Source organism: Drosophila eugracilis, unplaced genomic scaffold, assembly GCF_018153835.1.
Source record: "Drosophila eugracilis isolate 14026-0451.02 unplaced genomic scaffold, ASM1815383v1 contig_2152, whole genome shotgun sequence".
Taxonomy (NCBI): Eukaryota; Metazoa; Arthropoda; class Insecta; order Diptera; family Drosophilidae; genus Drosophila; species Drosophila eugracilis.
In genome coordinates this window covers 2,257,078-2,391,082 of record NW_024573036.1, presented here as the reverse complement: position 1 = coordinate 2,391,082, position 134,005 = coordinate 2,257,078, and the positions used below count along the sequence as shown (strand labels likewise).

The following is a 134,005-nucleotide window of genomic DNA, read 5'->3' as shown; positions in this document are numbered from 1 at the left end:
ATCAGCATATGGTATTTCGATCTGTACTAGTGTATAGCATGCACTACTGTTTTAGGGCATAGCATCTTCGACGGGTAGGAAAAGTTTTCCGGCTTATTGTTTTCTTCATTTGGCCGCTTGTTGACAGCATCTCTTGGACAAGGACAACAAGAACCAAGTGCCGAGCTGCGGTAACTCGGCCCAAACAATTGTATTGATTTAGGCCAAGTCCGGCCATCCGACATATGCCACACATGCCGCAAGCGCGGTCATGTCTTGGTGGCCCGGGGAAATTGTATTTGGGGCCTTGTGGACGGATGGGCAGGCCCTGCTAAGAGGCTTCGGCTTTAATATACCAAAATGGAGGAGAGCAGCACAGTCTGTCTGCCCGAGTTTAATCGCATTTAGCTCATTTAGCGGCAAATTGAATTTGCCAACGCCACGACCCTCGACAGAATCCCTGAATAGGCCCGACGAAAATGAGAAATTCAATTAAAATCAAATTTTTACAACAGCACCCGCCCCCGATACGTCCTTAAACGGATTTTCAGTTACAATTTCATCGCTTTAACTCCGCAAACACACAAAATCGAAGCGGGGATAAATAGACAGAAATAATTGAGCTGCTGCTGGTGCCATCGAGGCATCATTCCATCATTTCCCAATCCCAGACGCCATCGTAATCCCAGCCCCTCCCCTTCTGAGAAAAAAAACACGGGATAATCGCCTCAGCCTCCACTGCGGCCCACAAAATTTTTATGCGTGGCAACATTTTTTGCGCTTGGCTTCAGTTTCGCACAGGCCACTGTTTGTGATTAGCTCTGGTCATGGATGGACTCGTCATGGTTATTGGAGGGAGAAATGGGGCCTGAACCAGGCAGTAGATGGAGCAGAAGCAAAGGCTTTTGGCTCACTGGCTCGGGCGATAATTAGGACTCAAAATCCTAGTCCCGAAGATGATTTATGATGCTAGCGCTGCTGGAGTTCATAGCTGGCTAATTTATTACGTTCCCGCCGTGAGGGATCAACGCTTTTCTACTCCGCTTCACCACCTCACCGCCTCCACACACTCCCAAAAGTCACTATGCTTGAAATGTAACTGAAATGTAATTGACTGCCTGCTGAACTTGACTCCAGTTTGTCTTCATAAATTGAACTTGGGAAACTTACACTTTTCGGAACTTGTTCCAAAGGACATAAATTTTTGTAACTTTAAGTTTTATAAACGGGAAACTGTTCATAGGTGGAAAACCGAAAACGTATTTCAACGCAAATGTTAAATAAATAAACATAGAGTAGTTAAACAAAAAACAGAATTAGAAAAAGAAAAAACACCTGAAGTTAAATGAATGAGTCAATGCAAAGCACTTGAACGCTTTCAAGACCAAGACCACGAGCTTTAAAACCTTCTTGTTGTATTTCTGTTTTCCCCAATTACTCCAGACGTTTGTTTGATGTCTGTGACGTAACCGGGCACCATCTGTTTTTGAGGGGACTTCTCTGGGAAAAATGAAAACATTTAAATTTTCTTTGGGGGGGGGGGGGGGGGGGGGGGGGGGGGGGAGGGGGGGGGGGGGGGGGGGGGGGGGGGGGGGGGGGGGGGGGGGGGGGGGGGGGGGGGGGGGGGGGGGGGGGGGGGGGGGGGGGGGGGGGGGGGGGGGGGGGGGGGGGGGGGGGGGGGGGGGGGGGGGGGGCCCAGGGCCACTCCCCCCAACCTAAAAACTCCTTCAACCCCCCCATCCCCCCCCCCCGGTCGTTTGGTTTTTTGGGTTTTTTTTTTTTTTTTTTTTTTTTCTTTTTTTTTTTTTTTTTTTTTTTTTTTTTTTTTTTTTTTTTTTTTATATTTTTTTTTTTTTTTTTTTTTTTTTTTGTTTTTTTTTTTTTTCTTTTATTTTCATAAATTTTGTTTTTTTTTTTTTTTGTTTTTTTTTTTTTTTTTTTTTTTTTTTTTTTTTTTTTTTTTTTTTTTTCAAGGGTTTTCGGGAATGGTGGTTTTTTGTTTACTTCCCCCCCCCATATTCCTTTATTTTTTTGTGTTTTTTGGAAGGGATTAAAGATAAAATTTCTTTTTTTTCACAAAACAACCCCCTTTTTTTTTTTTTTATTTTTATTTACATATTTACATTTTTATTTCGCCGGAATCGTTCAGGCATTTGAACATAACCGGGCGTTTATCAGGAAATTAGTTATGGTACTATGGGTGTACCTAGAGTATATGTACAAATATTTACAAAACTAAAATAAAACTATTTACAAAATATTACAAGTTTAAGAAATTAAGCGGGATGGCAAGTCGCTGGGGTGGAATCTACTAAGTCTTCTAGTAGATTGCGGGTCGGCAAGCCTGCTAGCCAGAGGATTTGGGTGACCTATTAGCCTGTCCGAGTATCGGCTGCTGTGTTGGTTTAAGAGATCGCCCACGGGAACAAGCCGTAAGTCGTTCTGGATGGCCTGGTTGGTTACGTACCACGGAAGCCCGGAAGCCCGTCTAGCAGCTCGTGCCTGAACTACCCTCAGCCTGTTTAGCTGGTGCTTAGACGCGGTGCCCCAAACTTGTATCGCATACGTCCAGGTTGGCGTGAGAATTGCATTTATTATCAGAACCTTTGTCGAAAGCTGGAGACTTTTCGCGCTCAGGAGCCAATCGAGCTTCTTAAGTTTGCGGTCGCACTTAGCTCTGATTGCCGTGATGTGGGTGTTCCATATGAGCCGCTGGTCTAGGTGTACACCCAAGTAGCACTGCGATGTGGCGTTCCGGATGGTGTCACCGTTAAAATTTAAGACGATGTCGATCGTAAGCCTTAGTGTAAATGTTACGCTTGCCGACTTGCTGCAGTTTATGGCTATATTCCATTGCTTGGTCCAGCGCTCCATCGCACGCAGCCAGTCCTGAACTGCAGCCAAAGCCGTCAGCTGAGATGTGTGGGACGCAAGCAACGCCGTGTCGTCAGCATATGTAGCCAAAAGCATACGGGCGTCTGTAGTGGGCGACGGAACTGGCATGTCACTTGTGTACATGGTGTAAAGAAATGGACCAAGCACACTTCCTTGGGGCACTCCTGCGTGGATGTGAGCCAAGCTGGATCTTGCGTCCCTTACTGCTACTACAAAGGTTCGATCGGCAAGAAAGGACCTCAGGATGACGAAGTAGGGAGCAGGGAGAAGTTCCTTGATTTTATACAGGAGGCCCTCATGCCACACCTTGTCAAAGGCTTGTTTGACATCCAGGAAGACGCCTACAGTGTGCAGTTTGTGCTCGAGTCCATGGGTGATGTGATTGACCAGGCGATGGACTTGTTCTGGACAGCCATGAGATTTTCTAAAGCCAAACTGATGTTGGGGTATATGGCCTTCTACTTGAGGTAGTTCTAAAAGACGACTGAGTAAACACCGCTCGAACACTTTCGATAGTGTAGACAATAAACTGATTGGACGGTAGGAATCAATTTGAGTCGGAGGCTTGTTTGGCTTAGGGATCATGATGATCCTGGCTTGCTTCCACTGCCTCGGAAAATGACCCAGGCTCAGCATGGCGTTGAAAATTTTTACCACTGCAAGCACTCCTTTGGGTGGAAGAGCCTTTGCCGCTCGATTGTCGATGCCATCGGGTCCAGGAGTCTTTTTTAGGTTGAGCGCCTTTAATTGCAGCGTGACTTCTTGCGGCGTAATGTGCCTAATAGGGCGCGCTGGCTGGATAGAGGCTCTCACAAAGTTTGCAACTTCGTCGCGGTGCGAGGCGTCTGAGAGATCAAAAGGGGTGAAGGTATCAGCCAAATGTTCAGCAAAAGCGTTTGCTTTGTCGGAATCGCTTTTAAGCCAGTGTCTACTATGACTTTGTATAGGGGATTGGACAATCGGCTGCCTTTTAACTCCTCTCGTAAGCTTCCATATGGAAAAGTCGCTGCAGTTGTCCGGTCCAGCTCCTTCCAGTAGGGTATCGATGTTCTTTTGGCGAGTTGTTGCTAGCATCCGGCGCAGTCTGTTAGTGACGCTAGATAGTTGCTGTTTAGTAGCAGGATCGCCCGTTATGATAAATTGCCTTCTGAGGCGCCTTTTTTGATCTAGCAGGGCCCTTGTCTCCGGCGTTAGTAAAGGCGCCCTTCTGGTAGGTGGGAGACCAGATTGGCGCTGAGGTGGCGTTGCTCGCTGAGCGGCTTCAGAAATTATGGATGTGAACCTATCTATGTATGCCTCTAGATCGCTGCAGGTGGCTATTGGCACGTTGAGAATGGTGTGCACATCAATGAATGATTTATATGTTGCAACGTTTGCATGTGCAGGCAGCATTTTGGGGACTCCTTTGAAGAATTGAGCTTCTTCGTCGATCAGGAATAGCAGGGGGAGGTGGTCAGACGAAAGCTCGGTGAGCAGACTAACCGAGACCTGTTGTTGTCTAAAGCCTTTTGATATGCCAAAGTCAATTGCACTGGGGGTACCGTTTGCACGGTAGGGGTAGCAGGTGGCTTCTCCAGTTGCTACAACATCGACGTTGTCGTTGGTCAGAATAGAGCTGAGAGTCCGACCTCTGGCACACATCCTGTAGTTTCCCCACCATCTGTGTTTGGCATTCCAATCACCTGCGGCAAGAAATTTGACTCCGAGTTGGGAGAGGAACGTCGCTATAATATCTTCTGTCCACCTTACAGCGGGAGGGCAGTACAATGAAGCAATGTTAAACCTCCCACTACTTGACTTTACCTCAATGGAGACGGCTTGTATATAGTCTTCCGAAAGAGTAAAGGACTGTTGATGGAAAATGCCCGACTTAACAAGGATAGCTGCGCCCCCATGACTCCGGCCGTCCGGATGATCGGCTTTGTACAAAGTGAAGCCTGGGATCCTAAATGTGGACCGCGAGTAGAGGCGGGTTTCTGACAACAAGAGGATGTCTATTTCGTGTTGCTCAATGAAAGCAATGATCTCGTTTGTTTTTGAGCTTAGCCCATTGGGATTCCAGCAGGCTATTTTAAGCACACCCATTGTGGAGAGCAGAGGAGGAAGGGCGCGTCTGCAGTATAGCTTGCATTAGTGTTTCTACAAGAGACATCATCCTGTCGAGCCTCGTGAAAAGCTGTTCCAGTTTGGATTCCAGAGTAGCATTAGCTGTGGAATGAGTCGGGGGGTTTTCCGTCTCTTTGCGAGGGTGGCTGTATTGTGGAGTGTGGAGGTTTTTTCTGGCTACACTAGCAAATGATTCTTTACCAACGTTGGGTAAAAAATGGGATGGAGGAATCGTGTTAGGTTCTGCGGCTGCTGAGACCTTCAGTTGATTATTTTGCTTAAATGCAACTTGTAGGTATTTGCGGCATCCTCTAAAGTTTGCCGCGTGAGAGTTACCGCAGTGATAACAATACCTAGGGTCATCTTCTCCAAGCTTGCACTCCACCGTTGGGTGATTATCTCCGCATTCTCTGCATATATAATGCCGTGTGCAGTAAGCTTTGGTATGTCCGTATTCCTGACATCTATGGCATTGTACAGGACCGGATTGTTTGCGTGGCTTCTCCCAGGTCACTATGTGTCTACAGACCGCCGAGATGTTTTTGATAAGCTTGTTGTTGTCAGCTTTCTTGAAGTCCACAAACCTCATGTTTAGTGGGCGCTGTGTCGTCTTATTACGAGGGGTATAGATACGTATAACGCAATGACCCTCTGCCTGCAGGCATTCAATGATATCCTCCGAAGGGACGTCGTGGTGAATGTTTCTCATTACCATGCGAAAAGGTCGATCTTCTGGCAGCTGGTGGTGATGGAAGACAGTTCCTTTTTCGCGGAAATGTCTGGCCAAGAGCCTGTAGGCGTCAGAGGAGTTGCACTGAACGGCGCAATCACCTGAGTTCAGCGCTTTGATGGAGTAAGTGTTTCCAATAAGAGCATCCAGCTCACTGCAAAAAGCAGAGTAGCTGACCACACCGGGAACCATAATCCTTGGAACCTTTGGAGATCGAGCGGCTTTCGGTGCAGTTGTTTGGACTTGTCCTGAGATGTTGGATATTTCCGGCTGCAGAGCTGCGTCACACATCGTTGCAGTGCGGTTTATCGCAGCTTGCGAATTGGAGGCTTCGACGTCCATTTCTTCTTCGTCACTTAGTGTAATGAAGCGATTTTCAGAATTATCAGTATAGCTGGTTTTCTTACTGACCTTAGGAGAGAGAATAGTACCAGCTCTCTTCTTAGCTACGCCTTTCTTTGGCTTCGCGGTGACTTGCTGCCACCCTGGCGTGGAGTTGCACGCTGACGTGCTAATAGGTGCAGGATTTGGCCTTGTGCTGGATGCAACAGAGCATAAACTGCCACCCAGACTTGTTGTGAACGTCACAGGAGTTGAGATTGAGGATGTCACGGTACAAGTTGTAACGCAGCTTGTGGGAGCCCATTTGGTTGTACTGCTAGTGTTAGAGCCGCCGTCCAGCAAGCTAGCTCGCAAGCTAGTTCGTAGTTCGGCAGGAGATACTCCTGCAGTCTTCCTCATCGATTCCACATCGATGTGTTGTTGTTGTTGTCTGTCCATTTTGAGCAATTAACAAAAACCTAGTGGAGGTTTCCAATTGCTTTTTGGCATTGGCATTCTATTCTGGCGGTACGTGGGAAACGTTGGTACCACTTCGACGAATGCGAGGACCGCCTGAGAGCGCGGTTGTGTTGGAACAATTAAAATAATTTGTTGTCTTTGTATTGTGCTTTTATTTTCAGCAGAGTGACCGTATACGATAAACTGGAACAGCTATTTGGTCCCACCACTGTCAATATCAGTGAAAATTATTCACATTTACTAATAAATTGATATGCAAATTTTTGCTCAGAATCACGTCGCACACACTTGCGTTCATACACCACGAGTACTGTAGGACTAGGCCTCACTGTCTGTACGTTTATTAGGACTCAGTTTTGTCTTTTAACTGTGAAAACACTCCGAAACTAAACACCACGTTGAGTTCCTCTGTAAGCACATCCGTACTCGATGAGAGCTGTCAATCGAATAAAAAAACCCCTCCCCCAACCCCCCCATTTAAATAAAAATCTCCTTTTCCCCAAAACCAAAAGGGGGAAAAGGGGGGAAAAGGGGGGGAAAAGGTAAAGAGTCAATAAAATTCTCCTCCCTGGGGGGGTTTTGGGTGGGGGGGGGGTGGGGGTGGGGGGGGGGGGGGGGGGGGGTGGGGGGGGGGGGGAGGGGGGTTTTTTTTTGGGGGGGGGGGAGGGTTTTTTTTGGCGGGGACCCCCCCCCTCCCCCGTTAATTTCTATGGGTTTTAAAATTTTTAAACTTGGTAGAAAAAGTGAAACATCATAAAAAACAAAAAATATAACACTAAAGTGGGAAATTAAAAAGTCAAAAAAGTTGATAAATCAATTTTTGAATCATAGACAAGTACAATATTTTCCTATTGTACTTTACCCAATCGACTTTTAATCAAATGCTGACCAGACTAGTACTGATTTTTGTTAGATTCAGTGATCTGTTGGGGCCACAGGTGGGTTAAGCCAGCTGCCACATGCGAGTGGTGCAAGTGGGGCAAACTGAGCAAAACTGAAGCAACTGAGGCGAGTGGAGCAGGCAAAACAGCTCGCTGGGGAACTGTAAATCACGTCGAGCGCAGAGCGCAAATTGGTTAGTGAAACACATGAACCATTCATCAGGGGCAGGGGGCGGATCGGGGGACTCACACTCACACACATGAGTTGGCAGCCGGCTAAATTCGCGCTTTTGAAAAATGAAAGCAACTGAAAAGCACAGGAACACACGCAGAAGTACGAACGTTGCAAATGTAATCTGCAGGTGGGGGCAAAGAGAAGTGAATGGAAGGTGGAAGGTGCATGGAAATCATATTATCCTTAGGTGGGATTAGTTGCTCCTCGCCAAAGCAGAGAGAGAAAATAATAGGTCAAATAAATACTAAATACTAAGGGCAACGAAATGTTTATTAATGTAATCTGGAATGTTGCTAAAATAAAGCTTTAAAAATCGTAATAAACTCAGAAGATACTAAAAACTCTTTTAAAACTGTAACTTCACATCTAAGTTTTATGTCCCTTTATCTGAGAATACTGCAGAATTTTCTGTGTGCATTAGCCGTACGCAGCAGGACGTTCTATCCAACTTAACTCAACTTGAGTCAAGTCATCGCTTGCCTTGCTGAGTCTGCTCTGCTTTACTTCACTATGCTCAAGCTCGCCATCATACACTTTAGTAGCACAAATTGAAAGGAAAACACATCCTAGCTTCCTGCAGAAGCGGCGGGAGCAACAAAAGCGGAAAAATCAGGATGAGCCTCAGCGGCGCTGAAATGCAGCAAATGAAATTTTCCAAGGCCGAAGCGATCGAAGTGAAATTGAAAAAATAATCATAAATATTGCATGCAGCTTGGTCGGGCTCTTTTTGCCATCTATTTTTTAGCCGCTTTCATTTTGATTTTCTTTTTTTTTGCCGATTAAGCGGCGCAAAGTGAATGCAGGCACCGCCGGTTAAGTACACGCCGCGTGGGCTCCACAAAGTTGAGCCCGAAATGCGCACAAGCCGCTTCATGTCATCCCTGGCTCAGTTCCGGATGAAAATGTGTTGGTTCGGGCATGGGTTTCGGGAGGGAAGCATCTCTGCCATATTTACACAGCACTCCACTTCCATGGTGATGCCGCCGCGGGCAAGGAATATTCTAAAATGCTTCGTGTGAAAATAATTTCACGGCGGAAAACAAGGTTAGAGTGTTAAGGGCGAGTCTAACGACAGCGAGGTTATCTCCTACTTTCTGCTGGCTTAAAACGTATTACACTTTTTGACAACTTCATTCCTTAACCTTATCAAAAGCAATATTTTTGTACAACTTTTGTAGATGCGTCACTATTAAATAAACTAGGTAACCTGCACCTTCCCAAAATATCTGAAAAATACCTATAAAAACGATAACAAATGATAATATTTGAGTAAAACAAATAAAACAGAAACAATTTCGTAAACAGAAAACAAATCAAATGTAACTGCTAGATGACGCACATAAGGTAAACTTATACAGTAAACAGTAATCATTTCGACCACGCTTTAAACTGCTTTTGTGTCTGGAACTCGGTTTTACCAAATTACCACAGACTTTTGTGACGTGCCTGAGCAACAGCTGTTTTAGAAGAAATCCGTTTGGCTCTAATGGAAAATTTTGAGAATATAAAAGGGCTTTGGCAGTGGGAAAAGGCATCACAACCAGAGTTTTCACCAAGCTAAGCAAAACTACCAAAGAAAAATGCGTTCCTTCACTTTGATTGTCCTCTTCGCTCTGATTGCCGTGGCTGCCGCTCAAGGTGGACCACAAGGTGGGCAACAAGGAGGCCAGGAAGGACCTCAGAATGGTCAGCAGGGTGGTCAACAGGGTGGTCAACAGGGAGGTCAACAGGATGGTCAACAGGGCGGTCAGCAAGGCAGTCAACAAGAAGGACCCCAAGAAGGACAACAGGGAGGTCCTCAGAATGGCCAGGAGGGTGGCCAGCAGCAAGGAGGACCTGGCGGCTCATGGGGTCTGCCTCCAAACGGAACAATCTCGTCCAACAGCACCACAACTTCAACCACTGAGGCTAGCACCACTGAGGCCAGCACCACTGAGGTGTCCTCAACATAGAATTTACCACTGAGGTGTCCTCAACATAGAATTACCGCATATAATATATAATAATAAACTAATATGAAAACACCACTTCTTGGCTGTCATCTTTACTTTACAATGCTGTCAGCCGATATCCAGATGGGAATTACCAAATAACCAGTTAGTCAGTATACCCAGTGAAGGTGAGGTACACCAACACATTTAGTGGACTAAAAGGTGTTACAAGCGCCAAACGCCGAACAAGGAGAACCGCTTAAAGCGCTCGGGGCTGCTTCAGCATTTAACGGAAAAAGTTTTGCCATTCAAAGCTCCCCTCCTCTTTTTACTAACAGAGCTCGACTCTTTAACATGGTGAAAATTAAAAGTTAAATGCGCAAAGTCAATAAAAGCTGGCAATGGCGATGGCGATGGCGATACTAACAAATGGAAGCAAGAACGCGGCAGTTGGGAAATCCTTTAATGCCGTCGCATTTGCATGGCAATATAGACTTTGGGGGGAGTGGAAGTGACAGGGGATGTGGTAGTAGAGGAGGGTGATTCATCGAGGACAATAGCTCGCCTCTTTGTGTCTTTTGTGCGGCTCTTGTGACTGTTTGCCCAGAGATAAAAACTCGGTTTGGGGCTCTAGCACCGCCGACTAATAAAATGCACTTGCAGGGCACAGGATTCTCGAGGTTTCTCTGGGATGGGATGCGCAATAGGGCGGTCCCTCGGAATGGTTTGCGTTTTGTCTTTGCCGGCTGAGTGGCTGCGTTTGCTTTGCTAATTGATGCACTAGGCGCTTGTGTACTTTCCAATTACCAGGCACCCAAAAAAACTACAGTAGAGAAGTCGTCGGAGCTTAGAGATATAAATCAGGGACAGACTGAGCAGATGGATTTTTACCCATAGACCGGATAGACAGCTGATAAAACCATCAATTGCCGAGCGTGACCAGAATAATGGGAACAGTTTTGTTTCACCCAACACCCCCTTAGCCCAGTTTTCCAGAACCCTCTTAGACTGCAGTTGGTTGGGCGGAAAACAAAAATCAATTGTGGGAAAATATGCAAAGCGTTTTTAATTAAAAATTTGAAGATCTTGGTCGGACGGGGCCCACACACAGCTAAGCTCGGCGAATTATAGAGAGCGAACGCATTGGGCCGTGGATTATGGCCAGAGGCGAAAAATGGGCAAATGTCGGGGGCGGAAAGCATTCCCCAGTTGTTCAGATTTTTTAATTGCAATTGCAGCGCTCATTAAAGCGATAAATTTTCAATGCAGATGAAATTTGCATTTTAATTTGCCCGACCAAGTGGGAGAAGGCGGAACAGGGGGAGCCCTCAATAAAACGAAATTAGTTTCCTACATTTTCCATTACGCACATTGAATTATCACTTTCCCTTCAATATCATAGGAGTAAAGTGGGGTGAACATATTGCTAGGAAGGCGCAGTGTGGCCAGAGCAAACATTGCCCACTTGCTTTTAGCTCTAATTAGTCAATTTATGTCCAATTTGCTAATTTGTGGATGCTCCGCTCTAACTGCTGCGAATGTAACCCGGCAACGGACGCCGGACCACGGACATCGACATATGTATCCTGCTGGTCCTAACCGGGCACACAGTGCGTATGATTAATGTTTAATTGCATTAGCCAGAGTGCAATACACACAGCAGCCTACACAGCTCAAAAGTGCATGCTATTCAAACTTAAAAGTCGTAATGCTCAATTCAGTTTATTCTTAAGTTTAAGTTCCTTTACGAAATCAATAGAAAAGGGCTTAGAAATATGTCTGTGGAGTGCTGCTCATTACATTTTTGAAATCAGTTTAATTTATTTATTATTCATATAAGAATATTATATTTTTTAGTGCACTTTCAAGTACGCATTTCAGACCTTGCTGTCCCAACCGACCAGGGCAAATTAAATTAACATTTATTTATTGGTCCTGCATTTGAAGGACCCAGGCAAACTCATAAATTGCATCCGCTGCTGGTCGAACTGATGAATTACCCACAAAACCCAATAGAATCGAATCAGAAGGCGACAACTCCATTAGCTAGAAAAACCACCCGTGCCACCCACTTCTGTGGTGATAAATAGTCGGACGGACAAGCACAAACGCAAACACAAACAAGACGACGGCGGCAATATTGAAAACGAATCAAGACCAGCTGCTCTGTGACGCGAGTGAAAAACAGATGAATGGATGGCCAGAGCTTTGGACCAGCTCAAGACTCTTTGTCTGTCTTCGGTTTTACCAATTTACAGACGACGTTTATTTGATCGCCAGGCAACGTCACTGAAAACCAGCTGTTTATTCAGTCGGTGGATAGGTGGGGGTATAAAAGGCTTGTCGAACCGGCGGTTAGGTATCACAGTTGAGTTCCACTGATAGATATAAACACCAGACGAGATGCGCTCCTTCATCATCATCGCTTTGTTCGCTCTTATTGCCGTGGCTGCCGCTCAAGGCGGACGTCGTGGCGGACGAGGAGGTCCTCAGGGTGGACCACAGGGAGGCCCGCAAGGAGGACCTGGTGGTCCAGGTGGTCCTGGTGGTCCAGGCGGTCCTGGTGGTCCAGGTGGTCCAGGCGGTCCACAAGGAGGACCTCAGGGAGGACCTCAGGGTGGCCCACAAGGAGGACCTGGTGGTCCCGGCGGTCCCGGTGGACCATGGGGTCTGCCTCCAAATGCCACGCTTCCCAGCAACAGCACCACCACCACAACGACAACTGAAGCCAGCACCTCCACCTCAACCACCGAAGCCAGCACCAGCACCAGCACCGAATCTTCCGCTTAAGCCGTAGAGCTCCATCCAATCTAAAATCCATTTTTGGCTTGTTCTCTACCGCGCTTCCCTTCATATTAATAAAAGTCCTTTCTGCAAGAAGTAAATCTTTCTCACATTTTCTTATACACATTTTGCGCAAGATACTTGCATTACGACTACAGGGAGAGAAATATTGGCCTAAAAATATTCTCTAATTTTTCTTTTATTTTTGAAAACCAGAAATAGTTCCCCATTCTTGTCCAAATCTGGATAATATTGCCTGCAAGAACCTTTGTTCTTACATACTTTATTTCTTTCAGCGCAGCCCAGTGATGGATGTCAGGCTAAGACGGTTGTGGAACGAAGAGGGTGGGCAAGCCGAGGGATTCGGAAATCGAAATGTAACTTGTTCGCCAAGGCCGCATGGTGGCTGACAGCCGGCGGCCATGAGATTCGCTAGGTTCCTGTGACACTTGGAGGAAGCACGTCCTGCAAAAAGGATGAGGGCAGCAGCAAAGCCCGCAATCCATGCAGTCCTTTAAGCCGCATCAGAGAACCGAGCTGCGCTGGCGCTTTTTAAATGTACCTCCTTCACTTGGCTGCAATTATGTCGCCCAGTGAACCCACTTCGTGGGCATAAAAAACAAGCTAAACACTTTATTTATGCAGTCTCGCTTGTCGTTTGTCTTGAAAGTTTTCGCATTAAACGAGCTGAGTTTGCCAAACTATGTGCAATGAAAATGAGTTTCGGTGCCAAAACAGGGAAAACTCTGGCCAAAAGCAAGGGGCGAACTCGCAACAGTTGGCTTCAGGTCCCCCAGACCCATGGAAACTCTTTAGCCGTGGCTTACAAATTCCAAACATTTTCTGGGGGAAATTTGTAGCTCCCACTCGGATTATCCCAGAGGAGCGAGGAGTTGCATGAGAGGATTGGGTGTTATTTCCCGTCATCCAGAACTGCTGTCATTGCCATGGATTTCCTCTCCACTCCCGAATGACTTTAAGCGCCTTAAGAGCCATCGATGCCGGTCTTTTGGTATCTGAGGCAGAAATAGATCAAAAGTCAGACCCACATATACGATGGCCCAGAAGTAAGGGGGAAGGGACAAGGAACAGAGGACAAGGACTGGGACAAAGACGATGATGGAGTTGGAGATGGAGAATCCGACCCGTTGGTGGCACATTTTTATTGGTCATTAGTGCGAGGCTCTATCGGCATTCGTAAGCATTTACACATCGTTAAACTTTCATTTCCGGCAAATTAAGCGCATTTTATGTACCTTCTCCGTTCGGTCGCCCTCAGCTGGCCTCCTCCTCCTCCTTCGCTGCTGACGGGGTCAACCGTTGGTCATAGTCAGCAGAATGACCACAACAAACGGACACCGGAAAAATTTCTTTTCAGTTTAAAATCTAGACATCAGGTCTTAAAACAACCTTAATTAACACTTTCATTACAAATATCGTAAGATGCCGTATAAAATATTTCCATCTTTGATGTGGAAATAAACAGCTAGAATAACTGTGCTAATTGCGATAAGTCACAGTGTTTTCTCTAACTGTATCCAAGCTACCCGACTAGGCTCGTGCTCATGTCCCGGACTTGAGCATATTTAATGGAGGGCAAGCAAATGGGCGCCGCCTCAGGGCGTGTCCCTTTCATTGTTTGTCTTTCAATCGAAAGTCAATAGCAAGGCCTGCCGGAGAAGTATAAAAGGTCCGGCATTGAGAGATGGAAGGACTTTCTCCGATCGCACGATGTCGTTTTGGGCAGTGAGTCGCGGCTTAACGCCGCCTTCAAAGGTGGTGCCCATGCTGAATCCCAACCAGCGCCAGTTTCTGGAGGACGAAGTGCGCTACCGTGAAAAACTGAAGCTGATGGCCCGAGGCGATGCCATGGAGGAGGTGTACGTCCGCAAACAGGATACCGTTGACGATCCCCTCGAGCTGGACAAGCACGACTCGTTTTACCAGACCACAAAGAGCCTCTTGGTGCTCTTTCAGATAATGGGGGTGATGCCCATACACCGCAATCCGCCGGAGAAGAACCTCCCCAGAACGGGCTACTCCTGGGGCTCCAAGCAGGTAATGTGGGCCATCTTCATATACAGCTGCCAGACGACCATTGTAGTGCTGGTGCTGCGGGAGCGGGTAAAGAAGTTCGTCACCAGCCCGGACAAACGCTTCGACGAGGCCATTTACAACGTGATCTTCATCAGCCTGCTATTCACTAACTTTCTGCTCCCGGTGGCCAGTTGGCGGCACGGACCACAAGTCGCCATTTTCAAGAACATGTGGACGAACTATCAGTACAAGTTCTTTAAGACCACCGGTTCGCCGATCGTCTTTCCGAATCTCTACCCACTCACCTGGTCTCTGTGCGTCTTCTCCTGGCTCCTCAGCATCGCCATCAATCTGTCGCAGTACTTCCTGCAGCCGGACTTCCGGCTGTGGTACACATTTGCCTATTACCCTATCATCGCCATGCTCAACTGCTTCTGCAGCCTGTGGTGAGTACCTTCCTTTCAGAATGGCAGTGCCTTTAATGTTCTGTAGAGAGTTTACGTTTATCAAATGTTTTTGTGTGATTTAAAGCTGTATTCTTAAACTGAGTAAGTCTGCGGTTCCAGAAAAATTACACATACAAAATCCTTTAAATCTTCCACAGGTACATCAACTGTAACGCCTTCGGCACGGCAAGTCGCGCCCTCTCCGACGCCTTACAGGTAAAATTCAAAACATTTTAATGTTATAAGTTAAATTTTAGTTGTTCAAATGCAGACGACGATTCGGGGCGAGAAGCCCGCCCAGAAACTTACCGAGTACCGCCATTTGTGGGTGGACCTCAGCCACATGATGCAGCAACTGGGACGGGCGTACTCTAACATGTACGGCATGTACTGCCTGGTAATCTTCTTTACTACGATCATCGCTACCTACGGAAGCATCAGCGAAATCATCGACCACGGAGCAACCTACAAGGAGGTGGACGCCAATTAAAAAATATACCTTTATATTTTAAAACTGAACCAATGATCATATTTATATTCTAGGTGGGTCTATTCGTCATCGTTTTCTACTGCATGGGACTCCTGTATATCATCTGTAACGAGGCACACTACGCCTCCCGGAAGGTAGGACTCGATTTCCAAACGAAGCTGCTAAACATAAACCTAACCGCCGTGGACGCCGCCACACAAAAAGAAGTTGAGATGCTCCTGGTGGCAATCAACAAGAACCCACCTATCATGAATCTGGATGGGTACGCCAACATCAACCGAGAACTAATCACTACCAACATCTCCTTCATGGCGACTTATCTGGTAGTGCTGCTGCAGTTCAAGATCACCGAGCAAAGGCGGATCGGCCAAACGCCGTCCTAGAAAAATTCCATATTCAAAACTAATATTCGTTGTTTATAAGTGATTTATAAGCGATATTATTTATCGAAAGAAAGTTGTAGAGGGTAAATTATTGCTTAAGAATAAAAGCACATTATAAAAAATGTATTTATTGGCATTTTTACTAGAAGGTATTACTCTTGGTACCCCGAGGTATCCCATTCGATATTCTAATCAGGGTGGACCAAATTTCGATCCAAATGTTCGATCCATTTTTTTAAATATATTTTCCGTCTTACCGTTGATTTAGTCGTCTTCGTTCCGATTTGGTCTCAAAAATTTCTTTCAAAATTTCAAAATTTCAAGTTTTTACCTTCCCCTCATAAACACCGATGGAATATGTGCCACCGATGCAAGCAGGACTACAGTGGCAACAGCTACTTGGGCCTACACTTGGGGAGCCAACTATTCCGAGCTTTGATTCTTGACTCGAACTTAAAGGTCGCTTATGTGTCGCAGATCCGCTATGATTTGGATCTGCCCGAATTTAAGACTGTCAATGGAGTGCTGCCAGACAGTGGTCCTGGTGAGTACCTCGCCAATCCAGTGATGTGGGTGAAGGCGTTGGACATGCTAATAGACGGCCTGGCGACACAGGGTGCGGACCTGCACTCGGTGGCCTCGATTGCTGGAGCGGCGCAGCAGCATGGTTGCATTTTCTGGTCGGATATAGGATTAAGGCGATTGTGTAACCTGAATGTGAATCTGAAGCTCCATGAACAGATCACGGAAAGCGCCTTCGAGTTGACCAGAACGCCCACATGGCAGGATAGCTCCACAGACGAACAAGTACGCCAAATGGAGCGCGCCGTCGGTGGTCCCCTTGAACTATCTAATATTACAGGATCCAGGGCGTATACAAGGTTTACGGGTCCTCAAATCCGGAAAGTATACACCAAATGCCCGGAGCACTATGAAAGAACTCCCAAGATATCACTAATCAGCAGCTTTTTGGCCTCGCTGCTCATTGGCGGCATCGCCTCCATAGACTACACTGATGGCTCAGGGATGAACCTGCTTGATATACGGCAAAAGAAGTGGTCTCCAAGAGTGCTTGAACGCCTGTGCTCCTGACTTAGCAAGACGCCTGATGAAACCCATTCCCTCTTCACGACTGCAAGGACGCGTTGCGGACTACTACGTGAAACGGTGGAACTTCAGGCCGGACTGCATGGTTGTGGCTTCTGCAGGAAGCAAAGCATCGGAGCTGGCTGGTCTTCTGGTGGAGACGGACTTCCTGATGGTGTCTCTGGACACCAGCGATGTGGTGGTGATGCCTTTGAAGAAGGCTCCGGTTTTGGAGGAGGGCCATGTGATGTGCCACCCTACCAGGACAGACGAGTACATGGGCCTCCTATGCTTTCAAAACGGAAACTTGGCACGGAAGGCCATTTGTGAGGAGATGGCCAATGGTAGTTGGGTGCAGTTCTATGAGATGCTGGAAACCACTCCCCCAGGCAACAATGGGAATGTGGCTGTGCACTTTAGGGACCGAGAAATAATTCCGATTGCCCAGGGTACATTGCGGTGGGACGCAGACATAGACACACTGACTCAGGAGAGCCTGCGCGGTCGACCCCGACTTGAAACGCCGGAGATCGAGGTGCGAGCCATTATAGAGGGACAGATCATGCACCACTACGCTATTGCTCGCGAGATGGGGTTTCACTGTAAGCCGAAGACCAAGATCATCGTTGTGGGCGAGGACTCCAGGAGCCAAAGTGTCCTACAAATTGTGGCGGACATCTTCAATGCTCCCGTTTACAAGAGAACAGGAGTCGAAGTGAGCTTGTTGGGATGTGCCTTTCGAGCCCGCTACGCCTTCTACGAGCATCGAGAATCCTCCTGCCACTGTAGATCTTGCAGGATGCGCACAGGCAGGGAGCCCAAACTCAGCTATGATGAGTTCTTCCGAAATGTCCCATCCGGCTTGACACTGGCTGCGGAACCAGCTCCGGATAGTGAAAAGATCTACAGCCCCTTGATCGCACGTTGCTCCCAAATCTGCCAAGTGCTGGCAGCCCAATCCAGCGTGCCCTTTATGTCTCAGGGTCAGTGAATTTTAGATAATGAGATGGTGTTCCTTTTCCTTTCTGTGTTTCTATGCAAATCAATAACGTAAAACTAAACTAAACTACAGAGCGATGAAGTACTAAGTCGAAGAGTTCGGCGAAATAGGCCTAGAAGTCTGCGTCCCAGCCAGAGAGCTCGTCCGGCGGCTCGTTTATATCGCACGGGAAGCGGTCGAAGTAGCGCACGTCCGTCGGATGGGCAATGGGTCGAACAAAGGGCGGGATCAGCAGCTGACTGGCCAACCCGTCCCAGTCGAATCCCAGGAACCACCTGACCAATAAAAATAAAAATATATGAATTTTGAAAATATCCTGGAAGGATGTTCTACTCACTTGTGCTTCTTGATATCCTGGATACCACCACTCTGGTAACCAAGGCGCTCGGATGGAACGTCACGGCAGAGGCGCTTTATGAGCTGTACGGCCCAGCGGGAAATGTGCTTGGGAAAGGCGATCATGTCTATGCCCTTCAGAATGAGGTTGTACGTCTGCATGGGGTCGGGAGCACTGAACGGTGGTCTGCAGAGTAGAGATTAACTTGATTAGAGATTCAGTAAGCTTGTGGTCATTTCTTTTACGTACGTTCCGTTGAGCAGCTCATGGATAAGGATACCCAATGCCCAGTAGTCCACGGCTCGATCGTGGCCCTTGTTCAGAATGATCTCAGGCGCCACATATTCTGGGGTTCCGCAGAAGGTCCATGTCTTGGCGCTTGTTCCGATCTGCTTGGCAAAGCCGAAGTCCACAATCTTAACGTAGCCGCGCTCATCCAGCATTAGGTTCTCCGGTTTCAGATCGCGATAGATGATCCCGCGGGCATGGAGATACTCAAAAGCCTGCAGTACACACCCAATGATGAACTGCGCCGCGTTGTCTTCGAAGGAACCTCGATCCCTAAGCATTGTCCAGATCTCGCCACCCATGCAGGCCTCGAGCAGCATATAGACGTACTTCTCGTCCCGGAAAGTGCGATACAATCGGCAGACAAAAGGCGATCTCGAACTGAGCATGATGTGGCGCTCGCTGAAGATGTGCTCCTCCTGCTTGGTGTCCACAATGTGCCGCTTCTTCAAGCACTTTAGAGCAAAGATGTCGACGCGGTTTTGATGGTGGGCCTTGACCAGCTCGACCCGACCGAATCCACCGATGCCCAGAGTGCTAACAACCTCGAGGTCCGTCAGCTTAAGGTCAGGAAACTCCTGCTGCAGCTGCTCCTTCGGCTCATCCTGGCTGCTTCCCCTGGCTTGCTTCATGGCCAGCATTCTGCTCTCATCTCCATAATCCTTTTCTTTCAGCTCGCACAGATCCCCAATCAGTCGCTTGAAGGAGTCCCTATCCAAGGTCAGACACTCCACTCCAGGTGATAAGGCGATGATGTTGGCCGTTCGCTTATCCTCGTTGATAAGCGCCTGCTCTCCAAAGTAGTCTCCTCGGGAAAGAGTTCGTAGCTCGGTTTCCTCCGAGGAGGTGGGTGTCAGCTTCTGGGTCACACGGACATTTCCCTGTGAGATCAAGAAGAAGCTGTCCCCGGCAGTCCCCTGGCGGATGATGTAAGTGCCAGCGGCATAGAACTCCAGCTCCAGAACATCCGCAATTTTGGCAAGCAATTCTTCACTCAGGTTCTTCAGGAGTGGCACCGATCTCAGGAAATTCACACTGTTCTCGATCCGCTGGAGCCCCGTGCACATCATAATCTGCTGGAAGACGCGTCTGTCGAGCACCCACACCCTCGCCGCTTCACTTAGAACCCGAATAGAGGCCGTCCTGGTGCAATTGTAAAGGATTGCCAGCTCCCCGAACGCCTTGCCGGGCCCGATCTTGTCCAAGACTTTTCCTTGCTGCATCACCGCGAACTCACCGGCGGCGGAGACGTACAAATGGGCACCTACTTCGCCCTCGCGGATCACAAACTCCCCGGCGGCAATGCTTTTTGAGTACATCGAGTCCACCAATTCTCGCACCTGAGATGCATCTATGTTTTTCAGAAAGTCGTTGTCCATAATGGCGTCTTTGATTTGTTGCTTGGCACTGGGGAAGATCAAGGTGGTTGGTTTGTTAAACTAGTTTCTTAAGAGGTGCGGGATAACTTATAAAGTAAAACTTTTGAAACTTACCTGAAATCTTTGTCGTATTTTGGAATCGGAATGCTATAGGACTGCTGCATGGACTGCACACAGCTCTCAGCTGAAACACCTTGTTTCTTAATAGCAGCAGGCATAGCCTTGGGTCGCTGTTCTTCAGTCGAGGGAGATGAAGATGTGGATGCCTTGGAAAATGCTTCCGAGTGGGGCAATGGTCCCAGAGAAAGCGCCTCCAGGGCGAACTCCGGACTGGTGGGCAGAACCATGCCGCAAGAGCTGCACAGATGAGGATCTCGATCCCTTTCCTCCTGCTCGCCACATTGCTCTGGCAAAGAGTAGAGCTTTGTTTTCGCCTTCTCATTCCGGCTGACGTTCAGGTTTTTGGTGGTCTGCTGGAGTACGCTCTGTAAAACGGGAGATGGGACACAGGAGAGGGTCAGAGATAGGAGCAACAATTGGCATGCGTCGGTTAATCAATTCCCGGCAATTGGGTGGCAATCAATCGATGGGGGCGCGTGAGTCCCTCGACTCCTCAACCCAACTCAATTAGGTGACCCACTGGGGATGGCATTCACGTGCTTTCACGATGACGAATTCCGGGATGGAATACACTGAGAGGAATTTTTGTAGCTAATTTTTGGAACAAAATTCCCTTTAAGATAGAGCAGTTTTCTAATTTTCTTATAAGAGGAACTGAAAATGAATGCTGACTTCCTCGTGTGGTGAATACTATTTTAGACAACCTTTCTTTCAGTGTATGCCAATTGGGTGCGTTTTTGGACGCCCTTATCACATTCCGTAAATAGAATGCTAAATTTTCCCCTTGGCGGCGTGACCCAAAAACAGCATAGATAAAGCCGTAGCCAAAAGGCAAATCCGAATCCGAGGCGCCACCTCAGAAAGTAGACCTAGTCATGGAGTTCCAGTTTCAATTCCATTTCCAGCTCAGAGGGTAAACATGATAAGCCGAATGTCAGGGCGAGGTGTTACCACCCTCCCCATCGCCAACCACCTTTTGCTTGTTTTCCAAATTATTTGCATAGAAATTAGCATTTCAAAAACACTCTTCGCTGGCCCAGCTCGCATTTCCTTTTTCTCGCTCGCCGCTCTGTTATTTCGGTTCTGTTTTTTCGAGATGCGCGTGCTGCCCCGGTCGGAACTATGTTATCTATGTATCTTTGTATCTCTGTTTACCCGCAAAGTAATCTGGGGATCCGAGGCATGAGGCCCAGAGGGGACAATGCTGGATCAACTGCTCGAGCTGGAGGTGATCCGGCAATTAGCGACGCACACTCGCGGGGCGGCTGAATTAAGTGTCGAAGAGATTTACATCTGCGGATTTCACAAAGCTTGGAAAATTTTCATTTTGACAAGACAATGTTATGATACCTCAGATAATTATGCCTCGAAGAATGGTTTTATGGAAAATCAAAAGGGCCTATCTGTAGATAGAGATATATCCGTTTCCCCGCACGGAGAACCATTTAAAGCCCCTCTAAAATATTTTAAAAAGCAAATTTCGCAGCCACTGCTCTCCGACTTTACAGCCCCAATTAGTGAGATAATGGAAATTAAATGATTTTCGGCTTCCAAATCATTCCAGAAGTGGCTACCGAGTATCTAGCAGTCGCAAGCTTCGAATTTTCACCGCTCTCTGAGTTCGGCTCTTGGGCTATAAAATTGCGCACGACGAGATCTCGCCAAGAAGTGCTAATCACTTGGCTCAATAAATCTGCCTTACAGTTTAAATATGTGTGGATAGCAGCGGGGGGTTCAAGTACGAGTATAGGTCGGGGAGGGGGTGGGCATTAGATAGATACGAATATCTAGTAGATACGCCGACAAGGGCATGGGTTAGCCCCTCTTCCCCTTTCTCCCCTGCGGTTCAGTGGGGTAGGCATGGCATATGTATGGGGTGTATCTGATATCTGGGCAGAGTCTGCTGCTGTTGCCCAGATAACGAAGTGATAGAGGAGGGGTCCGTCGGCGTGTCTATTTGCAGATACTTTGTATCTCTGCGATACACAAAGCGAATTCGAATTTAGTCCGAAAAATAGTGCGGTCTGGCGGCTCCTGCTTATCTGCCAGGGGCTGCAAACAAAAACAGAGCAAACAAAGCGATGCGATAGACAGCGATGGATGGCCTTTCCTAATATCCCCCGCCTGGATGATTTTACCTCCCCTACTCACCTTTAGTTTGTGGATTTCCCGGTGCAGCTTGACCAGCTCGCTCTCCCGACTCCGCACCATTTCCCGCAAGGCCTGCACATCCTTGGTCAAATTGCTGACGATCGCCTCCCTCTCCCTGTCAGTCAGCATAGCCGCGGCCATTTCGAACAGCTTCCCGATGGGTCAAAGTTCACTCAGTTGCCCAATCTCCTGCCTCGAGATCTACGATTTGGGTTTTCTCAACTACGGTTATTCCATTCAGACGGAGATGCTCCTCCGCTGCGATTCGCTGGCGGTTGGTTAGGTTGCGCGCGCGATTCGATGGCGACTGCCATCAGGCGGCGATCGACGCGGCGTATACGTGATTTATCAGAGAGAGAGAAAGGTAAGGAGAAAGAGAGGGCTGTGAAGTGAGAGAACGCCTAAGAGAACAATCTCGGCTTATCAGCTGAGTCAACCGGCACCGAAGAGCGCTAAGGCACTTGCAAAACTAACTAATTGGATATTTTCGTAAATTATTTTTCACAATATATTTAACCTGCTTTCATACATTAACTATATTATTATCATTTTTATTGGAAATATAAGAAAACTTTTTTTGTTGATGGTTATATAAGTATTCGGATCGACTTTAAAATTAAAGTCACAGTTCTAAATTAGTTAAAGACAAAAAGTATCGAAAAATATGTGCAAATACCAAAATCTGAAAGTATTTTTAACTTTTAAGGCAATTTAAATTGGCTTACTGCTGCCCCGAAAACAAAACACAGCCACGAAAGCCTGGCGTAATTTGATGATGACAGGCAACGCGACATCCACAGGAGGGCTGGTGATGGGTCAAAGGGTGTTAGGAGGGGCTAGAACGACCAGGATGTGACAAGGCAAGGGCAACTGCGAAAGCGAGACCTACAGCGTCCACAAAGCGTAAAAATGAAAACGAAAATGCGAAATGGCAGCCAGCAGATATGAAAACGAAAGGATGATGGAAGTAAAGGAAATAGGGGGAACGGATATAGTGGCCATAAGGTAGCCAGTAGCCAGTAGCCAGCATCCAGGGAGCTGACAAGCATTTGAGCATCCCCACTACAGTCTGAATTCCTTAATGCAACTATTCAAAGTATTGCGCTTCCCAGTGCAGAATATCAAGAAAGTTATAATTATAATATAATTTTTTAATACATCTTTGGGAAAGATAAATTAGAGGTTGTTTTAAGAGATTTCCGAAAGACAAAAAGAATAATACATTCAACATCAGTAAAGTCCTTCGATAATTTATTTGTGTAATTTCATTCTTGATTGCTTACTCTAAGTACCAAGCTAGAAATTTAAATTTATGTGCACTCGCTTCTGTCTTATTTGTCAATGCAAAAGTTCGAGTGGGGGAGCAGCAGCTTAAGTGAAATGCTGAGCAGTGAAGTCTAAGCCAGAGAAGTTCTGCTGTAGTTTTCCCTTGACGACTGGCGTCGGGCATAAACAATGTGAGATAAAATTGCTTTACAGCCATAATATAATTATAGTGGCCAACTATGAAGCGAGGACCACGGCGCGGCTTTAAAGCGAAAAAGCTGAGGGTGTTTTTTGGGTGTTTTTGGTGGCTGCTAAATGAAAGCGAAAAATAAAACCCAAACGAGCAAAGAATTTCGCTGGTGGCATCGCTGGCTTCACTGGCTTCAGTGGCTTCGGTGGCTTCCGTTGGCTGTGGCCCACATTTAATGGAGACTCGCATTCCGCCACAGACAGTGATATATCTGGATGTGCAAAAATGGAGGGATATCCAGCAGAGAGAACGATGTGCGGGCGACGTGACAACCGGCGGGCAAACTCCCCCCATTGCAAACTGCAAATACTAGACGGCGAGCAGAAGGATTAGCCAAGTTACAAAGAAACCGGAAGCGGGGCTCACACGGCGTATGCGCAATGATGCAGCAAATGATCTATTAAAGCATGGCCGCCAGTGGAGCCAAGATAAATTACCTGTGAGGTGAGCGGGAGGACTGCCGTAGGGCTGCTGAACTGAACTGAATAGCTCAAAACTTTGACATGCTGCGGTAATTATCTGCAGGGGCAGAGGCACCTAAGAGCAAAAAGCACCCAACGTTGACCCACGTGGGTACAACCACAGGTTCCAGGGATCCAAAGAGCAAAAGCCAGGGGACAGAGAAAACGGCGGGGAAAAACTTAACGTCAATCCAGCAGAGCCAGCTAATTAATGGACGCTAATTTCTGATGCCTGCAGAAAAGTGGGAGAGGGATAAACTGGTGATTGGGGGATTGGGGATTCCCCATGATGACGAGGCGGGCTTATCATAAAAGTTTGTCGCGCATTAAAAACAGAAACTGAGCACGAAAACAACAGATTTAAAACAAAGATTAAAAGCAGGGAGCAGCAATCATTTGCTAGAATAAATTAACTATTCCCGCGGATTTTCTCTTCGAAATAAAGCAAAACGTTTTAGCGTAGATAAGTGTATTAAAATTGGATTGTGGATTTGCGGCCTGCCAATATTTGCATAATAGATATCGCATGTCACACATTTCACAGCGGTGATTACAGCTGCCGAGGGCCAGAGAGCCTGGATTCGTTTTGCATTCCTCCGGCTGTCTGTCTGTCAAAGGAAAAGCCGGAACTGAAGGGAAAACAATGGGAAACGAACGCAAGACAAAGCCAAAACAAATGCGATTGACGCGTATAAAAAGCAGAGGACAAATCAAGTGGCAATCTGCGGTTATGAGCGGGTTCTCCCATAAACATTCCCCCGCAAAGCCCCTCATATGCATGCAGATCGTATGTAAATGGGGGCTTAAGCAGGCTTTTCCTGGGCATACTATCAACGTGTCAGCAAAGGAGCGGAAAAAAGGAGACCACTAGAACACACGGAATACTGAATACGAATGCGGCATGAGGTGACAATGGAATCCGGGAGATGTGAACAAAATCCCATTTTATACATTATTTTATACCATTTGTCCGACGAATCCGAAGACAACCACGCAAGTGTCCTTTCATTTTCAACCCGAAATCCGTGATTTGTTGCGAGGACACATCCCCGGAAAGCGACTCCCCTGGGATCGGTGCCGTATCTTATCGCCTTATCAACACAACATAACATTCGTTCGTGTAGTTATTCAATTAAAATCGGCTGCCAAAGGGAGAGGCCAAAGTGTACACCGGGGATTAATTCGAGGCACTCCGGACCAGGTGGATCCTTGTATTTGGCCCCAATCCCCTGGCTAACCCCACAATCTCCACCAGCAGCCATTATCATTGCCTTTGACCGGGGTCCTGACCCGCCGTCTCCACCTGCCATCCAGGCCATTCATTGTGGGCTTTTGTTGTTCTCCGCTCGTATTCGCATTCGTATCTCAGTTATTGCCTTTGCCATACCCTCTTATCCCAGGGAGGAAGAGTGTTTTCGACCACGAACACCTTATTTATTTTTATCGATGTTAGAGAAGTAAAAAGCCATTATTCGAATGACTTACTTTCGTTTTTAATATTTTGACCTGTATTTGTTTTTATAGGGTACCAGGCTGCCGATTCCCCTGACCTAAGTTCCTCTTTTTGCCGTTCTTTGTTCGTTTTTTGTCCGCTTCATCCCCGGCAAGATAAATGTAACATGTTTGTTTTGGCCCAAAAAAAACCTGGAATAATAAACCATCAGCAGGCAATGCATCATGTGTTGGCCAGAAGGTCAGCTGAATAATTCCAGGGCAGCCCGAAAATGTTGCGCCTAATTTAGTGATTTCTTCAGAGTGCACATATCGAACTAACCTGCTCGGGAGCTTGGGCATTACAAGCGCTTGTAAGCCTGTCACACGTCGAAAGGCAAAGAGTTGTTAAATTAATGAAAACTTCCATTACTTGAACGGAGAGGGACAGCTAAAAGTTTTTCACTTTGACTAGTTTTTCGGTCGCATAATAAAAAGTGCTTCAAGGAAATGTTTTCGAGATGCAATCTTGCTCAAGCACGCCTCTCTCGTTTCGCCACCCGCATTGCCATCCACTTTCCCATCTTTATGCATAGTTGGCGTGCTTTCTTGGCCTTTTTCTTCATGTCCGAAAGGAAAGAGCAACGAAATTTGTTGCAGATAAATTTAGATTTTCCGAATGGGTTTCGGTAGTCAGAAAGGAACACAGAAAAAAGATAAACGGCACTTTCGTACTGGTATTAGCAACTTCTTCTTTAAGATTGAAAAATTGTAGTAAATTCTTCCTGGATCTTTATCATCATCGCCATCTTTCTTAATTAATCCAACAGACTTCTGATCTCAATATACATATCTCCACAGTAATGTTAAATAAAAACCTATCTTAAGGAGACTTTAAATATTTTTCTAAAAAGCTTTCCAAAATAAGAAGAGCTAAGTTATTACCCGTTTTCTTTCAGTGCTCTGGGCAGTGCGAGAAAGTGGGCAAGTTGAGGATGCTGATGGCTGCCTGGTGCGTGTTTGTGAAGTTTTGCAAATTGCTCGCACACTCGCACACACACACACACACACACTCGCCAGTGGACAATGATAGATTAGCCACCCCATCTCTCTTACTCCCGGCCTTTTTCTCGTTTTTGGCCTTTTTCGAATGCGCTCGAGAAAACTTCAATTGGCAGTGCCAACATTTCTTACAACAAAATTAAACTGTAATTGAAAAAGTCAATTAAAAAGTTTCGCATTTCGTTCTCAATGAGCCCAGTCAGACATCCTGTCACGCCCCGTCGCATCCCGCAAAATGATGTTTGCTGCAGAACTTGCCGCCTGTGGGTATGCAACGAAAAAAAGGATGAATAAGGCCAAGGGGAATGCGAAAACTTTCTCCACCGACCTCCCTCTCCACCCAGTCGTCCCCTTTGATCCCTGAGGACTTGTGGATTGAGTCTTCAGTCGGATTGCAGAGTGTCAATTAGCGTGCAGTTTCTTTAATCCCTGTAATTGTCCACAATTAGGGTTGCACTGCGTTCACCAAACAATATGTTTAAATTTCTGAAGTCTCAGATATGAAGAAAGATGTGATAGATACAATTTGGATATTAAATCATCATTAAAAATAATACCTCTCAGCAAGACAACCGAAAAGATTCATTTTAACGAAGCGAACAGAAAATATCCTACGAAAGCTGTATTTTTAAGAGATTACTGCGCTCCTGCTGGCTTTAATGACATCTTTGTGATAAATTTATTTCTGGTGTTATTTATTGACAGAACTCAACTATCGCACGTCGCAGATAAACACTCAAAATTCAATAAATTTTAATGTACGGAATCAGAAGTAGAACGAAATAAGATTATAAGTGGGCATGTCCAATATAGTAGCAAACATTTCTAGGCGAAAGGAAAATGCTAATTGAGTGAAAGTGGAGGTAGGCATGACAATCAAATTGTGTTGCTCAAAAATGCAGGAAAATAAAATGTTCTGTGAATATTTTGACAGACGCAGAAGATGTGGTTCCAGATTAGTTTTGCTCAGTGCTCGAAATTCATAAATAAATTCGGCCAATTGAACGGGAAGTGCAGTGAAAAAACACCAAAAGCAAACTTTAAAAGAAAAATACAATGAAATATTTCGGCAGTAATTGGGAAAATTGAATTTCTGTTAAAGAACGACTGGCCAATACACTTATTTTTGTGCAAGCTATTAATTCTTTTTTGTCCCCAAAAGCACTACTCAATATTGTTTAATAAAAAGAAACTACTTTAGGATAGTAACATTAAAAACCGGAATATCCTTACAGACATTCAATTATTAAGCTTTCAAAAATAAAACACAATTTTTAAAACTATTTATTTCATACTTTTTCTAGACATTGCAATCTGTTCTCTAAAACTCAGCACGTTTGGAATCGTTTTAAAACGGACAAAGGTGGATCTAGTCAGACCGGAAGTGTACAAAATTCAGCTCAACCCTTTAACCTTTATTTAAAAATGCAACAAGCAACGTCGAACACTTTTTGTTTCTGTTTCGCAGCACAAATCGATAGAAGCAAACAAAAAGCGTTTGCAGGCGAAAAAAGGAAAAGGAGGTGGAATGTGGAAGAGGGGGAAAGAGGGAAAGGGGAGAAAAACTGGCAGCCAAAAATGCCAAACAAATTGATTGGAATCGAAAACGAAACGCAAACGAAAACGATTCGAATGATTGACTGGCTGACTGACTGACTGACTGATGGATCGTCGGACGGATGGACAAAATATGATGGCTTATGGAGATGATGTTGGTGTTTGCGTTGGCGTTGGCGTTGCTGCTCGGTTGAAATGTAACCAAAAAGGTTGACTTTGATTGCACACACACACTGGATGGCCACCTTCAATTTGGGGCTCGAAAAACATTTTAGCCCGGAATTTAATTTGATTGTCCGGCTCATGAGAGAATGAATGAATAAACGGACAAATGGACAAATGGCCAGGCTCATGAATGCCATTCTCCGTTTTTTGACGAATGCAATTACGCAACGGGTAGCAATGCAAATGTGTGTGTCGCCTCCAATTGTTGTTCCTCTGCTCAGTCATCGAAAATGCATTTGGCATTATTTGCTGGCCGTCGCCCGGAGGAGACTTCCGCCGCCATTCAAATCGAATATCGCCTCGCATAGAACTGAACCGAGGAGAATCGAGCTGAATCGCATCGAATTGAATGCACGGACGTCTCATCCGCACCGCCTTCTCCTCCCATCGGAAGCTCTTCCGGTGCACTGGGAAAAGAGTATTCGCCATCAAAGTTTGTATCTATTATGCAAAAAGTATTCTAAGGAAAAAAGGTTAGTTCGAAATATTATTAAGTAAGTTATAAAGCGACTACATTGAAAACTAACAAGTAACCAAGGTATTCCCACAGTGTAGGCCCCACAATGACAACGGAGACGAAGGCAACCCGCAGCTCACAATGCAACTCTGCAATCGACGAATCGACAACTCGACGTGTTTATTCACTGCATTTCCTGTTGATATTCAACAAATGTCAGCTGCACCTCCATTGCCCCTCTAGTTCTCCGAGTTTCTGGAGGAAACAGGAAGCGCATTTGCAGTGCTTTGCCAGGACATCCCGCGGAGGAAGAGAGGAACCCGGAGGAGGGAAAGTGGAGAAGGCCTGGAGCGACGCATTGATTTTTGCACTTCTTGTTGGCAATTGCAAGTTGCCTTTCCACACCAATCTGCCGACACTCCGAAATCATAACTGTACAGAATTTAACCCGTAAAGGTGTACGACTCACTGAGCTGCAAGGAGTCTTTGAGAAACCTGACCTGTAAAAAGCAAAAGAAGCCTTTTTAAGTACCCATTTCTTTAATTTACAACTTGGTCCTTAAGTCCTTTTAAAGAAGAAGGCAAGAGGGAAGGAATTATTTTTGGATAAATAAAAAGGAAAGGGAACAAAACTCACCAAAAACCGTGTATAATTATTGACTCACCCAGAGGCAGCCTCCTCCTTTCTCTTTCTGCCACCCGAGGCCGATTCCGTTACGTTCGAAAGAGAATTTAATTTTCATAAATATTTCTCATTCTTGGCAGTCGGACTTTTAAGCTGCTGTTGCAGTTGTCGTCATCGCCATCGCCGTCCTCGTCGCCTTGCTTTGTGTGGTGCGGTTTCCCTCCGGTTCCCTGGCTCCTTTGCATTCGAAAACCCGGGTTTTCCACACAAACATGTGACGCCCCTTAGGCAGTGCCACGCCCCCTGCAGCAGTGGCAAGTGCGTCAATACGGAAAAAAAGCACGTGGCAGGGTGAGTGTGAGTGGGATAAAACATAAAAAATTTAAACTAAAAATGTTTTATGCATGGGCAAACCACAACAAAGCGCGTAAATGTCATTTCCTTTTGACTAAAAGGATACTTTGAAATTGAAATTGTGGTTTTTTTACACACCCACTCACAGCTGCACTCTCACCGGGGGGCAGGACCTGCTGGTTTCCCTTCATTCGGGAGTCCTGCCAGTCCTGCTCCAGGCAAAAACGTCAGCAATGCCTTTGTAATAGTTATAGTTCCTCCCCCGATTCAGTTGCTGTTTCTGTTTTGCCGGTTGCATTGTGCGGCCATCGAGCGATTTGAGTGGTCTGCTCATGTGAGCAGCCACCAATGGGTTAAAGCAAGTGGTCTTGGGTGGGAGTCGGTGAGCACAAGTGGTTTTTTGGACCAGTACTCAAAAAGACAAGTGGCGAGCTGGAAAACACGCTTCAGCAAATTGAACACATCTAAAGGCAATCTTTTCATATAATTTATTGTACTGTTTAATGTTAGGTAAATTTAAGCTTATTGCTACTGTAAAAATGATTAAAGAGAAAATTAGTAGAGATCTTCTTAATATATTACAGCGAAAAGAGTAGCTACTAACTATAATTCTGTTATTAAGTGCTTAACCATTCAAAAAGCCTTCAAAATTGACTTCTCCTACCTGTTTCTTCCTGTGTAGAGACATCAGTAGTCTCGATACCAAACTATGTGGCGAAGGAAACGACGATGATATGGGTTGGGGATGGCCCATGAGCAATATTGTACAAATAGCATACTTTGCGGCTAATTACGCCTGACAAATAGAGGGCGGAATAAAGGCTGTGAATGCGATGACTCCAGGCTAAAACTGTTATTCACACCACTGCACAGTGTTTACTAAAAGTGGATGACTTTTCCAATTCAGGGGTTTCCAAAGGGGGGATTTGGCAGCTCAGCAGCAGGCTTTTATTGCACACTTTCATAGAAGGCGGTTTCAGTTATGTAGAAGGTTGCGTGACTTAAAGGAATGAGCAACTTCGCTATCTAACCTAAGGTTAGACTGAAGTAAAGACGATTTAAGCCTCTACAAAGCCTTATCTGAATAATCCCAAACATAATTTTTTAAATATTTAATCATTTGGTGAACTAATATAATCATTGGTTATTAGAATGATACAAATATAGCATTCGATTTGAAGGAAAGACTCTTATCGACCACTGTGCCTGGTGTCCGTGAGCAGAGGAGATGAAGAAAGCAGCTCTGTGGAGGAGGAGCAGAAGCACTGGAGCATTGTGCCTGTGACAACGAGCGACTAAACATCACAATTGAGTGCAAAACGGGCGGAGATAAGGGGTTCGGAATGCATTTTCCGACTGGCTGCGCAGCACTCACAGGAAAACAGGGGAAAACTTGTCGCAGGCAGGGCGAAGAGTGCCAATTATCGGCATTTTGCATTTGGAACTTGTGGCCAAGGCAGGCGGGGCATGAATTATTTTGCCCGAAAACTTTGGAGAGACAGAGCTCCTGCAGTGGCACTGAGTTGGATTTAGGTTCCGTACTTTGCCTGCCTCTCATCTACTTGGTCCATAAACCCTCGAAAGCGGCTTGTGAAATATTCATGCGTGTGGCGACAATTATGCCAAAAACCAGAGGAAAGAGGGGAAATACTACGGGTGATGCAAATGCAACACAAAAACTGTGTAAATTCAAAAGGCATCTTTGCATTTTTTGTGCTTCTTTGGCACGCCCTTTCCAGCATTAAAAAATAGTAGGGAAACTAATGTGAATTATATAAAAATCCTCAATAATTATTCACCAAGGTCGCGTATTTTAAATTCTTGCTCACATCTTAAGTTTAAGCAAAAGGTACCAACTTCCTTGAAAGATTGCACCTGTGCCCATTCATATTTTGATGGACTATTATGTCTCCGTGCATCTGCATCTTCAGGAGTTTCTGGGGAGGGTAATTTGCGGTTAGCCTTATAAATTGGTACGACCGCAACACGCACATAAAAGCGAGCACACAGAGACAGAAATCAACCATTCGCCGCAGGCTGCGCGCGAAGAAACAGGAAAGGCGGGGAAAGCGAAGAAAAGCGAGGAAAAACTTTTACGAGCCCCGCAATGAGCGGCCAAAAGTTTGCTTTACGACAATTATGGCGACCAAGGGAACTGGAGGGGAGGTGAAGTGTGTTTCGGGACGACAAAGTTCAATTACGGTCAACAAATTGTTTCGCAATTTGAAAACACATTTTCATAGTTTTTCCTGGCCGGCAGCTTGGGGCAAAAGAGGGAAAGCCTTCTTTTTAAAGCCCGCTTACAGCCGCAAAGTATGCAATGGAAAAGCACGCACAAGATTTTAATCGTGATTTGCGCATATTGCGTAAAATTGAATTTTCAAGTAACCGAAAAGTTGCCCCAAAAGTCTCAAATGGTCGACAGCGGGAAGAGAAGGGGCGTGGCAAGCCAGGAGATGTCTCAATTCAAGTCATCAAATGAGTGTGTGCACTGCGAGGAGGACATCTTGATTCTACTCTCAAACAGTGGATGAAAATTAAAGATTTTTGTAATTTAATTTAATTTATATTGATATAGCAATTGTAACCAAAGTGAGTCTAGACTTTAGAATGAGATCTTTCTTTATTGTTAGAAACTTAAATAAAACGATTCGATTTATACCATCTCTTAGCAAAAATTTGATCCAAAATCACGTTTCCATCTCCAGTTTTTCACTCCGAATGACAGTTGCAGTTGGCCGAGCACTCATGGCACTGATGTGTTTACACGTTGTGCCAACTGGCAACCCAGAAGTTATCCGAATCGTTTGAGCCCTTGCCGCATCCTTGCATCCGTTCATTTTGCCACTGGGAATGGTCCAAACTCACTATTTGCCCAGACTTAATTGTGGGCAGACTAAGGGGAATCCGGGGAGCTGAGTTACAGGGGAAACAGACGAGCTTACATCACTAAGTCCTGGCGTGTTGTGGAATAATCTTGGAGCCCCCACTTCGGCATCCTCCTTCTCCGCTGCCTCAAGTAGATGCAACTATTGCTTCTGGCTTTCAAGCTATTCTGTTTCCTTTGCTGTTGTTCTGGCATTATTATTTTTAGAGAACACGTTTTTAATTTCATTTGAAATTCATGAGCTGCATCTTCTCGCTCTCTGAAAGAAAATGGGGGCAAAAGCCCCTTAAAGCTGCAATTGAATTCGCGTCGCGCCATCGAATAGCTTTATTTCGGTCTGGCGCAAAATTCAATTTGGGGTAGCTCTTTTAATATGCGACGTCTTAGGCATTGTTTCCCATTTCCATCTCCTAAGCGGCTTTCCTCGTCCTCAAGGTGGCTCCAGGCTCCCGACTCCCACCTACAGGTCCTCGATTCCGTCTCTGTTTTCTGGTATTGCCCAGCAGAAAGGCAGTTTTAATTTAATATTCATAAGCAGCAGTTAATGAAAAACACTTGAAGTCATCACAGGGGCTGGAAGAAAGGGGCAGGACATGTGTGACGGGGCCAGCAATATCAGACTATATTGCTTCGTTACGTATATAATAAAATGTCAAATATGTTTGACGTAATTTAACCGCAACCCCGAACAACGAACCCCGAACCCCGAACGCGGAACTCCCACCTTTGCCACTCGACGACGCTTAAGGACCCTCAGGTTACCAGGTAGAAGGGGGTTAGTGACAGGGGACAAGGACGACAACAATATCGCTGAATGGGTCTGCGACAACGTCGATATGGCCGACATGGCAGGTAAAACGGCAATTCCCGGCTTCAGTTACCCATTGCAGTTGCCCGGGAAGCGGCGCCCTTCAGCTGATGCTTCCGATACCCTGTACTCTATCCTCTTTAAGGTATTTATGATGTATTGCCTTCTTGATATTTATTTTAAGAAAATGGTTTCAGTCCCTCATCTCTGCAGGAAATATTACAGTAAGTAAGAAAGTGCTCGTTCCTTTCCCAGCTTAAATTTCTATCAGTTTTCGTTAAGCTGTTGAATACACCACCACCTTATTCAAGACCAATAATATTTAAATGAATTGTTTATTTTATTGTAATAGGTATCTTAATATCCCTAAACCCACAACATCCTTGCTTGCTATCGCTTTCGCTGTTATTGTTATTAGCATAAAATGTGTACGTGAGCATGGCGCAGACCGAAGCCCAATCTTAAAGAGCCACACTAACCCAATCAGAGCCAAAACAGTAAGGAAGCACGGAGGGGAAAAGAGAGCCAAGTCAATCTATTGATTTTTCAGCAGCACATTTTTCACCTTCCAATCGAAGACAAAGGCGATGCACGCCATTTGTTGCGGTCGCAATGAGATATAGCCCAGATATCTGGGCTAAAGGACATCGCATGCAGCTAGCCAGCTGGAGAACCAGAGAGGTCGAGGAGAAGCAAAAGGGAGGGAGGGACGAGCAGACCTTGTCCCTCCGGCCATCCAGTCAGCCAGCCAAGCAGCAAAACAGTCAATAAAAGTCCACTTACATTTCTGCCGACATCTCAATTATTTTCCTTTCTCTCACACACGAAAAGCGGAGAGGAGGTCATAGGAGAGGAATCCTTCATCCGGTGGAACACCTTTGAAGGTTTCCGATATTTCGCATCTTCATATCTGTCTTTGACACCTACAATTTTCCAGCGATGATAATTCAAATTAAATTTCACGAAAGCATTCGATATCGGGATGAGAGGGGCTTCATAAATATTTCACAAATTCCTTGGGAGCTCATAATTTGAGGGGGCAAGGATAAAACACGGTAATTGATTAATTAGCAGCAGGCAGCACAAATCAATGAGGTATTATAATGAGTGATTAAAAGAAAATTACATAAATTTGTAATGGGTTTTAAGTCGGGGTAATGTGCATTTGGAATAGCAAAGGAACAGTAAGTAAAACTCCTCAGGGGATTAATATATGAAGCTGTAAAAGATAAATTACTTTAATCGAAAGGAATTTAAAACAAGCACTTGGTTCTTGAAGCCATAGGAGTCACACAGCGACTTGTTGCCCGACAATAATGACTCGAGTAAACGCTCGAAAAATCAAACACTGCAGTAAAATGGATTAATGAAACGAGAAAAGTGAGGGAAAATCGTAGACGGGAAATGGGAGAAGGGAACCAGAAATGGGGCAAAATGGATCCCCCGAGGAGCTCCAATTAAGCAAAGGAAAACTGACAAACATTACGGCAAAATCGCTTTATTTTTGAAGTTGTTCGAAAACACTCGAAATGAACAAACCCATTTGAGCAACTTAAGATGATTACGGTCCGTTTCGAGACGGGAAAACGACAATGCCAAACAATTCATTTGGCGAGCGGATTTCTTTCGCCTCGCCGGGGATAAAGCGAAGCGGGGGATTTGAGGAGAGAGGATTAAGGAGCAGGATGGCGAATCCCGTCAAGCTGGCATAATCTGCGCTCCGCTTGCTTATTTGCATAAAATAATTGAAAGGCGAAATTTAAAAGAATCAACAAAGGCGCCAAAGCCGGGAAAACAAGCGAAAACAGAGAACACCGAGCGAGAAACGCACTCGAGAAAATCCCCAGAAAAAGGAGAGCCACCAAAGCGAGAATTCTCAAACAAAGGAGCCGGTCAAGTGAGTCGGACTGCACCTTCGAGTGCACTAATTACGCCGGATGCAAAGCCTCCGGATAAGCTGGTTTACACAGAGAGAAATTGGATGTTTTATGAACTACAATAACTCACATTTTTCTAAGTTTCTAATACATTTGTAAGGCAACATCATTTATTATAATAATTTTTAACGCACTTTAAAGTATATTTCCCATAACTGAAATATTTGAAGAAGCTAATTATCTGTCAATGTAAAGCCTTTGTATTAGCTCTTGGCAGTGCCATCTCCCACAGTACTATCATCATCACCTCTTTACTCATCACCATAATGGTGGGATCTCTGACTCCGTTTTGTTTTCTGTTTGGTTAATTGGGTTCGCGCCGCGAGAACTTTGTTTGCCCTCGATGGGAATCACGATTGTTGCCTTCTGCCGATTGACTAATTGCCCGGGAGGATGGGCAATTCCTGGAGGAGAAGCCTCGCAAGTGTCGTGGCAAATCATTCACTTATTCAATTTGCCAACGATGCGAATTCGATTCGATTATAAGGCCCCCTGTGACTGTGATTCCGATTGCGATTCTGCCGTGCAATTAGTTGCAAAGAGGCACTCTGGACTCAGGATGGAAACGGAAAGGGGAAATTCAATTGCCGATGCAATCTTCGACGACCAATTGAATGGAATTAAATCCAGCATACTGGGCCAATAATAATAACCCGACTACACGTGTCCATCCAACGCTCGTTACGTCCATCGATGCTCATAATTGAGTTAACTGTGTTCGTCCTTGTGGGTGGTAGGCGGTGAGTCTGGAAGTGGGTGAGGTGAAATCACTGCACCACCGCCCTTTTCTCTCAACGGTGTCGTTTAATTGACAGCCTCGTATTTAAATGGAATGCTCGATGATGGACAACTGATGGAGACGTTGTCGTGGTGCACGAAATGTGATTTTATTGCGACGTTTAAAGCTCTCAGCCAGCCAGATTTTCAATGTTCGCACAGTGATGCTACTGGATACTTTCTTAATAAAGCATTTACGTTGAGTCACTAATCCATACAGTAATTTCTGAATTCATTTCACTTTCTTAAATACCTTTACCTCATTAACTATATATATATTATTTATTTTTAGCTACTTTCAATATCAGCCAACAGCAGCGTTAGTTACTCGCAGTGGCCAGCACTGATGCTGACAGCTTGACAATTGTCGTTTCATCAGCTTAATTGAATCTGTCGCCCAACAACAGCAGTAGTGCGATGGATATCCGGGGAATGGAATCGGAATGAAGATGGAAATGAAGATGGGGTGCAGGTAAATCTGGTGTCAGGTGTGGCGGAGTATTGCTTACTCAGCCAGCGGAGCGAAGACGAAGGCGGAAGCCTTTGTAATTTAAATTCCCTGTCGGGATTGCTGATGCGCCTCCTCCACGGAGAGGCTTCCACCAAAATAAACGTCAGCTAAACGACATAACGCATACTTTTTTAATTATGCAAAGAGCCGGGGAGTCGGAGTCTCCAGGTAAGCCGGAGAGCTGAAGCAACTGATTGATTGCCGACAAGCCCGGCTGCTAACGAAACAATTGATGAGGACCGAGGTGGTGAAAGTGATGCTCACTGGGCTTACTTTATCCTCCTCCTCCTCCTCCTCCTGATTGCTCCACCTCAAGCGTAAATCTGGCCAAGCCCGCTAATGGCTTCCAATCCGCTGGATTCCCCGGACCCTTGCCCCCAAATACTCTCCGAAGGAACTATCGATGTCGCGGACTTTTCCGTGAACGACAACAGCAGCCATTAAACTTATTGGAGGACTCCTCCTCCTTCTTTGCAGATTCCGCAAGCTGCTTTCACAAAGGGGCAGCTTTAAAGTACTTTAACAATGTGTTTGAGGCAAACACGACTCACAAGCAGGAAATGGACGGAAGTCCATTTAGTAAAAAGCTCTGCCAACGTATTAATATTTTACAATTTATCTCTGAGAAAACTTTTAGGTAACAGAGCATGTCTTTAATTGCAATTAGTGGACAACATGGGCAAAGCATATTGTCTGTTTAAAAGGTAAGAAAATGCAATGAATTATTTAAGGATAAATAGTGTAATTTCTATAGTGAATATAAAGGGATTCTGTGTTATATTAAGGAAATGTTAAGACATTTCCTCTTTCCAATCCAGCTTGACACGTTCACTGACTTTTATTAGAAGTTGCAATATTTGGCCAGCCAAATCTGGTACTGGTAATCCGACGTCATGGGGAGTTTTAAACTTTAATTTTTATTCCATACACTCAATTTTCACGGTGAATGCTATGGAACGGAATTCGATTTGCCACACGGACTTCGTCAAAGCCTCCCAGCCTTCCGCCTTCATTGCCTTTTCCGGCAACTGCTGACAAGTTTCGAATTTCCTGGCGCTTCTATAATAATAACCGGCACTTCATCTCGTAAGGAAAAGGAAAAGGAGGTGATGCATGGCATCGAACTGGGAGCCCTTGTGGCTGGGAGTCCTGAACCCACTCCCCTTCAGAATGGCTGACTCCCAGGGCTAGACGCGAACTGCCTTGGCTTCCTAAGTCCGCACACATCGCTGCACATTTATTTCCGGCAAATTAGGCTCAGCACGGTTCGGAATCCCACGCCCACGCCCACGTTCCTGGACAATCCAGGGCAGTTTTGCCATCTTGCAAGCCGCTTTGCGATTCAAACTTGACGTTGCTCATACGCCCCGTCGACCCGGACGACCCCAAAAACCAACCGTTGTCAATGCGAAAACATGAAAATGATAACGGACAATTTATTGAAGCGCTCAAATATATATATGTATATTTACGTATGTACCCACCGACGCGACGGTCAGGGATTTCGAGCCACGGACTTCGGCGCTCCCTCAAAAGTAGGCAACACAAAATGTACCCAGGCAATTCCAGAAAACGTTAAGATATGACCAGCCAAATGCGAATGCCCATGATGATTATTATGATTTGTCGATTCCCGGCCACAGCCTCCTTCCGTCCTTATATTGTTGCGGGATATCAATGCGAGGTTGTTTATTTATTACAGTTGCCTTGCAGAGAGCGAAACTCAAGGATTTAAAGGTCGAGAACCCTTAAACACACTGAAGCTAAAATCTTATACACTCTTCTTAGATTTGGAGGAAATCAACAAAAATGGGCAGTTTCAAAGGTAACTATAGTAACCTTGTTGACTAAAGTTTTATGCAAATTTTCTGAAACCAAAAACCATTGAACTTAAACTCATTAGACTAAAATGAGCTATCAATTTCTCCCTCTGTACTTTTACTATCCATGTTACGCTGGTTTTTAGGCATGAGTCCCGGCCGAAATTCATTCCATTATCCAAACACACACGCACACTCCACTGTCGAATGTACAATCCCGGCTTTTTCAACTTGACAAATATGCATCGCTCTTGAAAGTGAAGCTATTTTGCATGTATTTGATTTCCTACGCATCTGCGAAGTCTGCTTGAGAAGGGGAATCCCCCGGCAGTCTGGACGGGGTTAGCAACCTTCTGGCGTTTCTTTTGGCAGCTGCCGAGGGAAGGCCGGAGTTCCCAAGACCCCGACTTCAACAGCTTAGCAGCCCGTGTCAATGGCTCAGTGCGTGAGAATTTGTTGCCCTGCGAGCTTAGAGGGTAGAAGATGAGGCCGGGGAATGGAAAGTGACAGGTGGCGGCCCTCACCTGAGCCACATACATCACTTGGAACCCCCGATCCATGTTTAGTAGACAGTTTTATTTACGCTGATGGCCATAAATATTTGAATTACAATATAATATTTAAGCCCAAAGCCAGCTCCGTTTCTAGAGCTAGGGGTGAAAGATTTATGGCTGCCGCAAATCTACGCCAGCCACTTAATGCATTTTAATTTATTAAGCTGTCAATCTGCCGGTGCGGAACAGTCCTACTTCCGCACCCACTTGCGCCCATCCATCCGCACAGGTGTGTCTCAGCACGTGTGGATGGGATCGGGCCAGCGAAGAGTTATGCGATTTCTCCTGGACACGGACGGAATCCAAGTTAACTGCATTAACCGAACAGCGAGGAGGAGCTACAAGTTTATTTTCGGTGGGAGATGCCACACAATAAGAAATACCTGGATACCATTCGGTCGATATTTGATGTATTCTAGAGTAATGAAATCACTTATGAATCAGAAAACGCACCCATCGATGGACATAGCTCACCATCATATAAGTTTTTTTTTCCTGTGCAGGCCAGGATGAGTTGAGAGCTCGATGTCGTTGCTTGCCACTCACTTGTCGCCTGTCATCCGTCAGTCTTGAGTCCCCATGTCGTCGGTCGCTGTGCCAAATGACCAATTTCAATTAGAGATGCAGAGCCGGAATATCGGAGCTTACAACAATACACAGACCGCACCACACGCACGGTTGAAGTACCCTTGAGGGTCTACACGGAGAGTCCAAAGTGCTTCGCAGCTAATCACAGATATGTGAAGACACATAATAAGATTATCCATTTATAGAGACATTAGCAAACAGATATAAATACCACGGATAATAAGTCACAATATATTTAAGGTGACATAACACCTAAATATGTATATTTATTTTTTACAATGAGAAGTAAATGGACTTTTTACAGTGCAGCCACACACTCAACAACCTGCTGGCTGTTTAAATATGAGCAACAGATTAAAACTTAATTTAAAGTTGACCCAGCCGGGTTTCGTGTTTCCACTTCAAGTTTAATTAATATGTTAAGCCCGTAAAAGCCGCATCGGTAAACTAACCCCTTCAGCCGGCTTTCGTCTCCTGTGTTTGTTTATGTTTTTCCCTTCCCAGAAGGAAACCCCCCTGGAGAAGCTTAAGCAAACAAAATGCTTGGGAGGCAGCACATAAAATCCACCCGAAACAGAAGATGAAGCATCTTGCACGAAGGCTTACATGTGTAGCTGGAACTCGATGTGAATACCAATTGTCTGCGGGTACTTTTGGCCATTGTGCTAACAATTCATCTGCGTGTGCAGTGTTAATTCGCAAAAATCGGTAGAACTGCGGCTGCCATATCCAGATATGTAGAGATACTAAATATATATCTATATATATCTCGCTACAGCTGTGGTTTCATGCATTGTTCTAATGCGTGCTTAAAGCGCATTTCCAGCATTTCAAAATCGTCTGCACGCATGAGTGCCTACAGTTGCGGTCACATAAATACTGATAATCAACGGTCGGCCTTCCTAGGGGTACATTCCAATTCAATAATTCGATTTTGTTGATTAGCTGATATGTTGATTAACCAACAAGTTAATATATCCCTGATATCCGCATATCCAATACATCAGTATATAAGAATACGAAGAAAAAATAAGAATTTTTCCTATTTTTTTACTTTTTAACAGCCTTTGGGAGGAATCCCGAATTTTTAGCAATTCTTTGACACACCATTTTAACAGATTCTGGTGACACTTTCGTACACATTAAAAAACACATCATCTTAAAAACTAAAAACATCTATTTATGTGACCACCATTGTGGCTTTCGCATGTGAATGCAGCGCCCAAATACAGGAACAAAGCACAAAGCGACACTCGACAAATGCGCTGTAATTTGAGGCGACAAGTATGCAGCGCAAATTTTAAATGCACTTCACGCATTGCGGCTGACGCCCCCGCTTTCCCTCCCAAAGTAATCCCCAGTTATATTCCCCACTAACCCGGTAAATCCCGGAGAGGTCCTTCATTCCTGTCACGCCCAAACGTGTCGTCGAGTGAAGGCTGTCGCCGGCAGGCAGTGTCCACTGTGGAACACAGAAAAAACAGATCGATATCAACTCGGAATTGAATTCGAGCACAATAGATATTTACCTTTTTCGAATCATTTTTTATGTAAATAATGTTAAATCTAGATAGAGAATGAAATATGGTTAAAGCATACTCTAAAAAATAAAATTGTGAAGTGAAACTTTTTAAGAAAAAAAATTTTTTTAAAAAGTTACGCTAAATACAATAAGAAACTAAAAACTTTATCAATACTAAAATATTGTTCCATATATAAACTTATTAAATATTTCACCATTTCATATCAGTTTTTATTTGTGTAGATGGCGTTGCCGTGATTGGAGTTAGGCCGCGATGTCCTTTGTTTCACCTTTTTATGGCCCCGCTTATCGGGAAAATGGAGTAGCAATTAGAGTAGAGTGATTTATCTAATTTGGAACTAGAGAAAACCCGGGACAGAACGTCACGCCACATTTTTATTACTAAATGAAATTCGGATAACTTTTTACCAGTCTCCGGACATAGTATCTGGACACGCACATTTTTGTATTTCCAAAACTTTCTACTCTCTTTTTATAAAATTTTAATTCGCTAATTCCACGTGTAATTCCCTAAATTAAAAGGAACAACAAAGAATCGAGGTTAATATTATATTAGAAAAACTACTACACTTCTTCATTCTTTTCACTTATTAAGTTATAAAATGAATAAGTTTTTAGAAAAAGAAGTCTTTCTTCTCGTAATACTTTGTGCAAGAAAAACTTTGTCCAAAATATAGGTGTAGTTATTTAAATTTGAATAATTCAGAATTCAGAAAAGTATGCAAAACTTTATCTCAGAATTTAAGACTGATTTGCATACCAGTCGCACCACAAAAAGTCAACATTTACAAGTTTTTCACACCATGTGCACGAGTATAAGAATATTAAAATCGCATCTTGCTTGAGGTGTTCGCTTTATAAAGCCATTAGGAACTATCCGGGGGACGAAGGTAGAGGGCTCTTTTTGAAAAGTCCGCATGTGTCGGCCGGCATTTTAACACTTTAATCATTGAAATGCAAATTCAGAGCCAAGTTTTAGCAAGACATGCGTCAGGCAGTAGCACATGTATGTTAACACGGCCACCGACTGGCACGCCTCCGAATTCTGGAGAGGACAGCTCAGGATTCTGGCTGGGATTTAGCATATTTAAGGGCCAAGCCACACAGAAAGAAATGCCATTGACATGTTTATCTATTTTATGATTGAAGTCATAACTGTGTTTTGGAATATATGAGTCCGAAAGATATTTTTTTGACTTTCAATTCCTTCACATCTTTAACAATCCATATACGAGAGTATATTTTGATAACGAGATTTTTTCCTGTGCAGAGGAGCACATTTCGAATTCAGCCTACTCCGCAGCTGAGTTCCTTTTCGGCCCCGAAAATAATGGAAATGCAGGACTCGGCCAGCGAATAAATTAACCTGGATCGCATTTATATTCGGAAGTAGTGGCAGGATGATGCTTAAACCTGAATTTCTCGCGGAATGATTCCTTTATTGCACGTAAATAAAGTCATAAAGTCATCATTACAACCGCGCCAACAAGGAGCACGCGATAAAGAAGCACAAAGGACGAACTTTTGTGACTGCGATAAAAATTCGCAAATGTGCACAAATTACTCAAAACATATTAAAAACTGCGTCCCCGCCTCAACAGTTTGCGCAAAACGTTGCACAAATTAAAAACCCTCTCGAAAGAACGGAGATAAAAGGAAATTCCATTGTGGCAAGTTTTTTCGATGTGGGAAAGTGCAGTCCAACTTTTCGCGAAAACTGAAAAGTGGAGTTCCACTGAATGCAAGTTTCTTTTGCCGATACGACATGTGAAAAGTTAGGTAATTCAGTTGGTAAAATAATCTTTGAATTTGGCGTTGAAAATGGGTTACTAACATTGGGTATTTATGAAGTAACACCAATTTCCGATGTCGTTTACTTATAGTATTTTTTTTAAGAAGAAGAAAAATAAATAAAAAAGTTTTTTTAAGATATAAATAGATTTAGTTGTTCATAACACAACACAGTAGTTAAACACAATAATAGTAACTAGAACATAAAGTTTTTATGTAACATTATTAAAATACAAAAATATAATATAGACAAGTATATTAAAAACAAATGTGGTCCCATATTATCTTATATGAGTTTAATAAATAAAGATGGTTCAGATTAAATCACAATTATATCTATTATCTGCCTAATCTGCATTAATCGAATACCCCATATGTATGTAAATGTTGGGGTTGATCGTATTTTGGTATTCTTAAGCATGATTGAAATGGTCACACATGTTATTCGGTCGCCAATTTTTATTTTACAATTCCAATTTCTCAATAAGGTAAAGTAAGAGAAAACTGTGGACAATATGGAGAAAGACACCGAGTCTGCCTTCAGACGGCACCAGGCGATCGTGCCCCAGGTGAAACAAGCTTACGAGGAAGCCATTGGGCTGATCTTTGCCGATTTGAGGTAGGCGTGATGTTTTCTTTACCCCGATTGTGATCAAATTTGAGTTTGTTTTTAGTCCGTCAGATCTGGACTCTTGTGCCAACATCCTTGAGGAACACGAAAACTCAAGCCTGGACACCGAGCAAATAATAAACAGCACTCGAAGCCTTATGACGAAGATCGTCCTCGATCTTAACCAATGCGTCTTCGCTGGCAACGACGTGGAGACCAAGCTGACTACTTTAGAGATGCTCAAGGAGCAGTTTGCTTCCCATGAGGGTACTGACTGGTGAGTGGATAGCGGACGACTTAATAAACCAGGACCTTTAAAGTTCTTTATTCTAACCCTCAGGAAATTCAACAGTGCATCCCCTGAAGACGTCACTCGCCCGTTGCGCATGCACAATCTGGATCTCAGCATTCGTTACATCGAGCGACAGCTGCAGGTCCAGGAGAAGGAGCTTGAGGTATTACAATACAATAAACATAAGTTGATTTTGTATAAGATGATTAGATAAAGTAAAAATATGAAGTAGACAATTACCATAGTTACAATTTAGCATTTAAAAACATATCTTTTCAGATTGCTATGGCCAAAAGCATTAAAAACCGTAAGCGTATACAAGATGTACAGGCCGAGCGAGTAAAAGTGGAATTTTTAATAAAGGAGAGAATGGCTCAGTATCAGGATATTAAGCCGCTTTTAATCGAGATTGAGCGTTCATTTAATGATTCGTATTTACCATAGATGTTATTTTTTAAACGGAATTGTTTGATTATTTAAAATTTACGTTTATTATAAATAAGATTAAGATTTGTTTTACCTTCCGAGTTGTGTATTTATAAATAAAGGATCTAAAATAAAACAAATTTTAAAACTTACCGCCAAAAAGCAGCATTTTCAAAAGACGTCTTACAACACTATGTTCACACAAAAGCATCGTCAATTTTTAAAAACGGATATTTCAAATAAATACTCCGTTAATTATTTCATTTTAACTAAACTTTAGTTGCAGATATAAAACAATTAAACAAAAAGGCGAATATGCCTTATTACTACTTATTTAGACCCCTCTCGGGGCGAGAGCTTATACATGACTACGTCCATGTACTCACAGCTGACTCGCCGGCAACGAAAACATTGAATAATCCATTTCAAAAGCATGTTGAACTTGTCTGTGGTGCTACGGGTGCAAACTTTTCAAAGGACGTTTGCCTTTGCCACAGCGGCAGCTGTTAAGACGCAAACGAAACAACGGAAGGCGAAACACAAGGACAGGCCCAGAAACCAGAGGGATAACCCGCTAATCTCCTGCAGAAAAAGCCAGTTTAATTTAACCCAATACGAGAAGACAGATGCCAAGTTCGGAACCATTCCGCTGGCCTCCAAGGGGTGGCTACACAACAAGTCTAAGGGGGACTTCTTCATCTTAAATGCTAGCCTGCGAGGGGAGGAACTCCAGCAGGAAATGCAAGCCATAGATGAGTTCCTAAACGACACAGGTCTCCAAATTCATCCGCAACTTCTTGAGAATTTTCGAGGCGAACTAAGCATCAAGCTTTTAACGGGGATTCAAAAGCAGGGAATACCTATAGTCCATGGAAAGGAGCACTGTCTGATTGCTGCAGAAACAGGATGTGGAAAGACCCTAACATACCTATTGCCTGTTCTAAACAAGCTACTTCAAAGAGAAATAGGTTCCGAAAGAAAATTGAACACTCCACAAGTGTTGATCCTTACACCTGGCAGAGAACTAGCTACCCAGATAGCGGGAGTCACCGAAAAGCTCATCCAGGGAACAAATCTTAAAGTAAAAGCATTACTTGGGGGCAACACCAAACAGCTAATGATGAATCCACAATTCGAGGAGGTGGACATCCTGGTGGCTACTTTGGGGGCACTCAGCAAACTGGTAACTACCGGAATCTACCGCATGGAGCAGGTGCGCCACCTTGTTTTAGATGAGGCGGACACTCTGCTAGATGACACATTTACTGATAAACTGACGTACTTCCTCCGAAGATTTCCCGTGAGTCTTAATTAGACTTTGTACGAGATGAGTTTCTAACTAATTTCCTTTCCTTTGGCAGTTCCATTTGGTGCAAAAGGAAGAAGCGGGCACCCAGCTGATTCTGGCCTCGGCCACTATGCCTACCAACACCAGAGAGATCTTACACAAAGTCATTGATGTAGACACCATCCGGGAGGTGGTTAGTCCGCACCTACATCGACTTATGCCCCACGTGACGCAGAAGTTTCTTCGTATGGCAAAGGCCGATCGCCCTGCCACCCTCCTGTCGCTTGTTAAGCAGGATCTTGCCAAGCGCCGGCCTCTAATTGTGTTCAGCAACAAATCCGCTACTAGTGACTATGTTTCCATCTTCCTAAACAATAGCGGTGTGAACTGTTTGAATCTGAACGGGGACATGCTTATGAAAATCCGTCTTGGCCGCTTCGAGCAGTTTCAGAATGGTCACTGCGACGTGCTTTCTACCACGGACGTCGGAAGTCGTGGTTTAGACACAACCCGAGCTCGGCATGTGGTCAACTTCGACTTTCCGCTTCATGTCTCCGATTACATCCATCGTTGTGGCAGGATTGGAAGAGTGGGCAACATAGATAAGTCGCTTGTTACTAACCTAATATCATCGCGTCGCGAAATCGACGTCGTCCAGCGGATTGAGCATGCAGCTCGAACCGGCGGACTGCTTCCGGACGTAAATGCCAACATCCGGAATATCATCAACAAGCGTATTATGGCAGATATGAAAGCGGCGGGAGTTCCGGTCCCAGTCCTGGGGGCAAAAAATGGCCAGGAGGACGCCTTCTAGTCTCGTATTTTTATGTTTTATGAGTAAAGTTTTGTTTTCAATGGCGACTAGGTTCATTAAAACTCAGATTGATTTGATACAACTTGAGAGTTTGAAATTTTGGAAGACTGTAGAGCAAATCTAAAGTCTTAAATAGTTTTATTGAGATCCCCAGGTCTCCTCCTGGACCGTCCAGAAGGTCTTATAATACATCTCTAAGTTCAGATTCTAAGGTAGTGATAACCACTGACTGGTGACTTCCTCTTCACATTAGTCAGCGGCTTAAAGAGCTTTCGCTTTGCGATGAGAATGTCAGAACTAGTACTGCCACCTGCACCTCCATTTGCTACCGACGACGGTGAATCCACGGAAACGGCACTCGAAACCTTTGGCTTGAGTAGAATTGGCCGGCAGCCGGCGAACTTGAAGCGAATATTGCCTGCGCAGTTTAGCTGTAGATTGGGCTCCTGGAGTTCAGGGAATGCCTCGCGGAGAGTGGGCTTCGGTTTTAAAGCCTTGCTTGGATCGTCACCATGGCACATCGCGGCAGCAAGAGTGCTCCATTCTAATCGACGCACCCCTGGCACTGATTCAATCCTGTAAGCGGGGGGTTTACTGCGAACATACATCCTGGTTACCATCTTTTCATAGGAGCCTGCAGCAAAAGCAACATTTTAGGCCGATTTGAACAAATTATTATGGCTTTCTTACGAGCATAGTGCACTAGGAAAGGCTGCAGAGCGGCACCGCATCCGTGCTCCAACCATTCGTACAGGTATACATCATCATGTCCCCCTAGAAATATGGCAGCTGGCGCCACATCTTGCCACAGGCTATCTGGGATTTCCTCAACGCGAAGTTTATAGATGTAGGGTATAAACTCTCGGAAGGCGTACTCCCCCAATGCGATTAGCCCACGAACTGCTCTACTGATGTACTTAAAATCTACGTAAAATAATCCATAGATTAAAGATCAAACTTATAGCTGGTTAAGATATCATACCCCTTTCACTGCAAATGTCGCGACCTTCGAAGAATCTCGCCAAGCGTCTTTTGATCAGGAAAAGGCATTCCGACTGCATGTAACCACTTTGGGATGCTAATTGTCCAATAGTTTCACACAGCTCATCCACCAGGCCATTGCCAACTGGACTGGCAAAGTAGGTGGACAGATGTTCTACCTCTGGTCGAGGATTTCGGTCATCCTCTTCAGCTTGCAACGTATAGATGGTGTGCTCCCGGGTGCTTTCACTCGGAAACATTTGCGGATCCTGCTCCTGCTTCTCTACTTCTGTGTTATCCGGATTTTCCATATTGGGGCACTGCTCTGGCTCAATTTTGAGTTGCTCCTCGAACTCCATTTTGATACTGGTTTCTTGTCCTGGACCTGGGTCGTCAGGTGGAGCTTTGATAGTCTCGTAAGGCGCCATCAGCTGGCTAACAAGCACCTCTGCCAGGTTGAAATACTCCGGTCGACAGGCATTGTGATTGGCAGTGGAGTTATAGTTGCAGGCGCGGAGCAATCGCCAGCATCGCTGGCTTAACTGATCCTGCTGTTTAAAGGCAAGCAGTTGAACCATTTTGCTTACTATCACCCGATATATAGTACCCATGAGGGGCGTCTGGAAAGCGTGGCAAATGGCAGCCGTCTGGGATTTGCTATCCGCAAAAAGGGCAGCCGTAACCAGGCTCTGAACACACTGCCTCAGCTGATCTGTATGCTTATCCTCAACGGGACAGATGCTTTGAAAGTCTGCATCATAGGGTGTGCAAAGGCTAATCTCTTTTTGAAACTCGGCGCTCAGTTCAAAGATCTTGTCCGAATGAAAGTAAAAACTGCCATCGTAGTCGATACGATCCCAGTCGCTGTCCATAGCGCCCAGCATGGGCGGAACATCAGAATCCTTAAGCACTTCGTTAACCAAATCGTAGGTCACAACTCCGCCCGAATGACGAGAGTAGATTTTGACGTTCTAATGGATTAAAATGAGAATTAAGACAGGTAACGTAAGATTAATTTTTACTCCCATACATTGATCAGCTCCCAGACTTTGTAGGAGGCATCTTCGGCTAGTCGGGCGCATACATCCTGGGATAATTCCACATCAGTCTGATCGTGCTGCTCCCAAAAGATTTTAATGCTGCGTGGATCAAATCCGGCATAGCTCTTTTGATGACCCTACAAAAAAGAATGTTTTTATCGAAAGGAAGTCTTCAAATTGGGAAAACCACTTACCATTCGACTGGAATTACCAGAGGCTTCTCCCGCGACTCCGCCTGATATTCCATGACCACCGCCTCCCGCTACGGCAAATGAGGCGTCAAACAGATTGTAGTTTCCTAGACTGGAAGTCGGCGTCGTGGGCGTTGTAACCATGTTTAGATGTGTGGGAGTGGCAGGCAAGCTACCCACCACGCCCCCAGAAGATGCGGAAGTACCAGATGCCGACAGAGAGCTCTTTCCAGCCAACTCCAGTTTCGCTGACTTGGAACGAGACTTGGTGGACTTTTTGCTGACCTTACTGTGCGATGACTTGTTCAGCTCGTCCGGATTGCCTGTGCCGGAGGTTTTCATCGTCTTGGTTATATATTACACATAAATGTATATATTTTCATGGGTTGGTAAATAAACAATAGCGGCAGAAAAAAAACAAATTATTAAGCATAACTATCGGTAGTGCTGCCGATAACTCAAAATAGGGATCAACATGTGTTGGCTATTTGCAAGCCAAAAATCGATACAACCATCCCTGATAAGAAATTCCTATTAACTGTATATATTTTATTTACCTTACCGCCGATTTAGTTTTGACTTATAAACGGACTAAAAACAATGGCAGAAGCAGCCAATGTGCGCCAGAACCTGCAGAATGTCCCTTCAATCTTCGAGATTTCGGCGGCGGAGACTCTGGACAACCTGATTTATCCAGCGCTAAGCAAAATTTTTGACTACTTTGGATTGCGGCTGGACTTTAAACTTTGGGGAAATTTGAGGATTCAGGAGGAGCTGTCGCCGCTTTTAACATGGATGTTGCAGTATTTGTACTTGAGAAAACGCGCCTCCTCCTTTGGGGAGAGCTTCTATGGATTGCAGAGGACAGTCATGGAAACAGGAGATTTGCTAAACCGCCGACAGCAGTTCACCTCTGCCACATTGCTGACCTTTATTCCCTACGTAGAGCGCAAGCTACGGAGCAGAATCACCAGGCACGAGGACACGAATCCCTGGGAGCAACGATTGATGAGTGCATTCCATGCTTTCCATGCCGCCAAGGCGGTACACACATTCCTTTACCTTGTAAAGTACGCCTCCAACCACTCGCCCATCTTCAGATTTTTGGGGCTAAATCTTCGCTATCCCACCGAGCCTCCTCAAGAGGATCAGTGGACCTACCTGGTCCTCAAAATGCTTGAAGTTTTGGCCTTCTTCCTGCAGTTTGTCCAGTGGTGGTACTCCAACGACCAACGGCGCAAAGTGGGCGGCACTCTGATCAACCCGGAAGCGATGCCCAAAAAGGAATTACCCAAAGAAATTGAGAAGACCATTCCCAAAAGGGGAGAATGCCCCGTTTGCCTACTACCGATTCAGACACCCACTGCATGCTCCGTTTCGGGCTACGTTTTCTGCTGGAAGTGTATCGTTAGCCACATGAAGGAGCACGGAAACTGCCCAGTAACCCAGTATCCGATTAGTCTGGACGATCTGGTGCGCATCTACGAAACGTGACGTTAAGACTTTTTGTTCTCTTTGTTTTGTTAATACATGTCATAAGAAATTAAAAGCTGTTTAGATCTCGCTGAGAAAGAAACCCAATCGCTGATCATAGCATATGTAGACGTGGTAGAAGTCAAAGTAGGCCAGGCACAGGTAAATACAGAAGCACTCGCAGGAGATGAACTCACCCAAGCCGAAAATGGAATAGGCTGTGGCAGATTCTGGTATCAAAAAAAGCTTGCTTCTCGCTTGTTTCGTTTACTCACCCAAGGGAAGGCAAAATTCGTGGTGGACAAAATAAAAGAACCACGTGATCACCACAGATACGTAGTAGGTGAAAACGAGGCCGCTCTTCAATCGGAAGGATAGCTCCTCGTGCAGTTGCCTATTTTTATCGTGCATGTAGTACTTGGCGCACACGAAGGATCCAGCCATGTAGATGGCGCCCGACATAAAAACGGATAACGCGTTTGCTATGTGCAGCAATGAGTCACCATCCACTTGAGCAAAGGTGCCCCACAGCAGCAAACTCAAACTATTAATCACCAAAAAAATAGCCACAAGGCAACCGAAACTCCGGACCGGCTTGGGCAAATTTCTTCGGATAAAGCGAAACTGCAACCAGGCACTGGCAATGAGGAATGGAAACTCCAGCCAGCAGGCCAAAGCCCAAATTATGTGCTGCGACTTGGCAGCAGCCGATGTGGATGGAATGAAGTTGAAGACATTACAGGATGTATATGTGGTTGCCTCAAAATCGGTTGTGATGGCCATTACCAGGTTATATGCCATACACAGTGGCACCTGCAAAAGACCCAGCGCCAGAAATGGACCCACTGGAATATGGATATGCCGCGTCGCTTGCAGATCCTTTATGGAACTGGGCAACAGTTTGGCTTGATCCTCGACAAAGTGCTTCATTTTAAATTAATTGAAAATGTTTTTGATTTCCAGACCTAATTCCCTTCTGACACAACTCAAAACTAACACTCCGATGACAAATAGAACTGACAACCAGCTTCAAAATACATAAGTTGGTTAAAAAAATATTTAAGTTATGTTATAAAAACAATGCAGTCAATAGAGTTACAAATGTTATATTCGCCATTTAGCGGAATTCAAATAAATAAAACTTTAAGCTTAACAAATAAATACTAGGACCAAAAAGCCAATCAAAAAATTCGTTTGTATAAATAGAACCTTAGTAAAGCCATGTTCTTGACTAAGATCACGAATATAAATAATGCATTACATATTGATGGAACTCGGTTCGAATTTAACTAAATCTTCTGGACACTTTTTGAAGCGTGCCGAAGCCTTAACTAAAAGCGTGTGTATGCATCAGATCCTGTCATACTGAATCGTTTCCTGTCGGAATTCCTCGGAAGCAGTTTCCTTTATGGAAATTAAGTAAACTTTGAGCTTAAGCTAATACCGCGTATGTACAGAATACTCGGAGACGACTGGCTGGATGATATGGCGGCGCTGACTGGAATTGCATTTTTAATTGATCTAGATCTGCGATAGGTAAAGGCCGTGCTTGGCATCGCACACCACGTTGAGGGCGTAAAAGTCCCAGTAGGATGTCATGTGGAATCCCATGTTGGTCAGCACTACGATATACTCGAACAAGGCAAAAAAGGTGTACACTGCAAAAAAAAAAATTTTTTTAATGATCAAATATATTTTATATATATATATATATACATATGATATAAATATATAGAAAATAAATATAACAAATTAATCATATCTTGGCGTTGTGGGCTAAATGTCATGTAAATACTTAATTCCCTGATTTGAAAACACTATTCGTGAATGAAAGCTATATTGAAAATACAACTCACTTAAACTTATCTAATCCCGTATATATAATTATGTTCAATGAAAAATCCAATCCAATTAGTAATGAAAAAATTGAGATAAGAATGATAAGATTAACCAAATCCATCCACTAACCTCCAGCCTCGCAATGGGAGTTGTGCCTAACGAAGCAGTATCCTGCCAATCCAAAAGCCACCACATTAACCAAAAACAGGTTTCTCTTGTACCGCAATGACTTCTCCTCGTGTGGCAAAAGCACAGTCTTCCGTATATTCCTGTTCAGCAGGTAGGAAACCAACATGTAACACTCAGAGCAGGCGATAAACACCACAAAGGCGTTCCTGTGAGTCTCATAATGATCTGCGGAAGTCCAAAAGGACAGGCAGAAAAGTGCTAAATCCTCCACAACATTCAGGAAGCATGCCAGAATGCCTAGTAACCTCCTGCTTCTGCGGATATGTTCCCGATAATGCTCCAAATAGATTTTGGCCACCGCCAAACGCAGTGGTAAATGCAGGAAGATGGCCAGTCTCCAAACAGTTTTTTGGGGTTCATAATTCCCAATAGCTGCGGAGACTGATGGTAGGTAGTTTGTCACATCGCAGTGAGTGTAGGTGCTCCTAACGAAGTCGAAGGTCAGCGACCAAATAACGCAGAAAAAGAATCCTCCCAAGGGCAAACTAAGAGCCACCACTGCCAATCTTGCGAAGGGAAGCCGGAAGAAGACGCTTTTGGGATCGCTGAAACGCTCGTAAGAAGGCAGCATTTGACCTTTGGAGTGGATGGACGTTGTGGGTGGTTGGTTGGGTAGTTCCTTTAGCAGCGCTCGCTCCACATTTTCCAGTCCCTCGCTCCCAAATTAACTAATCGTAGATTTTTACGCAGACTGCTTACGTTGTAGACATTGCGAAAAGTTGTAAACAACAGATCGATACCAACTGACTATCGACCGCTAGTGGGGGTGGTTCATTATCGAATTTGCCCGAATTCAATGTTTTGAATTAAAAAATACCGAAATGTATCTCTTATATAACCAAAGCAGTTGAAAGGTGCTGTTCCAAAAATAGATAAACCGTTTTATCATCAACACTAACTGGGCGAATACTTGATTTCGGTGCCACAATTTAACCGCCAACAGTGCTGACCAACACGATTAATTAAAGTGGCTAAAAATCATTGAATTGCCACTAGCTTATATATGGCGCTGAAAATTTAAAAATAAAATCGAACTTAATAAAAATTCCACGCAAATATTTTACGCTATTTAGGAAAATCGATACACTATTATATTTAACAATGTCATTTACATTGCAATCAGTTAATAGCTACATTTGACATTAAAACAGCTAAAAAGGCAGTAGTGCCACTGCCACTCAGCAACCTATCGATATCAATATCGCCGGCTGTCTATCAACACAAATAAAAACAACTCGCGCAAAAAGAAGAAACTGTATTGTTTACGAGAATTCGAAGAATAAAATACAATCATTGCATTCGACAAAGATGGATATCCTTTTGGCCAACGTGAGTGGTCTGCAGTTCAAAGCTGAGCGGGACTTGATTGAGCAGGTGGGGGCAATTCCACTACCATTTTACGGCATGGACAAGTCCATTGCGGCGGTCTGCAATTTCATCACCCGGAATGGCCAGGAGTGCGACAAAGGAAGTGCCTGTCCATTCCGGCACATTCGAGGAGACAGAACGATTGTGTGCAAGCATTGGCTTAGAGGTTTGTGCAAAAAAGGCGACCAGTGCGAGTTCCTTCACGAGTATGACATGACAAAGATGCCCGAGTGCTACTTTTACTCGAGATTCAATGCCTGCCACAACAAGGAGTGCCCCTTCCTTCACATTGATCCTCAGAGCAAGGTCAAGGATTGTCCTTGGTACAAAAGAGGCTTCTGTCGCCACGGTCCCCACTGCAGACATCAACATCTCCGGCGCGTCCTTTGCATGGACTACCTGGCAGGTTTTTGTCCCGAGGGACCATCCTGCAAGCATATGCATCCCCATTTCGAACTGCCCCCACTAGCGGATATTAGCAAGGATCAACTGCATAAGAAGCTGCCCACGTGCCACTATTGCGGAGAGTTGGGTCACAAGGCTAACTCATGCAAGCAATATGTGGGCAGTATTGAGCACCGCAATAATATTAACGCGATGGATCACTCGGGACACTCTGGCGGGCATACAGGATACTCTGGACACTCGGGACATTCTGGCCAGTCTGAAGGCAATGAGGACAACCCAACCAGTCACCACAGTCAGTCACACGGATCCGGTTTTGTCAAAGGTGCCTACGCCGTTAGAAGAGATAACCTGCTACAAGTGTGGACACAAGGGACATTACGCCAACAAGTGTCCCAAGGGCCATCTCGCCTTCCTCTCCAACCAGCATAGTCATAAGTAGAACGCTCCGCTCTGTATGATTAGATTGTAAGAGTGCAGAAATAAAGGCCGAAGAGGGGTCCAAACGGCCCACTCAATGCCCCAGAGATCTTAGGATCCTCACTGCCCCGAGGTGAACGTTTTGATTATTTTCTGTTTAATGAGTATATTAAGAAAATCGTCTTACATTTTCCGAATATGTCTCGTCAACTGCCAGTAGAACGTACATTTTTAACAGCGAAATAAACTATTCCATAAGAATATAAAACTTCACCAATTTTAATATCATTTTTAATTGGTATTATAATAAATTTCAAGTTAACAAAATATTCTATGTAGTATATACAGTTCTAAAAAATAATTTACTGTTATACATATATTCAAAAGTACATTTAACTATACATATACATATAATTTTTCTACAATTAAAATTTAAATGAGGGAAACATTTCTTAAAGTGAATATTGAAATAGTTAACAATGTGTAGATTTATACATATGTATAAAAGGTATAGTTAGTTAACTTTAGTTAGACCAAATTGAGGATTTATTTTGGCCGGTTAACTTTCTTTTCCAAGTTACCAGTCGCCTCATATTTCGGTATATTTTTCCGACGGTACGTATCTGGTCACACTGGTTTTCTAGATCGAGATTTCAGCTCGTCAACAATTGCGCACTAAATTTTCCGTAAAAACAAACAAAGTCGTCCGTTTGGGAGCATCGAAAACACGGAATAAAGACAAGCAGCCATGACAATTTTCGGAAAATTGCGGGGGGAGATCAAGGACCAGGAGAAGGTGCCCTTGCCTATGAACCTCAACGACGAGGCGCTGATGCACCACGGCTCCTTAATCGCAGTAAGTTGTGCATCCCAGAGATGTGGCCTTATTTTTGCGCAATCGTTTTGCGAGTGGTGTCCTTGCGCCCCTTCCATTTCCGCGTCCTTCGGCTCCGAGAGCCACAAGTTTCGTGATGGGTGTGTGGTTCTGGGTGGCAGGTACTCCGAATCGGAATCCGAATTACAGCCTCAGCAGCTAGCCATCGATTTTTCCCCGCTGGAATTCCCGCACTCTTTGGTGTCCTTATTCCCCCACCCCCAAATGACGTGTGCTCATTCACTTTCCTGGGCTTTCCCCACCAAGGACTCGCTCGTTTCTCGAGGTCAGCGGAGTGCCTCTTCCTGTTGCTGGTGGAGATTGGCCCTGACAGCTGGAGAAACCCCGTTTCGATTGTAATTCCAGCTCTTTGTGCGCTGTTTTTGCTCTTTGCCCCGCACAGTGACCTCGATAAGTGTGCGAACGTGGGGTGTATGGGTATCCGAAGAAAGTCGTGTCTTATCAGCTGACAGTCATAAACACCCCGTCCATTAAAGATTTTGCTATCTGTAGGGTTTCTACGATTATGCCAGTGCAGCGATCGACTTTAACTTTTCGAATGATAAATAAACAAATTTAAAAACTCAATACGAAACACGTTTTTTTAAACTATTAACTAGAAATACAATTTATTTATAATGCTTATCGAACACTAATAAAAAATCAATAATTTTGATTAAAATTTAAGATACAAAAAAATGTCTACATTCAAGTTTTAACAGAATATTTTACAACATCCGTTTTAAGTCTTTTTGCGTTAATCCTCTAATGAAAGGTCCACTCTAATTGTCATGCAAATGCTTTCAATTGAGTGTAATGTTGCAAGGGGTAAATTATGACCTGACAAAATAATCTCTGTTGACGGCGTAGTTTCTGCCTGAATATGGATTAAACAGAGCAATGCAGTTCTGAGTGAACTAGTCATAGGATTGCAAATATAACGAAAATGTGACTACAAATATGGAGTTTAAAATGTCTTTTATGTTCACCCCAATTAATCATCCACCTTTTTTTTACACTATATTCTACGACTACTTATCGCTGGTTTTATGACTTTTAACTGAAGCCTTAAGTATGAATATATGAATTACGGCGATAGCAACAACATGTCAGTATTCTATAGGTTCTTTGTTAAGTATAATTCATAATATTTAAGATGCAAAAATAATGTATTTTTGGTGTGTTTATAATTAATTTTCCTTAATTGCTTAAAATTGATCCTTTTCGCATTAATTATTCGCCTTTACACTCAACGGAAAATCCCACCCACAGCCTAAGGTCGTTTACAGCGACAATGAAGCCGACACGGAATCGATGGTCTTCAACCGGCCGCAGCACCATTGCCTCAAGTCCTTTCTGTTGTTCCTCATCGCCGTGGTCGTGATGCTCCTGGGTGTCCTGGGCGGCTGGACACTTTATCGTGTTTACGCTCCTGCACATGGCAGCATGCGTTATCATGCACTGTGCGAAATTCCATATCCGGAGGACTCAATGGAGGTAGCGCGAGTGTATCCTCGCAGTGAAGGACCGTTCGCTTTGAATTGGCACTCCTTGATACCTGAGTTTGGACCCTCGATGCCAAGCAGTGGATCCCTCGACGATAACTACTTCCGCGAGGACATCGAACTAGATGGCGATAGCGATGAGGAAGGTTACGCCAGGGTGGATGTTCCAGACTTCAAGGACGGCCGTCGAGGTCGCTTCATGCACGATTTTAAAGAGAACCAGTCGGCTATTATCGACACCACTTCCGGAAGGTGTTTCATCATGCCTTTGGACCGCGACACTACCCTGCCACCAACCAGCTTCGTGGACCTCATGAAGAAAATGAGCACTGGCTACTACAACATCGACACGGAGCGAGTGCGACACCAAATGCGCGTGGTGACGCCCCGCATTACTGATTTCTCGCTCATCTCAGAGCGAATTGCCAACGAGTGCTATGATATGAAAGTCTACATGATGGAGAAATTCGTTTCGGGCAGTAAGTAGTAACACATTAATTAGTTTACCTTTCGTTATATCTTTCCGATTGCAGTTTCAAAGAGATCGGCCGATCCTCTGCCCGATTCCGGCAAGTACGCTGAGTTTATGGGCAAGGGCGTCATAGAGTACGACTTGGCCAATATTGCCGAGGTGGAGGCCTACGAAGCAAATGAAGCCAACCAACAGGCCTGAGCATCTCGAGTAGGATCTTTTAAGCTAAAACAACCCATATGAATACACAACCTAAACCAATTATTAATTAGAATCGATTTATACATATAGCGAAGCGAGGAGATCTGTTCGGAGAGCCATGCCAACAAGTTTAGATCTGGTTACCACTGTTTAGCAGGACACAGCCCACTCCGGGTAAAGATATCAACATTGGCCAAGCGAGTTTAGCGAATCATAGACCCTAGTAAAGAAGCGTAACGAACATGTACCTAGAACGCAATCAAAAGCGATCGACGAAATTGTGACAAATACGAGCAATGTATTAGCCTCGAGTGCGGGATAAAAACGGGAGAGATTGGATCAAGTCAGAGTTTAGTTCAAATACAAGCTGCCCCATTCCGAGTACATATTTTATATATATGCTCTTTAACTATTCTAACAATTAATGAATAAAACGGATTCAGATCGACGCTATTTACATCCAAAAACCAAACCAGACAACCGATAGAGGAACGGAAACTATCAGCATGCGTCGAAAGACAGAGAAACAAATTAATCTAAATGTTCTTTAAAACTACTTAAATGTATTAAACGCGAATTTGTGATCTTTAAGAGTTGTTTTTTATTAGCTGGGATTTAGGGAAAAACTTCTTTCCTTCTTTATGTTCGTATTTTCGACTAGCACATATTTTAAATTAAAATAAATTTTATATATATAATAACAGCTTAATCTAGAAGTAGGGCTTACACAGAGCAATGGTGTGATCCACTCCGTAGGCCACTTTTGTGACCTTTCCATTGATAGCCGCCTTGAAAGGGAAGAACTGATCCTTCTTGTGTCCCAACCCCAAATGGCCGAATCGGTTTTTGCCCCACATGAAAAGATCTCCATCTGAGTTGACGGCGCCCATGTGAAAGACTCCGCAACCAATGGAAACTACCGTGGTTTCGTTGCTGAAGTCGTTCCGTCCAAAGAGAGGGGGCAGAAGATGCTGGGGCTTAGAACTTTGTTCTACAAAGGGTCCGAAGCCGAGAATGCCAAATCCCCAGGTGTACACCAGACCCTGGTCATTGAGAGCCATGCAAAAGGATCCTCCTGCAGCCACGTCCTTTATTTTGCCAATGGATTTGGTTAGCTTAAGAGCTCTAGGAGTGTTTATTTGGGTTTCAGCGTGTTCGGAGTCATCCAGCTGACCGTACTCCGAGTTGCCCCAACCAAATGCATCGCCGGCTTCGTTGAGAGCTAAGACGCAATCTGAGGAGCAGCTGAGTCTCACAATCTTCTCCTTTTCTATGTCACCTCTGATCAGGGTTATTTGTCCGGCTGTATGATAGTTTCCCTGACCTGTCTGACCATCTGCCCCCCAACCACAGGTGTAAATGCGTCCCTTTTTGGTTAGGAACATACTGTGATCCTGGCCGCACTCTACATGAACCACCTCATCTTCCTTGCCGCATATGTCCTCCTGGGGAATTCTGTGAATCACCGCACTCTTGCTATACCGCTCCTCTTCGATGATGGAGCGCCCACATTGGCCGTAGGAATTGTTTCCCAGAGTGAAAATGGTTCCATTTTGGGTGAGGACCACCAAATGAGCTCTTCCCGCCGAAATGCTCTTCACCTGCATGTCCTCATTTGTTTCTCCTTGAATTCGGGGAAGTTTTATAGCTGTCGGATAGATAATGACATCCAAGTTGGCTAAGTCCTTGGGATCCCCCTTTACTTGAAAGCCCAGTTGTGAATCAGTATTCAATCCGCTTCCAAAAAGCGTCTCTCCATCATCTCTTTTAACGGCATAGACTGTGAATCCGTAACCTGCAGTCACATCCATAATCTCATTATTGTTGGAGAACTGTAAGCGGGTCGGATGATGCACCATTTCCGTGTAGCGTTCCTTGGCCTTTTTAACGTTGGTTTGGAGACCCAATGCTCCGGTCTCTTGGAATCCCCACACGTAAACGCGGTGCACATGGTTATCCGTTATTTTCGGGGTGTACTCCTTGATTTTTGACTTGTCCTGCGTCAGAACACTCCTCTTGGCCTTGGCAGTGTAGGATCTGGTAATGCACAGAAAAATTCTCCGGGCTTTAAGCATGGTATTACGGAATAAAGAACCATGTAATCCAATAACCAAAACAAAACAAATAAATCTGCTCAATATCGATAACACTTCAATCGGTAGTACTAGATAGTGTTGCAAAATATCCCAACACCAATTGATAGTTCGATAGTCAACATACCTAGTAGCACCACCGGGCATCCCTGGTACTTCGCAGTAGTTATCGCCTTCCGCATATCGAAATCGGATGGGCGACGTGAAAGAAACGGCTCCGGCGAAATTATTAAAAATTAATTAGTTAACCGCAAATCAGCCCTGCAAAAGTGTGCAAATAACTCGGCCAATAAAGTAATTATCTCGTGCCGTGATCAGAAGTTTGAAAAATCATATTAACGCAGGATTTGTGTGCTTTTTTCAATCGCCGCAGCATATGTACACACACACAAGCGCACCCCCGCCCCACTCACACACATGTACTCGCGGATAGGTGTATTATAATTAAAGTTGTGTTTTAAAGTGTGTGTAAAGTGCAATAGCCCAGTGGAAAGTGGAAGTGAAATAGAGTGCGTTCCAGGAGTTGAGTATCGTCTTAACCCATGCCTTCCCGTTCCGATTGCTGGGGTTAAGGGTTAAGGATTGAGGATAAGAAGTCGCATTGCCTGGATAGCGGATAAGGATACGGATAAGGAGTGCCAGGCGGAGATCCAGGAGGAATATAGGAGTTGCCAATCCAATCGCTTCGTCTCCGGTAGGTACACACAAAATGTTCGGCTGCTCCTTTTTAGCTCCTGTTTGTGGTACTCTCTCAAATCTCGAATCTCTCTCATTGCTCTCTTGTCCTGCGCTCTCTCTCTCTCGTCACCTGGTGGTGCGTAGTCCTTTCGCTCTGGTCCACCACCCTCAATGGGTGGCGGTGCTATACTGCAACCCTTAACACTCGCCTTCCCATCACCTTTTTTTGGGTAACCATGGTCGTGTGTTTACGGCTAACTGTGCCACCAACTGCTAATTCTGCATCGTACCAGGAGGTACATGTAGATATAACCGTAGATTGCACTTCTAACCTTCCACCATTATAGAGTTCATCTCTATCTAAAAACAACTTTTCTCACCTTCTTATTTGGGATAGGTTATCAGATTCTTTGGAAAAAGTTATTCAAATTTTATTCATTTACCTTGTTATTAGTTTTGGCAAGTACCCTGCCCAGGTACAAATACCGAGTATTGATATTAACACTGGCCACGAGTTCTTTGCAGTACGAATAGTCCACCCTCTCGCTGCCAAAAAAAGCCACCACCTCGTAGAGATTTTGCGCAGCATCTCTGAAACGGCCGGCAACCGTCGCAAACTCCCTCGGCAACAATCCCGAAAAATACAAAAAACAAAACCGAAATCCCATTCCTCCAGCAGTAACGTCTACTTAATCAACTTGGGAGTAAAGTTTCTACCCACTGAATGAGTGATCTTATGTAAACAGGCTGCCCTTTCCCTCCCACGCCACCAGATAAGAGTGCCCCACTTTCGCTTCCCCATCAAGTCGTAACTCAATGTTATAGACCCAAATGCTCCCATTTCGGGGCCACCAATTTGTTTGTGATGGCTTTCGGGGGCTAGTGACGATACTCCCTCGCCTGGAACTGATCTTCGGACACACAATTGGGGGAAACAATACTTTCCGCCTCATAAACTTATGGGCCTGTCTTCCAAGCACGTGCAACTCTTTCTTTCTCTCAGGGAAAAGACGAAATGTTGTCAAGAAAAATTAACGAGTGCACAGCGAAAAAAAACATCGTAATATGAAAAAATCCTATCATATGAGTAATAAGTTGTATTAATCATCGTAGTTGTTAAATAATTTATATTTTTCAAAGTTTTATCAAGAGCTTATATATACTATTTGCGAAGCATCATAATCTTATCAACCTAGTTCAAGTTCAAACTTAAGAAAACCATATGATCTTTTAAAAGATATCCCGATAAGACCGAAGTTTATTGCCAACTAAATTTTCTTACATTTTCTTATCAATTCAATACATTCAACACATCGCATAACCTAATTGTTTAAAGTTCTGTGCTGTTGATATGCCAGTTTACAATTTCCCCTTAGTCTCTGTAATGTTTATCAGCAGTGTAATGTCAATGTCTTGGCTGTTGGGCTTATGCAAGCGCAAACAATAACAAAACAATCGCCAAGCCAAAGAAAAGCCAAACACAAATCCGAATCCAACGGTGGTGCAGTTCAGTTCATTGGCAGCCAGCCAGCCAAGCGTTTCATGTTTACCAAGTCCCTTACCGAACCGAACCCCGAAACCGCCCCCTTATCACTCGAGCATTTGCACAAACATAATCTTTTTTGGGTTCTTTCTCCGTTGCTATCTGGGTTCGGTTACGCTTACGGTTTCACTCCCCGCTTTCTCTGCTAAAAAAAAAGGAAAATACAAACAATAGCAGGCAGTGAATCACTTTGTGACCAGTTCTGTGTTTCCACTTAATCTGGGATTTTTCCCGTATCTCTGGAAATAGCAAAAACCTTGACTAATCGATGGTAAAATAAACAAACCAATCGTTATCACATTGAAATTATTATGGGTAAATTTCAGACAGGAACCTTCGTATACATTTAACCATTTTTTTTGTTCGAAGAAATTTTAGCGCAAGAGGAAGTTATATTCCTACATTCCTACATGGTACGCGGATTTCATAATTGAGCTTTCCCAGCTGACTCAGTTTCTAGCATATGATTTAACAATCATAGAAAAGTGAAACCAATGGCCAAGAGTCAAACCTAGCTCGTCAGACAATTATTGATTTTTAATTATCCCAAGATGGCCCTTGGCTATGACATTGACTTTGATTTTGCTAGTTTGCCAATCTGGGCAACGAACTCGTGAGCCTCTCTAGAGATCTCTGGCCGGAGCAACCTTCTCAGCCCCCGCTTAATGCCTTATGTCATGTCACTCGATAAATCTCGGCCAAGAAACCAATTTCCCAATTCCGCCTCCAATTCCCGTTCGTGACTCATTTCGGTCGAATGTCTCAGTTGGTTTCTGTGTCTGTCTTGGCCTGAAAAGGCCCAGTTTTCGAGTCTGTTGTCTGGGTCTCGTTGGGTTCTTCATCCTCCGTAAACAAATCAATAGCCGATGGCCACTCATTCGTTGGCCCGGCAATTGGATTCAATTGAGTGGAGTCAGGCGGAGGCAACTTTCACTTGCACAGATTTTAATTGCGCCGCAACTGGAATGGCCAGATCCCCCTGCAAACCACCATTATCATCATCATCACCACACAAACACTTCACTCATTCATCTTCATCGCCGGCTCGCTGACCCCAAAAACAAACATTCATCTCTCGGCTAATTTTGAGTTGGTTTCCTATTTAGTATTTCGTGTTTGAGTACTTGCATTGTATTTTTTAAGCCAATCATTTTCACGCTTTTTAGCTTCTTTAGTGTTAAACAATTAAACCTAATTTGCATATATCATTTGCTCTCTTTTTCTTTCCATCTTTCTTTCTTGAATTCATTTTGCGTTATTGCGTTGCTTATGTTTACGTTTGCCACGCCTGCGCTTCCGCCCACGCTCACGCCCATGCCTTCGTCCCTCTGACCACGCCCCCCAGCAATTATGCATTGGCTAGAGGCGATTTGCAGCAAGCTTAGAGTGCCAGCGGGCAACTGCAACACATAACCAAATCATCAAAGACTCCTTCATCAACTTCAACTCAAGTCCACCAACACTGAGCCACCGCCTCTTGCCTCCAGGAGCAGCACCAGGAGCATCAGGGCAGTCCCAGCTGGAGGAGCAGGAATCCCCCCGCGGCGGAGGAGCAGCCAGTCTGGAATGTTGGAACACCCCCAGCGGTTCGTGCGCAACATCCCCGACTCCTCAGCCAGTTCGCAGCAATATCCGCAGCAGCATCCGCCACAGCTGCCGCAGCATCAGAATCTGAATCTCAACCAGAATCAGAATCAGATCTACCAGTATCGTCCCCAGGTGCCCGTGCCCGTTCCCGGCTCGCCTGCTCACCACCAGAGGCACTCTTCGCTCTCCCAGCAACAGCAGCTGCACCACCACCGCACCCTGTCCACCGCCTTCCTCCTGCAGCGCCCAGCACAAAAGTGTGACCTTCGGCCAGCCAACGCTCGACTGCGGCGGCAACGGCAGCGGAAGCGGCAACTCCTCCAGTGGCAGTGCCGCCGGCAACGCTGGAACCCAACCAATGGCGGGCAACATGAAGCACGGTGAGCAATTGCAACATAATATTTATACAGAGATGCAGCAATAGTCGTGCAGAATGTGAAGGACAGGCATGATCGCTGCACCGTTAGGGACAGTTTGATCAATACGATTCTAATAAGTTATTTTATTCTGAGAATTAAACCAAACTAATATTTTCCATCTTCCTGTCGTCAGGCAAATCTCAGGAAGACGTCTGCTACGTGGTAGCCAAGTACGACTATGCGGCGCAAGGTGCACAGGAGTTGGATCTACGCAAGAACGAGCGCTATCTGCTACTGGACGACTCAAAGCATTGGTGGCGCGTCCAGAACAGCCGTAATCAGTCCGGCTACGTGCCCAGCAACTATGTAAAGAAGGAGAAGCCCTCGCTCTTCGACAGGTGCGTCAGATTCCTGGTCCGACTAAACCTAAGCGTTCTTCTTGCTCTGATTTCAGCAGAATTAAGCCCTCTATGTCTGTATTTGTAGCAGTATCCGTAGATGTATCTGTACCGCGTTCGATCCCCGCCTCCTCCTTTTGCTTTGGTTATCGTAATTTAACTTTAAAATGCTTTCGGCTTTGTATTTTGTATTTCGAAACAACAAATTCGTTTTGATTTCGTTGTCTGTCGAGCCCTCTGCCCCCTGAAAACTTTTAGCTCCACTAACACCCAAACGAACTAGGGATAGTCTAACCCACCTGAAAATCCCCCTAAAAATTTATTCAACCAAAACAATCTTCCTACGCCACCTAATGTCTGACCGACTATATTTTGATCTCTGATTTCTGTGCAGCATTAAGAAGAAGGTGAAAAAGGGTTCTGGGTCGAAGACGTTGCCCAATTGTTCACCCTCGCGACAGATCGATAGTCCAACCATGTCGCGCCGACTGCCCCCAGATCCCGCCGAGCCCATCGGTACGGCTGTGGTTAAGTACAACTACCAGGCCCAGCAGCCCGATGAACTATCTTTGACCAAGGGCACTCGAATCCTCATCCTGGAGAAGTCGAACGACGGCTGGTGGCGTGGACAGAGCGGCAACTCCGTCGGTTGGTTCCCAAGTAACTACACAACGGAGGATTGTGATAACGACGGCGAAATTCACACCTATGCCATGGCCGAGAATGTACTAGATATTGTGGTGAGTATATGATTAGAATCAGGTTTCCAGACTTACCAGAGCTGGTCTAAAGGGTTTTAAATGCAATCTTAAGGTATTATTTAAATCTGTTTTTAATACTTCATCCATCAATATAGGTCGCGCTGTACAGCTTCACGTCAAACAACGACCAGGAGCTGTCGTTTGAGAAAGGCGATCGGTTGGAGATCGTGGATCGGCCCGCCTCCGATCCGGACTGGTACAAAGCTCGCAACAACCAGGGCCAAGTCGGTTTAGTTCCACGCAATTATCTCCAAGAGTTGAACGACTACCTGGCTACGCCCTATCGTAATACGAGTGCTAGTGCCGGAAACGGAAATGGAGGAGGTAGCAATGGCGGAGCAGGCGGCGGAGGTGGAGGAACTGACTCCATGGAGCGACGCAATGAGGGCAATAAGCCGGCAGCGCAATCCTCTGGCCAGCCAATTGAACGGCCAAATCTGGCGGGCAAGTCTTGGTACTATGGAGCTATTACCAGGAGCCAGTGCGACACGGTGCTCAATGGTCATGGGCACGATGGCGATTTCCTCATCAGAGACAGTGAGACTAACGTGAGTAGTTAGTTTTATGCTACAAAAATAAACATTAACAAATAATTTTCTTCTTGCAGATGGGCGACTATTCGGTTTCGTTGAAGGCTCCCGGGCGCAACAAGCACTTCCGCGTTCACGTGGAGCAAAACATGTACTGCATCGGGCAGCGAAAGTTCCACTCGCTGGACCAATTGGTCGATCACTACCAAAGAGCGCCCATCTACACGAACAAGCAGGGCGAAAAGCTGTATCTGGTGCGATCGCTGCCGAAGGCCAATGGCACGTAAGCAGGATCCAAGACCAGAGCGGCGGAATCTCAGCATCCATATTACCCGTATTCAGTAACACACATATGCAACACAAAGATATACCAAGGCTAGCTTGTAGGCAGCTCAGCTCAGCGCGACGTGTAGTTCAATGTAGTTTGGTTCGGATATTTAATTATGGACTCAGTTTTGGATTAGATCAGACCAGCGTGTGTATATAGATCGGTTGGTTCAACGCGACCCGTACATATAGCCACGGACAAAGGACCTTTTTGTACTTTTATATAATTGAATTAACTAAATTACCGCTTAATTATCGCATTGGCTATGTTAACGAGGAATGAAAAACTAAAGAACTCATCATCGCATTCGCATCCGATTCGATTTGAGCAATTCTAGATGTCAACATGCAATACATTTACATATTTACATACCATACATGTGCACATATTATACTATATTCTAAAGCAAAGTTGTAGCAAACCTATGTACACAGAGAAAAGAGGCCGCTTTTAATCAGAACACTCGAACATGTAATATGAGATATGATATGATGTCTATTATCCATGCGTTAACCGTAAGCATACTGTGTACGATCGTAACCAATCCATAAAGATATCGAATTCGTGTATGTAAATACATAGGTGAGACATCCTGATCCTGGATCCAGGACACTCAACCCACACAGCCAGAGTGAGGAATACGCTCCTACAGTCATTTTTGTTATTTATCCATTCAATTATCGACTACGATATAACCATGCAAAACAAATACAATTGATATCTCCGGGCGGAGTCTGCCTACCGCATAATTATAAACATAATCTAATCGTTTGCTGGCGTGGAGGAGAAGGGCGGCGACTTATACCCGTATAAGCCATACTGTACAGTTGATGCAATGCTAACCTAGGCACTCTTTCATCACTAGATATACGTGTACTCTTATTTACGATTACGATAGTAGAACGCAGCGATTCCAGCTTTAACTTTTGTTTTGAATTATAGCTATTATTTGTTTTTCTACGTTTTCGATTTAATTATTACCATTATGATTATTATTTTGTTTTTATTTAGCTCTAGGAAAGTAATTAGCGAAGGAACGAACGATAGGAAGGAGTGGCTGCCAGTTAAATGACCTTTGACTTTTCTTTCATACGCGAATTTTTAAATTATAAATCTACATTATACGAGTACGTAACATAAAACTTAAATAATTTATAGTAATTTAAACAATTGCTAAACCAACTAGTACTAAAGACGAAGAGAACAAACTAGAAATTATACCGAAACGGAAATGAATAAAAATACATTCAAATAAATTATAAATTGCCTGATTACTTACTTACCAGATGGAAATCTATATAGCAGCGTCCTACGACTCTATGGAACTTGATTATCGTATTATCTTCCTAAAAGTATGCTATATCATTTAGTCATTCCGAAGTTTTTGCCATTTGCCAACTTTACGACGACGAAAACTTAAGAAAACTGTATCGATTACGGGGAAATCAAAAGAAAACAGTGATAGCGTTCTTAATGTTTTTATTGAAATTTTCGTAGTTTTAAATATAACTTTAAGGCTTCGATAATGTTTGACACGTTAAGGCTAAAAATGGAAAAATTCTTGCTTCTTATCTGGACATGGACATGTGAGCAGTGAATTGAGTCATGGATTTAGGTTCGATGGATGGGTGGGGGGACTGGTGTTAACGGAGGTATTACATGGGGCTTACAATCAGACAGTATATGTACAAATGTCTGCCGTGGGTGCAACCAAAAGAGGTTTGACTCGCGAGTTGAGCAATCTATCTGCACGGCCGATATCGCACGTACTAATATATAACTTTAGCACACGGAAAGCAGACAATTAGCAAAGAAAACAAGAAGCAATTCATTAGGTACAAAGCATATTTGTATATATCTGTATCTGTAACTGTTTCTGTATCCGTATATATATAGTAGTACGTTATAATATATAGTTTTATAATCTTATTAAGGCCACACAATCAATAACTGACAGAGTTCTTATCCGCAACGAAACTGCTAAAAGGGACAAAGACAAATACGAGGACAGACCAAACAAATAACAGAGAATCTGGGCCAACTGCATCCTCCACAAGGATTGGGATTAGTAGCTATGTTAGTTAGTGGATGATGTGTTCATGGGCGCTTAGTACAATTAGAGAGTTCTAGGGCAAACGGCAAATACAAATATCCGTATCCGTAAACGTTAGAGTAGAGTTACCATGTAAAAGAATATATCAACGCCCCAGTCCGCTGGCTTCCTCCAGGATAAGCGTCAGCTTGGAGCCCTTCGGCGTGTACATATTTGAGCTATGTACACAGAGAGTGCTCTCCGGCGTGTATTATGTATATATAGATTAACGCTATTGTTCGTAAAATGGACTAATTTCGGTTCGGTTCCTTGGCTCATCTCTCCTCTCCTTTGCTGCTGCTCTTTGTTCGCTGGCTCAGCGCCTCTGCCATGTGGCTAGTGGCGAATTCTCCCGGCTTGAGTCTCATAAGAATGGATTGTTGGTGTTCAAGGCGCCGCTGGCCTAAGGGGATGGATAAAGAAAGGAGTCTTTGAGTAAACATTGATCTGACTTGATGTGGCAGGGGAATGTGGGAAATCGAATACTTACTGCAAAGGGATTGTTGGCCGTCACCGGAGCAGGTTGCATGCTTCCGAAGCCGCAGCCGTTGGGCAGACCCTGTGAGATGGCGAACCCGTTGTTGTTGAAGTTGAAGAAGCCCTGCTGTTGCTGCTGCTGCTGCTGAAGGAGATGATGCCCCATCTGCTGCTGGGGACTGCTGCCGTAGGCATTTGGTATGAGCGTCAACTGGCCATAGAGATTCTGATGATGCTGCTGCTGCTGTTGCTGCTGGAATGGATTCACCACATGGCTGCTGAGCTGCTGCTGCTGCTGGCCCTTGAAAGGATTTGGATTGTTGTTGAGTGCTGAAAAGAAGAGCCCAATTAGCGAGTGTTTCAAAGAGAATGAATGTGAAGGACTTACCGCTACCGAAGGCATCTGCGGTCTGGCCATTGCCGTTGGTGGGCGTGGGCGCCTCCGTGACAGTTTCGCTGGCCTTCAGTTCCCTTAATTGCTCGTCAAGATCCTTGAGAGCAGCATATCGATCCTCACTGGGCGCCATCGCTGCACTTCCGCTTTTGGGCGGGCTTGTCGAATGGCCATTTTGCAAGGGTGCACCTGCAACATAAGGTAACCTGTTATTGCGCTTTCTAAAATAATTCAAGTTAGTAAAAACCAAAACACAAACTAAACACAGCATTAATTAAAAGAGCGAGCCAAATGCAACAGAAACTATAACAGAAAACTCAACTCAAGGCAGTTAGGACTTACTCCACGTAAAAAAATCATGGAAATTGGCATTTAAAATATTCATCTCATGGTCATCCACTTCCTCTTCTTGGGAACTGTTTGATATTGAGCTGAACAACAAATACGAATAGGAGGGCTTCTCTGGAGGATTCGGATGCTGCTCCTCATTGATTAAGTGGGGCAGGAAGGGATTCAAGGGTGAAAGGGGCGGAGTGCTATTGAAAAAGGAGTAGTTCGGATCCTGCTGTTGAGGCTGGTACCTCAGATCCTGCGTCTCTGTTTGCATCTCCTCCTGCCAGAAGTTCCACGCCAGTTCTGGTTCTTCTTGGACGGTTGGCAGTGGTGATGATACTGCGGAAACTGGAGCAGGAACTGCAACCGGAACTGAAGGGCTTGAGCCTGGTGGAAACTCATCGCAATCGTCGAATGGATCATGGAAGCCCCGCCTGCCCCAGTCGCTGATCCAATCGTGAAAAGTTGGTGGAGCTGGATGCAGCCAAACAGTGAGATATTAGAGAGTGGACACGCAATTTATAGTGTTGGGTTCTCGAAGTGTGGTGCTCGAAGTGAGAGGCGAGCGAGCGGCGCATAGCGAGCTGCTTGAAGCTCAGGAAGCCAAAGCCGATAAATCAAGCCGCGGGTGCAGGAGCAAAGGGATGGTATTGGAACAACTCTCAATAATTTACAAACTAATGTTTTTAGATAAGACCTACATGTTTCGTCATGATATTTTTAAACGAATTAAAAATAAATTGAAATCAAATATTATGATATAAAAATATTAAAAAAGGAGTTCGAAACGTATTTTGTGAAAAAGAATTGAATAGATAAGGAAACTAGGCCAGAGGGTGGAAACTTACCCACTGCATTGAAGATGGGCGCGTGATCAAAGTCGGCAAAATTCTCAGGTCCATTATGGCCATTGCCATTGAGAAGCTGCTGCTGCTGCTGTTGCTGTTGCTGCAGTTGTTGTTGCTGCTGGAGATGTGCTGCTCGCAGAGGCTGCACCTTGGCGTAGCCATTGCTGGAACCCACCGAAGAAACGGAGGACACCGCCGGCGATCCTGTCGAGCGCGCTGATGTGGCGTCAAAAATGTTGGCCGAACCAAAGTCAGCCACAAAGTCCGAGTCCGCACCGAAACCATTGCTGGCACAACTGCTGGTGTCCGAAAGGGCGCCGGTGGATGTAGAACCGGCGCTGTTCAGGCTGCTCAATCCCCCACTCAGACCAAAGGCGTCGTGGTTGTTATTTTGGCTGTTGTGATGATGATGATGTGGCCGGCTGATTGAAGAGGAGGAGTTTCCAGAGGAGCTACTGGATGAGTTGGACATTTTCTGCAATCCATTGGCCGAGGTCCTCTGGGCAGCAGGGGGCGTCAGATGGATGCTGGCATACCCATTGTGGTGGCCATTCTGAATGTGATTCGTCACCTGACCAGACTTCAGGTTAACGGCATTGGCCAGTGACTTCAGTGGACTGGCCGGCTCCAGGTAGTATCGCTTGCGCTCATACTTGTCCATCATCAGCTCGCGCTGCTCTTGCTGGTGGGCAGCCCGCTTCGGATCCCACAGTCCCAGCCAGGTCTTGGCACACAGCTCGTTGCCGTGGGTGCGCAGGAAGTCGATCTCGTCCTGTGTGAAAGTAGCCATTGAAATGGATTTCACCCGGTGTGGTGGTGTCAGACCGCGTCTGCAAATAACCCAAAGGAAATACAAAATTATTATAAGGAAAGTAAACTAATTGAATACTCTTAAAATAAAAGGCAAAAGTATATCTGAATCCCTATATCGTTTAGGTTAACCTCTCCTACTTCCTAACTAAGTAATTCTTTTCTATTTTAGAAATTGCTTCAGATTTGCCTACTTTGCTTCCCGTTTGCAGTCAGGTGGCGACGGTGGTGGTTGCTTGACCCACTTGTACCCACCAGAATGACCCGTCAAATGGGCGTTCAATTTCAGTTAATTGCGCAAATTAATTGCGCTGGCCTTGGGGCCGAAAGCAATTGGAGCACTTTGGAGTGCCCAGAACGGCATGAAAAATGAAACCCATAAACAAACCGAAGAGGCGCTGTGGCTGGTGGAGAGTTTCCAGCAAATTTTTCCTCACAACGACGGCTAATTTCGGTTTTTCACGAATTTCCCGAACGAAACGAGTACACACGGCCACCAGCAACAACTTGGCCACAACATGGCAACAGCAACAGCAACAGCAACAGCAACAGCAGCAACAACAGCACCAGCAGAAAAACAGCTCCAAAAGTGGCAAAAGTGGCAGAAGAGAGCCAAATATGCATTGCAGGGGAAGCAGAAACTGGACGTTTCACATGAACGCTTCGCTGGCTCCAGTTGGTTGTAGGTTGTTGGTAGCTGGTTAACTGGTTGCCGCTTGGAAAAAGATAGAACAAGAGGTACCGGTATAACGATCAAGAGGTACCATGCATTCTTTAAATACTTTGGAATAACTGAGTAACAAAGAACCTGACTGACAATCTGATTGCAGAATTAGTATACCTCCCACTCATACAGGGTATCTAAACCGGCAAGTTGATGTGGAACATGCAGCGAAGAATCTAGAAGCAGCTGATTGCTAGCTAATGCCATTACGGCTATCCGAGCCAAGGGAATGACGTCCTTTGTCATCCCATCCCGTCTATTCTCGTGTTTCTTATGCAATTGTAACTCAATTTGGGAAGGGAAATGGAGGTGCACGATAGAGAAAATAGCAAAGGAGGAAAAGCGGATGTCTTTGAGTGTCTCACCAGAAAACAATCAACTCTCACTTAAGTGGAACTCTCAGTGGAGTGGATCGAAGTGAATTGAAGGGAAGTGAGGGAAACGGATTGGAGTAGCGCCGCCTCCTCCTCCTACGGCTGACCTGGGAGCAACGGAGCAGAGCTGAGCAGCTGAGGACGACTTCCGCCGGCGGATAAATGATCTGTGAAGCCACGACTCCGCAACGGAAATCAACAGGAGGTTGCCTGACCTCACACGGCTTGTAAGCCATCTCAAAAACAGAAAGGCCAACGCTACACAGAGAGAAAATAGTTTATCTCCATGTAAGTTTGAATGTACTAAACAGGTTTAAATAGAGGAGGTTCCAAGATATGATTCTGGTCCTCAATCGCCACTTGACATGTTATCATGCCACACTTCAAGTTACTATTAGTCGTTATCTTAAATCCCGAACTACGTAATACAAACAATGATAACTTCATAAAACCTTCTTATAATAATGGCGTTGTACTTGAAATCACTTCAACCAGATGTCTTTAATGGAAAAGATTAAGCGAATAAATAATTTCCATTTAGCAAGACCTCAACTGAACTCCATCTCAGTTTATTTCTAATTTTAATCCTTTGGAAATACAAAGGTAAGAAGCGAGGACACAGAAAAGTAGTTGTGAAACACTAAACCAGTGGAACAAAAATCATTTTCGAACTCAGATTTAACTTCTTAATTTATGCTGTTTTAATCCTATTAAAATATCAACTTTGCATTTGCCGGATTAAGGCGGGCGTATTCGTGATGTTTTTTTTGTGTGTGGAAAAGCAGCACTCAAGTGGTGGCCAGTTTTCCGAGTGGCCACATCCACACAGATCCACAAAAGCACGCACAGGCTGTTCGTTAGAGGATTGGAAGAGAGGGTGACTGTGGTTGGGGATGCAGTTGCAGTGGCAGTGGCAGCTGCAAGTGGCAAAAACAAAGACCAAGGCAGAATAATGCGCCATGTGGCAGTGGCTATTTTTGAAATCCAGCCACGGCGGAGAAAGTGAAAGTTGCCTCCGAACAAACCGTGGAAACAGTGGCGGCATTAGAGGCACTCACTTCGCCACGCCCACCGTTTATGGCGTGCATTTGAAACGCTAAGTGAAGAGGCAAAAAATGGGAGGGAGGGCAAAGTAATTGACAATCACAGCCGTAATGACTGCAAATTTCCATGCAGCTGAGGCTTTTGTTAGTGCTAAAAACCCAATAAGTGAGAGAAGTGGGAAGCAGAAGGTGCCACCCCGCCCTCTTTGCATTCGCTTCTGGGAAATAAACCACTTAGAACATGCCAGCTGGTGAAACTTATTACAACCAATATATATGCTTTAGTTCAGCTGTAAAAGTGACTTGACTACTGATGATGCAGGAAAATATATTTTCACGGAAAATCAGGGATTGGACTACATTGGACTTTAGTACAGCAGCTTACAGCTCCGAGAATGATCTGGAATTTCGAGACCCGATTCCGCGACAGCAAATTGTTTAAACAGGATGCACGAAATCGTTTATCTAGGTCTCAGATGACAATTTCCGAGTAAGAGCTCAAAGCTCTTCGCTTGGCGTTCAATATTAGCATTGCAATGCTAATTGTTATACGAACCGAGCCCAGCATTCGAGTACCCCATCGGCAAACACTCATCGTCATCAGCAGGGGCATTCTCTTCCAGCCACATCTGCATGCTGAAAGACCGAGAACGGCAGAATGCCATGCTAATTGGGAGTCAACAAAGCAGCGCTGAAACTCACAGTTGGAATAGGAAAACTGTGTCACACCTCACAGGTCATGGCAGTTCAAAGGGCAAAAGGCACAGGCGATGTGAGAGTAGGTTTGGTCAGGGCTTTTATCCCTTCTAAGGCATAACCAAATAGTACTCGATACTCATGCTAACAGGGATTTATTGTTATTAACTTAAACATTCTGAGCCTTCTCTACCTTAAAATATGACCCTAATAAATAGCTTAAAGAGTGAAAAATGTTAAGTTATGACTACTTTTAAGATGACTACACCAACAAGTTAACTTGCCCAGCTTTAGTTTGTCTTTTGCCTTTGCAAAAAGTCAACAAATAACGTACATGCTTCGACTGTAATGGGAACTTAAAAGGCGTTGACTTCAAGGATGCATTTAAGCTAATAGGCTGTGAATTGTTTGAGATTTTATGGACTATTTTGAGGAAGGTTACCACAGGTGACCCCCTCTTACGTCACCCTACCCTAGGTTTGCTAAGAGTCTCCGCCGGATGAGATGGGTCCGCGATCTGTGATCTCGGATCTTGAATCTCGAATCTCGGCGGTTTCGGTTTCGCTTCGTGCTTGGCACAAGTGGATACAACGAAAATTAAAACAAACACATAGACAGAGGCGGCCGACTGTAGTGCAGATAAACAAAAAGCTTAGCTTACAATCACTCACACTCTGGCACTTTTCGTTGGCTACAAAAGTGCAAAACTCGTTTTTTGCGCATTTTGCGCACTCAGCGTGAAAAAATGAACTCAGCTGGGCTGAGCTCCGCTCAAACAAAAACAAAAGTAAAACTCGTTGCGGCAGAAAAATAAGCGACCAATATGCATAGAAACAGATACAATGAGTGTACAGAGACGAGTACGTCGGACAGCCCACGAAACACAAAGCAAGTCCGAATCAAAATCAAAATCGGAATTGGAATTGGTATCGGTATCGGAATCGGACCTACCACATAACGTTTAGCTTTAGTTTAGCTCAGGGAATCGCTGTTCAAAAAGCAAAAAGCAAAAAGTAAAATCAGCAAAAGTGGAGAAAAGTAAACAACAGCCAGGCACGGCAGACCACATTATGACAATAAATAACAACTTGGGTATGGACAGCGCCTCACATATGAACTTTTGGTTTCGGGTGAACCCAGCGAAACTTGTTCAGAAGTGGGGGATACCCTCGCCCCGTGATAAGGGCAACACACATCATTTCTATGATTATCAATAACGTGAATATTAAACTAACAAACAATCGCTGATTATTTTTATTGTCGTCCTGTCTGACACATTCTCCGACAACTATAGCAATTGTTTTTTTACCTTCAATATCTAAATAAATGTACATCGTTTGGAGTGAATTTTGTCATCTTTCTTGTCACTTCACACAATTAGTTTTTAGTTGATTTTTCATTTGTCAAGTTTGGGTTTTAAACAAATAAATACTCGGTTTGCACTTCCCTTTCCATATTTCTTAAGTCCAATTATTTGAATTGGCATAAACTCATTCATTCCCCTCTCCCGTTGCCGGGTATGATGATTTAAAAATATTCCCCAAAGCAAACAACACAGCCAGTTTAGTAGCCCCATTCACTCCCCCCGGGGAGGGCATGCAAATATAATCGCGAAACAAAAAACAGAGACTAAACAAAAACAAAAGCATCTACGCAATTTCTTAAGTATAAATGCCATTTCTTTTTCATTCCCCATGAGTCACAGATCCCAGACAGTCGGGGTTTCAAGAGCGGTGCCAATTTCATAGTATATGTGCCAGTATACACAGAGAGAAAGGCAGATATGGAATGATGATTAATTTAATTACATATACATTTCATGTTTGACCAGTTTTATAATTAAGCTTACGTAATGTCAAAATATGAACGTTGAAAAACCAAAATCAAACTCATTTTGATCTGTTTTCTTGCCGTGTAAGGGGAGCACATTCACTCCGAGGCTGCAAAAACCAATTAGTCAATTTCTAAAGAACCCCAGAGATGGGAGACCTTGCCCCAAGACATGACTCGTTGCTCGGCAACCGGCTGAGGGGAGAAGATCTCGGAGAGATAAAAAGAATGACTCTGGGGCCAGTAGAACAGTTATTACAGTTAGTTATGACCACTCCAAGAGCTAATTTAATTTTTAGAGCTCAGCTCTCTAAGCCAAACACTTTCTAGGTTCGCATTGTGGTCCAGTTTCAACGACGTTGGGCTTCATTGCCACTTACGAAATAGCCCAAAATGGAAGGCTATTATCAGGCCAATAAAATCAATATCACTCACTACGACCATCAAGACGTGGTAAAATCAATTATTCCCGAGCTCGATTCAGAAATTGTAAACAAGACAATTTATCATTTGTTTCTTATCAATCAGCTGGACTTCACTTCTTAAGACTCTCTAATGCCACTCGGGGACATCGTGAAAACAATTGGTTAAAATGAATTAAAATTTATCAAATCACAATTGAAATTTAAACTTGCACAAAACTTTTCACCACATCTGATTTAATCAAGACTCATCAATATATTAATGTCCCATTAGACCTACACTCGATTCAGTCCTAGGCCAACTTACTGCGTTTGAATTTGCTATTAAGAGACGCCTTTAATCAGAGACCTCTTCCAGAGGGATTGGGAATGCGACTGCTGACTGTTGACTGTCTAGTGACTAGTGATGAGCTCGGAACTAGACTGTCGCCACACCAGCCGGAGATGTCCGGCGTAAATGCGTTTCAGACGAAGCGGAATTCATGCAAATTGCGGCGACAAGTGCGATAAGTGGGAGTCAAGGGGCCTACGTACCAGGAATCGATGTTTGCACGATATGGGAAATGGGAATTTGAATAACGCCCCAGTCAACACCATATCCTCCCTCTAATAAGATCGTGGAGTAACGCCAAATTTCTTTTGAGTATTAAAATTCAGTTTAAACATTGTTAATTATTAAGTATTTGATCGATGTTTATGGGGTCCAAGTTCCTACTTAAGCGACATATTAAGCTTGGCTTGGTCTTGGCAACTGCTGAGTTGCCTCTTTGTTCCTCAGTCTCCGTCAATTCTTAGGGCAATCATCACAAAGCACCATAAAGCACGCACGCTCCAGAGTTCAGTTGATTGGCATTGATATTGACCTCAAGATAAAGAAGTGCCATCGATGAATCAGCGGAGAAGAAATAAAGACGAGACGCCGCTTTGTGGGTGGCGTCCCTGGACTTACACTGAAAGTCAATCTTTGTTTCGGGATTACGCTTACCCAGCAAAGTGGAGGCTCATCCAGAGCTAAAAATAAAAACGATGCCTGGTTTCAATTTCAAACCGCAAGTGACACACAAGGCGAAAAAACGAAGGCGACGAGATCGAGACACAAAGCCTGGCCATTGAGTCGCGCATTTGAAATTACAGTGGACACTGACTAAACAGGGATTTGTATCTGAGAGTTAAAACCTCAATCTGATTAACAATATGATTCTCAACGCTCAGTTGATATCATTCTTTGATGACCTTTGGATTCTGGAAGTTTCAATGAGAGTAAGCTCTGATGAAATAAAAAGTGTTCACCTAATGTGATATTTATGTCCCTTTTTGAGATGCGGCTATACTTTCCCACTTAAATTGTAACTGTTATTAATTGTTAGATAATTGAAATTATCAATTAACAAGCGACATATATAGTGGCCGCCCATTTCCAATAATTTATAACGCAGCGCCCACTGTATTTGCAACTGGGCTCCATAAGTTTTAGGTGTGAGTGGATGTTTGTTTGGCAAATAAATGAAAATTGCCGCTAACTTTGATTTCGTTTCGCCACCCTTCTTCCCAGCAAGTGCGAACTGACCTCGACTAGCTAAACACTCTAAGTGAGCCAAGGCTCCAAGTCAAAGTCGAACGGAAGGCAAAAGTCCGGACCAGACACGTTCTTTTTAGTTGCATCCCGCACTGCCCCTACGGCGATCCCAGGGTCAAGAGCTTTACACCGAAAGAAAATAGCTCTATGATAGTTTGAGTTCAGCAGGCCAAATAGCTATATACAATAATATCGTTAGGAGAAGGCAGATCACATTGATCGCCATGTATAAACTTTTCTTTCTCTGTAGGGGAAATTACAATTCAAGGTGTTTGTGGCTAGAGGAAGCACACTACTAGAAACATAGTACGTAGCTGAGCACCGAGATTAAGCCGCAGACTAGCGATCCGTCTCTTTTTCACTCAGCCCGAGAACATTTTCCGACTGGAAGAAATCAAACTGCAAAGCTCGCTTAATCATAACGCCGCCAGTTCCCAGGCAGGGAAAACATGAAAAGCTGGTAGAGTTTTTGCGAGAAAACCGCTGACCCACTCCGAATGCAGAATGTTGTCCAGCTGGGGAGCGTTTTAATTACAAAGCAATGCTAAGCTAAAAAAGCTGCAAAAACACTGCAAACATTTCCGACAGACGCTGCAGTTTTTTCCCGCTCCCTCGGTGGCGTTACTCAATTAGGCCAGGCCAAATGGAAAGAGAATCCCACGCATTCCGAAACCGATTCCCGTTCTGGCTCTTCCCTCTTTCGTATTCCAATTTCCCCAATCCCGCAGAGAGGCAATGTGCTATGTGGGCGCCACAGAACGAGTTCGAGCCTGCTGCTTATCCATGCAACTGCCACTTCTATGCGACTATGTGTGAGTGCACTGTGAGAAATGTACTTATTTTTTGGCATTTTGCTATCCTGATTACCAGTATTTACTGCTGACTTATTATAATTCAGTTTAGACATGAAAAACTTCTAATTATTGTGATATTTTCCAAAGTTAAGTCATCAGTAAGCCAAGTATCATTTTGGTCAGCCCAGCCAAATATGGAAATAACATAAATTAATAGAATATTGTTTTTGTTAGTGCAAGTTGGTGCCGCTTTTGGCGCACAGTCGTCGCCTTTTGGCATTCGCTGACAGTCGTCGCGTTTGTCGCACAATATAAATTAAACTTGGCAGCAGGAGGATGGAGGATGGGACGGGGCAGTTGGAATGAGGACTCTCCACTTGGGCCCTATGAATATTTTAATAATGTCATCGTCTGAGCCAGAGCTGCAAATTGCCAGAAAAGCCTTGAGCTCTTTTGGTGGCCGTGTAATGGCGAATGAAAAATGCAAAAGGACCTCCGGATTTGCCATTGAGCCATTCATTCGCCCGGAAAGAGATTTCTCGGACAAAGCCGCGTGGGCAGCCGGAAAGTGGCAGCTCCTTCCCCGGGTTCTGCATCTAAGGCGGTTGCTATGATTCTCTATGACATAGTATTTCTTATTTGTAATTCACTTTATTAACAGGAAACCTAGTTTTAAAACCTCTTTCCAATATGGATGCGTTTGATTTTCGGTACGCGGTTTTCCCTTGATCCCTCTACATGTGACCATATGGCGGTTCACCCCAGGACATCTTCGAAAGGGCAATCGAAGCACGCAGCAGGCTCTGGCTGACGATGTGCCTCCTAGTGAGTAAATGGGTGGCGAGCAAAGCAGAAACCATAAATCTCCGTGTGGGCAGGCGCCTTCTGCCTGTTCCCATTCTGATTCGCTCTCTGCCTATGACCCTCTTGCCCTCTCTGTCAGCATACACTTGTGAAAAATTCTTGTATTAAACTAAGCTGATCTAACCATTTATCAACATTATAATTTACAAAAGTACTCGTTTATCCCATTTTTATTAAGTTTGACCTAAACTGCTTGATGACGTTGCACATTGCAGTTCCCTTTTTTTGAGTGTAGCCTGCGCTCTTAATTGGCCCCTTCTCTCCAGCTGTTCGAGCTCTTTTCTGGGGGAGGGAATGGCGCCTGTTTGGCCAAACTGGAGCACCTCCCCTTCCGCTCCATCGCCACCCACATATTTCCGCATTTGAATTGCACTCACATCTGAGAATCGAGAATTCAGAATCGAGAGCCAAATCGCTTGTCGCTCGCCGTTTGCGCCTCTGCATTATTAATAGAATTGAAATCTCTATTTCAAGGCGAGCGCCAAAACAAACAGAGGAGAGATTAAGGGGTTGCAAGGGGTTAAGGGGTGCTTAGGGGGCGGTTAGGGAGGGTAGCGAAAAAAACAACAACGGCGAAACAAAGAAACCAACAGCAATTACAACAACGACACCTTCTGAAAGTGTTTGTGTGTTGCTTTGAATCAAAACTGCGCAGTAATTGCCGGTCACCCCCACCAGCTCCTCCGCCTCTACCTAGTTTATGTATTCCTATCTCTATTACCCCCTTCCCCACCCTCCGATGTGTTTCTCTTCCTCTTCCTTCAAAGCTCATAAGCGATTCACAAACATTTCCTCAAATGCTAAACGAGTTAGGAGCGATTCCATTCGAATCCGCTCGCTTTGATTCCAGGAACTCAAATCAAAGCAAATACAGTGGAAAGAAAATCCAAAAATTTCTGGATTTTTATACATTATAATAACTATGTAAACTATATAGCTGGTGATGCTTGATATTCTTAATATAGCCATCAAATATTTATAGTTCCGAAGTGGAACAAAGTAATCTAACGAAGACTACAGATATTTATCTTCCACTACCATATTGAGACACCTCTTCCCTCCGTGTACAAACCTTTTTGCAATTTGAATTTTAAGTTTAAAGACAAAAAACATAAATGGGAGTGCTGTACGGCTAACACACACTCTTACACTCGCACACCCGTACACCCGACCCGTACACATTTGGCTGTTGTTATTTATATTTAATTGCTCTTACGCTTTGCCTTTTGGTTGCTTTTCTTTTAGTTTGTTCGTTTGTTGTCTTGGCTTTTTTCGGCGGACAGAGGCAGAAATAAAAGGGGCCACACAGCTGACACCGCATGGTGAAAGTGTGCCCCGCCCCCAACCTTTCCCCTCTTTTTCGGGGCTGTCAAACGCAGACATGTTTATGCTGTTTCATAATCGGAAATTTACATATGAGCCGCAGAACGGCAAAGAGAGAGAAAGACGTGCTCTGAGCTTTTTGTGAGCTCCACTCGAAGGCAGTTGGCCCAGTTTGCCTGCAACTGCAATGCCAATGCGGTACGGATCGGGGATCGGAAGCCGGGAGGGGCTCGGTCCACAGTTCACTTGGCCGCTGACGCACGTACCTACAACATTACTGCAAGTTACACTGAAAAAACATATATTCTATCCATCTGTCTTTTGACGATATCAAAAGCTTAGTATTTTATATCTTGAGAGTCTTACGGTAATATTTGATGTTTTAAAAACCTTGACTAGAATCATATTATTTCGTCATTACATTTTTCCTTCTGTGTACCTATAGCATGACTATAGCTAAAGCCATCGACTTCCCGGCAGATAGAAGCGCACAAACACCCGAAGACCAACTGCAAACATACAACCAGGGCCGTAGGAATAGCTCCAACATAAAGTGGGTTTGACTGTGGCAAATATAAGGCAATTTTTATGGGATTTAACACGCCACGATAAGACCCTTTTTGTTTAAACTCTTTTCGTGAAAATATTCAAAAATTTGAGCAGTGAGTCAACGAGATATTAAATAGTCAAGGAAATCACACATTTATGAGCTTGAAGGAAGTAAACAAGTTTATTTCAAGATAAAGAATATATATAATTTGTAATCAGTTTAGAAAAAACGGAAAACAAAACAGGAACTCGCATTTAATGTCTTCCAAAAGTTCACAGTCCTTCAAGTTTAAGCAAAATAATGTAAAAATATGGAAATGAAACCAAACTAAATGGAATTTTCTTAGCTCGTAGAATAATTTCACAGATAGTAAATCGCGAAGCTAATCAACATCTGTTCCAGCGAATAGAGCAATCAACTCAACGAGTGTTTTCATTTTTTCGACTGAACTAGCGCTGATTCACAACGCTCAGTTATTTAATAATTGAATAATATACTATTAAGCCGGCAACTTCATATTCAAATGGCCATTGCTGTGTGCAGTTAGTGCTTTGTGTGCGGTGGGAATGATGACGAAGCCTGAGAAAGTGGCTCAACATCGCTGCTCTGCTCTGCTCTGGGCTGCTCCCAATGCTCGTTTGCTTTCGCCTTATCTAATCAACAAGTTTCTTGACTTTTATGAGCCAGCACCAGCTTTGAACTTTGCCAAAGCCAAAGCCATGGAAAACAGTCCAAAAAGTCGAAAAGGCGGAGTAGCAGATGGCGGCGACTGCTGCTTGATTGAGGTGCAACAATTTGTCTGCAATTGGAGGCACCACAGCAGCAACTTCGGCCCAAAAATACATTCGAGTGTGCCTGGCAAAAGCTGTTGAACGGGTTTTCCCCACTCCTCCCCGGACATTCCCATTCTGAAACCCACTCCCATTCCCATTCTCATCGACCATTCTGCTACTCCAGCCCCCCATTCCTGAACCGCTTCCTCCATTAAGCGCTCCAAGTGGCCGGCCGGTCTGCAGCGGATTCCAATATCCAAAGGCGGGCTAAACATGCACAACCATTTCTTCATGGAGTCGGTTTCATTTGGTATTCCCTGCACTCGCTCCCTTGTCGCAACTCGAAGTTCCAGTCTCATTTTCAGCCAGGAAGTTCGTTGTCGCCTGCTGTCGCCCCTGCCACGCCCCTTCCTTCGTCGATTTCCCTATTATGCTGCAGAACCTTCCACACCCCTTCGGCTACAGAGGGAGAAAATAGTGGGAAACCAAGATTAAACTGATATAACTTATTTTCCGCCACTGTTGAGAGCCCAATATCAATTAATAGCATCTCTAAATGCCTTTTACTTAAGTCAATACAAGTTAGGGTTAGATTTTACTAAGATATTATTTAAGATAACCGAGATGGAGGACTCAATTGTTGTACTGAAAGCCATTCAATCGTTTCTCCCAGTGCAATGTTTTTTGTCCCCGGCATTTATGCGGCTTTTCATTTACATGCCAACATTTGTTTCCCTTGGCAGTTGGCAACGAGGATTGAGTAGCGAAGACCAAGGAACAGGCCATGAGTCATCGAAGGAGGAGTTGGGGACTGCAGAAAACAGAATGCAGCAGGGCGAGTGCATAGCAGTTGGCCACTTTGCAACCTGGTTTCGATGATAGAGATAACTCAGCGGAGGAGCCCGCATGCTGTCCAATTGAGAGTCCGTAATCTGGGGCACAGTTCGTGGGAGACCGGGCTTTTGGACCTGGGCCAGGCGGAAGTTTAAAAGCAATCATGTAATGTGCTTGATCCGGAAATGCGTAAATCAAATAAAATGCAGCGGCGGAGGAGTGGTAATATATGACCCCAATTCAGCCAATTTGCCAAATTACTCCAAGGGGCAAAAAGTTGAGGGGCACCAAGGACACCCACAACTCAACCGCCAGGTGGGCGGCCCTCCAAGTTGTCACAAACAACACAAACACGAATAGAAAGCGCCGCCGGCGAAAACAAAACAATTTCGTTTGGCGCGATGTCGCGCAATTGAAAGTTTTGTCTTCGATTTGCATTTCGAAAAGGAAAGGAAACCAAATTGTGCGAAATTGATCAAAATTGTCCGCTGAATTGCTTTCGCTTTCTCACAAAATACGAAATAATAATGGGGAGACGGGATCGGACGTTGCATCGATCGGAAATTATCGGTCACTCCACTCGGCAAAAGATCGAAAATGAACGTCCACCGAGTTCAAATTTGCTGGGTGCAATGGATGATAAGAGACCAGACCAAGAGAGGTCCACGGATCGATAAGATGTTGATATTTTTAGATTTTCAATCCTATTTTTAGGATTCTTGCTTGGCTATGTTTTTTTATGTTTCTTGTAATCTAATAATAATTAAGTAATTTGATAGAGGTAGCCCTTGTGAAGATTAACAAATAAGGGAGCAAACGATAAGAATATCAGTAAATACCAATGAGTGTCGTTAATAACAAGTGTCAAGGGGCCTGAAAGTTGATTAACTATTGTCTTTAGATCGAAAATCAACCAGTAATAATTGGAAAATTTTAAGCTTGCTTTATCTGGATCGCTTTTTATTGTATTATTTCATATTTAAAAACTTAGGTTTTTTATATATTCAATGCCTTTTGTGAACAGGAAAAGATTGACCAGTTTTCATTCATATAGTTTTTAGAATACAGACCACCCTACTAGGCGACTAATGTGGAAAATACCAGTTCCTGGAATTTCGGACTACACTACACTGCCTTACAACACAAGGAGAAGGATACTTACAGGACTCCGGAGCAGCGGGTGCAGACAAAGGATCCGATGGTCATGTTAACGTAGGTTGGTCCTTTTTGGCCGCAATCGAAACACTGCCGATTGCCGCCCGACCCGCTGGTCACCAATTCCCGCAGGGCAAGCAGGTACTTGTCGTCCTGTTTCTTTCGCACCACTGCCATTGTTTTTGTCTCTGTTTCTCCTTTCGCCGCTGTCTTTTGTACCGCTTCCGGTGCAGTTGGTAATGCGATGAGTGGCTTTATGGAGGGTCCGCTACCTGCGCGCTCCTCCTCGATTTCCTCCTCTTCTTGGTCCTGATCCGATCCTGCTAGCTGCTCGGTGTCCGAGGGCAGCTGCTCCTGGTGGTCAGGGGGTGGGAGTGGGTGGTGGTTGGTCGTCCGTTCGGCCGCGTAGGGCGAAAAGGGGGCGACGGCGGTACGGAAGGAGGAGGCGGCGTGGGGCGCGGAACTGTTGTAAGCGTACACGAACTGAATCTTGCCTGATTTTCCTTATATTTTATGAATCGGAATCGGTTATCGGATATCGTATATCGTATATTAGAATTTGACGTTAATCTCGGTCTTCTTTCGGATACAAACGAAAGTGAAAAGGGGAATCGAATTTGGTAGATTGGATATCGCTTGTTGTTTATCGTACAAATACTTCACTCTCCATACTAAGATCAATGTAAGGGATTGAAATACGTTCTGAGTAATCGGATATTGCTTATCGTCTATACGTAACTGACGTAACTCCTTTCCGCTCTCTCGTTACCTCTTCCCTTTACGCAATTTTTGGCTTGACCTTTCCTCTCCTTCGCCTCACACTCGCACACACAACTTTGCACAAAATTACAGGTGTGTGTGTGTGCGCTGTAATTTATCGAAAACCACTTTTCTCGACTGCCTATGTTATTGTTTACTTTACACTTCTTCGCTGGCCAAACTTTGTCAGGTCAGGCTGCAGATTTTGCTTTAATTCAATTTATTTACACTGAATGCCGCTGAAATTGCCACATAGATTTCAATTGAAATTTCGACGCTGCGATTGCACTCGCCACTTTTGCTGCTTCCCCTTCTTCTTGTTTGTTTGCAGCGCGGAATTGAAAACGAATGGAAAACGAACAGCGAAACGAAACGAACCAAACAACACAGCGTACAACGCGAGAAAACAGCGCGATTCGATTCAACGGAATTCCGACGCAATGTTCGACTGCTCGCCTACAACAACAACAGCAGAGTGGCCGTAAGAGAGAAGCGAAAATACACCACCGTGGTATTTGCAAAAACACACTAAAAATAGATGTAACTTTTTTGATTAAAAATGTCACACTTAAAGCCGTGACACAAACCGATTCCATAGGAATCAAAATAATCGTTTTTCAAATTAAAAAGATAATTAGAAGTTATTCGGCTGAGCCATAAATGCAATAGCATATTATGTCATATTGTTCACTTTATTATCAATACACTATATATGTATACAAACTAAAAATACTCCTAATCATCGACGCGCTGACGGCTATTGCCCTTTTTGATGAATTTTCTTTTGAACGTGGCAGGTGCACTGGCGGCTGTTTCCGCATCCAGTCCACTTATCGTCTTCTCCTTGAATCGCTTCGCCGGAGGCTCGGGCTCACTAGAAGTGGAAACCACGGGAGCAGCACTATAGTAATCAGTTTTGGGCAGCTGCCAGTCCACCGGCTCCTCTGGTGCCCTATAAAAAATATCAGTATCATAAATGCACACAGATAAGGTTTTGGATTTCAAAAGCTTCACACTCTGGACAGTGTTAATTAAGACTAAAATGAACTGGTGCTCTTAATGTGGAGACTTAGAAATTCCTAAATAGAAAGCCATACTTGACCACTACTGTTTCCCACTGTCCAATCTCTTTGGTAGCCGCCTCCTCCTCCGTTTTAAATGCCTGACGGCTCTCCTCCTTTTGCTTCCTTTCCTTTGGATTATCGGGTTTCCGGAAAGCTTTCATCTTTTCCCGGTTCACACGCGCCACCTCCTCATCGGCATTGGCCCGAAATTTGAGGCTTTCCTGGGCTTGCGAAATCTCTTGCTGATCGATGGCTAGTTGGTTGATGCGCTCGTACTCCTCGTAGGATAGATAACCCTCCTTTGGGGGCTTCCAAACGGATTCATTGGTCTTGACGTTCCAATAGTAGGTGTGCCCCTCGTCTGATTTACCCTCCACCCAAAGGGAGGCATCGGGAACGGCAGCATCATTTGTTACTTTGCCGGGAGCAACTCTTCTTTGATCCTCTTCATCGTCAGACAGTCCTTCCAGGCGCATGGGATCTATTTGACGGGATCTTCCGGCGGAGGAGTGGGCACTACTCGAAGAGGCGGTAGCCTTCATTACCGTGTTGATAGATCTGGCGGTCATGTCACCGCGGGAATGGACATCTTGGGCGTACGACCTCATAGCCGCTTCTTCCATTTTTCGGATCTCTGCGTCCATTTTCTGGCGTTCCCTCTCGGATTTCTCGCTGCTGCGACTGATGTCCGTGATCCTTTTGGCGACATTTAGTTTGTGCCGCTTCCCGCTCTCGTGGAAGGCAACGCTCTAACGAAATTTGAAGTCATAAGATAAATAGTACTTGAATTTCTATCTTGAAACTCACTGCTTTGTTGTCGCTCAGCCAGCATTTGCAAAAGTCGCAGAATTTTCGCTCGTTTGATTTCCAGAACTCCGTCCTGGTGAGATTTTGAATTGAAATTCGTTTTTCCCGAAACAGGGATATCATTTATTGTACTTACATGTTGATTTATCTGCTAGATACCCAATTTTACGAGAAAATATACAAAATATTGTATACAAATCAAAATATAAACAACACGTGGAGTTGCCACCTTTTCGGAATCGAGCTGTGACTGAAACTGAGATTTATTACCTAAACATTTTAACATATTTTATTTTAGTTCTTGCTCTTACTTTGATTGTTTAGTGAAATTTCGCTACTTTTATCATAATTCAGTCAACTTTCCTCTAATAAGCACTTTAATCTTAATATAATTTAAAAAAAAAATTAGTATAAAAATAGTTAGCTGCTTCCCCATCGCACTCATCACACTACCAGCTCTGTTTTGCCCAGGCTTATCGGTTATCGATTTCAGTCAACTGGATCAGAAAAAATTTGTGTTTTGGTTAGTTGCTCTCCGGCTCTCAAATTCAAAAGTACTTGCTCGCGGGATCCGCAGATCGTGGAATCTGAAAACAATTTCCGTACAACAATTCAGACATGGGTCAGACACGCGTGGCAACAACAACGGCGGAAGCTTCGGCGGTGGTACTTTCCCCTGAAACAAGTGAGTAAACCGGAGGAGGAGGTCATGGTCAGGTCACCAATTCGCAAGCTTTTAGCACCTGAGTCCGAAGTCATTTGGCTGACTGGCGATTTCACCAGACTTTGTTTCATCACAGTTCGATTTTTAAACTGGTTGGATTACTTCTATTTTCAGATGGCCAAGAAGAGGAGCTACAGCTGCTGGGGGAGAACAGCTGGGAGGAATTCTCCATCGAAGTTCCCTGGGGAACCGTTGAGGGTGAGTCATATAGGTGCCTTTTCCTTATCACCAGCATCGGCCAATTCATGACCATCTGACGTGATTTTTAATGACGCAGTCACGCAATAGTTTTCCTCTAATTTCCAAATTCAAGTTTCGAAACTCATGCGAAAAAAAAAATTTAAATATTTTTCTAAAACTAGGGATGAAAAATTCTTTCATTTGCGTTTAAAAATTTAAATGTTATACACTTTTATATAAGTTGTGAAAATATTGATTTTGGAAAGTTAGAGTTAAGGAAGCCCTACTACTTACCAAGTGACATGCATGCCAAGAACAAGTGTATTAGTGTATTCAATATCCTTTTCTGTTTTGGTGTTCTAATCGATTTTTCCGCTTTTAGGAAAGTGGTGGGGCTCCAAGGAGCAACAGCCCATCATAGCCCTTCATGGGTGGCAAGACAACTGTGGCAGCTTCGACCGTCTGCTGCCTCTTCTTCCGTCAGACATTTCCATCCTAGCTATCGATCTTCCCGGGCACGGAAAATCCTCGTTCTATCCGCAGGGCATGCAGTACTTCATCTTTTGGGATGGCATATGCCTGATCCGCCGGATAGTACGAAAATATAATTGGAAAAATGTCAGCCTGCTGGGTCATTCGCTGGGCGGGGCCCTGACTTTTATGTACGCTGCTAGTTTTCCCGAGGAAGTGGATAAGCTGATCAACATCGACATTGCTGGTCCTACGGTGCGAGGCACCCAAAGAATGGCAGAAGGTACTGGCAAGGCACTGGATAAGTTTTTGGACTACGAGACACTCCCGGAGAGCAAACAGCCCTGCTATTCATACGACGAGATGATCAAGCTGGTACTGCACGCATATGACGGCTCCGTGGATGAACCCTCGGTCAAGGTGCTGATGAAGCGGGGAATGCGGCATAATCCAAGCAAAGATGGATATTTGTTTGCTAGGGATCTCCGCCTGAAAGTAAGCTTACTAGGAATGTTCACCGCAGAGCAGACGTTGGCCTATGCCCGCCAGATTCGCTGCAAGGTGCTTAACATTCGGGGTACACCGGGCATGAAGTTCGAGACACCACAAGTCTATGCGGATGTGATTGCCACGCTAAGGAAAAATGCCGCCAAAGTAGTCTATGTCGAAGTGCCCGGCACCCATCACCTTCACTTGGTCACCCCGGATCGAGTGGCACCGCATATCAAAAAATTCCTGAAGGAAGCGTAAGATCCTATCAACGATTAAGTAGAACATTACTTAAGTTAAAGACTAGATAAAAAATACTGAGTGTATATAGTTAGTATATATCATCCCATATGTGATTTGTCAGTGAACAAAGGTATGTGCCCGACTTCGTGGTTTTAAATGTTATGGTAATTAATAAACACAAATTTATGACAAACAAAGTGTGCTGCCTTTTCGTCACAGCTACCAGCTTTTGCCAAATGGACTTTGATCGGCTAGAAAGCTGTCTAACTCAAAATGAATCTTTTTATGGTTACTATTCTCTTTCGAGCTAGTCGTTATTAAAACAAATTTGGCACCTCCAAAGCAAACACTTTCATTTAAGGGTTTAGCCAGTCATCATTAAAATTCAATTTCAGAATGCGATACAAGCCCCTTTTACGCCTGTGCTTACGGGCTTCATTATGTTATAACTTTATATTGCCTTTTTGATTTGTTTGTTATCTCCTATTGAGATTGAGACTACTTCTGGACCTTGGAATAGGGCGATTGATATTTTGTGATTACTTTAAGGTGTCTATAAGATATATATTATTATGATATCTATTATTGTCAATGTTAAAGGGAGCGCTACGACTTCCTTATCTAGTTAAGGGTTTATTTTGATAAAATAGACCCGGAAGGTATAAGGCACCGGAAATGGTGCCGCCTTGAGAATAAATTTGATTTAGCTTGATACTAGAGGTATGTTTGGGTGCATACAAGCTTAGAACAGCAAAGAAAAATGAAATTAGAATCATCGAATCTAAAACTTGTTTTTGTCAAAGGATTTATTATATTTGCATAGATAATAAATCATGTTAAGATAACCTATCCAATTTTCGTGTATAATTACTATCTCATTTTATTGGTTTTGCAGATAAAAAGCCTTGTTTACAACCAACTGATTATGAAAGTATATTGTTTACCTTGGTTACCTACCTATACCTATTTCCTTTTATAATTGTAACTACGTATAACTAGTTTTTCTAAAAAAGACTTTTTGTTGAATATTGTACCTTTTCATTGTTGATCATTTTATTTTTTTTATTAAATGTTAAATGCAATGAAAATAGTAAGATAAGTAAATAAATGTTGCTTAAAAATAGAACATAATAATATAAGCACTTTTAAAAAATAAATTTGATTTACTTGGGTTAACGTTAACTGCATCTTTTTTCATCGTTGTGGCAACACTACCAATTCTGTTTTTCAAACCAACTGGTAGCACCGTCTCTCAAAACAAAATAACCGTTGCATGGCAACTCATTTGTTTGGGTTTCTGTTTACAAAACCTCGCAAGGACGCACAATGGACCTGATCAAGGAGATTAATGACAAATACCTGGCCCTTGAGGCGGAGATCGATCAGAAATTAGAAAAAGTGTGGGTTAATTTATCTTAGAATACCCAGACCTTAAAGCCATTGTTATTTCTTTAGGCAAGCTGAGGAGCTAAAACTGGAACGCCAGAACGAAAAGCTAGTCGAAACTTCAATTTACACTCCTGCTCCCAGGGTTTTGTCCTATGAAGAGGCTCTATTGAGAAATACCAACACCTTGAAGGTATTGTTTCTTTAAAATATTATTTGATTCCAACCGCAGTAATCTTTTCAGGCGTTGGAAATAGCAAAAGCCCGCCTGAGATCCCGTTCCACGTATTCCCCCGTAGAGAAACTTTTGCAACAAGCCCTCCATAACTACAAAAAGGAACTGGAGAGCCTGCATGAGGTCAAGGATAAGACCAATCACCCAGAGAGCCCGGAAGAGGAGGAGGATAACCTGTACGATCTGGTCATGCAGAATGTTATCGAGGCCAAAAAGCAACATACCGATCTATAGGATCTTTCCCTGGAACTCGAGCAGTGGGTACGGCTCTATATGATGTCGATGTATATATTGTTCACAAGCGAGACAATGTCAAGCTGAATAAACAGGCACCAAGAGTAAACATTTGTTGGAAATTGAATTGAGAATGGGAATGCCGCTCACTTTCTGTTCCCACTCCAAACAATGATCGAAATGGAGCAAACATTGGATGACGAAATGGAACCGAGCCACCTTGTTGCCATCCCAATCATCTAAGTGCCCGATCGACGGCATGTTCTCACCCTCGACGTTATCACCTCTAGAAAATATCTGCCAAGGCGAGAAGATATCTCTTACTGCCAGGGAACATCAGGACAAACACATTTACCTAATTAGTTGGCCATATAACTACTTGGACATCACCAAATCGGACCAGAGCAAGCCAAGGTAGCCCTGGCAATCAACTTTAGTAATAAATCAATTAATGGCACTCCGCGTGGTGCAAACATCAAAGAAAATTATGGCTTTTCTCGGCGTGTTTGCTGTCCCCTGATAAAGGCGATGCGGTGTGAAGGCGAAAGGTGGAGAACAAGGGAAAGGGGCAATGTGGAACAGATCGCTCCAGCAAATAGAGTTGAAGTTGTCACTTTTAACTGGCACATAGTTGGGTACAGTTGGGGTCAAAATAATAAGATAACCGAAATTAGAAAACATAAAACCATGTTTAAAACACAGAATCAGTTTCATCCCAGGTCTATTTCTTATGCTGCACTCTATTATTTTTCCTACTTGGGCAAGAAATCTGAATAGTCATTTTAGATATATTTCCCCTGTTTTAAGCCGGTCTACTAAATAAAAATCCTACAGTACTGACTGCAACTGTAAGTCGACTTTGATGGATGCGCCTGGCCGGGTCGCAGGTAAAGGGAGCAGTCGGGAACCCTCACCTGTTCGCACTACCTGTACTGATAACGCCAGCCACGGCTGAATCTATTGAGACAAATTGTGGGGAGACATTTCCACTGGCATTTTCATTTCATTTTCTTTTCAGCTTTTCAGCTACGTTGACAGTCGCCAACGGCAGTTTAATGGCCAATACAAAGACAGCACGCACGCTCAGGTGTGTGTGCTATCTACAAAATATCACCCACTTTCTGCTCCAGTTCAATATTTCATATTTATTTGTTTTCCGTTTCTGTTTTTCGGCTCGCCCTCTCCCCTCTCTCTATCTCTCCCTCGCGCTCCTTGGCACTCGCACCTGTACAGGTGAGATATCGCCAGCGATCGACGATACTACACTTCGTGGGCCCCGCCATCGGGAGCTGGCGTTTTAAACTTCACCGTCAAATCCGACGTTTCAGTTACGTTCCGCAACGCGACAAGTGCATATAGTGCCGCCACCGATCCGCTCGGCTTCGATCCGATCCGTTCCTGTCCAGAGAGATATGGTGTATAGAGTGCATTCAGTGCCTACGTGTAACTACTCCTGCGTGGACAATCACTATCCCGGGCAGCGAATTACTTGGGCCAAGGGAATGCAAACTGTGATCGTTAGAAGTTTGTTCGTTTGGCTTAAGTTATTTTCATGCCCGATTAAATCGCCACGTGGTGGAGATCAAATCGGATCTATATATGCTAGGCACATATATATCTTAAGAGCACTATTAACAAGGAAGTGCTTTTGGCCTGGAACTAATGCGGTTATCAACGTTTGTCTCGAGTGAACTAATGAGTTGGCAACGCTTGGCGATCCTAACTGAGTACGTCATCAGGTGAGGATCGAAGCAGTATCAATCAGAAATGGTTCTTTCACTGATCGGGGAGGATGATTACACTGGTACTGATACTGATACCAAAGAGCGACGTGATTTGCTCCGCCCCCAAAGAGCAGACGCCACCAAAAAGCGGTGAAGCCGGTTGATTAACGATCGCCGCCATATTCGGCTTCCGTTTGGGCTTCGGATCGGATCGGCGGTGGGTGTTCGGGTTGGGAATAGACTCCACTTGGTGCGCTGGCATGGACTCTCGGCGGCCGTAAACCCATTATCACTATATTGGTTGTACGATTTGCGGATCCGTCGCCAGCCCCGCCACCGTAAAATCTGATTTCTGTAGACGTGTCGTCGCTCGCCCCGAACCGATTCGATACGGTTGGGGAGACTGACTTGGGAACGAGATAAGACGCCTGGAGAGGCACAGAAAGAAAAACTGATACGATATGATGATTGAATTTATGGTTTTCCAAATCACTGTAGATCAGATCTTATTACTTACTTCATTAAAGGATAATTGATTACTTAGTTGATGGATTCAAAGGATATTCAATATCCTTTTGATTTTATCCAACCTTCGAAAATTGTGTATTTCTCTCTGTGCAGTAGGGGGAAAAAGTCCCAATTCCCAGGTCCCAGGGGACAAACGTGGCACTCTGGAAGGTGGAAAGGTAACCGAATCCGAAACTGATAATTGTGCAACGTACACAAACCTTGCTCGCATTGCTCCACTTGCTTTCGGGTTATCAGTTGGAGTGACAAGCGGAAATTAAAGTTGAAATCGACACGATTACTTCATTAGTTCTGTTTGGAAAGCGCCGCACAAGAGGGCGTGTGCCAGGGGGCGGGGGATCAGAGGTCAGGCAGGAGTTGACAAGGTCACCCAGGATGTTTGTACTCGACTGTCGGAGCCGATTGATGGATTGGATTGTCAGTGGCCATAACTAACCAATTAGCAATTTGCCATTCGTAGCAGGCAAAGCCAGGCACATCCCATCTTCGGGTGGTTGGATCAGGCGAGGCGCGGGTGGTGGACCAGGGGGTTGCCTACGGTCGGGTGCGCCAAGGTGAAACGCAATCAGAAATAAGTGAGCCCAGCCAAGTCGAGTTAAGCTGAAGACTTGGACCCAATTCGATCAGGTGCAAGCGACAGAAACAGCGAAGGAAAAAAGACAAACAGAGGCCACGTATTCGACGGCGGAGTACAGTGAAAGCTCCAACTACCAACTACTACAAAATAATTTAAGTTGAGGGTCATTAAAGAGAAGAATCTGCAAGGAAACACGTTTGAAATATTTTAAAAACGTTTCTCCCAAGGGAGCTTTCACTGTTCTAGGATGAGTGGAGCCCTGAGGAGATGTCATTGGTTTGGACATGGACGAAAGCGAAAGGTGTAGACGCAGACAGAGACGGAGACAGAACTTCAGCGAATATGCCAAGGTACGTCAAAAGAAATGAATTACCCGGGCTGGAATCGCGGCGGGGAGATGGAAGGGATGTCGTAGGGGCTGGAAAAGTGCTCCAGGCTGGGGAGAGGCCCGGCACAGCCCCCAAGTCGCACTTTACTGCAAATGCAAAAACTTTAGACAGGGAATCAATTGTTGTTACCTTGTTTTATTTCGCCCAAGACACGCAACAACAATGGAACCGTCGAAAGGAAGAGGTTAAGATGGAGAACACGGCGAGAAGAAAGGAGCAGGGACATTGCCGTAGCTTCTTGACTCGACAGGGATTATAAAAAGTTTATGTTGAGAGCATAATAAAAACGCTATTCAGGAGCTATTAAAAGCCCTATTGATAAGGCATAATAAAAGTAAACGATGCTTAATTCTTGAAAGGTTTTTTAAAGTAACTAAAAAAGTAGGACTTTCGTAAAGGATTCCGTGTAATAAAATGAATTATATACCAAAAAATATTATCTTAAAAGTAAGTTGGTAAAAGTAAGGCCTAGTTTTTCTCCCAGTGCCGCGAGTAACTAGCAACAAATGGGCAGTCGGCAGTTGGGGGCGTGACAGCAACCGTGAAAAGAACTCGAGGATGACAGTTATGGGTTACAAAGGCAAGGATTGAATCAAATAAATAAACGCGCAAGGTTCTCGTCATGGAGCCCGGCTCACTGGGTCGGATATTCGGGGGTTGCCTGGGGATTTATATGGGATTCGATTGAACGGGTTGAGCTGTGGATGGGGACGGGACTGGGGGTAACCTTACCACGTCCACGTCCATGTCAAGTTTGCATGCGGCTGCAGGTAATTCCTCATTTCACCCGCCTTTACATAATCACAACAAATAAACGAGGAAAGGCGACGGATGGCGAATCTATTAGCATAAGGGCGCATAAAACGGCGACGTAGCCGGATCCGGCTGGATTCCAATACGGATACGGATTCGTCGAATCAGTTGCAGTGGAACCGTGGAGCCGCGATGAACGTTTGGAAAGCAAAGGTCCTAACGGAAGTACCCTTCGGGCATGTCCTCATCGTCAGTGGACGCGTCAAGCCTCATCCGAATAAGTAAATGTTTTTCAGTTTTGAACACTTTAATCCTTTAAACATATAATAATTAATTAAATAATTATTTTAAAAAACATAAAGACTGTGATTAGTTGGAATAGTTCAATAGATAAACTACTGTTAAAACTAACGATTTCTATTTGATATGCAAATATACTCAAGTGGTTATTGATAAGCCAATAAAGTTTCCTTGCAATAAATAAATAATAAGTAAAAGATTAACAATGCAATAATAATGCAAATATTTGAGCCTAACCATGAACATATGCAATTGCAATTAAATTATATTAAAAAAAGGATTATTAAAATTCGCTTAAAATGTAATTTTTATAAAGAAGATAGAAACTTGTCTGAAAATTCTAGTTTAGTCGATAGTTTAAATCAAATATCTAATTTTGACTAAACTACCCTTTCGACTTACGAATAGAATTTCCCTGGACCTCACGGACAATGTGAACGCGCAGAACGAGAGCGAAACGGTGTTCCTGAAGATCGAGGCGAACTTCCGTGAGGGTCAGATCATTCGCAGCATGTTCCAGCCGGGCGAGGGATGGCAGCAGGAGGAGATCTCAAAGAACTGGAAGTGCGATGGGCCAAAGAATCCACTGCAGCCAGGTCAGAGCTTCACCTTTAGGGTGGCGGTGCTTCAAAGATGCTTTGAGATCTACGTGAACGACCAGTTGTACGGATCCTTTGAGTTCGTGAAGTTCCCCAAGCAGATTAACTACGTGCGGGCTTACGGGGACTTTGAGAAGATCACTCAGTTCCACCACCGCATGCTTTTTCCCCTGGTCTTCCCTAGAACTCTCATGTGTCCGGACAAAGTGGCCTTCCAGAGCGATGTGCCTAGGCGATATGAAACCGGAACCGTGGTGGCCATGGAGTGCATCGCCAAAGGGCCACCGACCACAGAGTTCTCCATCTGTTTCCAGTGCAACGACACTGGGAGGACAGTGCTACGCTTCCACGTAGACTTCGATCGGACTACGGTTTCACGGAGTTACCAGCGCGAAGACAACAGGTAGAATCCAGTCCGCGTCTATATTTTTAGATTTCACGAAATTTCCATTCGAAATTTTTGCAGCTTTGCAATCAGTGACGAGGAGACCGAAGGAGAATTCCCATTTGTGCGGGGAAAGCTTTTCAAGATCGCCTTTGGACTCGGCGATCGCGCCTTCCTGATCGCTGTGAACGGCCAGTACTTCACCTACTACAACTTCCCCGGACGTCCCTTCTCAATCTCCACGCTGAAGTGCTTCACCAACGATGTGGGCGACTTTGCCGTAAGGAGCATGGAATACCACTCCGATTCCCCGCTTCTGGCCCGCGTGGAGAAGTTGTCCATCATCTAAGCGGATGGGTTTCTGGGATCTTCCAAGATCTATTCAAATTTTCGTAGAATGCTCTTTGTTCAATCGTTGGCTTTGATCACCCCACAGCACCAGTTAACTTCTTCTTGTAAGCATCCAAATAAAGCAAAGCAGCTCCCCAAGTATTTGGCATCTTAACTTAATATAAGGCTGTCGATATCCACTGTCTTGGTTAGATAACAGTAAGATATGGATCCTTAGATCCCAACCCCTTTACCCAGTTTCTTAATCACAATACCATAAAGGAATCCTTTGGATATAATTTTATTAAAACAAATTATTGCCGTCGCCTCCCCTACTTCGTCTTGATCAGCATCAACTTAAGCATCCGCATCAGCAGGAGCCACATGCCGCTCAACGGCCCCCATCTGGAGCTCCACTTAGGTTAGTCTTAAGGTTAGTTCTAGTTTGCACACTCCTGCGAGCGAGTGCAAAGTATCGGAGCTAATCCGATCGGATATAGATCAGGACTAGCATCCTAGACAGGACTGCTGATGTCTGTATCTCTTTAATGCTAGATTCTCACTACGAAATATGTGTGTATGTATATAGATATCGTATATCGATCCTAGAAGTAGCGGAACTCGCCCTTCTTGCCCAGATGCTTGCTGCGCATCATGTCGGTGGGGTCCGGCGATCGCTGGTCCATGCCAGGCATATCCTGCGTTAAATCAATTAATATGACTTCCGTTGGATTGGAGCTTCAAGGACTACTCACCCCTGATCGCGATTTGTTACCCGAGCCCGGAGGACCCGTCTGCGGCTGCTGTTGTTGTCCGTAGAACTGGCTTCCATCTCCATCGCCGAAATTAAAGGGGGTGACGATCGTGTGGGGCACGTGGGCCACTTGTCCCCGCATGTTGCGCGCCTTCCACCACTTTCGGGTGTCGTCAAGGATCTAAGGGATAAAAGGATTGGTCATTTGGTTCTACTAAGTTTATCAGAATGGATGCTGGACTTACCTCTAAGTATTCGCCTCGCATCACGCTGAGCTCCTTGTCATTGTTCGCGGTACGTGGATAGGTCACCAGCACAATCTTAGCCCCTGTCGCCTGTAGATCTTCCAACCAAGACTCGAGCATCTGGTCGTCGCTGACATTTGGTGGTCCCCTTCCACCGCCACCCAACTCAGAGGAGGGCCCGGGACCAGCTCCTACTCCGTATCCGTTGCCACCGCGGGAATCCCGCGTGTGCAGATTCTGCAGACCAGCTGTGATGGCGCTGAGGGTGGGTCCAGGTCCTGGTCCATGGCCATGTCCATGTCCCGGTGCTCCGCCTCCTCTGCCCTCAATCGAGTCAAAGGAGAGCTCGCTGCGGGTGTTAAAGTCAGAGGCACTGATGGCTCCCGCCCGATCTCTATCGCGTTCCCTCTCACGCTCTCTTAACCCGTCATTGCCGTGATGGATGGTGTACTTCTCGATGCCCATGGCCATGTTCATCCCATTCCCGGAGTCGTAGTCATCGTATCCACCTCCTCCTCCTCGACCATTCAATGCGGATCCCGCCTGTACCTCGAGCCTGCGCTTGCTCACATGAGCGGGTGGGGAATTTGGTGGCGGTTCCAGCTCGTCGTTGATCAAGTAGTCCGGTGACCACCCGTCGAGGAAAACCGGATGGTAGGACCCCACATCATCCTTCCACTGATCCCGCGGGATAACCCAGGCGTCGCCCAAGGAGCGCCACAGCTCCGTCTCCTTGCTTGTCACACAGTTGATGAGCAGGTTGATGGCCTCTCTGGTGAGAAGGGGATTCACCACGCGAGCCGGCAGCTGGGACTCGTAGTACGTGTCGCTGGAGGCCTCCACAATCAGGGCGAGCGGCGTGAAGAGGAAGTGCACCAGCTCGGGGGCATTGGGATCGTGGATATGCGCCTTCAACTTGGCCAGCAGGTTAAATGACAGCTTAAACTTGGCGAAAATGTCCACAAACTCCTTTTCGTGGGGCGGTCGCGTTCTCAGAGTAAGCAATCCCTCTCCTGGATCCCTTTTTTTGGACTTCCGATTGCGACGGCGCCGCTCGAGTTCTCGGGAAGCAGCAGCCGCGTGTTGAAGGCGGGCTATGAACTTCTCAATATCGTCGAAACAATGATTGAGTACGGCCACATCTCTTTCGTACTTTTCACTAGACGTGGAGCTCGTTTCATCGCGCTCCGCTGCTCCTCCTCCTACTCCTATCCCGCCATGTTCCGAGTCAGTTTCTCCACTGATATGTGCCACATCGTCTCCAGAAACACCAACGCCGGCCCGCATTCCGTACTGCTCCATGCTGCTCCTTTGGTGCAAGTGATGATGGCTTTCACGCTCGCGATCTCGATCCCGCTCCCTCTCGCGATCTACACGCTGCTCCCTGTGCTGGTGCAACTCCACTCGACTGTGCGAGGAGGACGATGAGGTCTTGCTCATCATCATGGCACCGCCTCCGCCGCCCGATTGTGTGGGTGTAGCACCGCGCTGCTGCGTGATCATCTTTCCGCTCCTTAGCTGCTTCAGATCCTCCACCAGGTGAACAGCGGACACGCTTTGTGACTGCAAGGATATAAGCATCAAAGGATTAGAATGACAGACTATGTAAGGCTTTATGGGTCTTTTAAATCTGATTTTGATGTGACTTAATGTATGCCTCCATTACTTTAACTTTCCTTGATTAAATATGTGTCAACGAACACAATCTTTTATCAACTTTTTTTTTGAATTCAAATGTTATTGCAAATAAGCTACTGTAACGGACATAATGACACACTCAATTAAAATGTTATAAAATTGTTGTCTAAAATTTAAATTTTAAATTTAATATCTTTTTGAGTAATTAAATAATACTCAATAACGTTTTTCAAATTTGTTTATGATTTTTACTATTAGAACGTAGAACCTACCTGGAATATGTGCATCTCAGAGCGGGAACCACCGCCTCCGGACACGATAAAGACCAGAATGTTATTGTACAGCTCCATGGCGTCATTGGAGGTGAAGGCGGTTGGCTCCTGGACCAAGGAAGCGGGGAATCTTTCGATGATATTCTGAAAGAGATGGGTCAAAATGAGTTTAAGGTACACAAAATTGAGATCCCTGGTCCTACCCCCGTTTCGTAGTCCATGATTAACACCCACTGGTAGTCCAGGCAGAGCTGCATCTTCTGCGACCAAATACCAGTGGTCTTTTCCAGCTGAAGAAGGCGACGCATTCCGTCCGCCGGATACACAATGCCTGACTCCTTGTTTACCGTGAAGGTTGCCAGGTGTTCCAGAAGGTAGGTGGGCTTATCATGCAAGTCGCTTTCCAGACGCTCCCGCTCCTCGCCGCCTCCACTGCGGTCATCTCCAGAATAGTCTCCTCCTCCGCCTCCTCCATGGGCCCCTCCTCCTCTTAAGCTTCCGCTGCTATTTCCGGCACTTCCGCCTCCATTCGAGTGGTGGTTCACCATGGTTTCTCCCAATTCCACTACAGGCTTTGTTCGACGCCTGAAGCTCTGCCTGAAACTCCGTCTGAAATAAGAATAGAAAAATGTTTAAATATAAAACATTATTGGGCAACATTTTTTAGTATTTGTTTAAATAATTGATGAATTCGAAAATTATTATTACAATTACCGTTTAAATGATGACGCAAGTTGCTTGAACATCAAGGTATGTAGTTGTTCTAAGCCAATTAATTTATCATTATCAAAATCAAGTTGATATAGAATCATAATCATATATATTTGAAATATAATAATAGACAAGTATGCATTGGGTTAATGAAATATGTCTCCATAACTCAGCCGATTTTAGGAAACACGTTTAACTTGAATATAATAACTTTGAAAAGAATTTTAATAAGATCGCAGATTTTTGGTATGCATATGGGGACTGCCATATTAGAGTTTCTCATTGCCACATGACTTTCGAGGTGTGACAGCCCATAGTTCCCAATTCGAAATCTAATAATCCAAAGATACCCATGATCGAGTTTTCACACTGCAACCTTATGATTGCCGGATTCGAAAATGATCTTTTATTATGTGTTAAATCATTGTTCTGTATTTCTTCGGTGCAGCTGAGTCTTAGATTTAGTTAACCCCTATGCATCTGAAGCCCCTCAGCCCCTTAGATATTGCGCAGCCAATCGTCTCTGACTCAGACCGCATTCCACACAGCCACTAGCGTTAACACACACACTCCAAAACGATCAGCACATGGCCGCAATTATTCTCAAACTTTAACATTTCGTTGTTGGCTTGGATCAGCATTGGAATTCAAAAATCGCGCGGCTTCCCCTGTTTCCCTTCTTATCTGATTGTCTTGCCTTTGACTACACAGAAAACAATTTAGGATCGTTTAGAATGGTTGATAGATACCTCGTCAAATTCAGTAATTTGTTTACTGTAGAGCATCGAAATGACTCATTTAATTTAAAAATATTTATCTTAGTAAAATCAACTTTAAATGAATATTTTGTGTAAGTTAAACTTTTTTTTCGACTACTCTACTTCTACTCTGACTAAAAATTATCTTAATTTTTTTTTGTGCAGTCAATGAACACACCTGCAAAAAACACACACAACGTGAAACTGAGATTTGCAAACACACTTCTTCTCGTTCTCTCTCGCTCAAACGGACAGACACTATGTCTCAACCGCTCCCTCGACTCAAGTGACAGCAACAACTTTTCCGCTGTTTTAGGCTGGGCTCAGAAGCCGGCTGCGCAGCTGACGCTAGCAGCGCTGACGCATACCAATCTACACTCAAATAAAAACATTGACTTTATAATATGAGTGATCATCTGTGTATTTATATACTTATGCTTGGTGAGTGACTAATATAAGTTTCATATTTTATAATAAGCTTTCCAAAATGTTTAGATAATAAGTATTATAGTTCCAAATTGAATTAAAAACATTACATTGGTATATTTTTGTTTCTGTGTATCAATCTAGCAGGTGCAGGGTCATTGGACAAGGGGAAGAGGCCTGTGTACTTGCAACAGGTGAAAGAGAAATTGTAGAGGGGGTCAGCCAGAGTGCACTATCTCCAACACGATCTGGCCCAATACGAAATCGCCGTAAACAAACAAGACGAAATGCAAATAAAAAAGAAAACATTGACCCACTACAACCCTGTAAATGTTTTGTTTTTTGTTATGTTGCGTCGCTCTGTTTTATTTTTTGTGGGCTTGCTGTTTATTTTTTTTGTGCAAGCCGCAAATTGCATCATACTTGTGGAATTTGACAGATTTGTGTTTTCGCTCTTTATTTTACAGCAGCTTAGAGGCCAATGACGAAACGCGATAAACATTATCGCACTTGAGTGAAGGCAAAATTTAAACGCTTGCATAAATCCAGTTTTGGAAAAAGTAATGGTTTTAAGTGATTAGATAAGACAGAAACTTCAATAACAGAGCTTACATTTTTAAAATACATATACATATGTATGTACAGAGCACTGCAACTTTATCATCTACATATGCATACACATCTTATACCTAATATTGGTAAAAGGGAATAACTATAGAAAGTTTAATAATATATTATTGAATGGATAAAACGAGGTAAAAAGGTCAGATAAAAAGTAAACTTCGAAGTATTCCCCAACTAAAAATCTTAAGACTTGTGAAAATACTACGTTACTTAATTAAGGGTAAGATAATTAATTGGGGCCTGATAAGCATGAGATGGGAATTAATGTATCAAATAATTCAGACAGCTCGGATTTAGATAAAAAGGCGGCTGCTCACTTGCTGTTTTATCTCGCAATTCTTTTGGTTTACGAACAAATGGCAAAACAACAAATAACAATAGTTGTTTTTGCTGTTCTTTAGGTGGAAACTAGCTTGTTGGGGAGGGAGGGGGACGGCGAGACATCGACACCCTGATCTACACTATTGCTATCTCCCTCAAACGCATTCGTGGCAGGTAGGCTGAAGTCTGTGTGTCTGCCTGTGTGAGTGTGCGCGGCTTGAAAAGGTATTTGTCTCCGTGTCTCCCTCCCTCTTCCCGCCACCCACCACACCCCTCGGCTGTTGCCTGCAACTTTAGTTTTTGACCGACCGCATTTTTTAAGCTTTCTTTTCCACCTGTTTTCCGTTTTCCTCTCTCAGTTTGCGCTGTTGATATTTCACGAGGCTCTCACATACACATTCGCTTCCAAGCCGCACTTACACAGGTGAGGCTTCACAGTAATGTGCGTGAGTGAATATACAGTGCTCACTAGTAATGATGAACCACTAAAGAGTATATGTTTATTATTTATATGAAGGGGAGTGAAGTATTAAAAATAAGAATTTGTACAATTACAACATATTTAACAATACTACATTTACATACTACCCGTATTAGTAGAAGAAATAAATCGTTTATAGTACTGACAATCTTATGTACACTTTTTAGATAAAATAATGTTTAATATTTTTATTTCACATATCACTATTCACTATTTTGAGGTAGCACTGTATGTACAAAAGTGGGAGCGGCGGCAGGTTTCGTATTGATTTTCAATGCTTTTGTTCAATTCATTCACTAATTCACAGACACAGGCTCAATCCGCTATGTATATTATTCTAATTGACCGCATTTTCCGGCGATATGTGTGATATAGTACCTACATATGCACTCCCTTCAAACACACACTATCACTACAGGTATCGATATCTCGTTAGCATTTCGATATCATCCTCTCACCTGGCACATTCTTTTTCTAATTAGCACGAATTCGAATCTCTGTCACGTTTGCTTGGCATTTTAACTAGTTTCGGGTTTATTTTTCGGGTTAGGTTTTAGTTTTTAGCCGTTATGACTGCGATCACTGGAGCATTGTTTTAATTTTAATTCAAACATTAAAAGTAACTGTAGTTCAGCACTTAATCCTCTCTTCCTCTTCGTACTCCTCCTTCTTTTTACCTGTCTTTGCCGTTCGCTCCGTCCTGTTCTGGCCGCCGCTTTGCTGTACTGCTTTCTCGCTCCTCTTCGATTTTTATTTTTAAGACGGCTTTCTTTCGCTTCGTTCTTTTTAATTCTCACAAACCGTATTCTTTTTTGTCGCTTGAGGAAAATAAACGTACAAATAACAATAACCCCGCAACGTCGTTGTTGTTGTTGTGGCTTTCAGTCACCGTTTTTGTTGTTTCTGTCAAACGCACGCGAGCGTCGTCCGCTTTTTAAGCGCGTTTAGTACATGTCAGTACGGTACCAGAAATCGTAGTAACTTGGCTCATTCGATTTTTCGATGGTAAGGCCTTTGAGTTGTTTGTATATTATTGCTTCAAGCCACTTGTTGAGAGAGTGAGAGCGGGATCTCTCCCTCTTTATACACCTGCGGTTGATACAATAGCCACAAATCATAATGATTTTGTTTGAAATCGCACTATTTCAGCAACTCTACTATTACATGTATTAATTCACTGTTCTGTTTTATTTGCATTCTGTACTTCAATAGTGTAGGATATGAGCTTTTAAAAATGGCAATTGAAAATGCCTTTTTCTTTTTATTTTAATTGTTAAAATAAAATTGTTTTCTATAACACATGTTGAGAGTTACATTTCAAGATCTTTGTAAACTACTATTTGAAATGTTGTAAAAATGTAAATTTTTTATAGATGCTGGTGTGCCCAGGTGGTCTTTCTAATGCATAATACATACATTAACAGTTTTATTAAAAGAGAAAGCGCTTCTCTTCTTATTAACTTGACTCACTCGAGATAAGAGAGTGAGATCTCTTTCCCTGTACTTACAGCCGCGGTCGAAATAATAGCCCACACTTTATATTAGTATTAAACTAAGCAAAAATAAAATATCTAAAATTTATGTGAAATTAATATTTCCTTACTAGGCACATATATATTTTGTAATCCAAGGTAAATAAAGTTAAATTTTCATTTCGATATTTTGCTCACAAAATTGTTTTTATTGAATAAACCTACGGCTAATTAAAACTATAAAAACTATCAGCTTCTAGACTTCTTGTTTGCCTTTATTAGCTTGGCCTTGAGAGCTTTGACGTCTACCTTGTTGGGGGAAGACGCTTCCTCCTTCTTGCGATTTGAAGATACGGGTTCCTCCGTGGGCGGTACAAAGTCTTTGTTGCGGCGTTCGTCCTGCCGCTTGGCCGCCTCCTTCTGCTTCTCAGTGCGCTCCTGGTTTCGCTTGGCCTGCTTTTGCTCTTGGTTAAGGAAGTACTCGCCTGAAGCCAACTGTTTGTCCACCTTGCTCTCGGGCTGGCTGGGCGGGAATGGTGTGTATTCCTTCTTTGCCTTCTTCACCTTCGGCTGCTTACGTTTGCTTATGTTTTTGTTCTTGAATTTGGGCAGGAATCTAGACCAATCCTCGTTAGCAAGGCGGGGATCCTTCATTAGTTCCCGCTTGATCATGAGGGCTTTAATATTGTAAATGGGATGCACATTGTTCATGGTCTCCAGGACAATGTCCCTTACTTGCTGGAGGCCCTTATAAGGGCCCAGAGCGGAGACAGTGTTTCCTTGAACTAAAACATAGCAATCGGTGAGCAGTTCAATAGACTTTAAGGTGGCTCCGTTGGGTCCTATTAAACGCTGGCGACGTTTCACGAATTTTTCTTTCTTGTGGACCAGGTTTCCAATTTTTATGATATCACACCCAATGTCGTCCTGTAAGACCCTCTTCGCCTGCTCAAAAGGAACACTCCTGGCCATCAGCTTGATCATATCCCTCGCTTTGATGATGATATAAGGATCCCATGTTTTCCTGCTCGTCTTCACTACCATGCTGCCCTCCATCAGGTCCAATTCCGCCTTCAGATGGTGCTCACTCAAGCACTGTTCCACCAAAGGCCATACTTCCTTGAGATAGCGCTCGCGGTATTTTGGGAATAGCGTGGCAAAAGAGCTCTCCTCCACCATGCCGTGTGGATTGTCCTCCTGCTTGAAGGCCGGTATTTTCATGGCCCAGGCATTGTCCACAGGTTCTGTGCTGATTTTTGTGTCCTCCGTTTCGCTGTCGCTCATTATTTTGGTTTTCTTGGGAGAATAAATCTTATACAGGTAAATATACTTGCACGCTTGTTTTTTAAAGTTGCCAGATCGATGGAAAAAGTTGTGTGACCTAATTAAACCACCATTTTCACTGTGCGGTATTTAAAATCCCTTCTTCTTGGCATTTTTTAAGCAACGAAGTATTTAGGTATAATTTCCAACAGTCAAAGGACGGTCACACGATTTGTTAACATAAGCGAAGCGCACGCAGGAATTTTCGGACAGAGAAAAAGAAAGATCGTCGCAAATAAAATATCTAACAAATTGTAAGGCCTTTAAACAATTGCACTTATATATTTTCTGGTAGACATATTAAATTATTATATCGACCAAAGTGTCTGCGGATAATGCCGCCAGCCGCACAAATTTAGGGGCGTTGACGTGAACGAAAACGGCGTAAAGCCAATTAATTAGCATTATCGAAGGAAATAATCAATACAAAGTGGAAGAAATTGTTGTAGTTTCTATATAAACGCATATATCTCGCATTTCATTTGGTAAAAATTTAATTACGCATTTGTGAAAAATTGTGAAAATCAAAATGGCGTCATTTTTGTGTGCGTGGCAGAGCGCTGCCAACCTTCTGGAGAAAATCGAAACTGAGTAGCTTTCACTTTCTGTTTATCCCAAAAGTCATTTTGGGTTTAATAAAGCAGAAAGCTGAGACTCATTCATACTACAAACGTTCAGGCAATCGCATGTTTTAATTATTCTAAGAAATTGTTTTCTTTTTGGAGAGTGGACAGCACGCGGGGTTGCTCTGGCTTATCGATTACCGATAGCTGCGCTGCATACATTTCCGCATTTCAACAGTGCTTGAAAAAATCGCGAAGAACACGTTTTTCTGCTGCTCTGCAAAACAAGAAATCTCTACGAAGGAGGGGTTGGTTTACTGCCAATTTATAAAATAAAAGAAAATAATATTTCATTTTCTGGCCCCATCAGTCAGAATTTGTTTTATACTCGATGCAAAAGTGAATTGTAGGCTCCTTTTATAGTTATATCTTGATAAATATGTTCTCAGATTGGTGTTTTCTGCTATTCTAGATAACTTTTCAAAGGCTTTCTAAAGCGATTGTTAATGGAATTACGTAATCTGTGGAAATTTATTATCCATTAAATCACGCACACCAACAATACAGCGTCACTATACGCACGCACGTACACATACACACGCACGTGCGCATATGGTCATACCTGCAAGTGGGGGAGAGAGACGGCAATAGTGCTTATAGCGTTGCCAGATTATTTGTCCCCAAACAAAAAAAGAAAAAGGAAAATGGTAAGTTTAACAAAACATTAGCAGCATAGTTTAATCCTAGTTATTTATTTATTATTTTATTTTAACAGCCTCGCATAGTGCCATTGCAATTGCTAAGGTGCCTGCGGGTGCTTTTGGACAACAATGGTGGGATACTAAGCCCAGTGGAGGTGAAGCGCATATCGGGGTAAGTAGGCCAAATAAGAGCGACCTCTAGCGGCTGTTACTAATATATTGTTTTTCCTGTGAACATTTTTCCCCGCAGCTTAATGGCCAAATATTCGAAAAAACTCGTTTCGAAATGTGTTTATGTACAAATACTGAAATCCACGAAGACGGAACTACTGGGAGATTTTATGGCCGTGGGCGGTTGGTCGTTGGTCTACACTTGGCTAAACGACGCAATTAGGGCGATGAACTGGCCATTGGTTCAGGAAATCCTGGAACTGTTGCTCCTCTCCCCCGTAGATGTCAATCGGCTGAAGATAAACTCGGCACCCATTTTGGTCAAGGGTCTTTGCAAGGATGGCGGCAATGAAGGTAAGTTTCGAGTACTTCGGATTTGTTTAGTCCTTTTTCAAGCCTGTTCAGCCTTGATCGTTCTTGTTGAATCCTGTTTCTGCACTGCTTTTAATCCTGCTTACCTATTTTTCTACCTGGGGATTACTAATTGCCTTTTTCGACCCCGTTTTCCAGGTGTTCGCATTTTGGCCAAACGTTTGGTAGAGCAGTGGCTGAAGATTGTGACGGAGAACACAAGTGTGATGCTCCAGCCTGCTGGGGCTCAGAGCACAGCATCTGCTGCTCTCCAGACTTCTGCTGCAGCTGCTGCCGTTCCAATTCCGGATTCAGCTTCCTCTTCAGACAGCACGGATAGTGCCGGCGCACCCGTGACGTATACCATCACTTCAGCGGCTAACAGCAGCAATTCCAATAGCATAACCATCAAATGGAAGCCGGTTGTGGATAAACCAGAAGGCGGAGATGAAACTGACTCCGCAGCAGTCCAAAAAGACGGGGAGGAGCCACAGGAAGATGTTTCTGCGGCCGATATCAGTCTGGGGAAAAAGTCCACTTTAGATGATAGTTGTTCAGCGGCAGAGGTTAAGTCCGGGGAGGACGTTGATAATAAGAAGCATAAGAGCGCCAAAAGCGATAAGAGTAAGCGGTCCGAAAAGGACCGCGAAAAGGATAGGAAGAAGGAGAGTTCCTCGAGTCACAGGTCCTCCTCATCTAGCCATAAGTCCTCCTCTTCATCGTCGTCCTCCTCTTCGAAGAGTAGTTCCTCCAAGAGCTCCTCTTCTTCCTCCTCCCATCGCAGTTCTAGCGATAAGTACAGGGATAAGGACAAGGCTCGTTCCAGTTCCGGCTCCTCTAGTTCAAGCAAGGACCGGGAGCGCAGCAGCAGTTCGTCCTCCTCTTCCTCGAATAAACACAAGTCCTCAAAGTCCTCTTCATCGTCGTCGTCGTCGAGCTCTAGTTCTAGTTCTAGTTCGTCCAAAGATCGTAAAGACAAGTCGACTTCGTCATCGTCCTCATCCTCAAAGCAGGAGAAGGACAAAGATAACAAGCTGATGCCTCCACCCGCAATGGCGCCAGCTGCAGCTTCATCTCCTACTGCTTCATCCAAAGAATCCGAGGCACAGAAGTCTAGGTCCATACCCATCATGTCCAGAAAGGCTTCCATTTCTATAGAGATTCGCCGGGACACTGAAAAGACGGCTACCGTAAAGACGTACCAGTCTAAATTTAGATCGCATGGCCTGACGGAAGAGGCGCCGCCACCTCCATCGCGCAAGGGTCTAAAAAAGCCCACATCGTCGACGACTTCCGCCCCGCCTACTCTGTTGGCAGTACCGCCGCCAATGAAGCGTCTTTCACCCCCGCCCAGGGACTCGCCCACCGAGAAGAAGGCCAAGATCGACATGAACACAATCGCCGGCCATGTGGAGCGGCCCGGAGCCGCCAAGCTGATCGCACCCAAAAAGAGTAAGCATTTGATTTCGAGAAATCCTATTAATGTTCTTTCTTTTCTAATTTTCTTCACAGCCCTGGAGACTTTGGTGGTTTTTGCTTTTGTGTTCGATCGGAGTCGAATATCGTACTCCGCCGTATTATTTGTTGATCTCTCCTCTCAAGGTGTTTAATTTTGCTTGGGGTGGGTCTTAAATTAAAGTGCAGAAGTGGGGCGTTATTGTGGCTATTTAGCATTTTTATGTATAAATTGTTTGCGATTCGAATGGTGTTATCCATGAATCAAGATAGAGTACGGAAGCGCGAGTGCGAGTAGAGGACATTGCCCCCGGATGACGACGGATGATGTTGAGCCCCGAAGTCTGGGCACTGCGCATGCGCTGATACCGAAAACGAAAAGAAATCTGAGGCACAGACGCTGCCGCCGACGCTTGGTGTTAAGTATCCAACTGAAATCTTGAACGTATTTAGCTTAGCTTAGCTATAAGGTATGTAGATTCACTTGGCGACCAGCCCATCTAAAGACTTACAAATAAAATACGGTTATCTCTAGAAAAATACAATTTTTCTATTGAATAAAAAACGCATTGAGCGAAAAAGAAACTAAAACGAAAATATTGACTTGAGCTGGCGGTTCTAGAAGTTTGGTAGGTGGATCTCCACCCCGTGGGCATGAATCCCAGCTGCTTCGCTTTGGCCTCGATTTTGCTGTCGTGCGTCACCGAGGGTCGCCATATTTGTTTGCCTCGTTAGATAAGGGTATCCCCCCGTTTCCCACTCCAAAGGGCAGTGCTACATCACGGTAGATGGGCCACTTCGGCTTAAAGCTGCTTAGTAAGCGTTATCTGATCGCTGTCTATATATATATATTAATATTCATTTGAAGATTAAAGATTCGTTTTTGTGCATTTATAGGCTACTAACTAATATATGACACAAATGTAATCAAGACCTTTCAAATTTGTACATAAGGAAATTGTAACTTATGGATTGCACTTTGACACTTGACAATAATAAAAACCCTGCCATTAACAATTAACTCTTAGTCATTGGTTTTCAATTCTGATAAACAATATATTGATTTGAGGTCTAAAACAATGTAAGAAAATTCTCTTTCAAAAACAAAATTTCTTTTAAATCGATTAAGAAAAAAAAATGTAAATAATATTTTAGGTCAAGTCAACTTTGCACCGATTTCCTATTACATTTTTATCGAATTATTGCAAAATAATTGCTTAAATGATGATCAAAAAACATGATTCTCTTGAGAGCACAAGCTCTTACTGGTTAAATGAAAGATTTTCCACTTTTATAAGAGCTCGTATTTTAATGATTCAGGTTCTGTTAGCCTTTCGTTGTTTACTCAAGTAAAGACCCCCATTATCAACCATTGGATTGTGACATTACTATATCTTTGACCTCGAGTTTGTTTACTTTCCTTAATTTCCAGCAAAAGCAAAAACCACCAATCGGGCATTTCGGAGAAGACTATTAAAACTATTAACCAATTTAAATTACTAGTGCGATTACTTACTTTTCTTTTCCTCTTCTAGTTCAAACCCTGGTGGAGACCAATCTGTTCTCAGATGCCTTGGCCGCCTCTATTGAACCCAAGAAGGTGGTCAAGCGCAAGCGACCGGCGTCTGCGTCATCGCCCACGGACAAGGATGCGCCGCTGGCGCCACTTAAATTCTACCAGGACACCCTAGACGAGTCTAAGAGCGAGGAGAAGTCGGACGACAGCAGCAAGGAAAACGACGATGCTCGATCTGCGTCGCCTGGCAAGGACACAGATGCCGATGACGATGACATTCCCCTTAAGAGAGTAAAGGAGGACATCGAGCAGAAGGTTCAAAAGGAGAAGGCAGCTGCAGGCGAATCTGGCGAAGGGATTACCACTGATGGCGTTGAAGATATTCCCGAGGAGCCAAGAAAACCGGGACCAGGCTGTGGACCCGATGGACCGCCTGGCGTCCTAATGCTGCATCGCCGTAAGGGGCCGAAAAAGAAGCTCACATGGCAGCCGGAGGATAAACTTACCCAGATTCGGTACTTCGAGGTCGATCGATCGGAGCGCGTAAATGTGATGAAACAGACGTTCCTGGAAATGAAGAACATGGAGCGGTTCAGCGAGCGGGATGCTCTAACAATTGCAAGACGAGGGTTCGATGATACCATGGAGCCTCAAATGGAGTGGCGTAATCTAATCGAGGTGGACAATGTGCCTGATCATCCGAATGGAAATCTCTCAAAGCAACGGCAGGTGCAGATGGATAGAGAGGCTACTACGCTAAGAGCTTTATACTTTTCGCCCGACATGATACCCGACACCCCTGCGGAGGCGGAACTGGAGCCGCATTTTGCTCACGACATTCCTGTCATACCCATGGATGATCTAACTGGGAATCCAGATGCCGTCAATGATTATAGTACCTTAGCATGGCCAGAGCCAAAGGGATATGCACCCAGCTCGGTAATCGGATCGAATAACAACGGACCAGCGGATATGGGTTTCAATGACAACATGATGCAGGGAATGGGACCTGGATCGAATATGATGCAAAATCCATTTGATCCCTTCATGGTGCGCATGCCATCTTCAACAGGTATGCCACCATCACCCAATCTAATGCCAAATCAGGTTCCCAACGGACCGCCGCAAATCTGGCAGAATCAAATGGGCCCGGGAGGTGTACCGCCCATGATGAATGGTCCCGGTCCTGGCATGGACATGAACAATATGAACAACATGAACAACATGAACAACATGAACAACATGAATAACATGAATAACATGAACAACATGAATAACATGAACAACATGCCTCCACCGAACTTTATGGGCAATCAGTTTGGCAACCAAGGTCCACCGCCGCCATTCGGAGGTGGCCCACCTGGATTCAATCAATTCCCGCCAATGATGATGAACGGCCCAGGACCAGGACCTGGAATGGGATCCAACGGTCCAGTAATGGGACCCAACGGCCCTATGATGGGACCCAATGGTCCTGTTATGGGACCTAATGGTCCAATGATGAACGGACCACCGAACGGACCTATGATGAACGGACCACCAAACGGAATGGGTCCAATGCAGAACGGAGGAGGACCCAGAAACAACAATAGAAACAAAAATAATGGCGGCGGAAACTGGCGCAGCGGTGGGAACAACTTCCAGGACAACTCCGGCGGCAACTGGCGGTCAGCAGGATCTGGCTCCAACCGAGGAGGAGGAGGAGGAGGCGGTGGAAACACCGGCGTCTGCAAGCAATTCATGCGAGGTCATTGCAACATGGGCAAGAACTGCAAGTACGTGCATCCGCAGAAGAACCGCTTGTAGAACTTAGCCGAATCTTCTGCGGAAGATTCAGTTGTATAGATCTCAGACGCTTAAAGGAGGAACCAAGCCCCAAATGAAGACTGTAGCCAGGTTAGCCGCTGTTAGTTGCCTAATCTAAGTGTATATATGTATTTTCTATATTTTTGTCTATCGCTAAGTTTTTAGTCTAAGACTTGCGTTGAACTCACAACCCCAAGAGGCAGCATATTGTTGCTGTGTACTTATACTGAAGGATCCATTCGAATTTGTATGCCCCTCTTAGCTTAGTCAGGTTATTCATAAAGTTACGTATTTATAAGTTAATAATTAAACAATTAAAGACCAAGTCGTATGATGAAACACAAATATGCTTCCGCTTTTATTAATATTTTCTACTTAAAATTCATTTTAAAATCATTATTTTTGGTTACTGTGTATAACGACATGCTATAATATTTTGGAATAAGGGGTTTTTATGGATGGATGGAAAGGTTGGCTTGACCACATTAAAAAACATAAATATTTAAAATGTGTATAACCATTTTTTGTTTAATTCAAACTATTTAAAAGCGTGTTTAAAAAGTGTTTAATAGATAGTCGACAAGTTTGAATACATCAGAAAAAGATACTCTCTGCCGGGTGCTGAAATCGATTTGTTTTCTGGGGGTATGCCATCATCATGCGCTGCTTGCACTTAACCTGGAACTTCTACGGCTTCCGTTTCCAGGCCCTGCGACCCAGAATTCACAGTTCTCACTTTCTCTAATTTCCACAACCGAGTCTTCGTTTTAGTTTTCTGTATTTCATCAGTGCGTTGAGACCGGAGAACCCCAGTCTGCCACAACATGAAGTGCCTTCAGCTGATAGTCCTGTGCTGCTCTTTTTTGGCCGTTGCCAGTGGTCTGAGTTTCACGGTGACATCGCGGATCTACATGGATGTGAAGCACAACAAGAAGCCGGTGGGCAGAATCACCTTTGGATTATTCGGGAAGTTGGCTCCCAAAACTGTGGCAAATTTCCGACACCTTTGCCTGCGCGGTGTGAATGGCACCAGCTACGTTGGTTCCCGATTCCACCGCGTGGTGGACCGCTTTCTTGTCCAAGGTGGCGATATCCTCAATGGAGACGGAACTGGCTCCATTAGCATCTACGGGGAGTACTTCCCAGACGAGGATAAGGCCTTGGCCGTGGAGCACAATAGGCCGGGTTACTTGGGCATGGCCAATCGTGGTCCGGATACTAATGGATGCCAGTTCTATGTGACAACAGTGGGCGCGAAATGGCTGGACGGGAAGCACACCGTATTTGGCAAGGTTCTGGAGGGAATGGAAACTATCTACGCTATCGAGGATGTGAGTACTCTTGTCAACAATGTTTCCTTTACATAAAAATATAAAACATAACAGAGGCTTATATTGACTATTAAATGTTGAAAAAAAAGGTAAAAATATAATAAAAAATATACGAGTATATAAAAATAAATGAAATACCATCATCAACGTAAAGCTCAAGAAAACACCCAAAAATGAAAATTTGTCACCCTATTTCCTGCTTCCATTCAAGGTTAAAACGGACACCGACGACTTCCCGGTGGAGCCTGTGGTTATCTCAAACTGCGGGGAGATTCCTACGGAACAGTTCGAATTCTACCCGGACGACTTCAACATTCTCGGATGGATCAAAGCGGCTGGTCTGCCCGTCACCAGCTCCTTCTGCGTGCTGCTCATCTTCCACTACTTTTTCCGCCAGCTTAACATGTATTGCTGAGGGCTTTCGCCTCTCCCAAAGTATAAGCTTTATTACTGCACATAAGACTAAGAAAACCCACCCATCCACTCCGAACTAAACCCCACAATAAATGCATATAAAATTTCAAGACTTTTTAGGACACGAGGACGCCTTTCAGTAGGACAGGAAGCGTAGGACCCATGTGCAGCTGCGGTTTCGGGATTATAGTTAAATATTTATAAAGATTAGGTCAAAGTTACTCACATCTATGAAGAGGTAGTCCTCCACAAGCTGGTCCTTCTCATAGAAACGCGACTCTGGCTTGAAGAATCCGACCATAGTCACGTCCACCCCGGAATAGTTGGACAAGCAGCCCGAGAAGATCTTAGCCAGGGTGAAGTGGTGCTTGTGGTCCGGATAAACTGAGGGATTCAGGCTGTTGTAATACTCCTCGATCAAACGACGATCCTTCGGCGCCAGATCTCGCTGGTGCTTGACCAATGTGTCCAAGTCAAAGGAGTGGGCGTGTTTCAGCTTTGGATCCTGCTCCGCGTCCAGCAGGCGCTCAAACATGTTCCTGTACTTGTCCTTGAAGTACTCGAGCGCCGTGCACTTCTCAGCCCAGAATGAGAATTTTTTATCGGCACTAAGGTTAGGAATTTAAAGGTTACCCTATTAAGAAGCAACCTCCCTGACCATTACTTACTGCCTGGCATCTGTCACATTGAAATCCACATAGAGGCCCGGAATCCTAACAGCAGTGCGAGCAGCCGCAATAAGTTTTCCAGGACCAAAGAAGTGCAGCTGGATCTTGAAGCGCCGAATGGTGTTCCTATGCAAGGAACCCAAGTCCAGGATGAATCCGTGTTGCTGGCATGGAATGGGTTGAACGGTGAAGTGCTTGACCATCGCAGGCTGCCTGAGGCCCGGCGCCTTGTGCATCTTCTGGTAGGTCTGATAGACCTGCTGATGCACCGCGTACAACTCAGGCTTGGAGCGGAGCTGCTTTAAATACCTCTCCGCCAGAATCAGTTGCCTCAGGACAGTGGCATGTGGCAGTTCCTGGTTATTGTTTACCATCACGTAGGTGTGGACCATACGGAAGAGCTGCAAGTCGTGCAGTTTTTTGCGCTCGGAAGACATTTCTTCCTCCGAGGATGACAGCATAGAAAAATCCTCGCTTATGGATGGATAATCCTCCACTTGGTTCTCCTTCTCCTCCCCTCCTGCAGGTTTCGACTCTTCATCCACCTCGGTAATCGATCGAAAGATCTCATAGTGGTAGATCTTCTGCAACATTCTGTACTCCTCCTCCACTTCCAGAGCATCCAAGGGAGTGCTGGGCAGTGAGGATGTCATCTCCAGCATGGGCAGCACTCCCTGTCCCCGTAGGCAGAAGTGGTTGGAGTCACTGTTGTTGATCATCGCTCCAAAAGTATGTCGAAAGCTCTCGCTAAACCCGAGGATGCCCTTCACCCGGATCTGATCCGCTCCGTGCGGATCCAGGTGCATCAGATCGCTGGTCATCATCTTGCAGTAGCCGTCTACCAGACGCTTCTCCTGTGGTTGCTCCTTTGGTGGCGGGTTCTTCATCTCGACCACAACTAGTTGGAGCGGATACTTGGTCATGTTGGTGACACGCACCGTCGTATCGTAAGACTCGTACCAGGGCTACATTGTGGATAAAGGTTGGTATATTGAAGGCTCTCAAAAAGATTATACTTTAAGGCTATACTCACCTTGACACCCATGTAGATGCTGTCCTTGTGGAACTTTATCTTCTGCGGCAGATTGACCAGCGTGACAGTGAACCGCTGACTTCGTCCGCCCAGGAGGGACAACTCGAAAACGGCCCGCATCTCGCGGTTCCGCCGAATGTGTGGCAGGTAGAGCTTGCACTCCAGATCTGCGGCCCTCCACGATGCCCCTCTTCTCGTAGAAGTAGATGTACCGACTGGCAAAGCAATACTCGGAGGAAGGATCTGACCACCTTTCACTGGATTCGATGTGCAGGCGGTTGAGGATGTCGGAGATGGTTTCCCGCACGACACTCGATGAGCTTTGATCCCTGTCCTCCTCATCGTCGAGGGGATCCTTCGGCGGAAAGAGCAATGGCCGGTGCCTTAAATCCATTTCGTTGATCACCTCCTCCAGGATTTCCAGAATAAAATCACCATTTTCCTGAAATCGACGGAACTGACAGAGACACTCCTGGTATCTTTTGGTCATGTTTGGCTGATCCTCGCAGCTAAAATCGTATTCCAGCATGCGCAGAAGCTCAGATAGGATTTCCGCAGCAATGCCTTCCGGATCATCCTCGTCACCGATATACATCTCGGTGGTCTCCAACCTCCTCCACTTGAAATCGGCTGGCATGCAACCTTGGTTGACCAGATTGATGCTACTATCGTACGGCTTGCCCCGATCGAAGAGGACTAGATCCGGCTGCAGGATCACCACATCCGGCACCATAACGGCCACGCGCAGTGGGAGGGACTTTAACTGCTTCCCCAAAGCCATCACATTGATTCGACCTTCGAGCTGGCGACAGAAAGGTTGCTTCAGGGCTCCTCTGTTGAGGATCACGAAGATATCCTTTCGTTCCACACTCTTCAAACTGATCTGCAACTCTTTCTCGTAGGAGTCCTCGTAGAACTCCTTGATTTTGAAGGGGCCGATCACCTGGAGTGTAACATTATGGACGGGATTCGAACAGGGATTCACCAGAAGAGGCGTCTCCACATAAGATCGTTCCTTTAGGGGTTCACAGCGCTTGTAGTTAAAGTTCACCTTCGGGTATTAATAGATTTATCGATTAAATGAGAGAAATCTTTTTTAGGACTTAACATCCTTAAATTAATTAGATTAACTTAGATATTAAATAAACAAGTGCACACCTGTTTGGGGTTCCAAAGGAGCTGGCAGTCCATAAAGTCTGCGGATGCTCTGACCCGTATGATGTGCTTGCGTTGTGGGTACTTTTGGTCGATGACCTGCAGCAGGAAGTCGCCGGTGGCATGTCCCTCAACATACGAGCTGGCCAGGATGTCCAGCTGACTTTCGCAACTGGGCGACATGAAGATGTTTTTCGGCTCCATGTCGAATCGGGAGGTCAGAGCGTTGGTGGAGCAGGCGGATGTTGTATTGGCGCCCGGCCCATAGGTGTTCAACCGAATGATTAAAATGCGGTACGAGCGGTGGCCTTTGTTAATCACCCGGATTGGGAAGCGGTGCTGGTAGATGCCATCCTGGAACTGCTCCTTGGTGTCGGTGAACAGCAGCCCTGCGTAGAAGCCCTGTCGGATATCGGGCTCGAAATAGAGAGGCACGCCCTCGACCAGGAAAGTGATGGGAAGCATCATCACATTGTCGAACTGCAGGTCGATGTACAGGATGTTCTGGTACAGATCGGGGTCGGTGAACATCGACACCAGGGAGGTGTACGTGCTCTGTCCCGTAGGTGCCAAAGATCCGCCCCGCAATGTCAGATACTGGAATTCTATATCTTTCTAAGGAAGAGGATTCAAATAGTCAGTCTGGGTCTTAAAATCCGAGCAGCTTACCAGTCTCATGCTGAGCTTGGTGTGTGTGGGCGTATAGTTGTCGATGTAGAAGTGCACCACGCTCTTCTCGTAGACCTGCAGGCGCTGGTGGACGTACGACGGATTTACCCGGATCTCCGTGGGCAGTACGTTGGCAAACAGGTGAAAGGCGTACGGCCGGTTGGCGCCCACGATCTTCACCAGACCCGATAGCCGGGTACTGCCCAGCGAGCGGAAGGTGACCGCGCACTGGGCAGTTATGTCCACTCCACCGTCAACGAAGAACTTCCAAGTGCCGTCGCGAAAGGACATGTCGGTGGGCTGTTAAGGTGTTAAATAAAGGAAGGTTGAGGACGCATAGGCGACTCCTTGTACTTACAATGACGTCGTAGTGAATAAAGGCGCCGATAATGGAGCGGTTCGAGAATGTCATCTCAAAGTCGTAATCCTCTCCAGCGTAAATGATGCGCTGCGAGAGGTCCACCAAATTGGACCATACAATATCGGGAACGACGCAGTTGTACTCAAACCAGAGCTTTGAGCAGAGGAACTCCGACTTGATGAGACTCTTCATGATGGGGTGATCATCGCTGGAGTCCAAAGAAGGTGGCGGGATGGCTGGACAGATGCGCACGGACAGCGATCGATGGAAGTAGCCAACCTTGTTCGGCACCAGCAGGATGGTGATGCTGCGACCAGTGTTCGGACGCAGGTAGATTATCTCATTGTCGCAGAACACCTCCCGTGGATCGCTGGGCACGGCGTTCCAGTCCATGAATATGTAGTTGCTGTGCTTGGTAAACACCGAGAAGTACTTGGTGTTGAGCAGGCCCAGCATCGCTTCCTGGATAACTCTGCGATCGGTCTCCGACTTGTCGAAGATCTTCTGCTTCTTCAGGCTGGTCAGCAGATGGGCAGCCATCTGAGGAATGGGTTCTATGTGGGAATTAGGTGGAGTTCTGTATAATAGCAATCTACGGCTCACCCATAACTTCCTCTTCAAACTCCATACTGTATGTGGACTCGCTCATCTTGACGGACTGAAAGGACATAGCTTCTGACTCCGTGATCGTGAGGCGGACTTCCTTACTTTCAATCGTCTCCTGGGACTGCAAATCCTCGTGTACCTGCTGGAGATGTTTTATGGGATCCCTCACTGTTATGGGCAGCATTTCCGTGGAGCTGCGTATGTTGAGGACCAACGGCGTTTCCTCGCCATCGTCGGTGGGTTTCACCTGCAGCGTTATGGGCACAGCAAGGGGATTCATCAGCAGCATGTACCGCTTCTGGGGCACTGCCATCGGAATACTCCCGAACTCCACCAGTTGGGGGAAGGTGCGTAGCTGGACGGGCTGACCTGTACCCCTGTAGGAGATCATTATGGTTGGAGAAGAGCAGTTCGGGGTCAGCCTTCTTAATAGTTACTTTAGGGTGATCTTGTAGTGGCCTCCATTCTCCACCTTGAAGCGCAGCGTGTTCGTGAAACGGGAGGGAAACAAGGAGTAGAAGGACATGTTGAAGATGCCGCGGGTGCAAGGCTCCAGGACGAATCCTTCTACGGGCGTGATGCGGATACCGGCCGCATCAGGTTCCGAACAATCTGTGTACACGACCTTGGCAGGCACATCTTTGGGGTAAGCCGTGGAAATCAAGCAAGGTTTATACAATTTAAATCGCATTCTCACCATCAGAGTTGAGTACTTTGATCTGGGCGCAGTGCTCCTCGCCAAGATAGATCTTCCGGAAGTCAATCACCTTCGGATGGAACTCCACCTCGATGCCCCCGATCAAGCCAGACAGGATGACGTTGTGCGATTCGATGCAATCCTCGACGTCGCTGAAGCAAAATGAGACTCGAGTGCGCTGGAAGTACGGAGGATCCGCGTCCTCTGGAAACGGACTTTCGGCGTCGTAGCTCGGCCGGAAGATCAGTTTAATGTCTTCCGAAACTCCAGCCAAGATCCTGTTGGGCACTGTAAAGTCAAAGTGCTTGACGGCATTTGCATCAATCAGGACGTCCTGCACACTCGTCTGCTCCTCGAAGTCGTAGAGCAGAACGCTGTGCATGCTGACGGCATCGTCGATCAGCTTGTTCGAAAGTCTATCCTCCTTATCGAGGGCAAAGGGTTCCGTCACTGTGGCCTGTGGCTCCGAGTGAAAGTCCCCGTTGACGAACACCTCGTGCGGACTCTCGTTGCACACGGTCACCGTGCGCACTTCCTCGCGCGAGAACTTGGTCATCCCGAAGGCCACGCTGCCCACACTCAGGTGCACTCCCATTGACTTGGGCGTGAAAACAAACATCACCGGCTTGGGGGGCACTGCGAAGGGTAGGAATAGGGGACAGGTTGTTGTTCCATATCTACAGCAGAGAAGGATACCTACAAACTCCAAACTTAACGTTGAAAAATCCTCTGTAGACATTTAGCTTCTGCGGGTGGATGATCAGGAGGAGCTTCGCGTAATCCCTGGGCGGCAGCAGGTCCTTGTTGTTGTCATTGATGTCTAGCCCACGATTGGTACTGGGAAATAGGAGTAATAGCGGAAATAATTACATAAACCATATATCCTTCGAGAAGGATCCTTGCAGAAGGATGCGATGTGCTGCTTACTTTCTGTAACGCACTCTGACGAGATCTTTGGTGGGATTGTAGATGATCATCTCGTAGTGCGTCTTGTTTCCGGGAACACAGCTGGGAAAGGTGACAGTGTCGCTGATCGAGGGAAACTTCAGCTTGTCCAGAACTGCGGAGGAGTACGATTAGACTTCGGGCCCATTACGATCCCATTCGAATACCAATTATGGGCACTTGAAAGATGATATTAGGGTGGTAGCACTCGATCAGGATGTGGCGTCGGCGGTTGATATCCCGCTTGGAAGTCGCCCGGATCCAGATCTTCACCTCCAGGGTCTCATCGGTGTCCAAGTAGCGATGAAGGTCCAGTTCTGCTATGGAAATGGAGGTGTCTTCGGGACTGTCGGTGGTCACATTGACCAAGCGGGGAAACTATGGAAGGAAGGGATGTTATTGTTATTGTATTTTGATATATAAACTATTATTATCCTAAGTTTCCTACTCACTACTCCGGTGTTCTTGATATTAAGGGTCAGGCCGTACGTGTTGTTGACCTTGAAGCCCTTTTGGTGGACCATCATGCGTGGCATGATGTGCAGAGAGTCCACCAAGTTCGAGTACTCACTGTAGTCTGCAATGGAAAGGGACAGGAAGTCACTCAAATACCCCGCAATGATACCCTGTAAGCTTACATTCTCTGGCGACGCAGCATTGGAATTGGCGCCTTGACTTCCTAACGGGTACTGAATGTTTTCGATCCTTGGAGTTTTTTCTATCGCTTGCCGCCGCGTTCTGTCTCGGCTCGGACATTATGGCTTATAATGTGTTCCCTGGATTTCCCAAAAGCTATATAAAATATAATCTATTATTTCGAACGAATTTGACACAAATTCAAAGGGCAATGCTCACCACTGTCTGCTTGTGATGTTTTTCTAACAAGGTGGCAACATTTCGGTTTGCTGTTCACCACAGTGACTGCTTGTTGTACCTTTGGCAAGCAGTGTAACAATGCAGCTAAGCAGTGGAATGGTTGAGTATAATAAATGTAAGTCAAGCAGTGAAAATACGGGTTTAATTTTGGCCAAGCAGTGCAAAGAGAGGTTTAATTAAGATTTTCTTTTGCTAATTAAATGCGGTTTGTCTGGAATATCGCTTCTTTATACCTTCCAATCAGTGGGGCTTTGCTTTTAGTTGCCTTTCCAGAGCCGTTGTTTTGGCAAAACAATTTCAATTTGGCAAAACCCAACGCAGCATGGCCACCGCAAAATGTCGAACGTGTTGCAGCCTCTTCTTTCGGCTTGACCTCAACCGCAGTTCCATCGTGCACTGCGAGAAAAGTGTTGGTTCTAAAATGCAGCATTTCATTTAGCCTTCGACAGGGATTATATGTTTTAACCTTTAATTAATCAATTTAAAGCATTTTTATGTTACTTTTAAATAAAAAATTATAATTTAAGATTTATTATTTTAGGAGATGAAAAGTCATAGTTATTTCTCTCTGTGCAAAACCAAGGCAATCCCAACCGCAGAAGCTGCCAATGCCCAACAAAGTCCGGCTGCTTGCCTTATTTATTTGCTGGTCCGTTCGAAGGATGCCGCCGTCGTCCCGGCTCTGCACTTGGCAAAAAGGACATTTCGTCCTTTTGTGCAAAATTAATGATATGGGCGAGGAGGAACGGACTTCGGCCTGGCATTTGTGCGGTTGCGATGGCCTCCGCCGTCCTATTGCCATTTTTATTGTCAACGGGGCCCCCGAAACTTGAGATAAAAATTTGCCGGAAAACCAAGCGACCGCAAAACCGTACAAAGAAAATTGAAAGGAGGTCCTGTGTATGTGGAATGTGGAATTTGCATGTGTGCTGCTGCGTCCAGTCTATCCTATCCTCGTGGCCATTGTTTGTTCGTCCAGCCCACTTGTGTTATCGCCGGCAAAGCGCTTATAAATCACGGCACTTCACATGCAAGGACCTCGAACCTCGAACCACGGACACGGACACGGACTTTGGACACACGGACACACAGAAGATAGCTGATGACCAACTGGATGCCGAAAATTGCAGCATCCTTCAGAAGATTGGCAGGCAGTCGGTGGTCCGTGGTCCGTAGCTCATTCCCGGGACATGCTGTTGCTTTGATGGAAAACAATTGCCAGGACTCACTGGCAGGACATCGAGCATCGCTCTCTCATCATGGTTGAATTGGCGCTTTTATTGAGTACAAATTGGATGCCATAATGATGACAAAGAGCCAACGCCACCGCCAACGCAGCTTTAAATGCTCCCTTTTCGTGGATGGCATTTTTATGACATCCAATCCGAGGTCTGCGACTGATTGCTCCACTGCATCCCCGCTGGCCAAGGACCCACCTCAAGGATCTGGCTGGACGTGGCAAAAGGGTTTTTATTTGTCCGGCTTATGTGCTCCTTACGACTGTAAAGTGGCAATTCTTTAACAATTTATGTTGCCAAACCAAAGTCGAGTGTGTGCCACTGCCGCTGGAAATGGACGCTGGGATATGCTCGGTGCCTTGGGGATTGGGGAAGGGTCTTCTGGCCAAGGGCTGCAACAGCTGACGCCACACCCCCTCCACACCAAACCCACCGCCCTGCCAAAAACCTCTGCCCTTGTCGACGCTTTTTATTTTGTTGGTCCGTCGGCGGCTGTGAAATTTTCGTGAATTTATGAGCACTTGAGAGCAGGCGCCATCGCCAAAGGCAGCCCTATTCCCCTCCCACTCCCTCCACCTCCTTCTCTCGCAGGGCGACTTTGTTGGCCTAATATAAATTTCAGCTTGAACAACAACTGCTACACTCTAAGAAATAAATGTGCCCATTTCAGCATGTTTTAAGAACCACAGAAGGGATCTGTCATTTCAAAAATAAACTGCAACTAAATCTAAAAATTAAGTTAAATTCCATTTTTATATCTATTAACCCTCTTTGAAGCTTTATTTTATAGCCCATTTTGTACTAATCCATCTTAAAATAGCTAAACTTAAATAAAACATATAAAAACCTTCCCAAATAAATACATTTATCAACTTCTCTGAGTGCCCAGAGGATCGGGGGCCTTGGAGTTGGATGGTTGGGCAACATTTTAATGCGCCACGCGGTATTTTTTGGGTTTTTTCTCGCCCCATTCCTAAGTGGCAGCAAACGGGCAATAAAATGGTCGCCGAATGTTATGAAAGGATTGCGGCAAGTGCGAGGGCTCGTAAATCGTAGGCCAGTAGCCCTTATAAAAATTAGTTTACGTGGCACATAATTTGCATTAATTCCGCCTTGGAATGGCCCTCAAGAAGGGGGGCAGCCTGTGGCCAGGGGATGGCATCGAGGAGGGCTTGCCAAAAAGAGCACTTTGCCACATTTTAAAGTGTCTGTCACATAAAGTGCTCACTGGGGGCCAGGGAAAAAGAGAGAACAAAGTGCAACAAAATATTTTGTTATGCTGCACACAGAAAAAACAACACGGGTCGGAGCAGGCAAGCAAAAACAGAAACACAAACACAAACAAAAACAAAAACAAACACAGAAACAAGAGGAAAAACAAATGCTTATAAAATGATAAGTTGCAGCTGGATGAGGACGTGAAGTCAAGTGAAATGCAGGAGCAGCAAGGACAAGCATGGCAGGACATCCTCTTGAGGAGCGGGAGGCGACTGGCAAAGGAGCTGCCATCGACGATGTGTTGCGGAAATATTTTGTGTGAAATTATTGCGGTCAGAGCGGAGACAAGATGGAAAAGGATACTGGGCACAAAGGATACCCTTGGCTAGATAACAAATAAGTAAATGGGTTGGTTATTAAATATTTAAATATGTTATTAAATGGTTAATGCTACAAAAGAAGGAAGACACGATCCTCAAATAATAAATTATTGAAAAAACCTTTTAAAATCCCTTTCTCTTTGATGTAAATCCAGTTTATCTTTGGTAATAATCTGAGAAAGCATTAGATAATCCTCGATGGAAGACCGATTGCCTGGCCACAGCTCATTTACAAACCAATTTGCATCGCTTATGCGCTGCAAGGGAGCGGTGGCGTATGGGAAATATTTGTGACATGGCCCGACGCCATCTAGCGGGCAACCGCAGCAGCAGCTAATTAGTGTGACAAATTGCTTAGTCAGAAAGCGAGGATGCGGGCCAAAAACCACATCCCTGGTGGCCACTGGCCACATCCTGCTCCGTCAGTCAGTCGATGGTCAGTCCGCCCAGTGCAGAATGAAAACTCATTAAAAATTTACAATTGATTGACTCGCACAATGCCCGAATGGTCGGGCTTTCCTGTGTCGAAAATTTTGACAGTTCCCGTTCATTTCGGTTCGCAGTGGCCAGGACTAAATGATGCACACAAACGCATCGAATATCGAATGCCGCATACCGAATGCCATATGCTCCCTTCAACTGGAGCAATTTATGCTAATGCTCGTTAGTGAAATCAAACAGCAACAGAGCAACAATTGTGTAAACAACAGGGCCGTAAAGCAAACTACGTACTACGTGCGATGGCAAGTGAACTGCCACTGCCGCTGCCACTGCTGCTGCCACTGCCAATGCAACTGCATCTGTCGGTTGCACAAAATATTGACGCATATATTGGCAGTGACAATTAATCTGCTAATTGCCAATTTAAGCACGTAAACCAAACACAGGCGGTGGCATCGACATGACCAGGGCGTGGCTACCGCATAGCCAGTGACAGATAGAGGCTACACTGAGGAAAATCGTAAGGTATTACATGGGAATTACTTTTACATTGAAAACTGCGGGAAGCTCTGTTCTTTCTCTTAAACTCATTTAATAATGATCTTATTTTGATCAACTTTAGATTGAATTAGTAGAGTCGAATAGGTCGACCCTTTATTAAATCTTAATGTCTTGTCCCTATATAAATCTCCCTGTGTACAGATAGGTAATAGGAACAGCCAATGGTCCGAATCGAGGTCGCCGTTTATGGGCTGCCAGCAGGATGAAAATGGAGGCTGCGGACTGCATCTGCAAGTGAATTTGATTTGCCGTCTGATTTATGCGTGCGACGCTCGAGTACTTTTGCGTAATTTGAGCTAATGAAAGTCAACAGAGGCGGAGGATGCAGGACACGATGCAGGATTCAGGATTCAGGAGGCAGAGGGCGGGGCAAAGAACGGTGAAAGGGGCCACAAGTGCGTATGAATAATCAGGGTTTAAAGCGAGCTCGTAAATAAATTAGTTTTGCTGTTGACACGACAAATTGATGTGGGCGGAAAGGGCAGGAGGGGGAAGTGGAAGTGCCAGCGACTCCGGAAGCCGGAATCCGTAATACTCCGTTCCGGATGCAGCACAATGGTGATCTAATGAGCACGCACTGCCTGCTGCCTTTGAATTCTTGGCCGGGAATTTATTTCATTTTTTCCAGCGCAGCTTCTTGAAAAACTTTTGCTTAGTTTGTCGACTTTGGATCGGGTGGGTAGAGGGGAGTAGATGGGGTTTGGGGCGTGTCCCTTTCGACCCTGTCAACTAAATGCGCGCCATTGTTGGCAGCAGGACGATTGCTCCTCGGCCCTCCATGACGATTGTGTCGCAGCTCATTAAATCCAAGGCAAGACAGCAAAAGGCAAGCCACAAAAATCCCTTTGCACTCGCACAAAGAGCTTCATTGTGCCCGGCGTCCACGGCCACATTCAAAATGCCATTAAAAGCATACTAAAATTAATTTGTAGCAATTAGTTGCAAATTGCCAGAAAGCAAGCCGGCCAAAAGCAAAGGATAAGAGCAGGCGCTCTGTCCAGAGAAATGGCTCAACATTTTTATGTGTTTTTGCTCATTTAGAGAGCTGTCTATGGCCATGCCGAGCAAAATCATAAAAACCCACTGCCAATGGCCATTCCTCCTTCCAATCTCCTTGGTTTTTCTTTCTTCTGTCAGCGGAGTAGTGGAGCATAAATAAATTCTGTGTTATTTTTGGCAATTATTTTCACATTCGACTACGTCGCTGCCCCTCCGAATGAGTGTCTGTGTGTCTCTTCTGTCGAACTCATTTGTAATTTGCAGCCAGTTGGACCGAGAAATGCTCGTCGTTCCCTGAGAGCTCGGGGATATTAGGCAGCTCCAGGCAGAAGCTCTTAAAAAGCTGTGTTTCGATATTAAAAATGAATTAGAAAAGCATTTCAAGTGTAGGTAGATTGTATAACACCATGAGCCACTAAAGGGTTAAAAGTGTGTCTTTGAAATAGTAAAAGCTGTAGATGTATTTCTCACATTCCATTATATTTTCCGTATTTTCTGGGTACTTCTTATTCGAGTTTTTGACCAGAAAATTATTTTCATTTGTTGCTGTTGCTTTGGCTGTGACGCCATTAATTAGCCCCCCACCTCCAGAGTTCCGATTCCCCCGGCTCTCGACTCCCGCCTCCTATTCCCCAAATCCGACTGGGATTCTCAACCAGCGATAGACATCTCGGTGCCACATTTGTCTTGGGAATGGAAGGGGACTGCTGCATGACACATGTTGTCAGCAGGCTCGTCTTTCTTTTTACACAGAAAAAAGGAATTTCATTAATTAAATAGTATTTGGTATGTTTTATTAATGTGTTTTAAACCTATATTTCAATAGAGAAGCATCAGGAATCGAACCTTCGCAACCAGATACAGCCATGATTTATGAATTAAGGTGTGAGTTTTACTAGTATATAATTTTCTGCGTGTGTGTAGCCATAGCTGCCACCACTATTCGCTTCGCTAATTGGAAAATGTCACAATTTATTTTATTTTTATGTTTAATTGGATTCTGCTGAACGGAAAGTTACTTCGGAGGGCTGAGATCCGTCGCCTAGGTACGATGCATGATAATTTTCTTAATTTGCGCGCCTTGATGAGCAGGAAAAGCGGGAAATGAGACAGGGGGAGCTGCTTGTGCTAGTGAGAAAACGAAACTTTTTCCATTTTGCTGATGGCATGTGTACGTGTAAAAGTTTTGCCCACAGCTAGGCAAAGGGAGAGGGAGGGGAGATGCCTCCTGCCACAAGAACGACTCTTCAAAGGTGCAAATAAAGTAAATTATTAGATTCTTCTTCTTCCACTGCTTGTGGATTTCCGCTTCAATTACGGCCGCTGTTCTCGCATAAATTTCACTTGACAAACTTGCTCGTGATAGTTGGCAACCCTAACCCGCACTCTCACACTCCCACTCCCACACACTCCCATTCCACTCTGTCCCATTGACAAATTAAGGACTTCCGCAGGGGGCGACGTGTAATTGCTATTAGTTATACCCCAGCCAAGTTTAATGAGAGTGGAGCGAATAATCGCAACGCAAGTTGCTTCTAGACAAGCCATTTGTTCTAGAACCTAGATTACTTTTAGAATCGTCCATATCTTCGCAGTATAAGAACTGTCTTACTGATCTGTTAACTACCTACCTTACTTTTAAGAGGTGCTACATGGACGTAAGATGAAAGTGCAGTTTTTTTCTTCGTAGGGCCTTTTCTTTTCATTAAAATGTCTTTAATCGAAAGCCACATAATCTTCCGTAACAGACTCCACAGCTTCCTTCCTTCCAACGGAGCTGGAGTTATGTGGTTTCTTTCAGCCAACAACTTCATATGGATTTGGAATCAAAGGCGGCTTTGGGTGTAATTTCTCAGGCATATAAATAAATCACGTTGTCTGCCAGATAAAAAGCTTTATTGGCTTCATTATGGCAACGGCATTCCGTTTGGGCTTAATGAGAAATATATGCCACATGGCGTTACGTATACGCCTCATAGGCGGTCGTCGCTTGTTGCTGCGTGTCCTACGTCCTTCGTACCGCGCACCTCACCTCATTTCCTTGAGGGGTGCGCATAATAAATTTTCATTTTAATGACTTAACGCATAAAAACAAAAACAAGAGTCCCGAACACAAGATGAAGAATGTAGGGTGTTACAGGTGTTGCTGTGCGTCCTTGTTTCTGGTTGCTGTTTTTACAACCATACAACCATTTTTTGAGCTGTTGTTTTCGCTCCCGAGTTCGTTACACACTTCTCCGCTTCATTTGTTACGCATTTTCCCCATCACTCCCCTTCCACTTCGGATTCTCCATCGCTCGGACCCGAGAGGCGTCGCATAAATGTGTTGGCAAAACATTTTTATGATGACGTGCTAAAGGGAACACTGGGATCTGGAAGCTGAAAGGCGGGATGAGAGATGTGCCCACGCGTCGCCTGCGAGCAAAAAGTTAATTAGAAATTATGCTCGAGCTGTGGAGCTCTGAGGACAAGTACATAGTATAGGTATAATGGCGAGCACACAACACCTTTGGGCTTTTGCAACGAGGCTTAAAAATCATACCAACATGGGGTAGGGCCATAAACCTCGGCGGCATGAGCATAAAGCTAATGAATGCCACTTTTGATGTGTGTGCGTTGCGAAATCGTGACAGGGCTTAAAAGAAGACGCAGTCCAGATTTCGGGAGATTAAAGGAGATCTTGATAAATTGAGGAGCGTACAAAAATATGGATTTAAATGTCTAGGAATATATAAGAAGAAAAGGATATAAAGATATATACAAAACTGGCTAAAAATAACTTCAAACACTTTCAGTCACTCGACAAACACAACAAAATTAATAATTTCCGTTATGGCAGGACACTTAATGGGAGGCGAAGGTTATGTCAAATGAAGAGTTTCACATTCTCGCAGTCAATTGTCTTTTATGTGTTTTTTTTGTAAAGCACTCATTTTTCCCTGCCAAAATATGTGCTGTTTTTATAGGGCCAAACATATTTTTCGTTTTTGGCTTTGCATACTTTGCGATTGTTTTTTTTTTGGCCAGAGTTGTCGAATGTCTTCGTTTGGTATTACAATTATTTTTCACAAGAAAGTATTACTTTGTTAGGGAGAATGATTTAATTTCAGTTTATTAGAATGCCAATGAATTCCGACCAAATGAATATCCTGAAGGTTATACAAGCCTGGCAACCCTAGCTAGGTGAGGGTGTGTTTTTAATACATTTTCGCTTCAACGTTTCCACAATAACAGGGAGGAGGAGCGGAGTCGAGAATTACCATGCCGCTTATCAACACACTCACATCGGCATGAGCATCGTTTTGCTCGATGGCACTTTGGGGAGCAACTATGCAGCGCGCTCGCAGTGACAGTGACTAATAAAAGCACACACATCGCTGGCAGCGGATCCTGGCTGGCATTTCCACAAAAGCAATATAATAGTCAGGCCCTCTCTCTCTGGTAATATACAATATTTTCCGCTTTCTTTTTCCACCGTTTTCATTTGTTACTAAAATCATAAACAAATGTTGGTGCAGAGTTGCCCGCTATCTCGTATATGGCATAAAGTGGAACACTCACACACACACACAGACACACTTACCCGGCGAGCAAATAAACTGCTCGTAAAGCAAAAAAAATGCAAAAACAAAAGGAGAGGGCGATAGAGATAGAGAAAACCAAATGTAACGAAAAACAAGAATAAGTTTGTGTCAGGGTTACCCGACAAATTATGTACCCTGCACTGGCTCTTAGGATATATATTAAATTTCTATAGTTAGTAAGGAGTTACAAAAACTTCCTTAGGATCCGTTAAGTCCATAGGTCCCTGTCTGACTCACTTGGATAAGTTTCCTAAAGGACATGCGCAGGACATGCCCGTCCGATCAAGAAGTACCCTTCATGAAAAGGCATGAGTCGCTGAATCTGTAGATTTCCAGGGGTTTTCAGCCTGGTTGAGTAGGGCGGGGGCGGGGTAGCGACTTAATCTCCATCTAAACGCAATGGAGTCGTAATAACAACAGAAAACAAATAAAAAACCCAGACCTAGAGAGCAGACACACAGGATATCTGCAAATACATATGCATGATCTGGGCGTTTGTGTGTACATATGGTCGCATTCATAGTTTACTTTTTTTCCACTTCATTTTATACCCACCAGCCACCCCCTCTTTTCCTCCAGGAAAGCAGGAAGCGTAGGAAAAATGGCAATTTGGTGTGCTTTTTTTTCATTTTGCTCATTTCTCTTTTATTTCGAATGTTGACTGACTCCCTGACTCACTTACTTTTGCGTCGTTACAAGCTCCTTTTCTTCTTCCTTTTCCAAGGATGTGCGAGTGTGTGTCTGCGCTGCTGATTAGCCCACTTGGGTGCCATTGGAGTGCTTCATTTGATCCTTGGCCGCAGCTCTAAACTCCCTTCCCCTCCTCCGGTCGAGTTCATGTCCATGTCCTTGTCCCACCAACATTCTGCACACACGTGTCCTCTTGTCTCCGTTTAGGTGTAGTTTCTTCTGCCGCTCGCTCATCTTGTCTCCTGCACTGGCCACAAATATGAGTGTGTTCGGGCACAGCAGCAAAAAAGAAAAATAAACGGAAAAATCAAGCAATATGCTGGGCTTCGATGACCTACGTATTAAGCTTATCGGATATGGCGAGGTAAATTGTACTTCCAATGAATTGTCTGTGGAATTTCAGATTGGGTAAGCTAGATGCTGTCAAGATAAAGTTAACTAACAAATATCTGACAAGAATAATTGGAACTAAATGGCATAGTATATTGTCTCTATTTTTATAAATTACTAATTACTTATTACTAAAGACACAAGATATCTGGGAAATGAAGACTTTTCCCATTTTAAGAACTAAATTGTAGAACCATCTTACAGCGTTTCTAGAGCTCCATCTAACCGAATCGTATCTATCTTTCCCATGTTGCTTACATGCTGCCAGTTACAACGAGTATTGTACATTATTGTGTTGTTGTCTCGCCTCATTTGTGTCCTGCCCTTCCTTTTGTACATTGTCGTCCTTGTTGCCATGTCTTTGTGGTCATTTCCCGCTCCGCTTCTGCCCCCAGCCCCCGCTGCTCAAGAAATGACAGGACGAATGAAGAAATTCCCCACAAAATTGCCGGCAGAGGAACAATGAATTTGCCAGGGTATCGAATGCTTCGACAACTGCCACCCACTCGAACCCTCGCAGTTGCCCTAATTTGGCCATTACCCAGGTTGATGAGATCGTAAAGTGTTGCTCTGTTGCCGAGTGTCTAGATGTCCTTTTTTGTTGCTTCTCACAGAGCGGGGAACATTTTCAGGTCATTTAATTCAAAAGTCATATGTTGCCGTAATTGAAACCCGCAGGGGCAGAAGGCAGAAACAGAAGTCCACTGAATTGCATAATTTGATTAAAATATTACGTCGTATTTATGCTTGGGTTCGGCTTCACTTTGCTGCCAAATCGAATATTTCATGCGAACCACTCAAAATGTTTTCCAGCGGTTGACCCCAAGGGAAAATCAGGGGGGAAGGCTGAAGAGGACCACATTTGCTGACTTGGAAAAGGCGGTCGAGATACAACCAGACCAAAAAGTAGTTTTGTGTAAATTTACATTTTATATTAAAGTGACGCAGCTGTCGTGCCTGTTTTTGCCCGGGCTAAATGAGTTTTTAAGCGCTTCCCATCCGCATGTGTGTGAAACCACAAAAATCAAGGCAAATGCCAGGATGTGGAGGGAGATTTCTAGTCCTTAAAGTGGTGTGCGTTTTTAAGGCTTCTGATTTCCTTATTTATTCAACGTTTTAAGCTCCATGGTTTAAGGACCCTTTGCTCATTTTCCCCGATTTTCATGTGGCTGCAACTAATTAGTGGCTGCTGCACCTGCTCATCATTTTTCCCCGGAAACCCTTTGCTCCCTTTGGCTGGGGTCATTATTAATGCTCTCGCTGCCACTTTGGCCATCTCTGCCAGCCACGTCATCGGATATCGGCGTCTGACCCTTCATCTTCTTCTTCCGTGTCATATGCTCGCCTTTTAATTTTTTTAAAACCGCCCCGAACTGCGCAAAACCCCAAGCCAAACAAGCTGATAAAGTTAAAAGCAGCCACATGAATGAGTGTGTCTACACGGCGAAAAATTAGAAATCTAGAATAGATTAGAATGGAATAGAATCTAGAACATTTTTATATCCCTTTTGGATGCTTCTTTTTCATGCTTTTTATTTTCAAACCTATAATTACCCAATCAATCAAAATGAATAACGTTTTCTCGCAGTGCAGTTCTTGGTTTGTGTGCAGCATGACGGTCCACATGCGACAAAGCACACGATTAAATTACAAAATGTCAATAACGATAACGAAATGAAATTGATTGAAACGAGTGGCGACCACACAATGGATGCGACATCCCATGGAACATACGTATATATAGCTACAGCTACAGCTATAAAGTCCCTGGTCTGGACATCGTCATTCCCTGTCGCGTGATAAATGATGCGTGTGTGCTTGAGTGGATGACACCTTGCAGATATGGCAGATATGGGCACATAGATCGCTGGGCGCACACAATGGCATGTCAATTAAAATGCATGATGTTGAAATCATTCGCAATTAATTCATAATTAAAAGGCGACACATTATCAAAAGTGTGCAGCGGGGTGGTATTTACACAAATTGCGAATGAATATTTATGAGGCAGCACCCATTGCTGGGTGCTCCACTGTCCACGGTCCAGAAGGGGAAATGGCGACTGCACAGGGGAGCCTTTTGAATAAAATCTTGCATTAAAGGTGTCGAAAAGGTGTACCTTATGTACCTTAGAAAGCAGTCGAGTAGTTACCCTAACTGGCCCATTTCAGATCTGTTGAATTTTCGGGGCTTCCAACTTTTGCATTCCGGAACGGGGAACAATGAAATGCACTTAAAACCATTTAGTTGTAGCGACAAAATTTGAAGCTCCGAAATGCGGTTTGTCGAGTGGAGCCAAGGGGGAGTGGGCGAACCCTTTGAAATTAATGTGCGTGCATAAACAAGGAGCCTGGGGGTTGGAGCTTAACTTCGGCAACTTGTCCTCTGGTTACACAGATATAGATGAGGTCCTGGCTGTGGTCCTGTCGTCTCGCTCTTTCAAATTAGCGCCATAAAGTATGCAACAAGCTTTTGCCAGCGCTTTTAATTTGTTCCCCGGCACTACGGCCATCAAATATTCATTTCTGGGGGCTTTCGAGAGCAGTGGGAGGTTCTGGGCGGCCTGAGGTCCATCAGAGTTGAAGACTGGCCTCGTTCTTCAAGGGAAAACTTTCGGCTAATTTGCGTGCGGAAACTAAAACATTTTCCTTGTAGGCGGTTTCGGCGGAGCTTTGTGTGGCTTCCAGTTAACGCTTTGTTTTAAACTAAATTTCCATTCAACTGTCATTTGTGGGGGTCGGGCCCAGCTGCCATCGTCACTGGCTGCCGGAATTATGCCATCCCCATCCGAAGTCTGATTCGGCTGCTGCCCTGTCATAAGCAAACAATTAATGACTGACAAGTAATTAAAAGTGCTGCGATAAGTCAGGTCGGAAAACCCCATCTCCATCATCAGGCAGTGGCGAGAAGGAGCCATCAGTCGATGGCTTTGATTGGGTCATAAAATTAAATAAACGGCTGACTAAATTCCACTATCAAATTGAATTCGGCAATTTGTCTCTGCACTGCAGCGCCGTTTATTATGCAAAGGATCTCGGCAGCGGGGGTGGCGGCGGAAGTCGGATGGAGAGCAAACTGTTTATGTTGCCTGCTTGGCCCATAAAAAAGAGGCGGACTGCGGTTCTTCGCCGGAAATCTCATTTTGTTTGTAAATCAGCAATTTGCAGCCGGGCACAGGACCTTCTCGATGTCGTTGTCGCCTCACTCGCAAGGGAAACACCCACATCGCTACACAGGACATAAATATTGGAAATCAAAGAAGGTTAAGGGTCATACTTTAGCATTTTATAGGTTTCTAAGAATACATTTTAGTTGCTTTTCAATCACACCTTTCTGTTCAATACATATTTATGATTCAAGTATTAACTACAAGCACCAAAATGAACAACACCTGACACTTTTCTTGCAGTGCACACACTCACATTTTTAAACGCTCAATAAGATTGGAAAATTGATGGCGGTATTGCTCATTGGTTTGGTAACGCTTTCCCCCCGCTCGCTTTCCGGCTACCCGTTCGCTTATCGCTCAGCAGTATTCCCCTCTCCGGCTGTACGGCTCTCCGGCAGAAGCCGCTCCACCCACTTGGTAAGTAAGTAAATCCCTCATTTTCAGTGAAAATAAAAATTGCCCCAGCAGCGTAACGCAAAATAAACACATTTAAGTTGCAAATTGAATTTTGCATAATCCCAGGCGCTGTAGCGATGCCACTTGGGCTGGGATTCAGGGTTTCTGTTCTTGGTTCTGGGCTTCAGGGCTTCTGGATTTCCTTATCCCGGGTCCGTCTTCGTCCTGTCCTGTCTATCTGCCGCTCCTTTTTTATTCGCTGGCATTGGCACTGGCACTGGCGCTGGCACACTTCACATCAGCGCATGAGACGGAATTTCTGATTAGTTGCCATGGATTCCCCTCCTTCATCTGGCTGCCACCGCGCCCAACACTTTGCACTTGTTTACTCTGCTTTGACTTTGCCGGAATTCTATTTATTTTCGAAAATTTCTTTTGGGAAATCTCCCACACCACGCAGCATTCAACCCACATGAATGTCACACACGCAGAAGGACGAACGCCTCCTAGTCCTAGGCGTGTGATCCTGGGGGATTTGCAAAGTAGCCGCGTAATTGAATTTACTTTATACTTTGCCTGATTAGAAAAAGTTGATTGGATTTCACGCAGCCTCATATGTCGACACTTGAGACGAGGGAGCTCTTTTTCCAGGGCCTATCTGCTCTGTCTGGTCCAAGCCAATTAATATTCCCAGGCTGAAGGAATGGTAACACATGATGTTGATAGTTATCATATAGTAAATATTAATCTAGTTAAAAACTATTCCAAAGCTGAATAATCATTCTAAATTTATCAAAAGAACCAAAAAATTCTGGAAATAAATTCACAAAAACAAAAATGCATCCGAAAAGATTCGAGATAGCTGGACGCGGATTTGGA

General features: G+C 44.6%; 25 protein-coding genes across 30 annotated transcripts; 15 read left to right on the top strand and 10 right to left on the bottom strand.

Moving 5' to 3' along the window:
- The first annotated feature begins 9,178 nt into the window (after positions 1-9,178).
- Positions 9,179-9,581, top strand: LOC108110500 (tenecin-3-like). The gene has a single exon (XM_017219580.2). The coding sequence runs from the start codon at positions 9,208-9,210 to the stop codon at positions 9,577-9,579; it is 372 nt and encodes a 123-aa protein (XP_017075069.2). The 5' UTR covers positions 9,179-9,207; the 3' UTR covers positions 9,580-9,581.
- Positions 9,582-11,937: 2,356 nt separating this feature from the next.
- LOC108110499 (putative polyketide hydroxylase) lies at positions 11,938-12,443 on the top strand. Its single transcript, XM_017219579.2, has one exon. It carries the CDS (start codon positions 11,962-11,964, stop codon positions 12,346-12,348), a length of 387 nt encoding a protein of 128 aa, XP_017075068.2. The 5' UTR covers positions 11,938-11,961; the 3' UTR covers positions 12,349-12,443.
- A 1,615-nt stretch (positions 12,444-14,058) lies between these two features.
- Positions 14,059-15,698, top strand: LOC108110431 (gustatory and odorant receptor 21a). The gene is made up of 4 exons (XM_017219497.2): positions 14,059-14,825; positions 14,984-15,041; positions 15,097-15,300; positions 15,369-15,698. Exons 1-4 carry the CDS (start codon positions 14,074-14,076, stop codon positions 15,696-15,698), a joined length of 1,344 nt encoding a protein of 447 aa, XP_017074986.2. The 5' UTR covers positions 14,059-14,073.
- Positions 15,699-15,986: 288 nt separating this feature from the next.
- On the top strand, positions 15,987-17,492 carry LOC108111145 (xylulose kinase). The gene is given in 3 exon segments (XM_017220514.2): positions 15,987-16,760; positions 16,762-17,052; positions 17,385-17,492. Coding segments are annotated over 3 exon segments (1,002 nt in total). The 5' UTR covers positions 15,987-16,055; the 3' UTR covers positions 17,391-17,492.
- On the bottom strand, positions 17,392-22,354 carry LOC108111144 (cGMP-dependent protein kinase, isozyme 1). The gene is made up of 5 exons (XM_017220513.2): positions 22,060-22,354; positions 19,903-20,273; positions 18,371-19,816; positions 18,122-18,307; positions 17,392-18,059 (listed from the first exon to the last, which is right to left on the bottom strand). The coding sequence occupies exons 1-5, from the start codon at positions 22,198-22,200 to the stop codon at positions 17,897-17,899; spliced, it is 2,307 nt and encodes a 768-aa protein (XP_017076002.2). The 5' UTR covers positions 22,201-22,354; the 3' UTR covers positions 17,392-17,896.
- Positions 22,355-43,395: 21,041 nt separating this feature from the next.
- LOC108110585 lies at positions 43,396-44,363 on the top strand. The gene is made up of 4 exons (XM_017219682.2): positions 43,396-43,582; positions 43,638-43,850; positions 43,914-44,028; positions 44,145-44,363. Exons 1-4 carry the CDS (start codon positions 43,479-43,481, stop codon positions 44,307-44,309), a joined length of 597 nt encoding a protein of 198 aa, XP_017075171.1. The 5' UTR covers positions 43,396-43,478; the 3' UTR covers positions 44,310-44,363.
- Positions 44,364-44,700: 337 nt separating this feature from the next.
- Positions 44,701-46,475, top strand: LOC108111090 (probable ATP-dependent RNA helicase DDX28). The gene is made up of 2 exons (XM_017220430.2): positions 44,701-45,591; positions 45,653-46,475. Exons 1-2 carry the CDS (start codon positions 44,725-44,727, stop codon positions 46,391-46,393), a joined length of 1,608 nt encoding a protein of 535 aa, XP_017075919.2. The 5' UTR covers positions 44,701-44,724; the 3' UTR covers positions 46,394-46,475.
- A 39-nt stretch (positions 46,476-46,514) lies between these two features.
- On the bottom strand, positions 46,515-49,033 carry LOC108111089. The gene is made up of 5 exons (XM_017220429.2): positions 48,609-49,033; positions 48,405-48,551; positions 47,376-48,345; positions 47,084-47,317; positions 46,515-47,027 (listed from the first exon to the last, which is right to left on the bottom strand). The coding sequence occupies exons 1-5, from the start codon at positions 48,945-48,947 to the stop codon at positions 46,594-46,596; spliced, it is 2,124 nt and encodes a 707-aa protein (XP_017075918.2). The 5' UTR covers positions 48,948-49,033; the 3' UTR covers positions 46,515-46,593.
- Positions 49,034-49,131: 98 nt separating this feature from the next.
- LOC108111123 (peroxisome assembly protein 12) lies at positions 49,132-50,186 on the top strand. The gene has a single exon (XM_017220476.2). It carries the CDS (start codon positions 49,206-49,208, stop codon positions 50,097-50,099), a length of 894 nt encoding a protein of 297 aa, XP_017075965.2. The 5' UTR covers positions 49,132-49,205; the 3' UTR covers positions 50,100-50,186.
- LOC108111124 (post-GPI attachment to proteins factor 2) lies at positions 50,160-51,070 on the bottom strand. 2 transcript variants are annotated; one of them, XM_017220477.2, is made up of 2 exons: positions 50,354-51,070; positions 50,160-50,308 (listed from the first exon to the last, which is right to left on the bottom strand). In XM_017220477.2, exons 1-2 carry the CDS (start codon positions 51,006-51,008, stop codon positions 50,160-50,162), a joined length of 804 nt encoding a protein of 267 aa, XP_017075966.2. In that variant the 5' UTR covers positions 51,009-51,070. The 2 variants fall into 2 exon arrangements, with proteins under 2 accessions (XP_017075966.2, XP_017075967.2); XM_017220478.2 differs by having other exon boundaries at positions 50,160-50,296.
- A 98-nt stretch (positions 51,071-51,168) lies between these two features.
- LOC108111125 (post-GPI attachment to proteins factor 2) lies at positions 51,169-52,877 on the bottom strand. The gene is made up of 2 exons (XM_017220479.2): positions 52,047-52,877; positions 51,169-51,736 (listed from the first exon to the last, which is right to left on the bottom strand). Exons 1-2 carry the CDS (start codon positions 52,675-52,677, stop codon positions 51,600-51,602), a joined length of 768 nt encoding a protein of 255 aa, XP_017075968.2. The 5' UTR covers positions 52,678-52,877; the 3' UTR covers positions 51,169-51,599.
- A 427-nt stretch (positions 52,878-53,304) lies between these two features.
- On the top strand, positions 53,305-54,567 carry LOC108110472 (cleavage and polyadenylation specificity factor subunit 4). The gene has a single exon (XM_017219540.2). It carries the CDS (start codon positions 53,415-53,417, stop codon positions 54,309-54,311), a length of 897 nt encoding a protein of 298 aa, XP_017075029.2. The 5' UTR covers positions 53,305-53,414; the 3' UTR covers positions 54,312-54,567.
- A 353-nt stretch (positions 54,568-54,920) lies between these two features.
- On the top strand, positions 54,921-57,942 carry LOC108110994 (integral membrane protein 2B). Its single transcript, XM_017220302.2, has 3 exons — positions 54,921-55,155; positions 56,446-57,157; positions 57,212-57,942. Exons 1-3 carry the CDS (start codon positions 55,048-55,050, stop codon positions 57,349-57,351), a joined length of 960 nt encoding a protein of 319 aa, XP_017075791.1. The 5' UTR covers positions 54,921-55,047; the 3' UTR covers positions 57,352-57,942.
- Positions 57,933-59,489, bottom strand: LOC108110993 (RCC1-like G exchanging factor-like protein). Its single transcript, XM_017220301.2, has one exon. It carries the CDS (start codon positions 59,424-59,426, stop codon positions 58,062-58,064), a length of 1,365 nt encoding a protein of 454 aa, XP_017075790.2. The 5' UTR covers positions 59,427-59,489; the 3' UTR covers positions 57,933-58,061.
- Positions 59,490-60,022: 533 nt separating this feature from the next.
- LOC108110918 (cytoplasmic protein NCK1) lies at positions 60,023-66,884 on the top strand. The gene is given in 7 exon segments (XM_017220191.2): positions 60,023-60,138; positions 63,153-63,483; positions 63,485-63,632; positions 63,805-64,009; positions 64,404-64,749; positions 64,866-65,318; positions 65,378-66,884. Coding segments are annotated over 6 exon segments (1,614 nt in total). The 5' UTR covers positions 60,023-60,138; positions 63,153-63,231; the 3' UTR covers positions 65,588-66,884.
- A 206-nt stretch (positions 66,885-67,090) lies between these two features.
- LOC108110973 (arf-GAP domain and FG repeat-containing protein 1) lies at positions 67,091-84,043 on the bottom strand. 3 transcript variants are annotated; one of them, XM_017220275.2, is made up of 6 exons: positions 83,548-84,043; positions 69,773-70,602; positions 68,934-69,398; positions 68,586-68,780; positions 68,211-68,527; positions 67,091-68,123 (listed from the first exon to the last, which is right to left on the bottom strand). In XM_017220275.2, exons 1-6 carry the CDS (start codon positions 83,715-83,717, stop codon positions 68,085-68,087), a joined length of 2,016 nt encoding a protein of 671 aa, XP_017075764.2. In that variant the 5' UTR covers positions 83,718-84,043; the 3' UTR covers positions 67,091-68,084. The 3 variants fall into 3 exon arrangements, with proteins under 3 accessions (XP_017075764.2, XP_017075763.2, XP_017075765.2); XM_017220274.2 differs by lacking the exon at positions 83,548-84,043 and adding an exon at positions 75,979-75,996; XM_017220276.2 differs by lacking the exon at positions 68,934-69,398.
- A 929-nt stretch (positions 84,044-84,972) lies between these two features.
- Positions 84,973-86,612, bottom strand: LOC108110491 (WW domain-binding protein 4). 2 transcript variants are annotated; one of them, XM_017219570.2, is made up of 5 exons: positions 86,482-86,612; positions 86,307-86,426; positions 86,171-86,243; positions 85,397-86,112; positions 84,973-85,251 (listed from the first exon to the last, which is right to left on the bottom strand). In XM_017219570.2, coding segments are annotated over exons 2-5 (1,008 nt in total). In that variant the 5' UTR covers positions 86,309-86,426; positions 86,482-86,612; the 3' UTR covers positions 84,973-85,034. The 2 variants fall into 2 exon arrangements, with proteins under 2 accessions (XP_017075059.1, XP_017075058.1); XM_017219569.2 differs by having other exon boundaries at positions 86,307-86,420.
- Positions 86,613-86,671: 59 nt separating this feature from the next.
- Positions 86,672-88,474, top strand: LOC108111234 (probable serine hydrolase). The gene is made up of 3 exons (XM_017220637.2): positions 86,672-86,855; positions 87,009-87,092; positions 87,457-88,474. The coding sequence occupies exons 1-3, from the start codon at positions 86,789-86,791 to the stop codon at positions 88,293-88,295; spliced, it is 990 nt and encodes a 329-aa protein (XP_017076126.1). The 5' UTR covers positions 86,672-86,788; the 3' UTR covers positions 88,296-88,474.
- Positions 88,475-89,558: 1,084 nt separating this feature from the next.
- On the top strand, positions 89,559-90,224 carry LOC108110623. The gene is made up of 3 exons (XM_017219721.2): positions 89,559-89,677; positions 89,733-89,856; positions 89,908-90,224. Exons 1-3 carry the CDS (start codon positions 89,604-89,606, stop codon positions 90,130-90,132), a joined length of 423 nt encoding a protein of 140 aa, XP_017075210.1. The 5' UTR covers positions 89,559-89,603; the 3' UTR covers positions 90,133-90,224.
- Positions 90,225-94,199: 3,975 nt separating this feature from the next.
- LOC108110559 lies at positions 94,200-95,876 on the top strand. The gene is made up of 3 exons (XM_017219650.2): positions 94,200-94,384; positions 94,812-95,405; positions 95,469-95,876. The coding sequence occupies exons 1-3, from the start codon at positions 94,296-94,298 to the stop codon at positions 95,734-95,736; spliced, it is 951 nt and encodes a 316-aa protein (XP_017075139.1). The 5' UTR covers positions 94,200-94,295; the 3' UTR covers positions 95,737-95,876.
- Positions 95,877-96,002: 126 nt separating this feature from the next.
- LOC108111058 (epidermal growth factor receptor kinase substrate 8-like protein 2) lies at positions 96,003-102,938 on the bottom strand. The gene is made up of 6 exons (XM_017220387.2): positions 102,625-102,938; positions 98,830-99,235; positions 98,627-98,770; positions 96,717-98,279; positions 96,473-96,652; positions 96,003-96,415 (listed from the first exon to the last, which is right to left on the bottom strand). The coding sequence occupies exons 2-6, from the start codon at positions 99,172-99,174 to the stop codon at positions 96,323-96,325; spliced, it is 2,325 nt and encodes a 774-aa protein (XP_017075876.1). The 5' UTR covers positions 99,175-99,235; positions 102,625-102,938; the 3' UTR covers positions 96,003-96,322.
- A 669-nt stretch (positions 102,939-103,607) lies between these two features.
- On the bottom strand, positions 103,608-104,795 carry LOC108110471 (KRR1 small subunit processome component homolog). The gene has a single exon (XM_017219539.2). The coding sequence runs from the start codon at positions 104,701-104,703 to the stop codon at positions 103,669-103,671; it is 1,035 nt and encodes a 344-aa protein (XP_017075028.1). The 5' UTR covers positions 104,704-104,795; the 3' UTR covers positions 103,608-103,668.
- Positions 104,796-104,890: 95 nt separating this feature from the next.
- LOC108110837 (serine/threonine-protein phosphatase 1 regulatory subunit 10) lies at positions 104,891-111,650 on the top strand. 2 transcript variants are annotated; one of them, XM_017220077.2, is made up of 6 exons: positions 104,891-104,996; positions 105,778-106,012; positions 106,081-106,178; positions 106,257-106,531; positions 106,688-107,980; positions 109,519-111,650. In XM_017220077.2, the coding sequence occupies exons 2-6, from the start codon at positions 106,010-106,012 to the stop codon at positions 111,303-111,305; spliced, it is 3,456 nt and encodes a 1,151-aa protein (XP_017075566.1). In that variant the 5' UTR covers positions 104,891-104,996; positions 105,778-106,009; the 3' UTR covers positions 111,306-111,650. The 2 variants fall into 2 exon arrangements, with proteins under 2 accessions (XP_017075566.1, XP_017075567.1); XM_017220078.2 differs by having other exon boundaries at positions 104,891-105,711.
- A 438-nt stretch (positions 111,651-112,088) lies between these two features.
- Positions 112,089-113,160, top strand: LOC108111197 (peptidyl-prolyl cis-trans isomerase, rhodopsin-specific isozyme). The gene is made up of 2 exons (XM_017220592.2): positions 112,089-112,636; positions 112,848-113,160. The coding sequence occupies exons 1-2, from the start codon at positions 112,130-112,132 to the stop codon at positions 113,049-113,051; spliced, it is 711 nt and encodes a 236-aa protein (XP_017076081.1). The 5' UTR covers positions 112,089-112,129; the 3' UTR covers positions 113,052-113,160.
- LOC108110432 lies at positions 113,041-119,940 on the bottom strand. Its single transcript, XM_017219498.2, is given in 16 exon segments — positions 113,041-113,220; positions 113,277-113,658; positions 113,719-114,683; positions 114,752-114,925; positions 114,927-115,802; positions 115,910-116,521; positions 116,576-116,875; positions 116,934-117,490; positions 117,540-117,919; positions 117,980-118,181; positions 118,240-118,875; positions 118,940-119,076; positions 119,167-119,299; positions 119,352-119,562; positions 119,637-119,761; positions 119,823-119,940. Coding segments are annotated over 16 exon segments (5,862 nt in total). The 3' UTR covers positions 113,041-113,166.
- Positions 119,941-134,005: the final 14,065 nt, after the last annotated feature.

Excerpts from the sequence above, each read along its gene's own strand:
- LOC108110500 (XM_017219580.2), top strand. The coding sequence starts at position 9,208 with ATGCGTTCCTTCACTTTGATTGTCCTCTTCGCTCTGATTGCCGTGGCT.
- LOC108110499 (XM_017219579.2), top strand. The coding sequence starts at position 11,962 with ATGCGCTCCTTCATCATCATCGCTTTGTTCGCTCTTATTGCCGTGGCT.
- LOC108110431 (XM_017219497.2), top strand. The coding sequence starts at position 14,074 with ATGTCGTTTTGGGCAGTGAGTCGCGGCTTAACGCCGCCTTCAAAGGTG. Across the intron at positions 15,042-15,096 it reads CCCTCTCCGACGCCTTACAG|ACGACGATTCGGGGCGAGAA; the intron begins GTAAAATTCAAA and ends GTTCAAATGCAG. Across the intron at positions 15,301-15,368 it reads ACGGAGCAACCTACAAGGAG|GTGGGTCTATTCGTCATCGT; the intron begins GTGGACGCCAAT and ends TTTATATTCTAG.
- LOC108111144 (XM_017220513.2), bottom strand. The coding sequence starts at position 22,200 with ATGGCCGCGGCTATGCTGACTGACAGGGAGAGGGAGGCGATCGTCAGC. Across the intron at positions 20,274-22,059 it reads GGGAAATCCACAAACTAAAG|AGCGTACTCCAGCAGACCAC; the intron begins GTGAGTAGGGGA and ends CCCGTTTTACAG. Across the intron at positions 18,308-18,370 it reads CATGAGCTGCTCAACGGAAC|ACCACCGTTCAGTGCTCCCG; the intron begins GTACGTAAAAGA and ends TCTACTCTGCAG.
- LOC108110585 (XM_017219682.2), top strand. The coding sequence starts at position 43,479 with ATGGAGAAAGACACCGAGTCTGCCTTCAGACGGCACCAGGCGATCGTG. Across the intron at positions 43,583-43,637 it reads CTGATCTTTGCCGATTTGAG|TCCGTCAGATCTGGACTCTT; the intron begins GTAGGCGTGATG and ends GTTTGTTTTTAG. Across the intron at positions 44,029-44,144 it reads TCCAGGAGAAGGAGCTTGAG|ATTGCTATGGCCAAAAGCAT; the intron begins GTATTACAATAC and ends ATATCTTTTCAG.
- LOC108111090 (XM_017220430.2), top strand. The coding sequence starts at position 44,725 with ATGTTGAACTTGTCTGTGGTGCTACGGGTGCAAACTTTTCAAAGGACG. Across the intron at positions 45,592-45,652 it reads ACTTCCTCCGAAGATTTCCC|TTCCATTTGGTGCAAAAGGA; the intron begins GTGAGTCTTAAT and ends TTCCTTTGGCAG.
- LOC108111089 (XM_017220429.2), bottom strand. The coding sequence starts at position 48,947 with ATGAAAACCTCCGGCACAGGCAATCCGGACGAGCTGAACAAGTCATCG. Across the intron at positions 47,318-47,375 it reads CGACATTTGCAGTGAAAGGG|ATTTTAAGTACATCAGTAGA; the intron begins GTATGATATCTT and ends TATTTTACGTAG. Across the intron at positions 47,028-47,083 it reads TTTCCTAGTGCACTATGCTC|GCTCCTATGAAAAGATGGTA; the intron begins GTAAGAAAGCCA and ends CTTTTGCTGCAG.
- LOC108111123 (XM_017220476.2), top strand. The coding sequence starts at position 49,206 with ATGGCAGAAGCAGCCAATGTGCGCCAGAACCTGCAGAATGTCCCTTCA.
- LOC108111124 (XM_017220477.2), bottom strand. The coding sequence starts at position 51,008 with ATGAAGCACTTTGTCGAGGATCAAGCCAAACTGTTGCCCAGTTCCATA. Across the intron at positions 50,309-50,353 it reads CGAATTTTGCCTTCCCTTGG|AATCTGCCACAGCCTATTCC; the intron begins GTGAGTAAACGA and ends TTTTGATACCAG.
- LOC108111125 (XM_017220479.2), bottom strand. The coding sequence starts at position 52,677 with ATGCTGCCTTCTTACGAGCGTTTCAGCGATCCCAAAAGCGTCTTCTTC. Across the intron at positions 51,737-52,046 it reads CTCCCATTGCGAGGCTGGAG|TGTACACCTTTTTTGCCTTG; the intron begins GTTAGTGGATGG and ends TTTTTTTTGCAG.
- LOC108110472 (XM_017219540.2), top strand. The coding sequence starts at position 53,415 with ATGGATATCCTTTTGGCCAACGTGAGTGGTCTGCAGTTCAAAGCTGAG.
- LOC108110994 (XM_017220302.2), top strand. The coding sequence starts at position 55,048 with ATGACAATTTTCGGAAAATTGCGGGGGGAGATCAAGGACCAGGAGAAG. Across the intron at positions 55,156-56,445 it reads ACCACGGCTCCTTAATCGCA|CCTAAGGTCGTTTACAGCGA; the intron begins GTAAGTTGTGCA and ends TCCCACCCACAG. Across the intron at positions 57,158-57,211 it reads GGAGAAATTCGTTTCGGGCA|TTTCAAAGAGATCGGCCGAT; the intron begins GTAAGTAGTAAC and ends TTCCGATTGCAG.
- LOC108110993 (XM_017220301.2), bottom strand. The coding sequence starts at position 59,426 with ATGCTTAAAGCCCGGAGAATTTTTCTGTGCATTACCAGATCCTACACT.
- LOC108110973 (XM_017220275.2), bottom strand. The coding sequence starts at position 83,717 with ATGGCAGTGGTGCGAAAGAAACAGGACGACAAGTACCTGCTTGCCCTG. Across the intron at positions 69,399-69,772 it reads GCCCATCTTCAATGCAGTGG|CTCCACCAACTTTTCACGAT; the intron begins GTAAGTTTCCAC and ends GGCTGCATCCAG. Across the intron at positions 68,781-68,933 it reads CCATGATTTTTTTACGTGGA|GTGCACCCTTGCAAAATGGC; the intron begins GTAAGTCCTAAC and ends CTTATGTTGCAG.
- LOC108110491 (XM_017219570.2), bottom strand. Across the intron at positions 86,113-86,170 it reads GGCTGAGCGACAACAAAGCA|AGCGTTGCCTTCCACGAGAG; the intron begins GTGAGTTTCAAG and ends AAATTTCGTTAG. Across the intron at positions 85,252-85,396 it reads TGGGAAACAGTAGTGGTCAA|GGCACCAGAGGAGCCGGTGG; the intron begins GTATGGCTTTCT and ends TATTTTTTATAG.
- LOC108111234 (XM_017220637.2), top strand. The coding sequence starts at position 86,789 with ATGGGTCAGACACGCGTGGCAACAACAACGGCGGAAGCTTCGGCGGTG. Across the intron at positions 86,856-87,008 it reads GGTACTTTCCCCTGAAACAA|ATGGCCAAGAAGAGGAGCTA; the intron begins GTGAGTAAACCG and ends TTCTATTTTCAG. Across the intron at positions 87,093-87,456 it reads TCCCTGGGGAACCGTTGAGG|GAAAGTGGTGGGGCTCCAAG; the intron begins GTGAGTCATATA and ends TTCCGCTTTTAG.
- LOC108110623 (XM_017219721.2), top strand. The coding sequence starts at position 89,604 with ATGGACCTGATCAAGGAGATTAATGACAAATACCTGGCCCTTGAGGCG. Across the intron at positions 89,678-89,732 it reads GATCAGAAATTAGAAAAAGT|GCAAGCTGAGGAGCTAAAAC; the intron begins GTGGGTTAATTT and ends TTATTTCTTTAG. Across the intron at positions 89,857-89,907 it reads GAAATACCAACACCTTGAAG|GCGTTGGAAATAGCAAAAGC; the intron begins GTATTGTTTCTT and ends TAATCTTTTCAG.
- LOC108110559 (XM_017219650.2), top strand. The coding sequence starts at position 94,296 with ATGAACGTTTGGAAAGCAAAGGTCCTAACGGAAGTACCCTTCGGGCAT. Across the intron at positions 94,385-94,811 it reads GTCAAGCCTCATCCGAATAA|AATTTCCCTGGACCTCACGG; the intron begins GTAAATGTTTTT and ends ACTTACGAATAG. Across the intron at positions 95,406-95,468 it reads TACCAGCGCGAAGACAACAG|CTTTGCAATCAGTGACGAGG; the intron begins GTAGAATCCAGT and ends AAATTTTTGCAG.
- LOC108111058 (XM_017220387.2), bottom strand. The coding sequence starts at position 99,174 with ATGGTGAACCACCACTCGAATGGAGGCGGAAGTGCCGGAAATAGCAGC. Across the intron at positions 96,653-96,716 it reads TGCGAGGCGAATACTTAGAG|ATCCTTGACGACACCCGAAA; the intron begins GTAAGTCCAGCA and ends TTTATCCCTTAG. Across the intron at positions 96,416-96,472 it reads GTAACAAATCGCGATCAGGG|GATATGCCTGGCATGGACCA; the intron begins GTGAGTAGTCCT and ends GATTTAACGCAG.
- LOC108110471 (XM_017219539.2), bottom strand. The coding sequence starts at position 104,703 with ATGAGCGACAGCGAAACGGAGGACACAAAAATCAGCACAGAACCTGTG.
- LOC108110837 (XM_017220077.2), top strand. Across the intron at positions 106,179-106,256 it reads GAGGTGAAGCGCATATCGGG|CTTAATGGCCAAATATTCGA; the intron begins GTAAGTAGGCCA and ends TTTTCCCCGCAG. Across the intron at positions 107,981-109,518 it reads GCTGATCGCACCCAAAAAGA|TTCAAACCCTGGTGGAGACC; the intron begins GTAAGCATTTGA and ends TTCCTCTTCTAG.
- LOC108111197 (XM_017220592.2), top strand. The coding sequence starts at position 112,130 with ATGAAGTGCCTTCAGCTGATAGTCCTGTGCTGCTCTTTTTTGGCCGTT. Across the intron at positions 112,637-112,847 it reads CTATCTACGCTATCGAGGAT|GTTAAAACGGACACCGACGA; the intron begins GTGAGTACTCTT and ends CTTCCATTCAAG.